Here is a 144179-nt window from a genome sequence, read left to right as displayed (position 1 = left end):
AGTTCCAAAAATACCCAATGAAATGCATGAAAACATGAAATAAAATGCAAAAGGAATGGCAGAATGGACTTACCAGCTTATAGAGAGGAAAACCTTGCAAAAAATCCGAAGGAAAACGACAAAATATTTGTGGGCGAGCCTTGTCCAATTTGGAGAATGAAAAAGGTTTGAAAAAGTTTCTGAAAGTTAAGTTTGAACAAGTCAAACTCTGCTTTTTAAAAAAAGCTGATTCACGATTTTTGATTGATCGAAACAGACAGAGGCTTCTTTAAAAATTTTAAAAACAATTTCGATTGATCGAAAAACAAATTGGATCAATTGAAGCAGACAGAGGCTTCCTTAAAAATTTTAAAACAATTTCGATTGATCGAAAAATAGATTGGATCAATCGAAGTAGACAGAGGCTCACAAAATTTTTGAGAAAAAACACAGTTTTTGAAAATAACAAAGACACATTTTAGAAACACCTCAAAGCATTGAAATTGATGAACAAAATGCATAAGTATGTGACGTAATATTTTTCAAAAACAAAGTTTTAAACCCAGTTTTCCCAAAATTAAGATTTTCAAGCATTTTCCATAAATTCTCAAGCATCAAAATTGTTTCGCATAAAAACTCAAAGTATTTGCAAACTTAGTTGGTCAGACCAAAGACACACACAATAACATATACAATGTTTAGCAAAAAGTAACTTGTGTAGTGTGTGCAACTAGCAAAAGCTTGAGATACAAGTGAGGTGATATGTGTATAGCAATTAAACACAAAGTCTACAAAATTCATCACATAGAATTTGAAAGAGACTATATCCAAAAGAGTTACATCATATAACTCCCACATCTCCTGGATCATAAGTTTGCAATCATGTAAGTTTCTTGATTTTGCCTCATATTGTACACACAAATTTTAATTATTTAGAAACTTATTAAAATAGCCGGGATAATATACACACCAATTTTAGCATTTATTTGATTTAGCTTTAAGTCCAATAATGTACACACCAATTTTAGCATTTAAATCGAGGCTACACCTTATGATTTTTTTGTGCATGTGCTACACTTTTTCGAGCACAAAATCTTACGATATGCACTAAGGTGTTCATGATTGGCTAGTGAACAATGGTGAGATGATTATTTATGCCTTTCTCTAAAGGTTCAAGTCCGACAGTAAAAAACATGTGACTTCAAGATCAAGCCAAAGTGATCAAAACCATAAACATCTTTCCCACACAACATGCACTACAAAGTTTCAACTAGTAAAGTGTAATAAGTAAGCTCATTAAAGCTAAACAAAATACAAAAAACATGTTATGTGAAAATAAATTGGCCAACCTTGTTTTCAAAAACCAAGAAAATAGTGCAAAACACAATTTGCTTCCTTTTTCTTCCTTTTTTATTTTATTAAAAAAAATAAACAAAAACAACCTAGAATGAAATGCATGTATGTTATGCAATGCAAATCCTAGAAATAAAGAAAACAAAAAACCAAAGAACAATGGTCACAAAGAATAGCAACGAAGCACAAGGACCATGTCAGAAAGACTCAATTAGATTGAGCCTTTTGCATCCAAATTCACCAATGAGTATCATAGGATCTTATGCTTGAGGCACAGGTACTTTTGGTTTGTTTGCTCTCTTAGCAGCTTGCAGCTTATAACAGTTTGGACGAATATTTCCAGACTTTCCACAAAAATGACAAACCCATGCAGGTTTATCATGTGACTTGTCCTTAGAAAGGGTAGACTGCTTAGGTTTAAACTCTTTCAGTTCAACCCTAATCTTCCTAGGAGGTGTAACTTCTAAGGGTTTGATAACCTCACTCACAACCTCACTCACAGGGGGTTCAAAAGAAGATAAAGGAACAAAGATAGTGGAATTAGGTGCTGACACATTGATACTTTCTACAAAACCTAGCCCAGTTTTTTCGGAAGAAGACTTTTGAACACTAAGCATATGATCAAGTTTGGTACTAGCAGACCTATTAGATTGTTCTCTAGCAACAGAAAGCTCATGTTCCAAATTCTTAACTTTATCAAGCAAAAGCATGTTCTCAGTCTTCACATTATTCAAAAGTTCAATAGCATCAAGTAATTTAACAAGCAAATTTTTCTTATCAAGCTCAAGAGAAGTAATTTTCTTTAAGCCTAATTCAACATTCATAGCATTCTTGGCAGCAACTTTGCAAAGTTTATTATAGGCTTCTTGAAGATCTACATCCTCAGAGAGTTCCCCATCAGAAGAGTTCTCTTCAGCAGATACGCTTTCATTGACTATAGCAGTAGCAGTGAAAGCAACGAGATTTCCATCCTTGTCATAACCAGACTCATCATCAGAAACTTCACCATCACTAAAGGTTACAGCCATAGCCTTACCCTTAGACTTCAAGTAAGTAGGACATTCAGATTTCATGTGACCATACCCTTGACATCCAAAACACTGAGGACCCATAGAATTATTAGAAGATTGGCCTACTTTTTCTCTAGGTTTATCAATGTTGTTAACCTTAGTGGGATCATTCTTCCTAAAATTTCTAGGTTCAGCAGTGTTCTTATCTCTTGCCCTTCTGTTGTTGTTTCTAAGGAAATTCCTAAAATTCTTAACAAGGTAAGCAATCTTTGTAGCAGAGAGTTTATCATCAAATCCACCAACATCAACATCATCAACTGACTTAAGAGTCATTGATTTGGATTTGCTAGTCTTAGGTAGGTCCAACTCATAGGATTGAAGAGATCCTACAAGTTCATCAACAGTGATGGAGTCCACATCCTTACTCTCAGTGATAGCAGTCACTTTAGGTCTAAAATTTTCAGTCAAAGATCTAAGTATCTTCCTAACAATTTTAGGTTGATCATAGATTTCACCCAAGTTATATGCAGAATTAACAATATCATTAAGTTTAGCATAGAATTCATCAAAAGATTCATCATCAAACATCCTAATGCTTTCAAATTTAGAAGTTAATTGCTGCAATTTATTAATTTTGACAGTCTTTGTGCCTTCATGCACAATCTGGAGGATATTCCAAGCAGTATGAGCAACCTCAACATTAGAGATTCTCTTAAATTCCTCCATAGAAACAGCGTTAAAGATAGCATTCATAACTTTACTATTGAATGCGGCTACTTCTTTTTGAGAAGTTTGCCACTCACTAACAGAAGTAGTGGGCTTCTCCCATCCGTATTCGACGAAGTTCCAGACTCTCTCATTAATTGATTTCAGGAATGCTTTCATCCTTACTTTCCAATAAGCTTATTCCCATCAAAGTGATGAGGAATAACAAGAGAATGTCCGTGTTCCATGACAACAGGGGTCAAGGATCAGCTTAGTGATCAAAAGATCAACAACAAGAGAGCAACCCGCTCTGATACCACTTGTGATTTTTTAGACCCCTTAAAACACAATTGGATTAACCTAGTTAATTAGCCAAGTTATTACTTAGTCTAAATTTCAAATCTAGGTTATCATAATCAAACAATCATATCATGCATAGTAGCGGAAAGATAAATAAAACAATAATATGATCACCCAGGAAACCAAACCGTTAAAAACTTGGGGAAGATTTAACCTAGCTATTCTCAAGGTAAACCTGAATCCACTATGAAAAAATCGAAATTTTACAATAGGACTTAGACCACTAACATCCTATTGCTACACACCAGTAGAAACTTACTGACACGACCATGTACAAACTCCGAGACCACGGACTCCTACTTTCTTGGATTCTTCAACAAGTACAAGCACACCCACTTGTGTTTCTTTAAGTTCTTATGGCAGTAACTGAATAATCATCAAGTTCTTGAACGAATCTCCTTCTTGATAATCCTAAGTTTGTGTAAAGGAAAGCTCCTCACAGATCTTACAAGAGATTTACACAAACAGCAATATGAGCAACACTAAAACGTAGCTAGAGTTTGCCTTATATACCTAGGGAAAAAACACAAAACTCTAAACGTTTTAAATGAATTAGGGCTGAGTTGGAATTCTACAGAAAAACGCATTTTGCCCGAATTTCAATTGATCGAGCCTAAGCTTCGATCGATCGAACTAGGCCGAAATGCACTATTAAATCTACATCAACTTAAATCCAACTTTACATAAATGACACAACTTTGAGCAAGTCTAAACACGACTAAACATTTTGTTTTGATCATGGTTTGTCAACAATACACATTAGAGTTCTAAATACATAAGATCCTAAGTCTTTAGAACCTAACGTTTCTCAAATGGTTTTACACAACTAAATCCAAGAAAAAATTATTTGACTCAGAAGTTATCATATGAGTATTCAACTTGGAAGGTTTTTGACAAGTTCTCAAGTTGGAAGATCAATCAAGTAACTAAAGATTAGAGAAGTGAAAGCTGCAATAGTTATTTTTGTATTTCGAAGGCAATGAAAATAGGCCTATTTATAGGAAATGTTAGATTACATTCCTTTTTGTATATTTTCTTTTGTTATGCCTTCTCATCCTCTAGTAAAAAATTGTATAGTTCAACTTATTATTTATCCAATTGAATATATCTAATAACAATGAAAAGCATTTTCAATTCAAATGCTGATTATAAGCAGTTTTTGTGAACTTGTGGTGTGGACAATTATAATATAACCATTGTAAAACTAAAGACTTGATTTATTGAGAAATATCTTTCAGTACAATGGCTAACAAAAACAAAGAACATTCCTTTAATTCCCACCAAAGGCTCTTCCTTTTCTTGAGAAAATTTTACAACTCACTAGCTACATAGTTACAAGTTTTTTTACACTACATGAAAGGAAATTGATTCAAAGTTTAACATAAGTCACCTAATATCAACCAAAATTAATCCTGCCTCAGCAAAGTAGCTTTTTCCATTTGTCAATGCATTCACTAATTCAGCATCTTGTCAGTTCACACATCTAATACAAACATTTCTACTTCATCACATAGTAAACAGTAGCCCAAAAACATGCAAGCTTGAACCCAAATAACATACTCTCTCAAACAAAGCAGCAAACCAAGACACTCTGCATCTCTACCAACAATAACACGGCAACAAATGTCCCATCTCCAAGATGGTCATGTAGTGTATCCTCATTGGTCCAATTTGTATGCTCCTAAATACAATTTCAAATGTTAGTAATCAAATACAATAAAGCCTCTTTAAGAAACACATTAAAGTTTCAAGCAGAAAACAAAAATGAAACACTAAAGAACAAAATGTAGAAGCACAGTAATACTCCAACACATTCTTCCAATTAGTAATACCTTGATATTTCAATAACAAAACTTTCTAACATATTAGAATTTAGCATTGTGCATATTTTTTTAAGATGAAGGAGCACCTTATTTTTTTGAAGAGTCAATCCATCAAAACAAGACTTAAACTTCAATAAGAAATTGCCCTCTAATAACATTGCCAACAAACTACCCTGTTATTCAACAAGCGTCACTTCTCAAAAACAGTTCATGTACTTAGGAACAACAAGCTGTCCAACATTACTAAACTGTCTACCAAATGAAATTTTATTATCAAAATGATTAAAATTTTACAATGAGATCTAAACACCAACACAACTATCATTCATAAATACAATAACTAACAGCTAACACACTCTCTCAGACAAACAAACTAATGCAAGTACCACAGAGCTACTAAAGCATTTACAACTCCAAATCAAAACAACTATTCCAAAAAACCACACAAGCAAAGTCTCATTTCAAGCAAAGTTTCAATTTATATGCTTCATCCTCACTATGCACCACCATTCCAAACAAAGTTTCAATATCTTCAACACCTTCCTCATTGATTCTAATATCTATGATTAAAAACACCACAACATTCAAATGCATCAGCAATAGCAACAATCAAATGCAAAATAAAATAAAAATAAAATAAAATAAAAAGAGAGAGGAACCTAGCAACGTTATAATACTGAACTTAAGGTCTCAGTTAAAGACTCATTCTAAAATAAAAGACTTGCAATCTAAAGTTAAAAACAAGGGCTCGTAGTCAGGAAAACTAAATAGAAAGAAAATAAAAATAAAAATTTCATTCTTTTAAAACTTTTTTATCTTGGGCTTTTTATCAAACATGTAGAAGGCACTATATTATAAACTACATAGAGATAGAACAGAGCAAGAAAATGATACTTTGAAGAGTGAAATGAGACTTTGTAACATACCTTGATCAACCATGGTTAGTTGTGATGGTACTCATTGGATTCCAACAACTACTTCAATCATAGGGGAAGAGGGGGAAACAAGCTAGAAAAAGTTAGACCCAAGAACAAAGTTAGTTCAAAATCTCATAAAGCTTGTTCATGCAAAGAAAAATTTCTTCAATGATGCAGGGAGGGAGAGAGAAGAGAGCTGGGCTGTTTGGAAACTTTTGGGTTTTAGAATTTTTGGTGAAGCAGCGGAGCATCCACAGTCGGAATTCTCATCTCATCCTATTTTACCATCCCAAAAAGTCACTTTATCAATTATACAATACAATTTTACAATACTCCCAACATCCCAATTTTTATTTTCCTATTCTACTCATTAAAATAATATTTCTACACAATAAAATAATATATACTAAAACCCAAATAAAAACAAAAACCTAAAATCCAAACAACTCTGCAACCACCACCACCGCGAAGAACATACCCAAACGTTTGTTTTCTTGAAACCCCAGAAACCCAAGCCACAAACTCATGGCCATTGAAACCCAGAAACCCATAGAGAAAACAAAATCAAATCAAACTAATAGCAATAACAACCCCTAACTCCGGCAACCACGGCAAACCACAAATTACAATTTCAATTACAATTACAAATACAAAAATAAAGAGATCGAAATCAAGATCAAAATGTACAGAAGGTCAACAATCACCGTCAATCTCCACCATCACAACGTTCCTTCTCAATTTCTTGCCTTTGTTTCTCTGCGAGCTTTTCGAGAGCCGATTCCACAGCATCTTGACCACCAAGAAGCAACCAGGTCACAATTTCTGGGTCGGTCTCGAACCAGGCAGCTTCGAACTCCTTCTGGGCGTTTACTCTTAGTATGTCTCGCCACAGGATGCCCCGCGAATCGGTCCACGTGAAGAACTGGGAAGCCCTGAGGATGTCCCTGTAGAGACTCAGTGCCTCGCGCCGAGTGCTTGTGAGTCAGCGACGATTTAGCAGCTCAGCCTCATCGTCGTCAAGGGTAGGTTTTTGTTCCTTCGCCAAGTGATGGTCCAAGAGCTCTTCATGGGTGTCAGGTCCGCTGTGCAAGAGCCAACGGATACAGATGACGTTGCAGTGAGCTATGAGGTTGTTCAAAGGAATCATCAATATGGTAGGCGAGAGAGAAAGGGGATGAGAAAGAGAGAAGGAAGAGAGAGAAAAGAAAGAGAAAAAATGAGACGGGAGAGAGAAATTGCCGGGTAAAAAGCATTAAAAAATTATTTTTTTTATACCATTTAGCTACAGTACCATCTTACATTTGAGATGGTACTGTAGCTAAATCTCAAAAAAATTTTGGCTTTTACCATATGGCCTTCCGGTTGTGGATCAATTTTTGGGCCTGTATGCCAAATGTTCTTTACATTTGGCATATAACAAGCCCGTTGTTGATGCTCAATAAGTAAGATTAGAAGTGAAAGTGTATTTCAATATTTGTTTTTAAAAGGCTGAAGTATTATAGCAAGTATGGTTGCTGACTCGGCTTTTTTTTTTAATACGAGCTGCTTTTTATTGATACTCCTCACCTTGGGAGGAGCAAATAATTTCTCCTAAAGTTTGAGTGGGGTAGGTGAACGAGGACTGAGATCAGAGCAATATTATCCCTCTCTCACAAATTTTTAACTTCTATATTTATTAATTTTTTATTACCAAACCAATAAGGCAATAATAGTAATTTAGTACGAAGTCAAAAAAAAAAGAAAAGTAATTTAGTAAAAATGTCACCTGTTTGTTGCTTCGCTTCTAGTTCCGAGTTCTGCTTTCTAAAAAAAAAAAGAAGTTCCGAGTTCTGAAAGGACGCTTCCAGGTTGAAGGTAAAGATGCGCAATTGCGGAGAAACAGAAAACCGTATGTAATCTTTTAATTATTTGTGTCTTCTACAGTTTTATTTCCCTTTCATTTGTTTCTTTCCTACGAAAGAAGAAGCCGTTGAGATGTGATCTCTTTTTTCATATTTATAATTGGTACTCGGCCTGTACTGAGCGATCAATTGATATGCCTTCCGCTCCGTTTCCTGAGAACCACTAAGAAATTGAACGAGAGATGTTTATAAATTTTTTGTAGTATATAAAGTGTTGATTTAGCTTTGCAATTTTCAGGTCTCACTGCTAGTTTTACACTGTATTGCATATTTTCAGGTCTCACTGCTAGTTCACCACTGTATTGCAATTTTTATTTATTTAAATAAAAATCACAGTCATCCCAAAAAAAAAAAAAAAATTGCATTTTGCATAGTTGGGTAGAGTGAGTGAAGTCTTAGTTTCTCAATTAGGTTTCCAAATACTATATTGGATATAGAATCTTTGAAGCAAAGCTATGGCAGCAGCATTTGTTGGAGGGGCTGCTCTTGGGGCAGCATTTGGTGAGGGCTTTGCAGTGTTACATGACACGGTTAAGGATGTGGTAAGCAAAGCCCGTATGTTCAAACCCATTCTTAAACGCCTAGAATCCACGTTAAATAATTTGGCACCAATGGTCAACGAAATAACACAATTAAGCGAACAACTTGATCTCCGAAAAGTGGAAACAGAGAACTTGATCAAAAATATGAAAAAGGGAGAGAAGCTGGTTCGCAAGTGCTTGAAAATCCGGTGGTGGAACTATTGTTTCAAAGTCTATTACTCTTACAAACTTGAAGAGTTGGACAAAGAAATTGTCAGGTTCTGTCAGGTTGATTTGCAAGTACATAGCGCAAGGAATGGGTTGAGGACTTTGGTAAATGTGAATCTTATTCTGCAGAAAGTGGATTCGGTTGTGGATAGAAAAGGAGTGCCGTGCACAGTTCGTGATCCCCCGGATTTTACAGTCGGGTTTGATATGCCAATGAAGGAGTTGAAGACGCTGCTGTTGAAGGAGGAGGTCCAGCTGCTTCTACTGACTGCTCCTGGAGGATGTGGGAAGACCACATTGGTCCAAATGCTTTGTCAGGATGATCAAATTAGAGGTAATTCCATCTCTTTTGTGTGTCAGTGTTTAATTTTACTTTCTAATCGGTTAGTGTTTTGGGAAATATAGTTTGCATACTCTTGAAGTTATTTATAGTGCTAGTATGTGGATCCTTCATAGTAACCTAAACCGTTAGGTAGTAGCAAAAACAAAATACATTGTGAACTTCTTTGTTGAATCCTAAAATGAATTAATGTAGTAAAAGAAACGAGATGGTTATTTTTTTTTTTTTTTTTTAAAGGAAATTCTCATATCTTCATAATTGGTGGTGTTTTTCATTAAAAAAAAATTTCTCACATCTCACCGTTTGCTGCGATTGGGATTGGGTATTCTGTTCATATGACTTGGACATTATTTGTGTAATATTATGGGATATGAAATGTGCCTCTGTGGCAGTTTTCTAACTACATTGCATTTGGACAGGAATGTTTGAGGACAATATTCTCTTTGTGAATGTTTCAAAAACTCCCAATGTGAAGGTCATTGTGCAGAAACTATTAAATTATAAGGATGTGCAGCCTAATTTTCAAATTCAAAGTGATGAAGATGCAATCGACCAGCTGTCACAACTGCTGAATCATCTTAGCCCTAATCCTATATTGTTGATCCTAGATGATGTCTGGCCTGGATCAGAATCCCTTCCTGAAATGTTTAAGTTTGATCTTCCCAATTACAAGATCTTGGTTACTTCAAGAACTGCATTTCCAAGATTTAAATTTACATATCACTTAAAACCACTAGATGATGTTGATGCAATGACTCTTTTCCATCGCTCAGCATCCCTACATGATGGGAGCTCTTATCTTCCAGCAGAAGAAGAAGTCAAAAAGGTACCTTGTCAATCTGTGAGAGATATAAAAAGCTTATTAAAAAAAAAAAAAATCTGTGAGATATATATATGTTTCCATACACATACATTTAAGCTTTGCTTGAGCCAAAAATTACCCCTTTAACCTCAAAACAATAATTGAGTTTATCTGGTTCCTTGAATTGCAGATAGTAAGAGGCTGTGGGGGATTCCCACTAGTCATTAAAGTGATTGGTGGCTCACTGTGTGGGCAGCATGCAGTAGTATGGCACAGTAGACTAATGAAATGGTCTGATGGTCAATTTTATTTTAGTTCTGATACGGAGCTGCTTGCTCATCTTCAAAAAAGCCTAGAATTTTCAGATGACAAGGTCATCATTAAAGAATGTTTCATGGACCTAGGTTCATTTCCCGAAGACCAAAGGATCCCTGCTGCTGCACTCATTGATATGTGGGCAGAATTATATGAACTTGATGAGGATGGCATCCAAGCCATTGCCAATTTGCAAGAACTCACCATTCGAAATCTGGCTAGTCTTGTGATGGCAAGGTATGCTGGCTTTTATCTCTATACTACAGTTTTCTTGTTTTGTGATTTCTTCACGTGATTACTGCTAGTTTCTAGTTGTATTGTGTTGTAACTCTATACCTGGCGTTAAGGCCCAAAATATTTTTCTTATGGTTTAATTAACTTCTGATGGCATTTGATAAATGTTATTATAGTTTATTTAGCATGTCGATGGCCAATTTAGGATTTTTCATACCATTGATTTGAAATATGATTACTAACAAGATCTAGAAAAAAGGAAACTTATGCCAATCTAGAAACAATAAGAGATTCCAAGTTTCCAATTACCGTGCCCTAGCAAAGAGGGGTATTTCAAATTTTATAGTTAACACCTTTTTGCATCTTGTCTGGCATACACTTGAATATAATTATTGTAGATGGAAACTGATAGTATCGATTTCCCTTTGTTATGTCATTATATTCTTAATTTTGTTGGGTGATAATGGAACATATATTTTTCCTATGTGAAGCTGAAATTTTTGAATATGTTCTAAGCTTTTAATTTTTCCCACTCACAGGAAAGATGCAAGTGAGGTCAAAAGCTATTACAACGAAGACTTTGTCACACAACATGATATTCTTAGAGAGCTTGCTATGCATCAGAGCAGCCAGGAGTCTGTAGGACAAAGGCCAAGACTGATTATTAACATAAGTGGAAACAATCTACCAAAGTGGTGGACAGAACAAAAACAGCAACTCATTAATGCTCGCCTACTATCTATCTCAACAGGTTGGCACATTTTCTCTCTATCAAAGACACACACAGACATACACAATATGTAATTTACATAATATTGATGGCTTGTCACATTGTATAACATTCTTTTTGCAGATGAATTATTCTCGTCCAGTTGGTGCAACATTCAAGGATCCAAAGTTGAGGTTCTAGTTTTGAATTTTCATTCAAAGAATTACACCTTACCTGATTTTGTGGAGAAAATGGATAAACTCAAGGTTTTGATAATCAATAATTTTGGTTTCTTTCATTCCAAAATAAGCAATTTTCAATTGCTCAGGTCTCTACCCAATTTAAAAAGAATTAGATTAGAGAAGGTTTCAATTTCTTCGCTTTGCAAGACCCTAGTACCATTGAAGAGTTTGAAGAAAATATCCTTGTTTATGTGTAATATTGGTAAGGCTTTTGAGGATTGTACAATTCAAGTTTCTGATGCATTTCCAAATTTGACGGAGATAAGCATTGATTATTGCAATGATCTAGAGGAATTGCCTGTTGGGCTATGTGATATCATCCACCTCAAAAAAATCAGCATCACCAACTGTCATAAGTTGTTTGCACTGCCAGAAAAAATTGGAAAGCTAGTGAATTTAGAAGTGCTAAGGCTTAGGTCATGTACTGATTTGTCAGAGCTACCAGATTCAATCAAAAGCCTCCATAAGTTAAGCATTTTAGACATATCTGACTGCTTAAGCATTATGAAGTTGCCAAAACACATTGGTGAGTTGTGTAATTTAAAAGAGCTCAACATGAAAGGGTGCTTGAGATTGCGTACTCAGTTTCCAGAATCAATAATGGATCTTGAGCAGTTAAAGCTTGTGGTATGTGACGAAGAGAGGGCCAGGTTATGGGAGCCTATCAAGGAATTCCTCACCGAGCTTAAGGTAGAGGTGGCTGAAAAAGATATCAACTTAAATTGGCTTCCCAAATGATTTCTGAGAACTGTCCTTCAAAAATGTTGTTGGCTCTAATTCCTTACCAACAAAGGACAATCTGCTCAAAAGAATCAATATTTATGACCCCTCTTGTCTCCTTTATGGTTTTGAAGTGGAGACTTGTTGCCATCTATTGTTTGGATGCCCAGTTGCGAAAGCAATCTGATGGGGTTTCAGGTCTGATGAGCACCATATTTCTCCCTGCACGGACATCGTCAAGCTAATTTTGGACCCTCCTTAAGCTCTATGCCCTTCTGAAGACCAATGGCTTATTCCCTTAACATGGCTCTCATTCTTGATGAAATCTAGTTTCTTTTCAAGAGGGACAGGTTGACATTCCAAACTCCATAATGCAGATAAACTTCAAGTTCCTTGAATTTTCAACTTGCTGGAATCAAAAAAGCCCTCCTTTGCTGCACCGGCTGTATTTAGATGGGAGCCCCCTCCCCTAGGATGGATAAAACTTAACATTGATGCAGCTGTAGCCGAGTCTTCTTCTGCCCTTGCAGTTGTTGCTAGAGATGACAATGGCATAGTATCCAAAGCCTAGTCCCAAGACTCACCATCCTTGTCCCCCTATTGTAGCTGAAGCCAATGCAATTTTGTGGGCTGCCCAGTTAGCAATCCAAGAAAGATGGTCACATATCGTTATTGAAAGAGGTGCAAAGTGATGTTTTGACCCCCTGTCCGTTGAAGATGTTATTCCAAACTGGTCTATTGGTAAATTTAGTCTGTAGTATTTTAAATCTTAAAGTAGGTTTTGTTCAGTGTTGTTTTCGTTGGGTTAAAAGGGAGAGTAATTATGCAACTCATGTCATTGCAAAATTCTCTCTTGCTACTAGTGAGTCCTTTTGTTTTAATAAGGATAATCTCCCTAGTTGTCCACTCTGCCTGTTTGGGAGATTGTCTCTTTGCACTTTCCATATGAATAAAAGTTGAAGTTTATCAAAAATAATAATAATGGAAATATGCTAAATCAACAGCAGCTGCTAAGAAAATAAAAGAGGGGAGCTTACAAAATAAAGGATTATTTGTTTCCAATAGTCATTTAATTAGTTGGTGGATAGCAATATAATCTAATAATGTATTGATAATTATGTATAAATTTATAAAAACATGGAAGTTTAGTTACAAAATTAGTTGTACTCTTAAGCTACAAACTTAATATCTTTTCATTGGACGTGAATTTTGACAAAATCCATCATTAGATTACATCTTCTTCTTATATTCTTCATGTTTGTAAAATTTCTAAAAGATTAAAGGTTAATAGCTATGTCATTAATAAATTATTTAAATTACAAGTTTTTGTAGTTTAAAATTATGCATAAAATATAAACTTTTAGATCATATAGTAAATAATATCTGATTGACATAATTTTACGTGTGTACTAAGAGCGTAAATAACATACAATTTAATTGTTAGATTTTTAAAATATGTAGTAATATTTATTTTATTGAGTAAGATTATAGTTTTAAGTTAAAATCAATTTTGTTGTTAAACTTTATTCTTTAGAAAAATTCTTTTTGGATGCAAACCAGACAGTACACAACTTGGTTTTGGAAGATATGGTTCTAAAAGCAGTGTGTAATGTGCGTACTATAACTTGGTTTAAATTTTGCGACCTTTGCCTCGGAGCTTTGGACACTACATGAGCCAGGGATTTTAAGCCTCAAACCATTTGGTCTATTCTTTGCTCTTTTCCATCTGAATATTCTGGTTCATTATGAGATTCAGGGTCTTTGCTCATGCACTCTCCTAGAAAGTTCTGTAGTTACAGGCCATAAATTTATGGGAATACCACTATTAAAGAAAATGCTTTTATTAACTATTTATTTAGTTATTTTAAATTCCATATAAGAATTTTAAGAAGAGAAGTGTTATGTCTACAATATTTTTACAATATTTTTATAATTAATTATAGGTAGCAAATTGTGGTTTTTGAATGAAGTTGTGATTTGTCTTTTTGTTAGAATCCTTTTTTCTCTCTCTTATATGTGTGTTTGTTTTTAAAAAAAAAAGTTATAATTTAAACTCACAATTAAAATTACTTTTTTGCTTATAGTAACAGTCAATATTAACTTATCAATTAAAATTTGTTGTAAAAATGTTATAGACATAACATTTCCCTTTTAGAGATGAACTTTTTTACTTTTTAGATAATCAATGATTCCTTGGTTGATTAAGTAGTTAAAAGAAAATGATTCATCGGTTCATTAACTGGTTAAAAAAGTGTCAAACCGTACAATTCCTAATTCCACGATTCACTGAAAAGATAGGCAAAAATATATTTTAAGAAAAGATAGGCATGGTCTATATTATGACTTCATTTTTAATTTGGTCCTTGAGTTTTTACAATTTTCATTTTGATGCTATATTTTTAAATTTGTATATTTGTTGTCATCTTAGTGTTTTGCTGTATCCAAAACAAACCCTGAATATTGACAGAAAGTTTAAAAATATATTAACCAAAATGAAAGTTTTGAAAAGTTGAAAGGACCAAATTGAAAACAAGTCCAAATTATAGAGACAAAAAATGTATTTTTAATTTCAATTTATTACCTAACAATATAGAGACAAAAAAAAAATGTTAAAAACTTCAATTTATTAACTAACTTCTAGATACGGATTATGTTATCCTCGAGTTTCATTTTTCTACATTGCGTGGGCGAGCCAAAGCCTCATGGTGAACCTTCTTCATTCACAAAAATTATACAAGAATTGAAATAACTGCACTGCCAAATATGAGTGGAAATTGTAAGACAAGTGTTATAGAGTTTTTCGGTGTATTTAAGCCAAAAACGCAACGAATAACAAAGGCAAATAAAGAAGTGTTGAACAGGGACGTGGTTTACAACTTCTGTAGAATTTTAATCCAATACCACCAACCCCCTTATAAAGCTCGAAAGATTAAATTCCCCCACACAGAAATGTGAAAAACTGCATCTATGAACATGACTCGAAGGAGCACAACTAAGACTAACATGATGCACTTACCTAAGGTCTGATCTATTCTAATCTACCCAACACCACACTCTCTTAGTCAGATCTTCCCCAGCCGTGGCCCCAAAGAACTACACTATATTGCAGGAGCAGTCTTTCAAATTCCAGATAAATTGATATCACAGTGCATAGACTATCTCCCCACTGCTGTCGATGTCAAGCTCAGAGTCAGAATCCAAGTCATCCATATCATCATCCATATCCAGGTTGTCTATTGAGAACTGGTGAAGGCTATGAGCCCCAACTGCTGGTATGGTGGCCTCAGCAATTATCTGCATGATCACATCAACGCTCTGCATTGGTTGGTCTGGCTCTTCAAACTGATTGCCTATCGTTCTTTCATCCATTAGGTCTGCTGGGAGATTCTTTAAAAACCACTCATGGTTCTTGATGTCAGGAATGGTGATCCTCTGTTAAATGAAAGTTTCCATAAGCATCAGCCTTGAAGAACAATCAATCCAACAAAAGTGCAAGTTAAATCCTTTATTTGTACTGAAAATATCACTCAAACCAGCAAAATAAATTTACAAAGTAACCAAATTCAGAATATCTAAACTCCATTAGCATTCAACTTTATAATCTATGGTCCATAAATGGTGATATTTTTCAATATCACCAAGTAGAATTTTTTTTCTGTCGATACTAATAATGTACCACTTCCAAAACTTCAGCTGATGGGATAGGAAGTAGGAAATTTAACCATTAAATCATCACTCAACAATTACCCTCACAAGCAGACCCAAACTCTCCTCAATCAGTGAGGTTCAACATGAGGAATTTAACATAAATGGGATAAATAGAATTGAGACAAGATTCAAATACCAGACCACTGCTTTGATTTTATCGTAAATCACTTGAGATAAAAGTTAAATGTAATAACAAGTAATAAACTTAACCAGCTAATCATTATTTTAATAAAACCCAACCTGTCCCAAAAGCCTAAACAGATGAATAGTGGGAAATTAAGGCCCGTTTGGTAGGGCATTTCAAACACACTTGAACATTTTAAACACACACACATTTCCACACACTTTTTCACCCATATGTATATCAAAAACACCCAAACAACATTACTCAAACTCCTCTACCAAACACCCCCAACTCATTCATATCTATGTTCTAAAAGGTACCACCTGCTTAAAAAACATAGACAAGCAATTAGTAAACCTAAAAGATGACTGGACTCGGTTTCTGACTTTATAAAGTTCAAGTTTCAGTAGAATGGGTTCTAATTGCTGCCTCCTTTGAAACACCAAAAGTTCAATCGCATGAAAGAAAATAAACATTGAAATGTCAAGCAAGATTTGGGGTAAAAAAAAGAAAGGAAATTCCTCCTTTCAAAAAGCAAATCATCCATAGATGTCATCAAGACAAACTGACAGATGACAGTTATCTCAACACAATTTGAAGAATGTATACAATCAAAGCATGGTGTGGCGAAAGAAAGGAAACCAAATGAAAAGATCAACAAGTGATCATAACCCCAGCTTATAAAAAAAAAAAAAAAGCTTCCAGATCAAACAAGGCACATCAATTGTGAAAATTCTGCAAGCTACAGGCACCCAAGTCACAGTGTATGGAAAACTGTATAACCACATTTCTCAAGCTATTGTATAGAACAAGAATGATCTATATATTTGCAGAAAAAGAAAATTCAATTTTGATAAACAAGAAACCACTAACCGATGCAGGATCAGCAACAAAAATTCTTGAGATCAGGTGGCGACACTCAGGAGATATTTGAACACCGTCTGGAATGGAGTACTGGACACTGAGGATTCTCTGTGTGGAACCAATAAAAATATGTTATGCATGACGAAATTTACATCAATTCATATGTACATGAAGTGATTAAAAGGCCTAGCAATATACTTGTATAGTCTTCCGAAAATCCTTAGGCTCATCAGGATCCTCAAAAGGGTATGCTCCCACCAGCATCACATATAAGGTCACACCACATGACCACACATCTGCAATCTGATATTTTATGCAACACAGTATCAAAACAGCAACTAATTAATTTAAATGTCTGATGGTAATGTCATTATAGATGAGATGAAAGTGACTATATGATTTGCAATTTAAGTAGAATCCAAAGAATATACACTTAAAGAAAGGACCACAACAAAAATGGTTATTGAAGGAGGGTTAAATACACTATAGCCCCAATCCAGACTTTGTATAAGATTGGCTTTGCATTCAAGGAAGACAACTATTAATCAAAGTAGAAACGGTTTTACCTTGCCATCATACTCTTGCCTAAGCAGTACTTCTGGAGCAATGTAAGCAGGAGTTCCCACAGTTGACTTTGGTTGGGAATGAAGCACTGAAGACTGTTAATAGCATCCATAGTCAGACTTATCAAAAAAAAGAAAAAGAATCCATAATCAGATAAATAGAGCACATGATTAGAGCATAAAGGCACAGGTCCTTAACAGGTTCAAAGGTCGCAAAATTATAGAGAAGCATCAACATATTTTACATTAGAATCCATATTTGCATGCTTTAGAAGAAAGTGGATTCGGAATCAGAATTAAGCGTGTCTCTGTGTGTGCACACTAATTCATGTCTCAGTTTTGCTTTTTAAGTGTAATGAAAGTCTGAGACACATTTTGAAGTCAAAATCATCTGAATCTGCAAAAAATGTTTTGTCATGAGAATCGCAACTCTCCCAAGATCGCTAGTCAATAATTCACCTTAACTAAGTGATCCCCCCACCCCCTTTCTCTCTCCCCTAAACTGACAGCAGAGAGAATAAGAAAGAGAAACATAATTAGTACCTTTGAATATCCAAAGTCACATATCTTCAATCGAGGAGCCGGGCTTCCATCCAACAAAGTATTTTCTAGCTTCAAGTCACGATGGCATATTTGCTTCACCAAGAAACAAAATAACAAAGAACTGAATATATGAAATTTCCATAGCAGGGGTAGGAAAGAACAAATTTTCATTATTATAAAATAATAAAAAAGGAAGAACGCTTCGATACCATAGCATGGCAGTAGCTGACTCCAGATATAAGTTGTTGAAAGAAGAAGCGAGCCTATAACAACAACAGAGTAAAATGATAAAAATAGTGCATTCCCACCTACTCTCAAAAAAAGTACAAGAAATCAAAAGTGGAACACAATAATCTTGCATTAAGCACCTCATCTTCACTAAAGCGCCCGGCATTGCATATTCGCTCAAAAAGCTCTCCTCCAGATGCATATTCCATCACAATCGCCAAATGGGTAGGTGTTAAAATTACCTATATATTCAAATGCACAGAACCAATTAATCCATCTTGCTTTGGGATAACAATCAAGCTCAAAAGTTTTCTTTTTTGCCAAAATAAAATAAAATAACTAACCTCTTTAAATCTAACGATGTTGGGGTGTCTCAGAGACCTATGATTTATAATTTCTCTTTGAACATTCTCATCTATCTGCAACAAAAAATACCACAATAAGAAGAAAAAAAGCAGCAATCCCTAAAATCTTATCACCTCTCTGTAAAACTCTAATCTCATAAATATTGTGCTGAACATACTTAAAAAAAAGCAGTCAAACCTTTCCTCTCTCTCTAAATTTCAACTGCTATCCTTAAACTTGTTAAGTATCGCAAAAATTTTATCCGATTTTTTCGAATAAAATTATAGCAAGCAGAGCTAGACCCTTCTTAACAAAAGGCTTAAACAAATTTCAATTACACTAAAATCTATTTGGTACCCGGGAAACTGAAGAATCAAATTTTTTTTTTTTTAATTAACTTGAAGAAATATAAATATATCACTTTCCAAAAATAACACACTAATTAAAAACGACTATAAGAAAAAAAAAAAAAAAAAAAAAAAAAAAAAAAAAAAAAAAGGAAATCCAGAACAACCATTAATTTAATACGAAGATATAAAATTAAATCCACCATTAAATACGCGAAATAAATTTCTAAAAAAAAAAAAAACACTGAGACAATAATTGAAGAAAAAAAAAATAGTACCAATTATGTCAATCATAGAACGGCCTGAACCTGATTTCCATAAATAGAATTTAGAGAAACTGCAATAAGAGCAAACACAAATTTTTTTTACTATCAAATTTCCGAAACTAACCTTATCGCCCCGCTCTATGTATTTGACGGCAACGAGCTCCTTCGTGTGCTTGTCTCTCATCAACCGGGCCACCCCGAAATTACCCGACCCGATATCCCTGACGAAATCGTACCGATCGCTATCGTGCATAATCGGCATGTCCACGCCCGGCCCGACTGTTATCGGGGTCCGATCCATTTTCACTCTCCGACTTTGACCTAACCCAAAAAAAAAAAAAAACGACGACGCTTTGGTAGTAATCGTTAATCGGTAAAGTGAAGTCCAAGGAGCAACTACCACTTTTGAGAAAGTCGGTGATTCGAACTCGGGTGAGTCAGTGGGTTGTTAAAAAGGTCTCGTCAAGTTCGGTTCGAGAAAAGAGAGAAGAAAAAGGTGGACATAGAATTTTTGTGATCGGCGAACGAAAAGAGAGAGATTTGGGAGACTTTTTTTTTTTTTTTTTTTTTTTGGTTTTGTTTTTTATTGAGGATTGAGAAAATAGAAATGATGTTGATAAGCTGGGTCTGAAGATATTACTAGTACAGAGCTACACAAGTGGGTCATTAAAGACAAGAAAGCGGCGTCGTTTTATGTCGGGGGAGATTGGGCTTTCGCGACGGCGCCGTTTGAGGTGTTTGTATTGTCTCGTAAGCAGCGCTGTTCCCTGACTTCATTACTTGTCTGATTGTTATGTCTAGCTAGAGTCTCTAGCTCTATCTCTCTCTCTCTCTCCGCTTTATTTAATTGGTCCTGCACGTTTCCTGAATGACTATGCTATCCTCAGTTTTGGATAAATTATGTTTGTGGTCACGTGGTTTAAGGAGGGTCCAGCTGCTTCTGCTTGGACCATCAAATTCACTATAATTAAACTAAGCTACCTAATGTTATTAAGTTATTTAGGCAAAGTTTTGATACTATTTTTTGGAAAAATATAAAAAAATTATTAAAATAACTAATTTTTTTCATTTACTTTTAACTGAGAATCGAACTTCATGTCTGAATTTTTTTTTTTTTTTTTTGTTTATTGTAATGATCAGCTTTTTTTATTATAGGAAATCTCATAATATTTTGTCAAATAGATTTTTTAAATATTTTAATAATTATTAAGAAGATGAGGAATTTAAACCCTAAACATCTATTGAAAACAATTTGAACGGTCAAATGTCAATCGAGCTATAAAACATTTGACCAATTAAAAATATATTTTTAGAAAAATTTTATATAAAAAAAAATTTAACATTTTATTATAGTTTTTTATATTTCTCATAAAAGTTATATTAAAAAGTTTTTAAAATGGCCTACTAACAAATTCTCTAAAATACTTGTTAATATAATATGTGGGCGCATATTTTTTGCATTTTTGCTGTCCCACATCAAAGAAATCTCCCTCCCCCTTAGGCCTTATAAGCATAAGCCGAAGAAGTAAGGGTACCACTAGTTCTTGTAGGCGCAATTTTTTGCTTCAGGAAAACTCATGTACTCCCTGACATTTTTGCTGTCCCACATCGAAGAAATCTCCCTCCCTCTTAGAGTGGTACCCTTACTTCTTCGGCTCATGCTTATAAGGCCTAGGGGGGAGATTTCTTCGATGTGGGACAGCAAAAATGTCAAGGAGTACATGAGTTTCCCTTAAATGCGCCCACATAATCTTATAACATATATATGTCTATTAAAAACAAGATGAAGTGGACCAATTAAAAAGATATTTGTTTACCATTTTTTGTTACACATAATGTATGGAATCCATTAGGGCAGCTTTAACATATTTCATAAGTCATGATTGCGTACGAGTAAGTTGAACTGATCGATATGAGCTGTTGTTTAATCATCAGATTTTGTCCAGACAGTGACTTCCTTCCTATGGGCGGTCCATCAAACAATGGAAAGTGGCTAATGTAAACTGTATAGGGAAAGACAAAAAAAAAAGCTGTATGAAGGGGATAAGAATGTTTCACGGGGACGTTTTGGTCAATTCGGATAAGTAGATTGTCCATTCATTACAAAGCCTTGGGAATAAAGGAAAGTTTCTGACTTTCAAGCAATATTTTACCCAAAAAAGAAATAAGCACATGGTGGAAGTTTTGATTAGTTTAATCTCACGAGTACGTACTCCAAAAAATCTCAGCCGTTCAAACATTCTACCTTGAACAAAGTCTTTCATCTTGTCGATTAGACCTTTAGATTTGCTATCAAACAAATACTAGTGCATATCTCTATTTCAGTATCGTGTGTAACATGATAACATTCCTAAAATGTTAGAGAACTTTAAAATGGAATATTCTCAAATGGACCAGCCTAGCAATGCCACTCTTTTTTTTTTGTTTTTTATTTGTGGATAAAAGCAAGACCGCTTGCTTGTTGATACGACACCCTTGGACTTAAGTGAGTTAATGGATCGTGTTGATTGTATTTGCACTATGCTCGCCATTGCTAATCCATGTAAATGCAAAGCTTTGTTTTGGTGAGACATTGATGTTACTATGTGCAAAATTTTCAAAGTAATATATCCGCTATCTACAGTAATTGGCTGCAAAGTAACTTTCTTTCTGCAGATTTTAGTTCAGGTGCATTAGTGCCTATCTTTCCGTTTCAATAGCTAGCCGTTTGCTTTAATGGGACCTTTTTTTTCTTTAATCTTTTTATAAACCAAACATGCAGCATAAAGTTAAAGTTGAATCAATGCATAATTGATAGGACATTGGATGTATGTCTTTTCCTAGTGTAAGTAATATCAGATGTAATTGAAATTTGCACTTGAGAAATGCACACCAGTCGGTTACTTAAACTCAAGTTAAGGTTCCATCCATCATTCAATTCTACCAACTCATGTGGGGGAAGCATACAAACCTGTCGTCAAATGACACAAAAATGGCCACCCAATTGTTCGTAACCCCACATCTCATTCAATTCAATTAAAGCCAACTAATTAAAGCAAATCTTGTCAGAACAAGCGACAAAGGGTTAAAGCAAGCGGTGAAGGTAGCAACATTTGCAGATTTGACAAGCAACAAAAGTCGAACAACAATTACATATTATTGAGGATTCTTATGGTCTGTTTCGATGGAGGGAGTGGAGGAGAGTAGAGTAAAGTTGGCTAAAAATAAGTTAATTTTGTTTTAAATCTACTCTACTTTACTCTACTCTCTCTCTTTCTCTCTTCCTCAATCCAAACAAACCATTAGTTCATGTCCAAACAAGCAAGAAAAAATGGGCTTAGGGTTATATCTCTTCAAATCCCAAAAATGCCCAAACTCTATACAACTACATGGATTGGATTTTTTTCCTATGAATCCATATATTCGCAGATTGGGTTCATGGCCCATAACCTCTCTACTCACATGAAGGGCTCATGACCCCACATCTTCTCTGCACCATGAAATGGGTTCACAGCCCATGCTTCTCTTATATTGTAGATTAGCTCAAGCCCATGAAAATAATTATTTTATGATAGATAAAAATCTTATTCGAATTTTTTGATATATTAATAATTAGGAGTAAGATATTTGAACCTTAGATCTATTAGTTAAAAAATATCAAGAGGTGCCAATAGAGTTACAAGACTCTTTCAAAGAAATAACTTACCTTTCCTCTATAAATAAATAAATAAATAAAAATAAAAATAAAAACCTTACCTTTGAATTATTTTGTACGAACACAAACACAACCTAAGTATTGTTGAAGTAGGGCCCGTGTGTGGCTTGAATTGCCACAAGCCCACCTTCTTTGACCAAATCCTATTTGGAATAGTAACCCACCTTTTAGCCGACTTTGACATATATATATATATATATATATATATATATATTAGGTTTTGTGAAGCCATGTGCAGCCGTGAGAACACATATAGAAAAATTCCAATTAACCTAGTGAGCAAGCCGTATGAGAGAAAATAGAGAAAAGAGAGGCAGCCAGTTTCTATTCTTATTTTTTCTGTGAGAGAGTGCTAGGGTGTAATTGGGATTTGGGTTTCTTGAGAGTGTTCTTGTGCACTATTGTATTTTCCCTGATAATAGTGAAATCCCTGCAACTCCGTGGACGTAGGCAAATTGCCGAACCACGTAAATATTGTCTTGTGCGTGTGATTATTTTTTTTGACGTGTGTTTTCTCTATTTGTTTTGTTTCTCACAGGTTAGGAATTTTTGGTTAAATTCCCTACAACTGGTATCAGAGCCAGGTTAGGTTTGAGTGAGAGCAATGGCAGAGGAAGCAGGAAAGGCGTCTGGAATAGAAAAGTTCGATGGCACAGACTTTGGATTTTAGAGGATGCAAATTGAGGATTACCTTTATGGGAGGAAGTTGCATCTACCGCTTCTAGGGGAAAAACCTGAGGCTATGAAGGCTGAGGAATGGGCTCTTCTTGACAGACAGGTATTGGGAGTTATCAGGTTAACTCTATCTAGGTCTGTTGTACACAATGTTGTAAAGGAGAAGACCACAGCAGATCTAATGAAGGCTTTGTCTGGTATGTATGAAAAGCCGTCAGCAAACAATAAAGTGCACTTGATGAAGAAACTGTTCAATCTGAAGATGGCAGAGAATGCATCAGTAGCACAACATCTGAATGAATTTAACACTATCACAAATCAATTGTCATCTGTAGAAATTGATTTTGATGATGAGATTCGTGCTCTGATCGTCTTGGCTTCTTTGCCAAACAGTTGGGAGGCAATGAGGATGGCAGTAAGCAATTCTACAGGAAAAGAAAAGCTCAAGTACAATGATATACGAGATTTAATTCTGGCTGAGGAGATTCGCCGAAGAGATGCAGGCGAAACCTTTGGATCTGGTTCTGCCCTAAACCTTGAGACAAGAGGCAGAGGTAATAACAGAAATTCAAATCGGGGCAGATCAAAATCCAGAAATTCTAATCGAAATAGAAGTAAATCTAGATCAGGCCAACAAGTACAATGCTGGAATTGTGGGAAAACAGGTCACTTTAGGAATCAATGCAAAAGTCCTAAGAAGAAGAATGAAGATGATTCTACTAATGCTGTAACAGAAGAGGTACAGGATGCATTACTTCTTGCAGTAGACAGTCCACTTGATGATTGGGTTTTGGATTCAGGAGTTTCGTTTCATACCACTCCACACCAAGAAATCATACAGAATTATGTTGCAGGTGATTTTGGTAAGGTGTATTTGGCTGATGGCTCAGCCTTGGATGTTATGGGCATGGGAGATGTTCGAATATTGTTGCCTAATGGGTCTGTTTGGTTACTGGAGAAGATTCGACATATTCCTGACCTGAGGAGGAATCTGATTTCTGTTGGACAACTTGATGATGAAGGTCATGCAATACTATTTGTTGGTGGTACTTGGAAGGTTACAAAGGGAGCTAGGGTATTGGCTCGTGGAAAGAAAACTGGTACTCTGTACATGACCTCAAGTCCAAGAGACACAATTGCAGTTGCTGATGCAAGTACTGATACAAGCCTATGGCACCGAAGACTTGGTCACATGAGTGAGAAAGGGATGAAGATGCTGCTGTCAAAAGGAAAATTACCAGAATTGAAGTCCATTGATTTTGACATGTGTGAAAGTTGCATCTTAGGAAAGCAGAAAAAGGTGAGCTTCTTGAAAACTGGCAGGACACCGAAGGCTGAAAAATTGGAGTTAGTACACACTGATTTGTGGGGGCCTTCTCCGGTTGCATCCCTTGGAGGTTCAAGGTACTACATCACTTTTATTGATGACTCAAGCAGAAAGGTATGGGTTTATTTTCTGAAAAATAAATCTGATGTATTTGAAACCTTTAAGAAGTGGAAGGCCATGGTTGAGACAGAAACAGGTTTAAAAGTAAAATGTTTGAGGTCAGATAATGGAGGAGAGTACATAGATGGAGGGTTCAGTGAGTATTGTGCTGCACAGGGAATTAGGATGGAGAAGACCATTCCTGGGACACCCCAGCAGAATGGTGTGGCTGAGCGCATGAACAGAACTCTCAATGAGCGTGCTAGGAGTATGAGGTTGCATGCTGGACTACCAAAAACTTTTTGGGCTGATGCTGTTAGCACTGCAGCTTACCTGATAAACCGAGGACCTTCAGTTCCCATGGAGTTCAGACTTCCTGAGGAGGTTTGGAGCGGTAAAGAGGTAAAGTTTTCACACTTAAAGTTTTTGGTTGTGTTTCTTATGTTCATATTGATTCTGATGCTCGTAGTAAACTTGATGCAAAGTCTAAAATATGTTTTTTCATTGGCTATGGTGATGAGAAATTTGGCTATAGGTTTTGGAATGAACAAAACAGGAAAATCATCAAAAGTAGAAATGTGATATTTAATGAACAGGTTATGTACAAGGACAAGTCAACTGTAGTGTCAGATGTTACAGGGATAGATCAAAAGAAATCTGAGTTTGTCAACTTAGATGAATTGACTGAAGGTACTGTCCAGAAAAGGGGTGAAGAAGATAAGGAGAATGTAAATTCACAGGTAGATCTGAGTAAACCTGTAGCTGAAGTCCGCAGATCTTCCAGGAACATTAGACCTCCACAACGTTATTCACCCGCTTTAAATTATCTCCTGTTGACTGATGGTGGTGAGCCAGAGTGTTATAATGAAGCCTTGCAAGATGAGAATTCAAGAAAGTGGGAGTTAGCCATGAAGGATGAGATGGATTCCTTGTTGGGGAATCAGACATGGGAACTGACCGAATTGCCAGTAGGAAAGAAGGCTTTGCACAACAAGTGGGTATACAGAATAAAGAATGAGCATGATGGTAGCAAACGTTACAAGGCCAGATTAGTTGTTAAAGGGTTCCAGCAGAAGGAATGCATTGACTACACAGAGATATTTTCTCCAGTTGTGAAGATGTCAACAATCAGACTAGTACTGGGAATGGTGGCTGCAGAAAACTTACACCTTGAGCAGTTAGATGTGAAGACAGCATTCCTTCATGGTGACTTGGAGGAAGATCTTTACATGATTCAGCCGGAAGGGTTCATTGCTCAAGGACAAGAGAATTTAGTATGCAAACTGAAAAAGAGCTTGTATGGCCTAAAACAAGCTCCAAGACAGTGGTACAAGAAATTTGACAGTTTTATGCATAGAATTGAGTTCAAGAGATGTGAAGCTGATCACTGTTGCTATGTTAAGTCTTTTGACAATTCTTACATCATATTACTGTTGTATGTGGATGATATGCTTATTGCAGGGTCTAGCATCGAGGAGATTAATAATCTGAAGAAGCAATTGTCCAAACAGTTTGCAATGAAGGATTTGGGAGCTGCAAAGCAAATCCTTGGTATGAGAATCATTAGAGACAAGGCTAATGGTACATTGAAGCTTTCACAGTCAGAGTATATGAAGAAAGTTCTCAGCAGGTTCAACATGAATGAAGCAAAACCAGTGAGCACACCCTTGGGTAGTCATTTCAAACTAAGCAAAGAACAATCACCGAAGACAGAAGAAGAAAGGGACCACATGAGCAAGGTGCCCTATGCCTCAGCTATTGGCAGCTTGATGTATGCTATGGTGTGTACAAGGCCAGACATTGCACATGCAGTGGGAGTTGTGAGCAGATTCATGAGTAGGCCTGGAAAGCAGCATTGGGAGGCAGTTAAGTGGATTCTGAGATATTTGAAGGGTTCATCAGATACATGTCTTTGCTTTACAGGTGCAAGTTTGAAACTGCAGGGTTATGTAGATGCTGATTTTGCTGGTGATATTGATAGTAGAAAGAGTACTACTGGGTTTGTTTTTACTCTGGGTGGTACAGCTATATCATGGGCTTCAAATCTACAAAAGATTGTTACTTTGTCTACTACAGAAGCTGAGTATGTTGCAGCAACTGAAGCTGGAAAGGAGATGATTTGGCTACATGGTTTCTTAGATGAATTGGGTAAGAAGCAGGAGATGGGCATTCTACACAGTGACAGTCAGAGTGCAATCTTTCTTGCCAAGAATTCGGCTTTTCATTCAAAGTCGAAGCACATACAGACAAAATACCACTTTATCCGTTACCTTGTTGAAGATAAGCTGGTAATGCTTGAGAAGATTTGTGGATCTAAGAACCCGGCAGACATGTTGACTAAGGGTGTCACTATTGAGAAGTTGAAGCTGTGCGCAGCTTCAATTGGTCTTCTAGCTTGAGGACAGGAGGATGAGTTGCAGGGATGAGGGATTGTGTTATGGAGGATTGTGGCTGATGTTTGCAGCTTGTGAGCCCTTAAGGGCTAAGGTGGAACTGATGGAGGAGTTTGCTAGTGTAGCTTGATCAATTCAAGCCAAGGTGGAGATTTGTTGAAGTAGGGCCCGTGTGTGGCTTGAATTGCCACAAGCCCACCTTCTTTGACCAAATCCTATTTGGAATAGTAACCCACCTTTTAGCCGACTTTGACATATATATATATATATTAGGTTTTGTGAAGCCATGTGCAGCCGTGAGAACACATATAGAAAAATTCCAATTAACCTAGTGATCAAGCCGTATGAGAGAAAATAGAGAAAAGAGAGGCAGCCAGTTTCTATTCTTATTTTTTCTGTGAGAGAGTGCTAGGGTGTAATTGGGATTTGGGTTTCTTGAGAGTGTTCTTGTGCACTATTGTATTTTCCCTGATAATAGTGAAATCCCTGCAACTCCGTGGACGTAGGCAAATTGCCGAACCACGTAAATATTGTCTTATGCGTGTGATTATTTTCTTTGACGTGTGTTTTCTCTATTTGTTTTGTTTCTCACAAGTTAGGAATTTTTGGTTAAATTCCCTACAAGTATAAGTATAGTCTTTATTGAAACAAATTACATTATGTTTTATTGGGCTCAAACCCATGTAAGAAAAAGGGTATGTTAGGGACTAAGTTTATTTATTTATTTATATTTTTTTTTTACAGATTGATAAGTTAAGACTATTCAAAAATCGATCAACATAACAGTTCCAGGTTTTGAAGCATTTAACTAGCTATTGACTACCATAGCGACAGAGAGTAAAGATCTAGAGATCTCCTCCATGTCACTAGAAATGTGGCATCATTGCCCATCATTAGTTTCAAATACATCTGACAACCATATGGACATTTGAATGGTCAAGTGGCCATTTTTTATGAATTTTTTTTTTTTTGGGGAGAGGGGAGTGTTATTTCTAAATTATCATTATATACGTTTTTCTCCTCTAAAAATATATCAGTAATTTTAAACACCTAAAGTATAACTAAGACAACCATAACCTGAAATTGATGCATCTGCATTATTTCTAGAGTAATGTTATCTTGCCCATATATTTGGGTCGCCATTGCCTTGCTGCGAATCAATTATCAATCAACTTGACTTAAATGTTAGGGGAATGGTATCATAGGAACTAATCAGGAAGACTTTAGTAAAGTCTTTTTCGATAGAAAAGATAGATCTCTATTAATTGATATATCATTCTAGAACTATATGCATTGGGCATATACTCAACCACCAGGCCGAATTTGTGTGATGGAATTTCTTCCATCCATACATATTCTGATTACAGGATTGACAAACCTTAGCTAAAGAAAGTGCTAATTATTAATCTACTACATGTCGTTGTTGACCAAAGGGAATCAAAAAGGAGACAATAATTAGCCAAAACCTTCGATTCAACCAGCAGTTGGCCCTCCCTCGTGAAACACGTTAAAGAGGAGTTTAATGCTGAATTGTGACTTTGTGAATTGTGAGTACTGTTCGACGCTTCAAGAGACTTGTTATGAAGCCAATTGGTTTTGTTGGTTGGAATCAAGAACTCCTAACTGATAAATGGACTACTTTGAGAGAGTCCAGACCTCCAAATTGAATACTCACTCAATAATAATACAGCTTGCTTTATTAATCAACATCAAGAAATATAAATAGATGACTTTACAAGATAAATGTAACATTTAGGATCCGTTTGAATATAGCTTATTTTGCTAAAAAATGAAAACTAAAAATACTGTAACAAAATAGTTTTTAAATATATAAATAGTGACGTGTGATTTATTTTTAATATTTTTTTCTGAATAAAATGGTTGTGGGTCTCATGAATAGTACATAAATAGTGCGTGAACAATAATTTTGTGTGTGTGAACAGTAATTTTGTCTCCTACCCAGAAACGTGTGCATAAAAAATAAAAAAATAAAAAAATAATAAATAAAGAAAACGCCAGACGCAGACGCGCTACCTTTTTCATCTGAATCCAAACAATCACTTAAATACAAAAGAAACCTAATCTTTATCTACTACAAGTAGATAAGATTTATTCAAATACTAAACTAACAATCTATCCTATTATTATCTAACTAGATTCATCACATGCGCTTTTGCGCATGCAATAACGTTTTTTTTTTTTGTTATAATGTTTAAAAGTAATATATAAATTTAATGGTTTATATTTTTTTTTAAGAAAGAAGTAAGGTAACGTGAAATAATATTTAAAAATGAAATTAAAATAGTGTCTTAAGTTTTAGGCTGAATGGAGAAGATAAAGGAAAAAGCCTAAAACTTCGAAACAGTAAATTATTCTTTTAACTAGTTTATATTTTTTAATTTAAAATTATTTAACTAAAAGATAGAAATATTTTAAAGAGTTTAAGAATTATGTGAAGGTATTTTAGTGTGTAAAATATTGAAACTCAGATAGAGAATCTTGTTATTTAAAGTATAGAAGATTACCCAACTCCTTATAAAATCTTAAATAATAAAATGAAATAAAAACTAGGCCCATAACAAGACTTTTTGGAGAACCTGCTCAATTGAAAAACGTACAGCATGAAGGATGGCCAAAACCAAAACCCATTGAGCTTTTAGAAATGAGTGCTACTGTGACAGAAAAAAGTGGGTGGTAATTCCTTAAACACAAAAAGCTCCAAACCAATTTAAAATTATCTCTTCCAACTCACTACATGACAATTTATAAGATTTTCATGTGTATTATTTCAACAAGTCACATAACTCATTAAAAAGTCATATGACTAAAAGTACACATAAATGGTCTCTTCAATCACCACATAGTAGGTTTTTTTTTTTTTTTTTTTTTTTTTTTTTTTATAGTTTTTTTAGTTTTCTTATAGGTGGGTGGAAGGGGATTTGTTTTTTTGTTTTTCCAAAGGAGAATTGTACAAGTGTGTTTACAAGAAGACTTTTAGAAGCATGGTAAGTTCATTTTGTGTGTGAAGGTTGTTGACACCAATCCCATACTTTGTATTTCTTTTGTTGAGTTTACTTATTTAAATTTTGAGATTCACCATGGGGAAGGTTCAGGAATCTTAATGAGACAAGGTTAGCTTTGTGCTCTATGTTATTTTTAGGGGGATTAATATTTTGATGGTTATGTATATATATTTTTTGTATGTTATAAACTTATAATGTAGGATACATTGTCCACCAATGGTTAGAAGAAACAAGTACAGCAGGTGTTGGAGATGGAATTGCTGCTACTACAAGTGTTGTTTTTGTAACTGAAACTACTACAAGGGCTGGAGAAGCAAGGGTTGTTGTTACAAGTGCTGGAGATTCAATAGCTGCTGTTGCAAGTGCTAAAGATTCAAATTCAAAGGATGCAGGCCAAGAAGAAGAACAAACCTTGGAGGATTTGAGAACATATAACTAGGCATTAACAATAATCTATTTTATGTAATCCACATACAATTAGTGGTGATGATTTTGGAGCTTTAGGTGATATAGATTATGTACCCACAAATAATTTTGGAATTCTTTTTTGTACTTAATATAATTCTGCAGCTTTAGGTGATAATTCTCATCTATTTATCCTGAATAAAGTTCCATTTTTACAGATTGCATATTTAGGTGATATACATGACTATGTTGTTACATCAATAGCATGGAAACTCTTATGGGAATACCTATTTTGTCAAACTTGAAAATATGTTATTACAAAATGAAATACCTATTCTGTGAGTAAGATTTTTTTTTTCTCTGGACACAATTCTCGAATTTAGATTATATATATTGTGTCGTTGTTGTTTGTCGTAATACCTATAATTTAGATTATATAAAATGCAATAGTGTTGTTTATCTGCCGTAATCAATGGTGTTGTTTGTCTTTGGCACCCAATGATTATCAAAGTCAACATAAAGCTAAATTTCATTGAACTTCATAAACTCAACAAAAGGTAACATTAATCTACAATTGTCTACTAAACCAAAAGCTAATATAAAGATAAATTTTTTGATACATCACTATTATTGGCATCATTATTCAAAAAGTTATATCAAGGTAACAACATATAGGTTGCTTTTGTTTTGCCAACATACAAAAACACATGAAAACAAACTACAAAAAATAGCTATGACCCTATTGGTGCCTACTTTAGCTTCTTCACAACTATTTTGTATTTATCCATCATTGATTGATACTTTAGAGCTTTAATTTATCCCACTGCTTCATATTTGACATCTTCATCTCTTTAATGAAAAATCTTACATAGTTGATGACCCCCTACAATAACCCAACAAGAAACAAAAATTTAATAATTAGTATAGCCAACAACAATACCAGATTTTTTTTTTTTTTTGGTAGGTAAATAAAACTCCATTGCAATTATGATGAAAAAGTACCAAGGAAAAGACAAAGCAGGCAATGTGCTAGGAACCATAAAAATAGCAAACTAATATATAAGAAAGTATAATTATCTAGCAAATCTGGTAAGGAATTAAAAGTAAAAATATTTGAAGTATGGTTAGGTCACTCTTTGTGCTTACTGCCTCAGTTTAGATTGTCATATGCACATCTATGTTAACATGAAGAACAAAATAATAGTTGGGTAAGAAGATTATGCACTTATAGATTTGGAATTTAATTTAGTGAAGTAAATCACGTAGAAAATTTTAATTTGCATTAAAAGGGTAATATCCATTCTTTTCTCAAGTGTTGCTAGTTCTACTTAAGCTTTACATACCTAGTGCATTTTCATATCTCTTTGTGCATGTTCACAAGACAGCACACAAGCTACCATTTTTTTTTGTGAGTTCACAAGCATTACATTAAACAAGCACACACATCCATAGCAAAACCATCACATGAACAAAGATTCACATGCATACACCAACATTAGCACAATACACAACACACAACCATAACAAACCTTAAATCCACATCAAAAAATCCCCACAGAAACAACCAAACACCAAACCCACGGCCAAAATACCAATCCCAAAAATCCCTTATTTTCAAATCTCCACACTTGGACCCAAATATAAAATCCCATTTTTCAATCTCCAAACCCATGGACAAAAAAAAAAGAAAAAAAAGGAGGGACCTTTGAGCAGAAATAAAGAGAGAAGAAAATAAGATAAGAAAAATAAAGAGAGACGGAGAGGTTGGAGCTTGTGTGGCGGCTTATCAGTGAAGACTGAGGGATGTGAAGAGAGAAACTTGAGAAAAAATTTAGGAAGAAAATTACCTGAGAAAACACAAAATCCTTTCTCCACACGATTTGGAATTGAGGGAGAGACCAAATTCAATGTTTTCAATTTGGGGTAATTAGTCTTAGGGTTTTTTGGGACTAGCTCTAGGACTGAGGCTAGAAACTAATATGGGACAGAGTAAGTGAGAGAAGGAGAGGAACAAAATATTATACGTGAGGGGAGCAGGAAAGCTTCCAGCATAAGATGGATTTGCTAGAAAAAGAAGATTTGGAGGTTTTCTGACGAGACAAAGGCTGATCTCGTTGGAACTTGCAATGTTCAGCAGTGTTGTGTCACCGGAGACACTGCAACTGGGAAGTGGCTATTAGGGTTTGGGGTTGAGAGAAAGCAGGGGCTATGGTGGCGTGGGGACTGGGAAGAGAGAGAGAGATTTGATTTTGAAAAGAGGAAAAGTAAGAGAGATGCTATGTCCACAATATTTTTACAAAAAATCACAAGTGGTTAGTTGTTATTAGTTAAAATTTGAACATAACACTAAGATTACTTTTTTGCCCCAACAATAACAACCAATAACAACCTACCACTTAGGATTTGTTGTAAAAATATTGTGAAAATGTTGTTGACATATCATTTCTCGAAAAGTAATTGGTTTTTGGTTTTGCAGAGAGAGTAAATGGTGGGTGTTTGAAATTTTTTTAGGGCCAATTTAGTCATTCTATTTTAAATACCTCAATACACTATGTGTCTTTTTTTAGGCTAGGTGTCGATTTCTTATTGGTCTTAGAAACACCACATGTGTGCTGAGTTGGAGTTTCTAAAACACTATATACTTTCTCATTTAATAGAGATAAAACTTGGGGACAATAGTAAAAATATATTTCTAACTCTACTTAAAATGTTTCTCAAAAAAAAAAAAAAAAAAAAACTCTACTTAAAATGCCTACAAAATAGGACACTCTTCTACTAATCCATGGTTTCAAAACAAACTTATCCAAAATTTAAATTAAAAAAAAAAAAAACCTTCTTAATTCACTTTGTATATTTCCTTCAAAACTACGTTCCAATTTTTTTAAAAAACTTTATCAATACTCATCGATTTCTTTTTGGGTTGTGTTATAATCTGAAAATTGATATGAATGGAAAATTATAACACTAAAAAAACTACTTTAATTATAATATTCAAATTATTTTCTAAAATTTTGTTTGTTCCCTCAAATGTCACAAATACCACGCATGGTAAATTTAGGTAATGGATTCAGTGAATTCGAATACCATGCTATAAATTTGGAGATCTCAAGTCAAATTTTATCTGCAATGCCATTGGCACATGAGACTCTTTGGTGTCTCACGGTTATGGAGTGAAATATTCTGACTCTCGCAGGTAAGAACGAGGGGGCATAGTCGTAATTAAGGTCAATACTAGGACTTGGGCCCACTTTACTTCAACGAGTAACGATTAACGGGTGCACCGTTTCTTTTTTAGAGAGAGCATTTTCGGTTTATTTCCATATTTGTCATCTCCATTCCCATTTCTCTTTCTTATAGGAAAACAAGACTCAGCCCCCAAACAAAACCGAAACACACGGAAAAAAAAAAATGGTATCGGACTCGGATCTTATCGCCCGGCTCCACGAGTTTCTCCGGAACTCGGACCTGACCACGACGAGCACCGCCACCGTGCGCCGGAAGCTGGAGGAGGATTTCGGCGTGGATTTGACGGACAAGAAGGTCTTTATAAGAGAACAGGTCGACTTGTTCCTCCAGAGCGAGCAAGAGAGACTCGCCGAAATTGAACAAGACGGAGAGGAGGATGATCGGACGGCCGAGGTTCAATCTCAACAATCCGACGTCGACGACGACGACGACGACGATGATCAAGAAGAAGTAGTTGAAGAATCCAGTAATGGGAAGCGTAAAAAACGGTCAGTTATTATCTTTTTCTCATTTTCAAGAATTCACATTCTAAAATTGACCATTTTTGCTATTGGATTCGGAGCTTTTAATTTACTATTTTTGCAATTGGATTATGTAATTAGCATTACACATGGAAAATGGAAATACACAAAAGATTCAAATTAGGTTTATCAGTTAACTTTTGTTTTTTAATTTGGGCATTTTGTGGTTGTTACTTTGACAAAGGTTATCTATGTGGCAATTTAATTAGGAAATTATTTAAGAAAATTGGGGTTTGTAATTGGGACTTTGTACATTATGTGTTTTGAAAGCAATTGATAAAGTTACGTGCGTTATGGGTTTTTTGTAGGTGGCAGTGATTAGTTTCACGTGCATGTTCACGTTATTCTTCACCTTTAAGTAATAGGAAAGTCTAATTAGGGCTTTGCTTTTGTTATACGCTGTTGCTTTAATTTTTCATCTATGGCTGAATCTTTATTGTAAAGGCCCAATTATATATATGATGGTAAAATTTTGGAAGGAGCTTGTGATTGACAGAGGCTGAAGGAATTTGTGGCTGTTATTTTGCATATATGACTGATTATCTAATTTGAACAGGCTAAAAAATCAAGTGTCTATCATTGTCATCGAAAGTTTTGAACCAAGAATAACAATAGATGTTTTAGAAAGAAAAAAAAAAATAGTGATTTTCTCTTTTGAATTATCCTTTGGTGGCTTTTTGTTTGATTTACTTAGAAGCTCCATAGTTTTTCGGGTGAAATTTTAAAGGAAGTTGAGAAAAATGGATCTTTTATTTGAGCTTCATGAATGTTATATATTTTTGGAGAAGTTTACCCTGTTGTCTCAGCTAGCTTAAGTTATGTTCTCAAGAACATATTTCTTAGAATCATTTTTTCTCAGAAGAAAGGACATTTTTTCCTCTTTGTAATCTTTTGGGTAATTTGATTTTTGGAGTTGCAAGTCATTTGCAATTCTTCCAAATGTATATGGTAGATGGTAGACAGTAATACTAGTAGTTGTTATGCTGCTTTGTAGTAGAAAATCACTGGAGTTTGGCTGTGTGAGTCCAAAATTATGAATTCACTGATACAAAGTGCAAGCTACTACAGCTCCCTCCCCATCTTTGCATTCTGTACTTTAATAGCAGACTATTAATCACTTCTTATGGCTTCTTATCAGCCTATTGTGCATCTTGTATGAAAATTTAGAAGTAATGGTCAAGAGGCTATTTATTTTGAAAGAATAGCTCTCTTTCAATTTACAAATGTTCCCAATTGACTTCATGGAAAAGCATCCACTTCAATGCAAAATTTTCTTGATGTTATTAAAGATGCGCATTCCAAACACCATCTTAACTATTTGGTTAATTTTGTGGTTGTCCCTGTAATCACACAAATTGTAAATTTAATTGGAAATTAGTTTTATTTATTGTCATTTTAAATAAAATTACCCAAATGCTCTCATGTATTTACCCGGAAAATGTCTCCTTTTATATTGGTGTGTATGCTGGGATTTTTTTTATCATTCAGTTAGTTGCACACGTACCCAATGGATTTTGAACCCACAACCTCATCCACCACCTATTCTTGTGGAAGAACGAAGTGTCATTTGAACTAGAATTCATTGGCAATTTGGCATAAAGTCAAATGGGATTTTTTAACAGAGATTGCACTTTATTTTTAAACTGACTGTTGTTTTTTCTTAAATTTCAGGCCTAACAAGCTTAGTAATGAGGTCAAGAAAAGAGGGGGTGGTTTTACCAAATTATGTGGCCTTTCTCCACAACTTCAGGAATTCCTTGGGGCGTCTGAAATGGCAAGGACTGAGGTATATTAAGAAAGTTATGGAGAAGTTACTTTTTAATTTTATAACTTATTAAAAAAAAAAAAAAAATTTTCAATTGTCATTGGTTAATATGCTGATTCAGAAGTCATAATCATCATAAAATTATCTGTTTTTATCTCGGTTCTAGGTCGTCAAGCAACTCTGGGTCCATATTAGAGAGAAAAATTTGCAAGACCCTAGTAATAGGCGAAATATAAATTGTGATGAACCATTGCGTGGCCTTTTTGGTGTTGATTCCATCAACATGTTCCAAATGAATAAGTCCTTATCAAAGCATATCTGGCCGTTAAATTCAGACGATGGTATGCCATTTCCACTTTATTTTTGTTAGTTATTCATTTTCTTTTCTGTTATTTGAGATGTTGGATCTGTAAATGTTGAAAAGAAAATTTCTTGTTTTAATTCTAACTCTGTTCATTATTTGAGAAGGATTATAAAATTTAACAACTGCATTGATCCAAAAATACTTTTTTGAAATATGCTGCCTCTATTTTATCTATTATGGAATCTAAGTAGCCTGTCTCTTAGTTTCAATTTTATGTGATTTCTTGAAAGAACACGTGTGCTGTCTTTCTTGATATAGTTGTGCCAGTGAAGTCAACACCGAAGGAAAAGCATCAGAAGCAAGAAAAAGAAGAAGGTAGGATCAATAAATTAAGTTTCTTGTTGGTATTATGGTGCTATGTTATGTTCTAAAAGTTGCTCTGCATCAATACTTGGAGTGACAATGATCTTCTCACCAATTGCGTGAAACTAATGGTGATATATGTTTCACAGTTTCAGCTTAGCTGAACTCATACCTTCTACTTGCTTGTCACATCAGAATTCTGCTTTTAAAAAAAAAAAAATCATTTTAATATGTACTAGGCTAGGTCTTTCAGTGCAGTGGGAGTCTATTTAACACAATCTTCTTGTTCACTGAAAATTTATAATAAAGGTGAACTTTAACAGATTTCGTTGCTAAAAAATTGTTTACATTTACTAATTGAATCTATTCATTTCTGAACAGCATATACTAGACAATTACTTGTCACAGGTTTGGGGAAGTCTTTTTATGTACTTCATCTTGATCTCCATTTCAGATCCAGATGAGCCAAAAAAGAAGGAGAAGAGGCAGAAGGGAGGGAAATCGGGTTTTCTTGCTCCTCTTCAACTTTCGGATGCCCTAGTAAAGTTCTTTGGTACTGGGGAAAGTGCATTATCACGGGCAGATGTTGTGAAGAGAATGTGGGAATACATAAAACAAAACAACCTCCAGGTATGTTTTTTCTTGCCTTGTTGAAACTTGAAACCCTATGATTACTTGTATTTGTAGGTTTATATCTCATGTGTGGGACCCAGATATACAGAACTTAAAGTTCTTCCACCATATTGATTTCTTGGTTAGAGTTTGTCGGTGTACCCTTTTTTATTTAATTCTTATTTAAAAATAAAATAGCCTAATGAGAAATGGTAAAATCATGTTCCGCTCTTTAATTAATTTTACTGATATTGAAAAATCGTAGTAGCCTACTGAGTTAAGAAAATGAGTAGTACTCATTAAGAAATGAGGATCACCTAGACCTTGTAAGAAAGTTCTGATGTGTGTTTAGCTCTTGCTTACTGGGCTTATCATTCTTTGTTTGAAAACCTCTTTTTCTGGGTAAGTAAAAAATAACTAGAAAAGGATGCCAAAGGGGGCATCTCTCAGGTACACTGGAGTATACAAGAGGAACACCAAAAGGAAGATGAACCAGTAAGTTACATTTTTCTGACCACTAGTAACGTAGAAGCGGAAATTGTGCTAAATTTTGGGCTGAATGATGATGTGGAATCTAGTGTCTAGTTTTCTAATTTATGTAAGTCTTGAGGTTGACACCTTGTTATTGTTAGGGTTTACTTTGAATCTTTACAAGACAGATGAAACCCTATATACACAGGAATCTGTAGAATTTGTCGTTATTTATGCTTTATTTTGGGGATTTTATCATTTTGATGGAGATGGATAAATTTTTTATTTATTTATAATTTTTACAAGTATTTGGTAGAGCTAGATAACTGCTGTTGATAGAGGAAAATTTATAAGTTGTGTGATGGAAGTGCTTTACTATCAGTGTTGGCTTCCTATGGTGCTTTCTTTGTGAATGTGTAGCCAGAATGTCACTCAAACTTGTGTTATTTGCTTGATCATGAAGGACCCATCTGACAAGAGGAGAATCATATGTGATGGGAAGCTGAAAGAACTCTTTGATGTCGATTCCTTTCATGGTTTCACAGTTTCAAAACTCTTAACTGTTCATTTCATCAAGACAGAACAATGAGTCACTTACGCGGATCAAGCCCAAGGATATGGAAGTTTTGCTACTAAATTTAGTGTAGCTTTTTAGTGTTTCGTTTGTTGGTTCTTTCATGTATCTTTTTGTAAGGCCCACAAAGAGGGCAAATAGAAAAAAATTAAAAAAGAAAAAAAAAATAGTCTCTTTTTTTTCCCAAACATTTCGTATGACATTGTCATGTCTTCTTTAGCCGCTGCTGAAATTTTAGTATTCTTTGTTAAGGCCAAAAACTGGAGATTTTCGGTACAGAGTGCCTCCACTGCAGTCATTCAGTAGACTGAACATGTTGCCTTTCAACTTAATTTGATATTTCTGGATCTTGGTTGTGATTTCCACATGAGAAATTAGGTCCACAAATCCTCTGGAAAAAGGCTCAAGTAACAGCCATTATATTCATAATGAGTTGTTGCTTAATTGATATTTCCTTTTCCATAATAATGGGATGGACGGGGTGATAGTGGACTCATCTCCTACGAGTGCCTGTTTGGAACTTATCAATAAATAAATTAAAAAAAAAAAAAAATTAGAGGTAATTTCAGTCATGACATTTGCACCTAATGATTGATGATTATTATCAGACCAAGATTTCAATTAGATTTTTGGTGTAGGAAGAAAAACAAACTTATTCATATACTAGAGATTTAGTAATTTTTTCTAGTAAATTCAATGATGTTTTAAAATAAAGTAATGTTGTGATGAATAATTTATATGTTTATTTGAAAGCTGGTAGTGATGCATCTGAATTGATACTGATTTCTGAAATTAAAAAATGAAAAAAGAAATAGAATTGATACTAATTCACATCCATCTCATAATGTTTCTACAAATTCCAAAATTCAATATTCTAAAATGATGGTTTTATTGTTGGATTTTGTTAACAAATCCCTGATACATATATCCAAAAAAGCACACACAACCACAATGAATTTGTGTAAAACTGTAAATACATGAATCATGAACATGTGTGTTTTTTATTCTTTGAAAGTGTGTATTACAGGTCATAATTGAGCATTTATTAATCTTTAACATGTGCCCTTAGTCACTCATTAACATAAACCTTTATTATTTTGTATATCTAATCTAAGGCCTTAAAACCAACAATGAGATGATTTGAAATCTTTATTATCTTGTTTATCTAATCTAAGCCTTAAAACCAAGAGTGGGATGCTTTGCGTGGTCTAAGTCAATGACCCGAAAATGTAGAGTTTATCAAATTAAAGAGACCAATTCAAACTCCCAATTTTTTTATTTCAAGGCTTGAAGATACAAAAGAAATTAAATGAAGAGCACGAATGACGATTCAGTGCTTTTCTCCGTTATTGATCTTGTTTAAAATAAGCACAACAACTATTAACTATTGCTGGTTATGTTACATAAAGAATTTTTTATTTTTTTGGGGGATGAACATGGGAATGCATTAGATAAATAAAAGAAAGGGTTTTTTTTTTTTTTTTTTTTTTGGGGGTTTAACTTGTATAAAAAGAAAAGTACATTTGTTAAGGAGGCTCCTAAGGGTCCTAATTACATGAAAATAGTAAAAACTAATATAAAAAAAGAAAAAAAAAAAAAAAGAAGAGTAATTGCACATTTTGGACATTTAATGTCTATAAGTTCAAGTATGATGTCCACATTTAAAATGTGAAATAAGAAATGTGTACTGATGTATTTTAGCACTCATTAACATAATCCAAAAAGAAAGGATAGACAAAATATCACATCTAATTGAAAAAAATAAAAATAAAAATCTCCTTATTCTGTTGGTAGATCTTGTTGTACACAAGCTTTTGATGAGTATTATTTTTTTTTAAAAAAACTTTCAAAAAATGATACACTTAAAAGCTAGTATAGGTTAAATTCTATCATATCCATATTTGGAGATGTGGCCACCCAACCAAGATGGATGGGGTGACCCATTTAAACCAATGGTCTTCACCTTCTCGATTCTTAGCAATTTGTTGTTTTGTGAGCTACCCACCCATGATGGATTTGGGTTATATCCAGACACATATTTTGTGAGACGCTTCATGCATGTTTTGGATTGGCCCATTAACTGCTTGGGCCAACAGCACAACTAGCAGGCCAGGCCACATCCCTGTAATTTTATTTTTGGTAGAAAGGAACTTTCATTGAAACAGAGGAAGATACAAATCGAAGCCCTGCACTATCCAGGCCTAAACAAAAGAGCTACATGGGGAGAAATTAGAAGTTGCTCATGGTCGACAAGTGATATGATCCATCATTTCATTAAAAAATTTTTATTTGTTTAAAATCATTGAGTTATAAATTTTTTTTAAACAAAAACTAATTATTGATTCAGAATTGTAAACAAATGAAAGTCTTTTAACGAAATAGGGGACAAATAAAATGGTCTAATGTATAATTTCTCCTACATCTGCTATATCGCATCTGTTACTCACTATTAGCTAAAAAAAGAAAAAAAGAAAAAAAGGTTTAAATATGTCATTTGCTAACAGTTTGCCAAAAGGGTCATATCGATTAAAAAATCCAAATGGAAGTGCTTAGTGTTGCCAAAAACTTCCAAACCCTTTTCCTTTCTCTCCCTCCCAAACACCGCCTCAACCTGAAGTCTATGCAACGGTTGTAAAGCCCATGCTCTGAGTTTGATTTTTCTGCTCTCTCTCTCTCTCTCTCTCAAAGAACCCTAATTCGTAGGTGAGTACTTCTAGAATCTTCTATTGCTTCAATTGTTATCACTTGTATGTATTTCCTTTCAACTTTTTACTTGTAATTGTTAAATAAGAAGATCATATAAAAAGAAAAAAAGTAACTACTTGTAATGGCAGGGAAGTATGAAGGAAATTGTGACTGTTCAAGTTGGAGGGTTCGCCAACTTCGTTGGCTCTCACTTCTGGAACTTCCAGGTATTTTTTACTCGTTAAACCCTGTCCCTTCTTTAAAAAAAAAAAAATTGTTTTTTTTTTTTTTGTGATTCTCCACATTTTGTATTCAGCAAATATACTGGTTCGTCTATAAAAATTGTTCACATTGGAAAAAAAAAAGTTGGCATTTGCTGAAATTAGTGTTCAAAATATGAACTTGATCAAAGCAAATAGAAAAAAAAAAGGAGTATCACTTTCAAAATATTACACTGTTTCTTTTTGACTTTGAATATGTAACATTTGAAAACCAATTACAGATTTCGCATTTACACGAGTTCTTAATTATGTCAATGAATTATGGGATGACAATTTATTGATTCTCTTATATAACATGGGTTTGCGAGGTTTAATTTTGCTCTGTCTGATCCATTGGAACTGGAGTATGTTATAAAGATTGAATGTTGGTCAGTTTGGGCGTTAAATTGAAAATATTACATCTCGGTTTGCAAGGGGTTAAAGTTACCTTTGCTACTCTTGCTTACGGGGAAGTTGGATTTATTTAAAAATTTTATAGGAAGTTTATAAAAGTATCAGGAAAATCCTAGTTTGCAGATTGAGGGAAATGTTAAAAATGCATTGCTATCCCAGGCTTTTTATTTAGAAGGAATTCTGGTGTATCATTCTGGTAGACAGAATAATTTGGTGACTTCCCCATAGTTCATGTCGTCAAAGAAATCTGAACTTTTCCATTTTATTTTATTTATTAAACATCTTTTCTCATGTGCTACGCTGCTACGATGTACAAATAGCATTGTTGATGAAGGGACGAGCTTTATATTTAAACAGGTGTTTGATTTCAACTTAGATACAGTCCTATGTTCACTTTTCTGTGTTGTCTATTAAAAGTCCTTTTAGCTTGTGATTACTGTAGCTCTCCTAGCTGTTGAGACTCAAGACACAGTCTTAATCTAGGTTCTTTTGCTAACACCAAGGAATAAAATTATCTCTTGATAAGGTTATAGGATATTTTAATTTTTAATTTGTATTTATTTAGGCATTTTTTAAAATGTGATATATTAACCTCATGTGCTTGATGCTGAAGGATGAGTTGCTTGGATTGGCTTCGGACCCTTCTGGTGATCCAGTCTTCAAGAATGATGCTTTAAATATGGATGTGCTCTACCGTACTGGTGAGACACAACAGGTGAAGCGTTAGGACATTGAAGTTCAATTTAAGCAGATATTTTGCAATTGTTTTTACTTACAAGCTTAAATTGGTGGCTGACTTGTTTTAGTACGTTGGTATCAGCAAATGTGGGAAGAAATCTATGCAGTTTTTGTTTCGATATCCATTTAGATATTAGTTGTGTGAGTCCATCATCAACTCATTGTTATTGAAAGTTAGCTTAGAAAAATATAAGGTTCTTTTTATTAATAGTACACACTTTTCATGCACCCTTTTTTTTTATGACGTGGAACCTCACCAATGCAAGGCCCTTTGGACCCATCCTTGGGGAGAAAACCTTGGATACATGGCCCCACCCGCTAGAACCGTGTATTAGATAATCTAGGGGAACTCCTAGTGGGGATTGAATCAAGTTGTCTAGGTCTTCAGCTCATCTCAAGCCTTCAACCACTAGGCTGCACCTTGATTGGTTTTTCCAGCACAATTTTTAAATCCTTGTAATTTGAATGTTGCATTATGCTTGAAAGGTTATATTGTATTTCTTTATTTGACTTCATAGATCATTTAAATCTTCATTGTGTAATTCTTTTGGAAGCTCCACCTTTTGTTTGTTCCTTTCTTTAATAAGATTTTATTACTAAGAAATAATTTTTTTTTTAAAATTCCTTTTCTTTTCAATGAGTGGAAGATTCTTTTTTTTGAGATTAATGGCATTTTCCTGGTGATAATTTTCTTGATAACTGAAATTATTATTGCTAGAGTATTATTATTTGAAATTATAATATTTCAGTTTTAATGCTTTCTCATATTTAATTTCTATGCTTTCTTATGAAGAAATATTTACCCTTGAGGTTGTCTCATCACTAGACCATTGTTAGTTGATTTGCAGCAAATATAAGAACTTGATTTTGTCATTTCTAACTTGCATGGCTTTTGTAAAATACATTGCTAACAGCATTGCTGCCAAAACACATGCAGGGCACCCTTACCTATACTCCTCGCCTGCTTTCAGTTAACTTCCAAGGTAATTGATTTATATTCGATGTTAAAATAATACTCAATCTAGTTTCCTTTTTCCTTAGGCAATGGGATTTATCTGAATGTGATAGTAGAACTTAGGTTGACTAGAGTTTCATTTTCTGAATAAGCTGGTGCCCTCTTGCTTGCTGTCCAACTTTTTACCTCATCTCATCACTAGGCTTTCTAAAAGTGATGCCATTCTTTGCTTGTGAGGTGAAGCTCAGTCTTTATACATTAGTTCAGCACTAAAAGAATTGTAGAACTGGATTGCTCCCAAACCACAGTTGACACTGAAACAATTCAGATATGAATTCTGTGTATTGGATCATTGGTGCTTGGGTAAATGTCTGTAAGCCTTGTGCTGGCCATCTATGTGCAACTCTGAACTTAATTTAGTTCAAGCCGGCACTTTATCACCATCTTCTGCACTCTGGGGCTACTTTTCAACTTAAGGGTGAAATTGGTAGGGCTAAAACATAAACATTATGGTTATAGTGCACCCAGACATGATCTTGAGGATGAGAATGGCATGGTTCCTAGATATCATTTTTCTGAAATTCATTTTCAAATTCTGATTGTGAAACTTTAGACAGGTTTGTTTAGATGTTCATCCCCAAGGTGCTGAGAGGAGAGCTGTTCTATTTTGCTAATGGTGGCCTGTTTTGTGTGGGGGTTAATTATAACTTCCATCAATGTTTTTGCTATTGCCTTATTGTACACTTGTAAAAAACATAATGATAGATTACATTCTTTCTTGGCTTTTATTAAAGGGTAAATTACAATTTACTCTCTTGTGGTTTGGCCTTATCATCATTTAGTCCACAAAATTTCAGTGGCACATTTGACCCCATAAAGTTTGGATTAAAATGAAACTGTTAAGGTTTTGTGCAAATTAACAGATTCTGCATTTTTTGGACAAACAATTTATCCTCTTATGCTTTGACACAATCACAATTTTCTACCACGAGAATTTTCATTGTTACATTTTGACTCCCTAAGGTTTGGATTAAAATGAGTTAGGGTACTTTGGAGAGAACCCTAATGGTTTTATTTTTGTCTAAAGCTTATGGGGTCAGATGTAGCAATTGAAAGTTTGTTGGCTAAACTGTGATAATATCAAAACATAGAGAGGCTAGTAATGCATGCTTGTCACCAAGTGGGGCATTAAAGTGGTTAAATTTGTGTGGAATTGCTAAGGGTTAGATGCAGAATCGCTGTTATGGTTTGTCCAAGTCTCGTGTGCAAGCCCCTCACCCTTGGGGTTGAAGGGTGATGGCCATCCACCATGGGTGGGTAGCTATGCTATGCATCTGGCTCACATTTGTTTTGTTCCCTTGGTATTCTATGAGATTTTTTTTTTTTTAGTGTTTCTCTTGAATAATGTGTTAAGTTTTGATATCACAGGATCCCTTGGATCAATGAGTTCGTTTGGTACATTGTATAATGAGGTTGCATCTACACCACCAGATGTTCTCACATGGTAAGATTACACGCACACACATGAATGTTTGAAATGATGACTTCATTACTGATCTAGGTTTTTTTAGTAATTAACTTTTAAGGTGGCATTTTAAAATAGTTAAGCTCTTTGCAAATGACATGCTTTTCAATTTTCTAATATTTAGAATTAAAACAATCTCAAGTTAGAAAAGCGAATGCCTAAAAAGGATGTTCCCCTTGATAATATCTTTTAATGGTGACTTTTCTTTTAATAGTGTGTTCTTTTAGTCTGATTCGACTGTAACATGATTTGGCTTCATTTATGATGATATAAAACATAGCTGATAGAATGTCATTTACTCTATGCATGACCAAAAAAGCCTCATTATGATGATACAAAATAAATCATAGCTGATATAAAGTTATGTCAGCTATGATTGCCACCTTAGATGCTCATATGATCTATTTTGTGCATAACCATCATTTCCAATGCAAGCAAACCCTGGAGGCTTTTTTGTGTGCGTGTGTTTGGATGTTGTTTTCTACCAGAAATTACGTGCTTTTGGCCCTACTGGTATTAGATGTTTTATTAGATCACTTTATCGGGAATACTGATGATAATGCACATCTTAGATATGTGTACATCGGTGGCATATATGCATATACTGCAATTTGGGATCAACTGTAATTCTAGTATGCTTTCTCCTACTTACATTTTTTCATTGTGGTAGCTTGTACCCACTGTATTAATTTCATTTCTCTCCCCCCCACCCCCTCCTCTTCCTCCCTCTCTCCCTCCTTTCCTCTTTCGGTTTTCTTTACTTCGATAATGTTGCTGTGGAATATAAGTTTGATATTGGATCTTACCTCATTGTCTGATTATAATATGTCCATCCTTTTTAGTAGTTTGTCAGCCTATGTACAATTATGGACTTTATGTGATTTCTTAAAGGTAGAGGAAGATCAAAAATTACATTAGTAGAAGCAATAAAAAATTACATCAATTAAGGGAGTAACAGAGAATATGACTTTAGATAGAGTAGAATGGAGGCAAAGAATAAATTTGGCCAATTCAACTAATATGTTGAGGATCCATAGCCCCAAAATTTTGGGACTAAGGCTTTGTTGCTGTTGTGCTGAATTTAAGTCAATGTGTAAGTTTTAATGAGTCAACAAGTCTTATCTGACCTTTGACTGCATGATGTTGGAACTAGGGGGTGTTTATTATGCAAGTTGTCTCTAGCGAATCATTTTAGGCTAATGTGAAGCTTCTTTTACTGATTAATGTTATCTATTCTAGAGAACTGTTCTCTACAAACCTATCTTGGGTTTGTGTCTCTTCAACTATTTTTCTATTCTCCTGTTTCTTTGCTCTAGATCAGCTCTGGCAGTTCTTTGAGTACTGTGTACTGCATCAAAACCTAAGGTTGGGGTTGCAGGACTGGTAATGTTTTATTGTGCTTTTTAAATGAATTGAATATCTGTAAATCAATGCGCAGGACTGGTAATGTTTCCACTCATGCATCTGAACCTCGAAAGAGGAATCTGTTCTTGCAAAGATTGTATGAAGAAGAACGGGATAGTTTGACTCAGGAGAATGCCACCAATGGTGGGAAGAATAAACCCCAGAGAGAAATTGAGGATGAGGATATAGTTGAATTCTTAGAAAATGGAGTCCAATATTGGACAGACTTCTCAAAAGTTCACTACCATTCTCAAAGTTTATATGAAATGAGTGGATTATGGATGGGTGTTCAGGAATTTGACAGTTATGGAATTGGAAGGGATACCTCTTGGGCTTTACGAGAAGAAATTAGTGAGAGGCTTCGCTTTTTTGTAGAAGAGTGTGACCATATACAGGTATATATTAAAAGCTCCTCGCCCTTTAGAACGATTATGTCTTTGATTTTTTACATTTTACCCCAATATTGAAGAAAGATATGGTAATCAGGAATATTCACTCTATAAAGCTCAAGATTGATAATATCTTGCCGCATGTTCCTTGAAGTTATGAGTGGGTGAAGGTTTCCAATGTCCCATCTATATATGATGATTATATTCTTATAATTACGACCGAATTACCCGATATTTTATGAGACCAAGTTATCTTTTGATTTTCTTATTAAAATAAATAAATAAGATTTAAAAAAAAAATCTTACTGTCAAGGGCCTTATAGCTCAATTGGTATCTCATGGTGTTTCCAACGGATACGTCTAGATTCAAATCCCTCCCTCCCCTGTTATAACTATCAAAATCTCTTAATTTTCTTATTGAGAAACTTCTTTATCTTTTTTCTTATAAAGTTTGTATAAGTACAAAAATCAATGAAGAAAGTTATAGTAGTGTTCAGGTGCTAATTACTTTTGTTATATTTCAATTATTATGGGTTTAAGAAAATGGGACCTTTTTCTTGGAGTGATTAATGATTTCCCACGCTTGAGTTTTGTAAAACTTGCAGTGCTAAGGTTATTGTTGCCTATAATTTAAAATTGCACCCAATAACTCATTCCAGGATGTGTTTTCTCAAATGGGGGCATTGTTATTGCCACTTGTCAAGAAGTTGTAGTCTTTACAAGCAAGGTTGAATTTGTAGTGTTTGTAAGTTTTGCATTACATGTCAAGGTATCTGAAATAATCAGATAGAGCCTAAAGCTGATATTGCTGCTCTTCATCTGTGCTACTTATTCATGTTTTTTTTAACCATGTTTCCTTCTTGTCATTAATACTCTATCCATATTTGGTGCAAAGATGTCATTTTGGAGTCCATTTGTTTTTAGACATTTATTTTTTTGGAGTTTTGTAGACCATACAGTATTGTCTGTGATCAGTATCTTTATGGCTATAGACAATGTTTAAGTTTTGACTTGCCAAGTCTTTAGAAGGTTTGTGATCTTCACATGTGACAGTACTACTCAAAACATCCTTAGCTGTCAAGAAAATGATTCGGTATTTACCATATGAACCAAGTTTATTTAAATGGTTAGAATCTAGCTTCATGAACTTTCCCTGGCCTTTTGTATGAGGAATCCTAGACCAAGTGCTTGTTTCGTTTAGCCTTAAAAAAAAAAAAAAAAAAAAAAAAAATTGTTGATGTACAACTTTATAAAGCTTCATTTTTTTTCTAGGTACAACTGTACTTTTACCCAGCTTAATTTTTAAACAAAATAAGTCAATGAAAATAAGCTATAAAACAAACCAAGCTCTAAGATATAAGTTTGGGTGTAGGCACCTTGTTGTATGCCTGTGGATGCAGGGATTCTCAATATGAATTGTGATTTGATATTTATCCTTCTTTTTCTTTGTTGCTGAACCTTTGGTGATTTTGACAGGGTTTTCAGTTCATTGTCAACGATTCAGTAGGCTTCTCATCTGTAGGTGCCGATTTTCTAGAGAATATTGCTGATGAATACACAAACACACCTGTGCTGCTCTATGCTGTTAAGGATCCTGGTTCTCACATGATCCCCAAAAGCCAAAAGCAAGTGGTCTCTAAGAATCTTCATGATGCAGTTTCATTTTCAAGACTATCATCCTTTTGTAAACTGATTGTGCCAGTTGGTCTACCCTCCTTGGGAAGAAGTAAGTTATACGATATATGTGGAATGTATCGTTTCAGTTTCAGATGTCTCTCTACCCTTCCTCAGTATTTCGTTGTTGCTTTTCATGTGCCATTTCTTTACCCTTTTTTACTTGCAATTTTTGATAATAATAACAAGTCTTTTCCTGGCATCCAAACAACACCCCCTCCACCCAGCAGGCACCCACAGACCCAACCTTTTCTTTCCCCTATATTACAAACTAATCTTTTGTTCTTATTTTTATGAAGGTAAAGCTTCCACATTCCTCTGCGTTGAAGATGAGAAGCCTTACCACTGCAGTGCAGTTTATGCCTCTGCTCTGCACGCTATTAGTCTCCCTTTTCGAATGGAACCACTTGGTCCCAGTGCAGATTCATGTTATGTTTCTGGTGCTGTTGATATCCATGGTGTTGTAGAAATTTTAGCAGGGCAAGCTAGACAGAATAGGGTGACCATTCTCGATGTTGCAATGCCTGCACCTTCTTTGACTGGTAATATCTGAATGTCTGTCACATTTAAGCCGTGATTTTAAGTGATGGGTTTGGGTAATTGACTAATTGTTCAAAATTTTTAAATCCAGGTAAACAGGTTGAGCAATCTTTCTTAGGGAACTTGCAGACATTGACACCTGAGATATCAGAGGATGTGGAGGACTTGCAGGCGGTGGAATCCATGACCATCCATGGAGCTCTTGGATCAGGTGCTTTGAAGAATCTGTTCACATATCGCCATCTTTATTTTTCTCATTTCACTACCTTCAGTCCATTGTTAGTTCTGGAGATCAAGTTGAATTTACTGGCTCGAAGAGATTTGAAAGTGTTAATTGAAGGGTTGAATTTGTGGAGTTGGGGGGTGTCCTCCTATGGGATTTTCAGGATCATATTTATCTTAATTTAAGATCACAAAATTATAAAATGCAAACTCGATGGACCTTTAAAGCCTGTTTTGTAAAGGCTGAGGAGTGATGAGTTGGCTGAAGACAAACTTGTTTCTTTCCCCCTTTTTTTTGCCATTTTTAGTAAACTCAAAATTTACTGATAAATTTAAGACAGAGAAGTCATCCTGACTTTGCTTGCAGGACACACTTTAAGTATGCCAGGCCACATTACCTTGTTATAAAAGACTCAGCTGCTTTTTCTTAAAATATTTTGTTGGGTATGTGCTTTTTTTGGGTTGGGGGGTAAGAGGGGAGACAATATAAACACTAATTTTTGTCTTATATTTTATTTTGGTGCTTATGAAGTGTCCATGCATCTAATGCTTTGACTTATTGTTTTGTTCTACAGGAGGACATCGGGCTCTAGTTTCTGAAGTGAAGGATATGGTTCGTGCTGCTTATGAAAATGCAACGACAAGACCAAGGTTCTGCAATCTGTCAGTGGCTCTTTGTCCTCTTCCAATACCTTTACCTTTTCCAAAAATATTTGGAAACCTTGTTGGCCAACACGGTGAGCTACTGGGTAGTCCAGTCGATTCTCCATTGAGGGGGTCACTTGACGTCCATTCCATCCCTTTGGCGGCTAGACTACGTTCTAGCAGTGCTGTCTTGCCATTTCTGGAGAATAGATTGGGGAATATTCGGAGACTTGGAATTCAGCAAGGGGCAGCTGGGGCTGAGATAGTTAGAAATTTGGGCTATGGAAAGGATGAATTAGAAGACATGGGGGAGACGCTATCTAAAATGGTTCTGGAATTGGATCCTTATTCTCAGATGTCTTCTGATTCAGATTAAGTTTCTAGTTTGTGTAATATTTGGTTTCTTTTTCGTTTGTTTTCTCCACCAATGTACATTTCTTGAAGAAAATGGTTCAATTTTGCCTTAATATCACTCTGCCACATTTAGATATTGGGATGCCTTTACAGTTTACACAACAGAAGACGAAAAAAAAAAAGGGGGGGGGGGGGTGTGTTGTGAGATGGAGACAATTAAGCCTCCTGGTGAAGCAGTATTACGTAAACATATTATCATGACGAATTATATGGTTCAACTAGTTGGATTTATTTGTTTTTCAATAACTCCAGATAGTTGACAGGTTTCACAACCATTTAGTGTTAGGTGTGATTGGTGTATAATAAATTAATAATAGTAATATCAGTCGTTGTCTTATGTGAACATAATGTTGTACTCATCACAATCTCACATCAAATGTGAAATTTGTCAATGCTATACTCATCACATCAGACGTGAAAATTGTCATGTGCAAACCTACAAGTGTTCTTGCCTTTCCCCTATAGCAATGTTATTTTTTGTAGGAAAATTTCAACCATGTTGCTGTGGGCAGGTGGAGATAATAATTAAAGTGGGGGAAATAGTTTTACATTTGCATGGATGAGAGTTTAAAGCACAAGTTGTGGAGATTTGGGAGTAAAGTCAAACCTTATAGTGTGCTTGGATGAAAAAAAAAAAAAAAAAAAAAAAAAAAACACTAAGGGTGTATTTGAATACTGCTTATTTTGTTGAAAATTGAAAACTTATTGCTGAAGATGATAAAAAAAATAATTTTTGGATTACTATTCATTCTCTCAAATACTGTTGATTTGCCTTAATGCACTGTTCATGGGACATGAACAGTGCAAGAGGCGGCACTGGTTCAAAAAAAAAAAAAAAAAAAAAGGCAAAACGCTAAATGGGGACGCTGGATGTAGGATCCAAACGGATACTAAATGCTCCAATGCTGAATAGATCAAAGTGAAAATAAAATAAAACCCTAAAATTTTGCAAAAAATAGTTAAATTTCGCAGCATCCTTCTAAAGTTTACCTACAATAATTTTCGCATCTGTGACAAGAAGATTACAAGTGTGTTTTGAGGCTCCTTTGAGGATGGAACATCAACAATTTAAGCACGAATTTCTTTTTCATCAAAGTCTCACATGCTTGTTACAATAGAATTAAAATCTGAAAATTATGACATTCATACGATCGAAACCCTCCTCTATTAAGCCAGTTTTTACTTGAGACAATATTTCAGTGAGGTCCAACCTTATCAAAATCATAATTTTATTTCATCTTCTACTAAACAATGAAATACAACCCGTCCCATAGCCACAAACAGAACCTAAAAATCTAACCTTTAAAACATTTTTGGAAGAAAAAAAACCTTTTAAATATAAAATAAAGCAAACATAAAAAAATGGAGTACATTGAGACAAATTTTTATTTATTTATTTGAGAACAAAAATTCTTAATCCCACTAAAAGTGTTCCACCTTATAGATTATCAAGTTATGATAAAGACTTTAATTGAACTAGTTGGATAGAATATAGCACATATAATAAGACGAAAATTTTATTCATTTAAAAACTAAAATTCTCTATGAGTTGTCCACTTTAAATTTCATCAATTAAATTATGTCATATACCTTATGTTCTTTCCATCTAAACTTTAATTATTTTGCATTGAAAAAAAAAAAAAAAACTAGTGGAGTGTACAGAATGGAACACACACATTCAAAGAATATATTTTTATTCATGATTTCCATCTAGCAGACCTAATGAAAGAATGCATCCCTCAAATGGAAGGACAAAAAAGCTAGGAAGGTCAAATAGCAACAAAAACATCAATCAACATGACTAACCTAACTCCTACCCTCCTTGCTTTCCAACTTAGGCTGCTGAGGCTGACTTTGTTGGCCTTGTTGTGGTTGAAGATGGTGTTGAGGTTCAGCGACCCGTGTTTGAATTGAGTAAGGGTTTTCAAATGTGCCCAAAGCCAAAGGAGACATGGCAGCAGCAGCGGCATCATTCCTTTGATTATACCCATTGGGATTGATCGAACCCAGGTTGGCCGCTGGGTCAAATCCAGTGTTGAGCCTCACAAACTCCCGTTCCTGTTGCTCTCTGGCAGCCACAGCCGCAACCATTTTTTGTTCCTCAAAAATATGTTGCTGCATTTGCAACATATGTTGTTGTTGCTGCTGATGATGTAGTTGCCGCTGCGTTTCGCGAATCGCCAATTGGCTACCATGCGTATCAGCTCCAGTGGGAATGTAAGGCAAGACTGAAGAAGAAGAGGAAGGGTTGTCCAGGTGCTGTAGTTTTGGGATAAACCCTGGTGGATAGAGAGTAGGGTGGAAGGCCTGACCGCTCGACAATCGTGCAAGCTCCTGCTTGGCATTGTAGAGACTGATCTGGATCTGTTTCAGCTTGTACTGGAGAATGGAAATGATACCCACGCAGCCATAGACTGGATCGCTCAGACGAGCCTCTGCCTCGTACGCCAAGGAGTTTACTGCGTCCTCACGCTGGAGAGGGTTGAGTTCATTCAGAATCTTGGCAACATTGCTAGCTCCAAACACATTGTGAACATTAGCAAACTTCTGGGGCTGGTCCGCTGGAAAATAAGGTGCAAACACGCAGTCTTGCGTGCACTTTCGCCTTTGGAGCTTGCATGCTGCGCATGGCGAATTTGAAGATGACATTTTCTCCCTCAATTTTTAGAAATTGAGAGGATCCTGTTAAAATTTAAAAACCAAAATTTGGTTCAGAAAAAAAGTTGACAAATGAATAAATCGACTTCTTCTTTGAAAATACTAACCTTGTAACTTTGTTGACGTAGTCAAGTAAAAAAAAAAAACTTCATTCACTAAAATAAAAATAAAAAAGTAAAAAAGATTCTTAACATGGTATATTATTGCAATATCCCCTAATTAATGTGCTGGATTTTATTAATTATTTTCATTTATTAATTTACTTGTTTGAAAGATATATTTAAAGTTAGCTTAAATAGTTAATTTATAAAGTAGTTTATATATATATTATTGGACAAAATTTGGCCACAAATTTGTTTTTACTCCAGCTAAAAAAGAAAAAATTTACATGGCTGAAAATTTTGAAAATTTTTTGAAATTCTAATCATATTCTTTACTATTCAAGCATAAACTTATTTTTAATGCATAATTTTAGATGATAAAAATTTGAAATTTTAAACATTTAATTATGATATAACTATTAATTTTTGATATTCTTGAAATTTTGCAAGTATGAAAGATATAAAAAGAATTAATATATCCTCCATGCTTGCAAAATTTTAAGAATATCAAAAGTTAATAGCTGTGTTATCAATTAAATGTTTAAATTTCAAGTTTTTTTTTTTAATTTAAAACTATACATAAAAAATTTATTTTATAGATCGAATAATAAATAATATCCGATTAACATGAAATTAATATATATATATTTATATATATATATAAGAGTAGAGATCTCATATTGGAGAGTATGAAGTTGTGTCAAGTGGCGCATTCCTTGAAATACTTTTTATTTAGGTTTCTACTTCAAAGAGTTTGTATTTATATCAAATTATTAGTTCATTGAATCAACTAATAGAGTAAATGTATATGCTAATTATCTATAGTTGTGCATTAATTATTTATATTAAATGAATTTATAAGATTATTTTTATAAACTTTATTTAAGAAATAACTTTTAGTTGGAATAATAATATTAGATTTACAATATGACATTATTCCTCATGTTTAGTTGCTTTGACAAAAATTGACACAAAAACTATTAAAAAAAAAATTAAACATTTGTGAATTCACTAAAAATTAATCTTAACCCTTTAAATTTCCTGATTCCTTTCAGTGACATGTGATATATCTATGTGTGTGTGTATGTGGAACTAACATTGTGTTATTTATTTTATGTAATTAGAAAGATAACTAATAGAGTGAATATGTTTATTTTGTTATATTAATTATTTTAAGCATAATGAAATTTTAATATCATTTTTCTAATATTTATATGAGAAACAATTGATTTTTTTTTTTTTTTTAATGTGAGGAACAATTGATTTGAAATATGGTATTCTTACTAAAATTTTAGTTGTCTTTGCAACTATTGAAACAATGTCCAACCAAAAGGGAAAAAAATAAATAACTTTACTAACACAAAATCTAGAATGTAAAAAAAAATAATTGATGGATATTTGCATTTTTTGTAGGCATGAAACTTGCCTATTTATATGACCCAATATATCATGCAATTTTCAATTTAAAAACACATATATATACTATGATCAAATCACTACATTATTTTTAGTGTCTTTCTATTTTGTCTATAAAATAACTAAAGATTACCCTTTTTTACAAGGAAAGCTATTGAAATTTTTTTTTATATACATTGGTGAGAGATTTAAATTTGAATGTCTCTATTAGAAATTGAGATGCCAAATCTTGTTGAAATATTGGAGAAAACTAAAATGAGTGCAATTTAGTTGTTAGATTTTCAAAAAATGTAACTATGTTAATTTTTTCAGTGAAAGTTGTAACCTTAGGTTACAATTAAGTTTATAGCCAAATTTTGTGTGATATTTTCAAAATTTTCATCCAATAAAAAAATATTGATTGAAGATTAGCTACAAACTTGCCAAATATGGGAGAAGTTAATCACTATGGGAATAATTAAAAAAAAATACAAATATCATAAGAGTACGAGTATCTATTAACAAGGTATTTGTTAACAAGGGTATCCATTAATCTAGTGTATCTATTATCAAGGGTACTCATTAATCCATTAACAAATATCATAAAGATATCTTGTTAATATGATAGATCATGTATTTTTTTAAATAATAATAGTAACAAATGCTTAAAGAAACATAGAATCTTATATCGGATTACCTTTTTTTTTTCTTTCTTTCAAATGTCAGATCACAATCTTGGCACTTTTTTCTTTTCCCCCTCTCGGTGCTAGTAATGCACTGACACCCCTCTCACCCCTGCGATTTCGTCTGCCCTCTCACGGTGCTAGTAATGCTTTATCACCCGTTTGATAAAACATAGACTCCAAGAACAGAAAGTTTTCCAAGAACAGAAAGTTTTTAGTAGAATGAAAAAAAACTGTTATAAGAAATGAAAGATGAGAGTAGTGTTCAAGTGAGAGAGAGCATTTGATCCGATTTTTGAGTTTCACGATCCCAACAGAAGAAGACTGGGAAAAATAACATGTGTAAATTTTAGAATAAATAGAGAGAGATACGTATCATAACAGAACCGGTAAGGACTGTTTCAGGAGAAACATACAATGCACTTCGAGATCCTCTTTATTTTTAAGTCCGCTCTATTTCTTTCATTTCTTCGTAAAAATCTTTTTCCTCTTGGATTTAACAAGCCTAAAAACTGCCATGTTATTTAAAATTTTAAATGATGCGTAGCGTTTGAGAAATGCTACGTCCACAATATTTTTATAACATTTTTCACAATAAATCATAGGTGGTTAGTTGTTATTGGTTCAAATTTGAACTTAACACTAAGATTACTTTTTTTCCTCAACAATAATAACCAGTAACAACTTATCACTTATGATTTGTTATAAAAAAGTTATGAAAATATTGTGGATATATCATTTTTCGGTAAGTATGCCTATAGAAGAATGAGAAAAAGATAAAGATAATTCTCATAGGATCTCTCCGTTTAAAATTGATATGGAGAGGATCCTACCGTTTTGGTTTCAATCTCAGCTAAGCCCCATATGCTTTTAAACATACCCATGCAGTGTACACAAATAAAACTCTTTCTTCCCTTATCTCTAAGGCTTCGTAGGCTTCCCAAAAAAAATCTCTTAGGCCTCGTAGCCTAATATTCATTATAAAAAATATAAAAAAAAAAGTCGTAGCTTAATCTTGACAAGTGACAACTCACCTAGCCTAAAAGAATAAAAGGGTTTATGTTATATTCAAGTTAACCTTCCTTTTTTTGGTTTTTTGGTATAACGCTTATCATATTTTATTATAAAAAAAATAAAAAATAAAAACTCGTAACAATGATAACCCAGATAACAATACGTACTATTTAGTTATTTGCATTTACCCAAGATCTATTTATTTACTTCTTTAGTAGTTGATAGTATTTGTTTAAGAAAAGCGTATATTTCATCCATATTTGTTTAAGAAAAGAGTATATTTACTTCTTTAGTAGCTTTTAACCATGCGAATTTTATTAATGTCAGTTTATTTGTTAATTTTTTTTGGATATTTGTTATGTGTTTAGTTTAAGTTATTTAAACTAATGTTTCTAAAAAAAAAAAAAGGTTATTTAAACTAATAAAGTAAATAAATAATAATAAAAAAAAGTAATGTCATACATTATATAAGTCAACAAAAAACATATTTTTATATATAATGTTGCATTATTTTATGCTTTTATTTTAATCTCAATTATAAATAATTTAACAATGAAAATTGTGCACTTCATACAAAGCAATTCATGGGTACTACTATGCATTGACAATATCTAATTATTTATCTATATATTTTATATCATATCATATCATATACTATATAATAAAAGTTAGGTTTAGAAATCGTGGTTGCACCAAGTAACTTCATCAAATTGTAAAAAATTGTAGAAAATTCTTTTTAAAAATAGATATAATTTTTCTTCTCCTATAATATGTAAGTTAATAAAAATCATAATTTGATTACAATCCAAATTATATTTTAATTTGATTACAATCCAAATTCTTCATCTAATCTTTTATTAAAAAAAAAAAAAAAAAACTGATACACGTTTATATGATTTTAACTTCTCCTATAATTTCTAAATTGATAAAAATCATAATTTGATTACAATCCAAATTCTTCATCTAATATTTTATAATAAAAATCTTAATTAAAAAAAAAAAAAAACCAGCAACATAGTACACGTTTAAGTTGAAAAAAAAACTCTTAATTTTAAAAAAAGGTTGGCTGCCCTAAATTGCAAGAAATTTATAGATAAAAACAAAAACAAAAAAAAATAAATATTAAGCCCTATGTATATCACTATATCCTACTTGAATTTGATCACTAATCCTTATCAAATACCACTTCCAAAACTAATTAGATAAAGCATGAATACAAAAACTTCTAATTAAAATGAATTACAAGGATCAACAAAACTAATTTGATAAAGCCTAAGACACCTAAACAAAAAGGAGAATATGCATAAATATAAAAATATATATATAAAAAAAAAAAACAAAACAAATGACAAAAAAGGAGAAGATAATTTGATTATAGTTGAAACACTATCCACATCAAATACCTTTTTTTTTTTTAATACAATATAGAAATTTTACTTTAACATAATCTAAGTGTATATTTATATGAAACTCCCTCCTGAATACTTGAACCTCAGTTCTTGCCCTTACACCCTTATACTTGTGGAATAACCATTGCACCAAGGGTGTACAGTGATTAAATACCACTTTTAAATATTAAAGTTTTAGCTATTATATATTGATTTCTTTTTCAAACTAAATCTCTCTCTGTTTGAAAAAAAAAAAAAAAAAAAAAAAAAAAAACTTTCTCACTCCCTCTCCAAGAAGCGGTTTGACATGGAAGACATCACCACCCCTACCATAGGCAAGTATTTTTTTACACTATACATGCACTTGATTTGTCTTTCAAACATGCATACTATTAATTTGGTTGTGTATTTTATAATCATTTGCAAGATTTAAACAAAAATCCATTATGAATTTACGACTATTAAGATCTGTAGATTCAGCCAATAAAAGAGAAAGAGTAACAGATCATATAAGTAATGAACAATTGATGGCAACCAATATAGTCATACATTTATTGTACATAATAAATTTGTATCAATCTACTTCAATTGTGTACATTTATTTTATAATAAATTTGTTGAATACTTCAATAAACTAGGATGCTAATGCTGTTGCAAATTTGCAAAGACGTGAAATACCTAGCAAAAACTCTAAAGACATACCTAATATCAATTGGATCAATTGATAAAAGACATTGTACAAGGTTAGTAGTTTGGGAGAATTATTGCAGCCTTAAGGTATGATGAAAAACTAAATATTATCAAATAAAAAGCCTACAAATTTCAAAATGACAAATTTTGCATGATTACATGTTAATTATAGTAATTATATAAAAAAATTATTACAATTAATATTGTTATTTACAAATAATTAAAAATACATTGTTTGTTCTATATAGTTTTCTTCACTATTGAATTCCTAAAAAGAGGATTGCCCCATGCACATGTTTTGATTTGGCTTCACCATTAGCAGAAATTACAAACAAAGATACAAACTCTGATACATATGAAGCAGTAGCTCAACAATAGCTCAATTTTTGATGCATTCATGGACCATGTGGCGTAGCAATTAAAAACTCATTATTCATTTCTTTATAATAATTATTTATTTTGTTATTGTTTTTCAAATAAAATATATATTTTATAAGATTACGATAAAAACATGCAACGCACAGGTTTTTAACTAATATATTATAAAAGTTGGATCATGGTGATGTACAAAATCATGTAACATATCCCTTTATTAAAGCATATAACATTTACATATAGTAAAATTCTCAATAAATTTAGGGTGATATCGACTAATAATGATATGTGACAAGTTCCAATTTGATTAAGAATGGAAAAATGAAAAACCAAAACCAACAATTTTTGGAAAATTAAAAGATCCTTATTACTTCAATCAAGAATGAGTTATTGACTAATCAGGATCTTTAAATATTCCAAAAATGGTTGGATTTGGTTTTTCATATATATATATATATATATATATATAATTGTAGTGGCCCAAAAGGCCAAGATGTGTAGTTCACGTGCATGCAATGAGGTGAAGTGCAATTTATGAAATCATACATTGTCTGGAGAAGCACATAAAGGAGATCTCATTTCAATATTTAGAAGTCTTTTCTTCTACTGTTGTGTGCTTTGGAGGAAAACAAAACTGTGAGGTTCTAGTACTCAAAGCAAACAATATTCTGCATTACCCAAAGCAAATGTAATTTATTAAAGAAAATTGTTGAACGTGTATATATATAATATATGGTATAGTAGTAAAGGGTTCCATTTGAGTAAAAGAGATAACTCTTAAATGAAGAGTTCAAGAGGAGAAACTTCTTGCAAAAAGTAGGGCTAGTTTTAAAGTGAAGCATTTTATGAAGAGATATTAGTTTCTTCCAATATCCCAAGTACTCATTGAACACTTCTTTGCAAAATTATTAATTTGATATTTGTATTTTTTAACAACTAGCCTTGATTGAATTGCTCTCTTTGTATTAACAACATTATGATCATGCCAAAATCATGAAATATTAACTATGATATCGACATGTTAAAATTTCATGCAAAATATGGTTATATTGTTATGAAGATTTTTCATAAGCACAGAGAATTTTAAATATAAAATAAAAAGTTTTGAAAATTTGTAAATTATAAATGATGTTATTTCTATTATATACCTAAATTTAGTTTCAAACAAGTCTTTTCAATTCTCGCACAAATTCATAGTCCGCAAAAATAGGACCTAGTCTAAGGCCCACTCAACACATTTTGGAGCCTAATGCAAATGTAAAATATATAATTATTTAATATGATACATAAATTAGGAAAAAAGAATCCAAACTTTATATAATTTAATATATTAATACTATTTTAATATATTTATTGTAGGGTCACGATTCGTGGCGGACCGTAACAGTGTCGGGTTCGCACGTAAAACGGCCCTAACAATATCATTTGTAGAGCGTGGGTTTGAAAGGCTAGGCCTTAATCGATAGGCGATGGGTTTTTCATGGCGTTCATACAAGGTTAAACGATCGTCACCCCTAGAGTACTTCTCCTGGAGGTGGGCTGGGAGGCTCTCGTTTTTTACCATTTTTTCCCAGCCCCTTCCCAAAGTTACTTAATTTTCCTTTTATACTCGCCTATGTTCATTATCCTTCATCCACGTGTAGGGTCAATCTTTACATGGCTGATACTTATCCCATCAGTCCATCCCCCAAAGTCGTTGGGGGTGGTTGTAAGAGCCAAAGAATGCGGCCCTGTCGGGTTCAAAACATTAAATGACAATAACAGCAGCTTTCCCTGGATATTTTAGATCTTTCTTCCATGTTCCAGTCCTATACCGTTTTTACCCTTCCCTTTGGGGGTACTGTGGGTCTGCCGAGGACTGAACTACCCTCGGCGGTACCCAAAGGCTATTTCGTTGAACTTGAGCCATAATCCTCCTCGGCTTGGGCCTTTGGACTCTCCCTGGGTAGATGGGCCTGGCCCATAAATCATTTGCGCCCCACATTTATAAAATGTATTTTAAAACTTTTAATTATAAAAATATTGAAACAATCATTATCAAAATAAATATCATATTTTAGATTATTATTATTATTTCTCTTGGCAATGTTAGACTTTAGTTATTGAATAATGGATTTCAATAATGAATTTGTCTTAAAAATTATTAATTCTAATTTTAATTTTGATAGAGAGAGAGAAAGGAAGATTAACATTTTTGGGAGATTGAAAATTTTTACACTTTTAAACTTCTGCAAACATAGTAAAACTTATTAATAAAATATTCAATATTAGAAAAAATTATAATTTTTTTTTAATTTTTTGGGCTTTAATTAAAATTTATTAATTTTTTTTAAAATTCTAAATGAGAGGCTTACTTTTTTATTACAATATATTTTTTTTTTGCAACAATTTAAGACAAATAGATATAATATATTATATTTTGGGGATCTTCTTCTATTTTAGGTTGTTTATAAATTAAAAAAAAAAATTAATTTAGGTTGAAGGGGGGCAATAGGCGTATGAAAGATTGTGATTTGTGTAATATAAAATGAAGTATAAATATTATTAGGATAGATGATTTTTATTTGTTAAATGATAGAATACCTCTGTTTGTTTCGATGTTAAAATCTAGAAAATGAATCATTTTGCAAAAAATATTTTCTATAAAACCATCTCATTTTCCTATATTTAATAGCAACTTTAAATATGTTGGAAAATGATATCCTAATTTCCAATATTATTTAATTTGCAATGAGATAGTATTTGTAGGGGTATTGGGCCCAGAAGCTCTTTATCTTTGTATATATTGGGCCTAGGGCACAATTCGAGGACGAAAGGTCGTCCGAGGAGAAATAAATATTGTCAAGGGAGTCTATGTTAGTGAAAGAGAAAGTTGATTTTGGTCATAAGGGCCCAGGAGGATGGGCTGAGGATGAATGCCTCCTCGACTGACCAAAGCCGAGGTCCGAAGAAATGGTCTGCTGTAAAGAGGAAAGTTCTAGGAAATTCTATTGGTACGGATAAAAATTACAGAAACATAGGACAGGGGGAGTCCTAAAATATCTAAGGAGAAAACTGCTACTACCGCATTAAATGCTCTGTAGCTAATTTTCTGGCTGCATTAATGTGAAAGTGATACATGAACAGTGGTTTTCAACCTTACAACTACTACATAAAGACTTTAGGAATGTGCTGATGGGACAAGTATCAATACCAACCATTTGGCCCGCACGTGGAGGGTGTAGACGAAAGGTGGAGAGAGTATAAAAGAAGGAGGCAATGAGAGAAAGAGATCGAGAAATCAAGAGAGAAATACTGTAGCAATCAGGAAACAAATTTGTAATCAAACTTAAGAGAAATATATAAGAACTAATCTCCTCGCACTGTGTCGAGGACGATTTTCTTTAGTTTAAATCAATCTATTTTTCCGTTCTTGTCATTTGAATCCACTTTATTTGTCATCCAACTCATTTAAGTCCAGTTTTCCAACTCACTTTTTACAAATTCATTATTTTAGGCTTTTTGGACCTAAATCCATCCATCATTTGGGCTAGGAACCAAATCCAGTCCTTACAGTATTGTTTCCCAATAAAATTTAGTGAAAAACAATTTCTAAAAAATAAGTCATAGTTTATTGTTACAAAATATAATTTTTCTTTGACTCAATTTTTCTGATGCTAAAAAATACTAAAAAATGCAAAAATTATCTTCCCACAAGAATTTCCAACTAAACAAACATAGCCTAAGAAAGCAAAATGTGAACAAACCATTTCACGCAATCAATTAGCTGGAACACGAAATCCCAATATTTAAATACTATAGGAAAGAATTTATATCAGCCAAATGATCGATCAGTTAACATGGCTCTCATATGAGTTTTATAATCTTGTTCAACAGTCAGAAAATAAATCTAATTGGAAAACCCGTATGGATTGTCACCCTGCTAGTACAAATATGACAATTATTTTATGGTGCGATTGTCCTTATCTTCATTTCTTTAAATTCTTTTGGGCAGGTGTAGATCCTCAACAATCATTATAATAATAAAGTTCCAAGTAAACAAAAAATTAAGGGTGCACATGCTGGTACAGTAAACTAGCTTAAATAAACAAAAATTATAGGTTGAACATGTTGACCTTAGATTGTATTTCTTTTTTCTTTATTAATTAAAGTCTTCTTAACAACCAACAAAGAATAGAGAAAGAGTGAAAGAAGGTTTGGCAAGCTAGGCAATGAAATAGAAATAAGAAAGAGCTTAGGTTTTCCCACTTTTGAAATATAATCCATGTGATGACAACCAATGGTTATCTGGCCTCAGCTCTCTCCTCTGACCCCCTGACATTACTACAGTTGTTTCTTCCAGATGGGACTGCAATGCAACATTGTATTCTTTTTTGTTCATGTTTGCATTTCATTCAAATCGAGAACTTCCTAAACGACAAAATATGCTTATTCCTTTAGTCTGGCTCGTTTAAACCGAATCCTAAAAGGCAGAGTACCTGAGGATTGGAGCAGTTGGGCTTTTGTAACTTGTAATAGTAATATTGACATTATGTCATTATCTTTGCTTTAAATCTCATTGAAATTGTTATGCATATACATAAGAATTAAATTTAGAGCTGCTGTATGGCGACCAAATCTGATAGTTTAGCATGTCAACAATAGAGACATTGAATATGATAAATTCAATTATAAACACAATAATTGACCCGCATGCCTTGGTCAGAATACTGCCAAAATCTTTTTGAAGTAGGACCATGCATTCTTTATAGAGATATCACTATCCATACAACACGAAAGTCTTGTGCACCAAAATGTATTATCATTCTGCATCAACATAATACGAATTACGAAAGACACAAATCTACAACTACTACTACTACTACTACAGCTATGAAAAAATTGTTTTTTGTAATTGTAGTAACAATGTAAGTTGGAAAATGCAAAAAAACTGAAGAGTAGCAAAGGGTTTTAAAATGCTTTCCAGATTCTGATTTACATGTTTATAAGGATGAACCATCGCTAACCCGATCAAAATAAAAAAGACTGCACTCAATGATTAATGCAGGATATACATTTTTAAATGTATCCCCAAGAAAGTCTTCTTCGAACCCAAAAAAAATTGCAGCCTTAGGATCCCCAGATGTTAACCTCTTTTTTCTTGTATGCGGCAGATACGAGCTGCACAGAAAGGGAGAAAAATAGAAGTGAAAAAAGTATTAGAAAATGTTTATACAAGCATCAAATTTTCAATATATCTAAAAATCAAAAAAATTAAAAGTTCAAACAAAACTAAATTCATGTAGTAAAATGGTTTTTAGAAAAACATACGGTAGGGCAATAAACTAGTGTAAAAAACATAAGTAAAGTCATCCAATATACTTTACTATCAGGTCACAAAATTTCTTAGTTTCTATATATCATCTCACAAGAAATAGGGCTAGTCGTACGCCAAAATGTCCTTAAATCAATGACCAGATCCCAAAATGTTGCAGGTGGAAAAGCCTAAGGTGTATTGATTTCTACAATTCACAATAGAGTGAACTACTGGCACAAATAAAATTTATAAAATAACAAACCGTGCACATTTCTCTGAGCAACTAAAAAATTATATGATTTAATTGACCAAAAGGCAACCCATATAAACGAGACTAGAGTTTGTATCTAACCATCCACATTGAAATATCATTTTCCATTAAAGATGATATGAAGTTATCTTTTCTGAATTAAAAAAAAAAAAAAAAAAATCTATTTATTAAGGAATCAATGTCTTATAAAGTCTAAACGGAATTGAGTCATAGATGCAATAAATAGTAGGAGATAATAAATAGTCTTTAAAGTCAATTATTGTGATGCTATCACCCCAAAAATTCAAACTCGGAACCTAGCTCGTACTAATGAGAAATGATATGGTAAATATAATTGTCTTCTTACATAGAGACAGATTTATAAGCATGACACCAATCTTTATGTGAGAGGGTAATTACATATATCTGTTGTACCATACATCATCTTAATGTTAAATATGCTCAACCACTAATAATAGTATATAAAGTTTTTTTTTTTTTTTTTTTTTTTTTGAGAAACAAATACATATAAAGAAGAAGGAAAGAAGTTTTAACACAAAAGTACACTACTGACTCTACTTAAAAGACGTGATAACTTCTAGAAGAGTGTGAGGTAAGTTAAATGATATATGAAACTTAATTGGGCATTATTAGGTGGGTGCAGAATAATACAATAAGGGTACTTTTTTTTCATACGACACGTGGGTGCACAAAACTTATCATATATATTAGTCAATATCATGAATTGTATTTGTAGCTACCTTATTCTTTGTCCCATGGTTGATACAAAAGATAGGAAAAATCAATTTAAGACACGCCACTAATGTACCTATGTTAACACAAAGAAAAACATCACATCACACGGCACCTCATTTCTTTTGTTAGCAACAGATGAGGGCAACAAGATTATCAGTAAAACTGAAATAAAGATGCTCAAACACTCCCAACAAAAAAAACAAAAATCGGGGGAAAAAAGAGTGAGGAAACAAAATTTGAGGCTGATAGGATAGCCAGTAACTTTAGATGGGAGCTACTGATCATTGATGAGGGGACATCCCTGGTAGCGAAACGACAATAATTCCTTTAACCAACCCTTCTGCTCTATGCAATAAAGAGTATTTTGGGCTTTTCACTGCCACCAAACAAGCTTTGCCCCATTTATGAAAAAACCAAGCTATATTACACATAAAGGATCAAATCTATTCATAAATGCACAGCATATGCTACTCAGAAAACCTCATTTACTCAGGCATAAGAATATTCAATTAAAAGGAGAGAGAAAAATCAAAAAGAAAAGAAAGAAAGAAAATACATACCTTAGAATGAAAATTGGTTGGATGAAAAAGCGGGAAGGTTAGGGTGCTACAAAAAAGAAGCATCAACAAGACGGACCAACACTCCTACCCTCCTCGCTTTCTGACTTAGGTTGCTGCGGCTGGGTTTGCTGCCCTTGTTGCTGTGCTTGTGTCTGTTGTGGTTGAAGCAAGAGCTGTGCCTGAAGCTGATGGTGAGGGTGGTGATGTTCCGCTCCTTGCTGTGTTTGAATCTGATAAGGGGTTTCATAGGTTCCCAGAGCCAAAGAAGGTGACATGGCCGCAGCGTTCATCTGATTGTACCCACTCGCAGTGACCGAACCTGCACCGGCCGGGTCGAACCCGCTATTGAACCTCACAAGCTCTGGTTGTTGCTGCTGCTCGTAATTCCGGTAAATCTCATGTTGCTCTCTGGCAGCTACCGCCGCGGCCAATTGTTGCGCCTCGAAAATCTGATGCTGGTGGTGCTGTTGCTGTTGCTGTTGGGTCTCGCGAATCATCATTTGGCCGCTATGTGTAGCACCACCGGTGGGAATCCCCATCATCGCCGGCGACATGTTGTAAGGTAAGGCCATGCCGGAAGAGGAAGGATTGCCCGGGTGATGTTGCTGTGGGATAAAGCCGGGAGGTTGGAGAATAGGTAGCATGGCCTGAGGTCCAATGTATGTGGCAAGTTCTTTCTTGGCATTGTAGAGATCAGTCTGGACTTGCTTCAGCCTGTGTTGAAGAATGGAAATTAGACCCACACAGCCATACACCGGGTCTCGCAAGCGAGCCTCTGCCTCGTAGGCCAACGAGTTCACCGCGTCTTCTCGCTGGGCAGCATTGAGTTCGTTGAGAAGCTTGGCCACGTTGCTCGCTCCGAAGACCTTGTGGACATTGGCAAACTTTTGAGGCTGGTCCGGTGGGAAATACGGTGCGAACACGCATTCTTGCGTGCACTTTCGTCTCAAGAATTTGCATGCTGCGCACGGAGAGTTCGATGATGACATTTCTCTGAAAGCAAAAAAAAAAAAAAAAAAATCAACAAAATAGAAAATTATTAGTATTCATATTTGTTAGAGGAAAGGACAAATTGACTTCTTCAGAATAATATTAGTAACCTAGAGAGAGAAAGCGATGGTTAGAGAGAGAAAGCCTGGGTCTGTGTGTTTTTGTTTAAATTTAATAATAAAGAGGAAGCCATTGAAATGAGGGATCACGGAGATAAATGGAAAAAACAAAAGAGAAGAGAGGGGGTTCAGGGAAGCTTCATGTACGGATTAAAAATGGTCATTAAAAGCATCTCATAATCAAAGCCTAAATATAAATAAAAAAACAAATCCAACCCGACATGGTGAGTCAAAGACGATACAGATATTTCGAACAGTGTCTTGCAGTAAAAGCAAAAAGGGAGAAGAAGAAGAAAGAATAACAAATCTCCTCATAGTCATGGTGTAAGAACAACCAAAAAAAACAAAGAAGATACGAAACGAATCGTTTAAATCCTGACCCGGCAAAAAGGTTGCCGATACTTGTCAACTTCCAAACTACACCACTAAAAAGAGAAGAGAGAGCGACAGTGGAACAGAAAACAATGAAACGAGAACTAATCTGTGTAAATTACCAGAAATGTATTCGTAAATCCCTATAGAAATCGCGTTATGAACAAGCTCTCATCGCTTTCTCTCTCTCTCCGCTAAAAAAAAAAAAAAAAACTACACCGTCTCAAAATGTAAGGAAATTTGTGGGGTATTAAGATATTTCTAGATCCGTTTTGAAAAAAAAAAATCAAATTTCAAAAACCAAATCACAAAAAATCTTTAAACTCTTAAGCAAAGAGTCCTTGTTATCCCCATATCCAAACAGTAATAGTATATTTTTTGATTTGGTTTAGCATATCTTATCTCGGATTCCTTAAAAAACCAAAGCGTGTAAAAACAAACATAGAAAATACCAGAATCTCACCTCGGATTGTATTTACCTTATATTGATTTTTCCTTAAACTCTGTCCGATCAAAGTGATGGACCTTTCGTTCTTTCCCCCTCTCTCTCGGTTCCTAGCAAGTCCATGCCACAGCTGTGATAAAACATAAGACTCCACGAACCGAAACGTCGACGTTTGTGGGAAGGAAGAGATGGAAAGGAACTATTTTGGAAATGGAGACCGGAGAGAGAGAGAGAAGACTCTACAGTCTAGGGTTCAAGTGCGAGAGAGCTCTTGATCCGATCTTCAAGTTTCACGATCCCAATAGAAGAAGACTCGGAAAAATAAAATGTGTAAATTTTCGAAAAGGAGAGAGAGAGAGAGAGAGTAAAAAAAGAAAAGAAATTACAGAAGTGATGATAGGGAAAAAGGATGAGAAATGATAAAAATGGCTTCAACCCTCAATTTTATATCACTTCTTTTACGTATCGTTGGATTATGTGAAGGTCGTGCTGGCCGTCCGATCAAAAACTATGATTTTTAAAATAAATTTTTTTTATAAAATGTTAGAAACTTTGGTATGTGTTGTGCACACACACAAACTTAACCTTATAAAGGACCTCTTATTCTGAGCAAGAATTGAATGCGGCTCTGAGTTACCTATTTGTCCCTGTACTGTCTGCACATAATGCCAAACTTACCCTCCTTTTTGACCGTCACTTCACCAGAGGTCCAAATTACCCAACTACCCTCGATTCTCTAAATTTCTTTTCTTGTCATTTAAGTAATATTTTGAAGCACATTAAAATCAAGCATGAGATTGTTCTGGTAATGGACCACAAGCAATGCAAATGAGATTAAAGTGCTTGTTTGTTCCAGCCAAGTGGGCCAGTTTTTGGTATAGCTTTTAAGCCGCAATCATTAGGATTTTCCTAATTCTTCCTTTATGAAAAGAAGAAATTGAAGTTATTTTCCTTTATGCAGGGCCAGAAGATTGGATCTAGCTCTAAGAAGAATGCATGGTTAATAATTAACTCACATAAAGTTCTTGTTTCAGCAATTCAAAAGTAGGGGAGGGTTTTTTCTACGGAGACCAGACGATTGGATCTAGCCATAAGAAGAATACTTGGCTAATAATTAACTCACATAAAGTTCTTATTTTGGCAATTCAAAAGTGGGGAAGGGTTTTTTTACTAATGAACCGATATTCAAAATCATGCTATTCTGGATACCTTTTTCTATCAAAGTATCGTATTTTCAATATCTTTTATATATAACTTATTTAATTGTACTTATTAAATCGGATCTAAATTTAAAGTGAGTTGTCAAAAATTAATGGTCTAGCAATCATAACTAACAAATATAATTGTTGCAATCATTTCATTGTGTGATTGAATTAACGTCATATGGATAACGATAAATGCTTTAATTGAAATCAGTCAAAAGTTACATTTGTCATTATAAATCATGTAAGATTCATTGTCATGATGAGAGAACTAGATAAAGTTATTGTAATTATTGTTTAATAACAATAATATGCATCTTAATAAAAACAATAATTTGTGAAATTTTTCATTATTTTACTTAAAAACAAATTTAATAGTTGTTCATTGAATTAATTTTAAAATGTGAATCTTTTTTTTTTTTTTATGCCATGTTATATATCATTTCAATTTCAACGGATGTCCTAGAAAGCACATGCTTTGCAGAAATACACATTCAAAGTAATTTAATATTGACTTTGGAATTCAAAGTTTCCCTTTCAAATAGGGTGAGGTCTATTTAGTAAGGGCGCCCCTTAGGCGATGGGCCATGGCTTAAGCTCTTTTATGTAAAAACCATCAACACGTTTTTTTTGCACTTCTATTTTTATGTCTTTGGTATTTAAAATTTTATTTTACAAATCTGGTAATGTTAAAGGGTGATTAGGTACTTGTGCAGCAAACCTACGGCTACAATGGTTAATGGCATTCATCCCCTATGACTATGTACACACACTTCACACATCGTTCCATGCACAATCCGCGCTAATCAAGTGTTACGATCCTGGCATTCTCACTGTACCCACTTGAAATTGACAAAATTGTATTTGACGCATCTTTTTCTCTCTCTTATCAATCAAGTTGCTGGATAAGGGTATTTTCGTAAACTCACACACGCTCAGCACATCGTTTCTCGATTCGGTCATTTAATGCTTCTTCTTTAACCTCCCTTTGCATCATCAGCAACGAGCACGAGTTACGAGATTTTAAACAAGTATGTGAGTTGTGTGACCTGCTATCTCCGGTCAGCCTCCGTACGAAAACCCACAAATTATCACCGTCCTCTTTGAAGCAACACCTGCGAGACCAGTCACTTCTGATTGACCGATTTGTTTATATAATTATTCATTTCGAAGTGACAAAACCTTAAGCGTAAAATTGCCTGAAAGGACTGGTGGGTGCTCACGCTTTCAGCCGTCAGCTCTGTGACCCGCTACCGGCTAATCACTGCGCTCTAAAACTGTCCAATGGTTCAACTTTCATGCTCCCAGGCCTTTTTCCATGTTATTCATTGCTTTCACAATATTTAATTGTATTTTTTTTTTGGTCCGGTTAATGTGTGTCTTTAGAACATACATTAGTAACTTTTTTTTTTTATTACTAGTCAAATATTTATTTGCATTTACTAAATATATTTTATTTATTTATTTTAACTTACTAGTTACTAGGTATTCGTTTAAGATATGTTTATATTTCCGAGACTTTTTAGTTTTACACCTAATAATAATACTTTTTACAAACTTTACATGTCAATAGTCAAGGAATTTTCCAGAGTTTTTAGAGAGACATTTGACCGTAGAATTCTCAAATCTTAAACATTTGTTCCTTTCGTTGTGAGAGGATGCAAATGAGTGATTACATTTTGTGTTAAGTTATTGACATTTCAACACATATTGGTCATCATTATTTTTTTAATACTATCTTTATTATAAGTTAGTATTTTATATATTTTAATTCCACCGACTCAAAAAGTTGACATGGCATGAGTATTGCACTTTCTCAAGGAAGAGCACCACGTGTTGGTTTTTGAGTGGTGTTAAGGTTTGTCATTACTTGCAGCTATGTATATAATCCATCTTGTCCCACATACAAAAAGGTTTTACTATTCTACCAAAAAAAAAAAATAATGTTCTTACTAGAAAGGTCTTTGTCCCATTCTCCCAAATGTAAAAAGGTTTTGTTAATAAGGTTTTAAAGCTAGTTAAGTAAAGAACTTTTTAACTTTTATAAAAGTTAATAAGGTTTAACTGAAACGGAACCATATTACATTATATTGATAATCAATTCATGTTTGTGGTTACAGTAATAGAGGACGATAAAAGAGTTTGTTCGGATAATATCTTGTGTACGTGCCTAGTGGGCTTCACCACGTATCAAAGAAACAACACGTGTATGGCGAGGGAGTACATAGTACACTACACTACATACCAGTGGGAGTGTGGGATGGGAGATTCCTTTCCTGCCTTTAACGGGACTCGAGAGTAAGGAGGTGGAAAGGGAGGAGAGGAAGCGAATAAGAAAGAAAGTAATGGGAGAAAAATATGGGTAAGTGGGACCCAGAAAGGAGGGAGAGTGGTGGTGGTATTGGTGGTGGTGGTGGTGCCACTGAGTCCGAGTCTGAGTCTGAGTGAGTGAGTAGTACTGACTGAGCCCAGACAGAGAGAGATGGGCCAGTGTGTTGGTGGGCAATTGCGTGCAATGCGTTTCATTCCATTTAATGTATACCCTGCATGCTGAACCTCAGAGGACATTTTTTTTTTTTTTGCAGCCAAAAAGTGGGGTTTGTGACTAATCTTTTCTCCTTTTTTGTTTTTTTTGTCTTCATTTGCTGCTGTTTGTACTCATTATTTTTGCTTTTGTTTTCTTTGCTTTTTAACAGTTAGTTTCGTTCGGATACAACTTATTTTTGTTGAAAACTGAAAATACTATAACAAAATAATTTGTAAATATGTGAACCCATTTTAATGAAAAAATGACTGAAAAGTGAAGTTTGTGGAACTCGTAAATAATGCACGGGAGAATAGTCAAAAGTTGCGACTTAAAAAAATAAAAATTAGAGAAGACGCACGGAAGCAAAACGCAAACGTGAATCCAGACGTTAATCCAAACAGATACTTAGTTGTTGACCAACCTATTTTACACACATTTATGGAGTAATTTATCATGGCTATGAAGGAAGAAAAAATATACTTTATTACGGGTGTATGCTTCTTTTCTCTCACAAGTTGACGAGATTCATAGCTAGTGAATCCCACTCATTGTTTTGGCTTTTGTTTTCTTTGCTTTTTAACACTTAGTTGTTGACCAACCTGTTCACACACATTTATGAAGTAATTTATCATGGCTCTAAAGGAAGAGGAAGTAAAATTTATTACGGGTGTATGCTTCTTTTCCCTTACAAGCTAATGAGATTCATAGCTGGTGAATCCCACCCATTGTTTTTGCTTTTGTTTTCTTTGCTTTTTAACACTTTGTTGTTGACCAACATGTTTCACACACATTTATGGAGTAATTTATAGCGGCTCTAAAGAAAGAGGAAGTATACTCTATTATGGGTGTATGCTTCGTTTCTCTCACAAGCTAATGAGATTCATAGTTGGTGAATCCCACCAATTGTGAAAGATGAGAAACATGCACACGTAACATGGTGTATTTTCTCTTAAAGGAATTATTAGAGCATTTTTTGTCCCTCTCTCTCTTTCATGTAAAGATGGGGGAAATTCGCCTGAAGATTAATGCTAGTACCCTTTTCCGATTTTTAGTTTTACTCCCCTGCTGTTTAGGACACACTATAGCTTTACTAATAGAACAATTGGTTTTGTATAATATGATTTTGTTTTTTATTTATTTTAATAGAGTATGATCTTGGTTTTATAATTTGTTGTTTGTCTTGCGAAAATAGTGCACGCATCTGTCAATGAAAAATTGAACACTCTAGAAGGGAGCTAATTATAATAAATTAGTATTATACATGCTATATATGAAGTCTTTGAATTTATCAACTTGGTAATCGATAAAATTGGATATTTTCAGAATTTGCATGGATTTAAAATAATATATATCAGGAAGGTGCGAATCTGTTTCTATCTTCTAATACGTAAGCATTCGCATTTACAACAGAAAATTTGTACGAAAATTATATATGTACTTTTCTATTTGTAATTTTTAATTCAAACTTTCATTTTCAAATAATCACCATGATCTTGATGACAAAAGATCCATTTAAGTTACGTGAAATCAATGATCAAATCTCACCCCAAGTTGTCCATGCTTTCACGCTAATGCAGACGGAATGTTTGTTATGAATTCATGGTCCACTCTTCTTTTTTTGGGGGGAGGAGGGGGGTCGAGACTTGGGAGAAACAAAAATGATAAGTTGATATAAAATTATTCACAAACGTTTTTTACAGCTCTTGAAAATTTGAAATACTAGTAAGTTGTAATCTAATTATTATTTTCATATAAATTCATTAGAGCATTCACATCAACTTGTATAAAAATATTTGACTATTTGAATATAAGAATCTTTTTATATATATATATATATATATACACTAACTATTTTACACTATATTCCATTAAAATATCAATTTTTATTTTAAATTTTTTGAAATTATTTCTCTTTCTTCACATACAATAACCATCATCTTCTCTCTTTATTCATCATCGAAATATATATATAAAAAAAAAAAGTAAAAAAACTAGATACAAAATTAATAGTATCAATGTAATTTTATATAGTTACGTGTCATAGAGTCGATGAACACATACCAAAAACCACTTTTTCATTCAACCAAAAATAAAAACTTTTAAATTAATACGTACAATTATACACAAACTCATAAAAACCATTCTTAGGTAAAATTATGTAAATTTTACCCATTTTTTATTGTCCTCGGAATACTCTTATGGACACAATTTTTTATTAGTGTGATTTATATAATAGGTCACCTCAATTGATGTAAAAGATTTCGTATTCTTAAAATTTGCGGAATCAAAAAATTAGGTACCCCTATTAATTACAAATACGGCAGGTGATCTAGCCCTTAATTTTTTCAGGTAAGAAGCATATATAGCCCATTAAATTCTACCATTGACTGAGGTTTACAAAAATTGATTTCACCATTCAATAAAGAAAAAAAAAAAAAACTCTTGTCAGGGTCCTCTATAGATCACCTGAATATACTATATTATACAAGGCTGATGACATTGTATAAATGGCCAGGAACCACTGCAAGCTTGTCAACCATTTTGAGTCATCCTTTTTTGTACATATTATTCATATTTTAGGTGACCCTCCTGTTTTTTCCATTCCTCTTTTCGCTGTTGACATTTTCATGGGGGCTGCTGGAAAAATCATCACGTGCATGGATTTGACATTAAGTACCAAACTTTTTATTTTTTATTTTTATTAGATTAATATTCAGATGCCATCTGTTACCAAAATCGAAATTACAAAAGCACTAGTATTGGGTGTAAACGCTCTCTAATTGTTATTTTACCACTAAAGACAGTAAAAATTCACTTTATCTGAGTTTATATAATCTTACTATTATAGGTTGTAAAGAAAAAATAATATTTAATCTTGTGGTTGTGTGTGAAGAGAAAAAGATAGTGAGAGGAAGGAGAGAGAGAAGAATACTTTTGATTATTTAATTAAGTAGTTTATATTATTTTATTGGATTATATGTAAAAGTAAAAATTAAGATGTAAGAGGAATTGTAAAATGAGTTAGTAAAATAGATAAAATAGTGTTTGAGGGTGCAAATTTTTTTTTTTTTTTGGCATCCTTAGATGCTAGTGCTCTAATGCTAAGACCACACGAATCATATAATTTTTATCACAATTTTCCTGTGTAGCAAGTTGTAAGTGGTGATGTTATGGATTCACAATTTTTCTCTACCTCTCACAAGTCACAACTCACTATATAGGCAAGTTGTGTGATTTGTTACGGTCATAGCATTATTCAAATCAAAAATAAAAAATAAAAAAGAAGAATATTTTGATGTCATCACATTCATCGTCAGCAGCAATAACCATGGTTCACGTTTCTCTTTTCTTTTTTTTTCTTTTTTTTGATGAGTTCATGTTTCTCATAAGACATAAGTCACGGCCTTTTTCCATCATCCTCCACTTCTCATTCTGACAGAGTGATTCTGTGGCTGTGGGGGGAACTTTTCTGCGATTTCCCTTTTCTGTGGTTTCTCATATTCACCCAGAAAGAAGAAAAGAAGGAGTTAAAGCTGTCTTGTAGTTGAAACTTGAAACAAATTTGAAATTCGAGACACATGGATCATGTTCCAATCGTTTAATTTGAAGATAAACACAGGAAGTTATGTTGCCATAATTGTTTCTTTTTTTGGATAAAAAAGGGGAGTATTATTTGGCTAATAGAGAGTTTATGCAACAAGGATCTGGATTAGGTCTAGTGTTCAGTGATACTGAACCTGTTAGAATTGTGACACATATCTATTTTTGGACATGTGTCATCATTCGACCAGGTCTAGTACACTAAAAGCAGTGGACCCAAACCTCCCCCATGCAACAAAAGACGTATAGGCCTCCAAGAACACAATTTACTAGTCCCAGCTCCCAAGTTGCTTCATATCCCGAACAAAAGTTGGACAAACAAAATTTGGGCATAAGTCATAAACTTGCAAAAATCCCTGTTGTAGTAGACCCCTTTTCGCTAGTTCATTTGCACATTTGTTAGCTTTACAATATATATAAAATAGATGGATGACTAATAAGAGGTTCTTGCAATCAGAAATTAAGAGAACAACATCCAGTTGGTAAATGGTAAGACATTATCAGTGATTAGCCAATTGATAACAGTAATATAATTAGGTTCTAGTGAGATAAATTTAAACCCCATATCCCATGATAACATATGCCCCTATCTCACTGCCCATATCTCAGCCATATTATTAACTGCTACGCGGCCTATGCCCAAGTTAATTCAAAGAGAAACCATGAATCCATAATTGTTTATTGCTTTCCTAATGTTTTTAGGGAGCATTCAATCAGTGGTACTTATAAAACTTCAGTATGCAGAAGCAGCAACAAATACACAACATTAATAAAAATGCATATCCGCTCTTTGGGTAATATAAACTTGGGTAGGGAGAAACTAGTATAATAATTAAATTAAATTATTTATTGATTTAAATTGGTCAAACAACCATGTATTTTTACTTATATTTTAGATTTACGATAAATAATCTTACATATATGAAAAAAAAAAAAAACAAAAAAAAAAACTTCTAGTAAAAATTATTGTAGAGTTTAAATTTGTTATTCAATTATTCATCATTTTAAGAAATGTTCAATATATTGGATGATCTAATTAAATTACATCAAACAGTTATCATTACACACAAACCAAGGTGAGAACTCGTCCCATCGAGGCAAGACGTACTAATTAGTTTCAATCAGTAAAGTAAAATGATCTATACATTGTATCATGAAAAGTCTTATATATACGACCGAAAAAGAAAAATGTACTTTTGTTTGGGCAGATTTGGCTCCTACGCCATGTCACATAGACGGTCTTTTAGGCTTTATTGATATAGCAGGTTCATGTGAAGGAGAGAAAGGCAGCTCTATTTGTGCTGCCACACACACAAACGCCCCTCTAAATATGTTGTTTTTAATAATAAGTGTGTGAGAAAAATAAATATGATTGGTAGGGTACTAGGGTTAGATTGGTTGTTATTTAATGCTTTGGTTTAATTTGGTCAAAGCATTAGAGAGGTTTTCAATATTGAACATTGTAGCAATCTGGTTTAATGCCAAATCAGGGTAATCTAGATTGCTAAACCAGCTTTGTTATGCTATATTTGAACTTGGAAGAAATGTCCCCATAAAAACCTACTACATTTGAGGGATTTAGTCAATTAACAATTTAAACACTAAATGAGGTCAAATGCTTATTCATGGTTTGAGATAATTAGGCCGAAATTAAAGATCATACAATAGATATTGGGCCATTATTTCTTGGGCTTGCAGCTTGCATGTGGTCCAGCTCATATGCTCATGGATTTTGCAAAAACCGCTCCAAGCCTACTTTGCAAAATCATTCTCTTGGATTCATGAGTACGAACAACTTATTTTGATATTTCTACAAATGGTCTTGGCTTTTCTCCACAAAAAGCAAGCGTTTAAGGCCATTGGTAGAAAACTTGTGAAGCAGACAAATTGGCTTTCCTGATAGCCACAAATCCCAATTATTTACGCTTTTATATATATATATATATATATATATTTATATATTTATATAATTTTGCGGATAGTGATTTTAGTTTTAGGCTTTTAGCTAAGTGGATTTGATAGTGCCGAAAAGTTTGTGTTCGTTTCTTTTTTTCACATGCTTTGATGGTTTAGGGTCCGTTTGGTACGTGTGTTTAAACAACAGATTTTAGTTTTTTAAGAAATACGTGTAGGTAAAAAAGTGTGCGAAAATACGTGTAATATTGTTTAAAAACTAAAAACATATGTTTAAACAAGTCTACCAAACACCCCTTTAACTGTTAAAACTTACTATATTAGTGTATCTATATAAACAAGTTACTTAAAAATACAAATAAATAAGTCAAGGGCCTTGTAACTAAAGTGACATCTCTCAATATACTAAGTGTTTGAGGGTCTAAGAGAGAAAGAGTTCGAATTGTGAGATTAGCAGCATAATGTAATTATTTTTTAAAAGAAAAACACAAATAAACCAAAAGAGAACAAAGGTTAATTTCCTATTATTTTTTCTTCTTTGTCATGATGTTAGGCATGCATTGTAAAAAGTAGGGAAGCCAAACTTTTAAACAGAATTTATGGCCTTTTCAAATGTAACATGCTTTTCTTGGGGTGGCTTCTTAGAATCATGTTGACGGCAGGCGATCATGGGAACACCTTAACCTAGGAAAAAAAATTATGTATAAGTTTTATGATTTGTCTACTTTTAAAAAAAATTGCGACCGCCCTAAATTTTTCTAGGTCCAATAAAATTTAACTTTGGTCTATTTAATAATACATTAGATCTTTTCAAATGAAAAGAAAAAAAAATCCAAGAAAATTTTTATTGAACTAAATTTGAAAAAGATGCGGCTTACATTATTGATAATGACACTATATATCATGCAACGATTTCAAATATAAAAACTCGTAAAAGGAAATTGTAAAACTTTATGTATTTGTGTGTGTGTGTGTTTGTCAATATATAAAGTTATTTTTTTTTAATTAAATCTTGTATAAATTAAGTTTCTTAATAACTACCATAGAAAAAATTTCTAGAGACACTATTGGCTTTTCTTATTACAAATGAATATTATTAAACTTTTACATAAATGTCAAAATGACATGTCTCATAAACAGTCCAGCTGTCCCATTTTGCATTCATTAGATGTGTCATGTAAATTTAAGAACTATTTGTAAAATTTATTTGCATGTATAATTATATAGGTGCTCTTAGAGTATTTGTTAATAAATCATTTTAAGAAAGTTTTGATTCCATTTTTTTTTTTTTTAAACTATTAAAAAAATTAGTTGCATTTTTTCTTTCCAATTTTTTTTTTAAAGTATTTCTTAAACGAATGTCCTTATGGCATCCGTTAACAAAATTCATAATTATGTGGTGCTATTGTCATTGAATTTGTCAACCAATCTTTATGCCTTTTAAGCGGCGTAAATTAAAACAATTTTCAGTTTTTAATCTTTAGTAGGATAAACTCACTCTTCTTTTATCGAAAAAGTGTAATTGAAAGTAATCAAATCATCTTTATAATCAACTTTCAGATATGTAAGAGGTTTCAATGATAACCTAGTGAGAATGGTTTTTTTTTTTTTTTTGGTAGCATCTTATGTCTATAGTTCAAATCGCACTCCCCCCTCTCAAGGGTGGCTCCCAAACTTACCAAAAAAAATATTTATACACATAATTATTTTTATACGAACTTGTTTTGTCCACCCAAAATTTTTTTTTTTTTGAACACCCTAACTTGAGAATTATATGGTCTTGGCTAAATAAAATAAAAGAAATTAAATAACAGGTTCAAAATAATTGTGCTTGCTTTGTCTTGGGAGCATTAAAAATTTCTAATAAAAACAACAACCAAATATTAGTTACAAAATTTTGAAGTTGGTTATAAATCCTAAATTATATTAGTCAAGGTTAACTACATGTCACAACTCCCAAAGTCATACTCCATTATAAAACTACTATTGAGGTTAAATTTTTTTTATTCTATAATTATCATATAAAAGATGTTTAACATGTTTAGCAAAAAATATATATATATATATATATATATATGTTTAAGATGTTTCACATACAGAGTATTTTTTTTTTTTTTTTAAGAAACATATAGAGTAATCTAATTAATTTTTTTATCCCATCAAGGAAGAAGTGGCACTATCATGCATGTCTCCCATTAACTATAGCATAGCATCTCCAGCAAACTCTTCAAAATTTTGTACTGTTTGGAGAGTGAACGGTTCATTTTACTTTTTAACTATCTAATTTTTCAAATACATTTTCTAACAGACTCTCTATCTTTTATATATCACATTTAAATATTATTTCTTCATTCTTTTTTTAATCTTTCTTTTTTTTTTTTTTTCAATCTTCCTTCATTTATTTCTAATGACTATATTTTTTCGAATACTCAACAATCATATTTTTAAAATCTCCCAATGGTAATATTTTTAAATTTTTCCTAATGATATTTTTTTAACAAATCTTGTGAAACACTTGTGGTAATGATATAGTGAGTTATAGGTCATCTAATTTTAACTAGAAATTATTCTGAAAAAAAAAAATTAACTAAAAATGCTACCTTCACAATATTTTGCACAATACTTTCACAATAAATCATATGTGATAAGTTGTTGCTGTTTCTAATTTGAACTCAATAGTCACCATTGAAATTATTTTTTTGCTCACCAATAATAGCCAATAACAATTTACCTTTAAAATTTATTGTCAAAATATTGTGGTAGCGTTTCTTAATTTTAATTTCTTATTCTTTATTTTATTTTTCCCTCATGCTCTCTGTAAGGACACGATTCGTATCGAACCAAAACAGTGTTGGGTTCGTACGTAAAAAGTCTCAAACAATATCATTTGTAGAGCGTGGGTTTGAAAGGTTAGGCCTTAGTCACCAGGCGGTGAGTCTTTTGTGGTGTTCATATATGGTTCAGTCATTTTCGCCCTAAGAGTCTTTCTCCTGGAGGCGGGCTGGGAGGTTCTAGTTTTTAGCCATTTTTCCCACCCTCCCCCATGAATTACTTTTTCTTTTCTTTTATACTAACCTGTGTTTTTTTATCCTTCGTCCACGTATAGAATTGACATTCCAAGACTGATACTTGTCCCATCAGTCCATACCCGGAGTGGTTGGGGGTGGTTGAAAAAGCTGGAGAGTATGGCTCTGTCAGGTGCAGAGTATTGAATGGCAGTAAGGGCAGCTTTCCCCGGTCATTACACTTTCCAGCATACCCTTTTCTATTGGCATAGATATTTTAGATTTTTTCCCAAGTCGTTTCTATACCATTTTTGCCCTTTCTTCCGAGGAGACTTTGGACTGGCCGAGGACTAAATTATCATCGGCTGTACCCCAACGCTATTTTGTATTTGCATTACTGTGCCTGGGCCATAACCTTCCTCGGCTTGGGCCTTTGGGCCCCAACGAATAAATGGAGCTGGCCAAAAATTGTTGGGCCCCACACTCTCCACCACCACTCGTCCTCCTCCCCATAGTGGCTCAAATGGGTTAAATTTGCTTTGTTTTTTGTTTTTGTTTTTGTTTTTTGTTTTTTTTTTTTCATTTTTTTTTCTGATTTGATTAGTTTTAAGATTGTGATTTGAGTTTGTATTTTAATTGTGATTGAGTTTAGAGATGTTTGAAAGAGAAAAGATTTGGAATGGTTGAGTTGTAACTGTTGCGATTGTTGAGTAAAAATTGAATATTTTAATGGGTGTGTTGAATTTTTTATCTCCATTAATTCTTTTGCTAATGAACAGTAGGTCATCAAACCAAGAGAGCTACTGTTCATTAGCAACGAAATTTTTGCTAATGAACAGTGAATTAGAGAGACTGCTAGAGCATGTTTTTGTGAGTTTACTCTCCAAATTTTGGATTTAGAGAGCTTCTTGGAGATGCTCGACTTTTTGTTTTTTTAGTGGAACTATAACATAAGATAAATCTATAAGCCCCAAGTCCGTTATAGTTACTGAGATTTGCATAGGTTACAATTTGCCACAGTTTTTTTATTATTATAACATTTGTCACAATCATGAACGATACTGTTTTTATGTTTTACTAAGGACAAAAAATTAAAGTGAGTTTTAGTTAGTTCAACTAATAAAGTTTTTATGGTTGAATAAAATATCCAAGGTTCAATTCTTTGCCTACACCAAAAAATCAATTGATGTCTTAATTTGATGTTAAATAAGGCAATTATCAAAAGCGGTTTATTTTAAAAGCACAAGATTTATAAACCAAAATGCATACGGAATCTAAAATAAACTGTTTGTCATTTTTATCTTTTTGTGCCGGCATGCACCTAAGAGTACGAACAACTTATTTTGATATTCCTAGAAATGGTCTTGGCTTTTCTCCACAAAAAGCAAGCGTGCAAGGCCGTTGGTAGAAAGCTTGTGAAGCAGACAAATCCCAATTATTTATGCATTTTTGTTTGATTTGCGGATGGTGATTTTAGTTTTAGGCTATTAGCTAAGTGGGTTCGACGGGAACGAAAAGACTATGTTCTTTTCTTTCTTCCACGTGCTTCCATGATTTAACTGTTAAAAGTTAAAACTAATCATATTAGTGCATCTACATAAGCAAGTTACTTAAAAACACAAATAAACTAAGGCCTTGTATTTGAATTAGTATCTATATATATATATATATATATATATATTAAGTGCTTGAAAATTTAGAAGGAAAATAATTTGAACTATAAAATTAGCAATATATTGTAATTATCTTCTTCTTTTTTGAGAAGGGACTATTTTTTCTTCTTGGTCATGATGTTAGGCATGCATTGTAAATAGTAGGGAAGCCAAACTTTTAAATGGAATATATGGCCTTTTGAAATGTAACATGCTTTTCTCAGGGCGGCTTCACTGAATCACGTTGAAGGCAGGTGGTGACAAGAACACCTTAATCTGGAAAAAAGTTATGTATAGTTTTTATGATTTGTCTTCTCTTAAAAAAAATTGCGACCACCCTAAATTTTTCTAGGTCCAATAAAATTTAACTTTGGGGTCTTTAACAATACATTAGATCTTTTCAAACAAAAAGAAAACAAAAATCCAAGAAAATTTTTATTGAACTAAATTTTGAAAAAGATGTAGCTTACATCATTGATAATGAGATTATATATCATGCAACGATTTCAAAATATAAAAATTCATAGAAGAAAATCATAAAACTTTATTTATTTGTGTGTGTGTGTGTATGTTTTTTTTTTTTTTTTGGTCAATATATAAAGTTATCTTTTTATTAAAATTTTTATAATTTAAGTTTCTTAATAACTACCATAGAAAAAATTTCTAGATACTAGCTTTTCTTATTACAAATGAATATTATTAAACTTTTACACAAATGACATGTCTCATAAACGGTCTAGCTGTCCTATTTTGCATTCATTGGATGTGTCGTGTAAATTTAAGAACTGTTTGTAAAATTTATTTGTATGTACAATTATATGGGTGCTCTTAGGATATTTGTTAATGAACTATTTTAGCAAATTTTTTATTTCATTTTTATTGAAATATATATATATATATATATATATATATATAACTATTAAAAAATTAGTTGCTTTTTTTCTTCCACAATTTTTTTTTTAAAAATGTATTTCCTAAACGAATGTCTTTATGGCATTTGTTAACAAAATCCATAATTATATAGCACCATTGTCATTGAATTTGTCAACCAATCTTTATGCCTTTTAAGTGGTGTAAATTAAAACAATTTTCAGTTTTTAATCTTTAGTAGGATAAACTCACTCTTCTTTTATCGAAAAAGTGTAATTGAAAGTAATCAAATCATCTTTCAGATATGTAAGAGGTTTCAATGATAACCTAGTGAGAATGGTTTTTTTTTTTTTTTTTTTGGTAGCATCTTATGTCTATAGTTCAAATCGCACTCCCCCCTCTCAAGGGCAGATCCCAGACTTACCAAAAAAAATATTTATACACATAATTATTTTTATACTAACTTGTTTTGTCCACCCAATTTTTTTTTTTTTTTTTGAACACCTTGACTTGAGAATTTCAAGAATTTGGATTCAACAAAAGTAATTTTTGTTTCCAAATGCAAATTTTTGTTCTACCAATCACAACTTATCATGTATTTATTTAACTTTCCTTATTAAATAACCAAAGTTTAAAATGAAAAAAAAAAAATACAAATGTAACATGTGTACCATAATAAAGTGAAATGCAAAAAATGAGAGAGAAGATTTTTTTTTTTTGAGAGATAATTACAACATGCTGCTAACCCCACAGTTCGAACCCTTTCCCCCCTAGACCCCCAAGCATTTTGGTGCCAATTCAGCTACAAGGCCTTTAGTGAGAGAGAAGATTTCAATTGAAGTTTGTCACATTCCGGACACTTTCATATGTGCTCTTATTCTGTTACCGAAACTCCAATGTTCTAACACCCTTTTGGGGTGAAAGCTGCTCTCACCCTTCACCTTGAGTTTGATGGTTAACACCAAATATTTGTATTCGATTTAAATTATTATTTGTTCTTGATCGAAGTCCTCTTGGTTGAGATACAAACGAACACACTCAAAAGACATACAACTTCTTATGGAAAAATGGATAAACACTCTGGTTGGAGATTGTTTATTACTTTATTTGAGCTAATGCCAACAGGCAACCAACGTTTAATGACAGACTCAAGCAATCAAACTGGGCTTATAATTTTTATTATTAGGCCTGTTGAGCTGCATTGAACACACTGTTCAAATTTGGTTCATTGATAATTTGGGCCCTTAGGCTTCGCTAGAGTTATAAATCTCTATCCTTTTTACGAAAGCCTTTTTCATCGTTCATTTTGTCTATATCCTTTCTTCTTCTTCTTCTTCTTCTTCTTCTTCTTCTTCTTCTTCTTCTTCTTTTTTTTTTTGACCTTGGACTATATAAACCATTACTTATCTCATACATAATTTTTTTTATTATACATCATTTACAAAATCCATTCAAGTAACTAGTAAAGTCTTATAATGTACTCCTATTTGTCCCCTTTTTTTTTGTCTTTTTTTTTTTTTAATAAAAAATCCAAATTTTCTTTTTTAAGAAAATATAATCAAATGTGTTTCGTTTGAGATAAAAGTTATCGGTTTTAAAATTACTTTCCTTCATCTAAAAGACAAGAGACCAAAAATATATTTGTACGGGGGTTGGTCGCGAGGTCACTGGGCCTTGGGCCCTTAACTAGAGATACAAAACCTGACCCCATCCCCATTGGACTCAAGACCTTGATCCAGACACCCCCTTAAGACTCACCGTGGGCCCAATAAATATAACAGGACCATTGAACCTTGAACGTCAAAGGCAAACCACTCCCGGTCAAGCTTAGCTTGACTGGATGCATGGTTACCCAGCAGAATGATAACCTAGCTTCCCAATATTGCCTTAGGAAGTATCACTGCCGAGAAGGCTTTTTGGAGGTGGGAATCTGTTCCAATGCCACTACCACCTTACCCACCTAAACACCCACTTACAAATGATGGAATTGGACCTTCATTTGCACTAATAGAGGGAAGTAATCATAACACCTCCACTTATCTAGAGTTATAAATAGGGGGATTAAGGGAGAAGGAGGGGGTTGGCTATTTTGGGGAAGAATACTAAGAAAAAGAGTAGAACACTCAAAGAGAGCAAATGAGCGACTCTGTGAGGAAGAGAGAAAGACTTAGGGAGATAGGAGTATATTTGGGTATGCCAAGCATGGAACCACCCACAGTAGGAAACCCAAAAGCCCACAAAACAAATAGATTGTGAGCCTAAGTAGAAGTTAAACCCAATAGCCATATATTTTGGGTACGCACAATTGGCGCCGTCTATAGGAATCTCCTATGTAGCTATGGTTCCGTCAAAACGTGTATGGGAGAATGTCTGATGGTTAACCAAGGAGTTATGCTGAAAGTGGCTTTGGGAGATCTTCACGAGGATCCACGTGGCAGGAAAGAATGCAGAAAAGGCGTGAAGATAGGGAGCATAAGGAGGAAGGCAGTTTGGCCTCGGAGAAGGGTCATTTCAAATGTACCAGACAATGTCCGATGCTTCGAGGCATAACCGTTTTGACAGAAGGGATGAGGAGCTTGAGTGAAGGAACGAGGAACTAGAGCACCTACGAAGGTTGGTCAAGGATTTGGAGTTGCAAGTGAGAGGTAGGCGTTAGAGAAGGGACCACGGGGAGTGGAGGGAAAGGTCGGATAGTGTTGGGAATCACCACGAAATAGGGTCCCATCAATCCAGGCCTCATCAGCATCGAGACCGCTCACGAGAATATGTAGACCGAGACTCGATTTCCCCAGAAGAGAGGTGACCTCGAAATGCGGCCATGGACGCTATGAGCCACGCATTATGCCGAGTTGCCCGATCACCATTCTCGAGGGACATTGAGAGGGCACCTATGCCAAGTAGATTTACACAGCCGTTGTTTAATTCTTATGATGGGAAGATGGATTCGGTAAAACATGTAAGCCATTACATTCAAATGATGTCTTTGCACACTCATAATGATGCACTGATGTGTAAAGTGTTCCCCTCTAGCCTCGGCCCCACTGCTGTGAGATGGTTTAATGGGCTAAGGAAAGGCTCGATTCATAGTTTTTCCGAATTGATTCAAGAGTTTGGTGTACGATTCATGACCTGCAGCTAAGTTCCACAGCCTGTGGATGCATTGCTTTCAATGAAAATGGGGGCTGAGGAAACCCTCCGCAGCTACGCTAGTCGATACTAGAAACTGTACAACGAGATTGGCGGAGATAATGAGAAGATTGCGGCTAGTACTTTTCGGATAGGGTTGCCTGAGGATTCCAGACTGCGAGAAACATTAACAAGGAGGTCCCCCAAGGATATGAGGCAGTTAATGAGGCGTATCGAAGGGTATAAGCGGTTGGAAGATGATCGGTTACAGAATAAGGGTAAGGCCCCAGTCACAAATCATCCTCAGCATATCGGCTTCCAACCTAGACCCCAGAAGGATTTGAGGATTCAAGAGTCGGGCCATAGATGGGAGAGGTGAATGTGGCCTTCAAGGAACCGGTGCATAGGATTGTGGATCGAATCAAGAATGAACTATATTTTTGGTGGCCAAACAAGATGGGAGGAGACCCGTCCGGGAGAAACCAAAACTTGTATTGTGCTTACCATTGAGATAGGGGGCATACTACTGAGCAATGTAGGGTGTTAAAGGATCATCTAGAGCAGTTGGTGAAGGCGGGGTACTTGAAGGAATTTGTGACCAATCCAAGGAATCAAGAATCCAGGCAGGGTGCACAGCCACGAGGGAATCCTCTCCCACCCCCCTTGGGAGTGATAGAAGTCATCCATGCAGCTTTAAGAGGCACCCAGGGGTCTAAAAGAAGGGGGGGTGCTAGCCGTAGCACCTGGGGGGAGTTGCACAGGCGAGCAACCCTCTGGGAAGTAGTTGAAGTATACTCAAGAACTCATTGCTTTTAACGACGAAGATCTAGAAGGCACGATTCAACCGCACGACGATGCTTTGGTAGTTACAGCCCGGATAAATGGTTTCATAGTAAAAAGGGTACTGATAGATCAAGGGAGTGGTGCCAAGGTGATGTATCCCGACCTGTACAGGGGGCTTGGTTTGAAAAAGGAAGACCTATCCAAGTATGATACGTCTTTGATGGGGTTTGATGGCTGAATGGTGATCCCAAAAGGGCAGATTTCGCTTCCTGTGAACATAGAGGGCAAGGAGACGATGGTAACATTCATAGTGATCACCTCGTTTTCTCCGTACACAGTGATTCTTGGAAGGCCATGGATTCACGCAATGGGGGCGGTACCATCCACCTTGCATGTGAAGGTCAAGTTCCTCACCGAGCAAGGCATTGCCATGGTAAGAGGTAATCAGCAAGTGGCCAGGCAGTGCTTGGTAGCCGCGGTTGACCAGGGAGCTAAACCAAAGGAGTCGACTGGGGAGACCCTCTTGTAGCAATTACAGGAGCCCTAAGTCGAGGTAGGGGCTAGCAGTGCCGAAGATTTAGTGAAAGTAAGGATATTATCGGGCGAGGATAGGAATTATCTGATAGGATCAAGTGTAATCGAGGAAGAGAGGGTAGAGATGCTATTGTTTCTTGTACTAAATATAGATGTGTTTGCTTGGAACCTGTATAAGGTTCCCGGGGTGGACCCTGAGTTTATAGTTCACAAGCTTAAATTGGATCCGTTGTACCCTCCCAAAAAAGCAGAAGCCAAGGAGATTAGCTAAGGAGCATGTTGAAGCCGTCAGGCAAGAGATTAAGAAACTGAAGGAAGCCGGAGCTATAAAAGAAGAATGGAAAATGGAGGGTCTATGTTGACTTTACCAACCTTAACCGAGCATGTCCGAAGGACCCGTTTCCTATGCCAAAAATTGATCAGCTGGTAGATGCCATATATGGGCACCCGAGAATGGGCTTTCTTGATGCTTTTCAGGGTTATCATCAAATCACCTTGGTTGCCGAGGACTAGGAGAAGACGGCGTTTATCTCGCTCGACGCTAACTACCATTATACCATAATGCCATTTGGGTTGAAGAATGTTGGTGCCATATATCAATGGATGATGACCAAAATGTTCAGAGATAAAATTGGGTGCACCGTCGAGGTCTACATCGATGATATGGTGGTAAAAAGCAAGCAGAAAATGCAGCATGTTGGTGACCTCAAAGAAGTGTTCGAAGTACTTTGACGGCATAGACTACGACTCAATGCCAAGAAGTGTGCTTTCAGAGTGGAGGCTGGCAAGTTCCTAGGGTATTTGATCACTAACCGAGGAATAGAAGTCAACCCCGACCAGATTCAAGCGATGGAACGCATAAAACCACTGGGCAATCCAAAGGAAGTTCAAGTACTGACCAGCATGTTGGTTGCCCTTAATCGGTTCATTTCCAAGTTCGCCAACCGCTGCCGACCAATTTACCAGCTTTTAAAGAAGTGGAAGGGATTCTAGTGGAATGAAGAGTGTGAGAGAGCCTTTCAGGAGCTGAAAGAATATCTTGTGCGAGTACCGATGTAGACAACCCCAGAGCTTAGGGAGGATTTATTCATATATCTCTCAGTATTCGAGCACGCCGTAAGCGCTGTGCTTCTGAGAGACCAAGGAGTACAACAACCAATTTACTACATCAGTAAAACCCTAGTTAATGCCTAGACAAGATATTTACCATTGGAGAAGTTGGTGCTAGCGCTAGTGCATGCTACACGAAAGTTACCCCATCACTTTCAAGCTCACACTGTTTACGTGTTGACCGAATACCCCCTGCAGTCATTGTTGAAAAGATCTGATTTCACGAGAAGAATAGCAAAGTGGGGGACTCGGCTGGGTTCTTTTGATATTAGGTATAGGCCAAGGAGCTCAGTGAAAGGCTAGGTCCTAGCTGATTTTGTTGCTGAGTTTTCCCTGAGAGAGGAGAATGAGATGATCTACCCTGTAGAGGTGATCCCGTGGACGGTGCATCCAACGCATTAGGAGTTGGGGCTTGGATCATAGTCATCACCCTGGAAGGAATAAAGTTGGAACATTCCTTTAGGTTGGGCTTTAAGGCCTCCAACAATGAGGTCGAGTATGAGGCCTTGCTAGCTTGGTTAAGAGTTTTATCAGACCTATGTGCTAAGAAGGTAGAGATCTATTCAGATTCTCAATTGGTAGTCAATCAGGTACAAGGGAGATTTGAGGCCAAGGATCCCTGGATGGTGGAATACTTACGGCTGGTGAAGCAAACTATGGACTGCTTTTTGAGCGTCAAAGTGGTTCAGGTGGCAAGGGGGCAGAACCGGCATGCCGACTCTTTGGCCACATTGGTGGCATCATCAACCGAGGGAATACCTCGATTAATAAAAGTGGAGCTGGTAGCAGAACCAAGTATCAGTACAGGAGTAGATGTCTCACTGGTGGCAACGGTTGAGTCGTGTTGGATGGATTCGATTATCAACTTCTTAAGCGAGGACCATTTGCTGGATGACGAGAAGAAAGCAGAAAAAGTACGTCGAACAGTTGCTCGGTATTGGTTGTCTACCGATTGTAAACTATATTAAAGATCTTTTGGCGGGCCTTACCTACAATGCTTGCACCTCAACAAGGTTGAGGAACTACTGGCTGAGGTATATGATAGGTGTGCAGCAGCCACGTAGGGGGGGCGTTCGTTGGCTCACCGGGCAATGACCCAAGGATTTTGGTGGCTGCAAATGCAGAAGGATGCTAACGAATATGCGTGGAAATGTGAGCAACGTCAGAGGCACGCCTTTATGATCCACCAAGCGGCAGGGAACTTGAATCCCATTAGTAGCTCCTACCCCTTTGCACAATGGGGGCTAGATATTGTTGGTCCATTCTCTCGAGCGATAGGAAATCGGAGGTTTGTCCTAGTTGTCGTGGACTACTTCACCAAATGGGCAGAAGCAGAGGCGTTGGCGAACATTCAGGACGTAGATGTGAAGAAGTTTGTATGAAGGAATATAGTGACAAGAGTTGGGGTACCGGAGTCCCTAGTGTCAGATAACGGGTTGCAATTTGATAGCAAAACTTTTCACGAGTTTTGTGACAGCCTCGGTATCACAAATCAGTATTCCACCCCATTATACCCACTGAGCAACAGCCAAGCTGAGACCACTGACAAGGCCATTATGAACGGGTTGAAAAGGAGGTTAGAAGGGACCAAAGGCAGGTGGGCAGACGAGTTACCTAGTGTTCTATGGGCGTACCGAACTACCTCAAGAAGGTCTACAGGAGAAACCCCGTTCTTCCTAACATATGGAGCAGAAGTAGTTATACCGACAGAAGTGAACTTGTGCAATGCTCGAGTTTCGAGATTCAGTTTGGTCGAGAATTCAAAGTTAATGATGAAACAGTTGAACATGTTGGAAGAACACCGGGAATCAGCGACTATATGGTTGGCAGAATATCAACAAAAACTTGCTCGGAGATACAACAAGGACGTGAGGAAAAGGGAGTTTGGAGCGGGAGATCTAGTACTTCAGAAGGTAGTGGGGAATACACGGGACGTCAATGCAGGGAAGTTAACACCAACTTGGGAGGGACCATATAGAGTCGCTGCCATTGCAGGCACTGGGGCATATTACTTGGAGGATTTGGATGAAAGACTACTTCCTCGGCCTTGGAATGCCCACAATCTAAAGAAATTCTACCATTAAGTATCAGAACACGGGGGTACATGTTAAATGTAATATTATATGTGCATATTGTTAATTAATACAAAAGCGATGTTTATCAAGTGTATCTGCACTTATGATTTTATCGTTGTTAACTCATTAAGCTTCGGTCGACACACAAGGGGAAATTTCGTATCAAATTCTTCTAAGGACAGAAACCTGTTCCCAGCTCGATTTTCATCGCCGAGTAGGTGGAAACCTTGCGCTAAATTCTACTAAGGACAGAAACCTGTTCCTGACTTGAATGTCATCGCTGAGCAGGTGGAAGCCTTACGCTAAATTTTTCTAAGGACAGAAACCTGTTCCCGGTCCGATTTTCATCACCGAGTAGGTGGAAACCTTATACTAAATTTTTCATCACCGAGTAGGTGGAAACCTTGTGGACATTGGCAAACTTTTGAGGCTGGTCCGGTGGGAAATACGGTGCGAACACGCATTCTTGCGTGCACTTTCGCCTAAAGAATTTGCATGCTGCGCACGGAGAGTTCGATGATGACATTTCTCTGAAAGCAAAAAAAAAAAAAAAAAATCAACAAGATAGAAAATTATTAGTATTCATAATTGTTAGAGAAAAGGACAAATTGACTTCTTCAGAATAATATTAGTAACCTAGAGAGAGAAAGCGACGGTTAGAGAGAGAGCCTGGGCTTGTGTGTTTTTGTTTAAATGGAAAAAACAAAAGAGAAGAGAGGGGTTGAGGGAAGCTTCATTTACGGATTAAAAATGGACATTAAAAGCGTCTCATAATCAAAGTCTAAATAATAATAAAAACAAACCCAACCCGACATGATGAGTCAAAGACGATAGAAGAAGAAAGAATAACAAAGTTCCTCACAGTCATGGTGTAACAAACGACAACAACAACAAAACCGAAACGAATCGTTTAAATCCTGCCCCGGCAAAAAGGTTGCCGACCTTTTTTTTTTTTTTTTTTTTTTTTTTTTTTTTTTTGCAGCCAAAAATTGGGGTTTGTGACTAATCTTTTCTCTCTTATTTATTTATTTTATTTTTTTGTCTTCATTTGCTGCTGTTTGTACTCATTGTTTTTGCTTTTGTTTTTTTTGCTTTTTAACACTTAGTTGTTGACCAACATATTTCACACACATTTATGGAGTAATTTATAGTGGCTCTAAAGGAAGATGAAATATACTTTATTACGGGGATACACTTCTTTTCTCTCACAAGTTGATGAGATTCATAGTTGGTGAATCTCACTAACTGTGTAAAAAGAGAAATATGTTCACGTAACAGAGTGTATTTTCTCCTACATGAATTGTTAGAGCCTTTTTTGTCCCTCTCTCTCTCTTTTTCATGTAAAGACTCCCTCTCTCATGTCAAGATGGGGGAAATTCGCCCAAAGATTGATGCTAGTACCCTTTTTTGATTTTTACTTTTACTCGCCTGCTGTTTTGGACACACTATAGCTTTACTAATAGAACAATTGGTTTTGTATAATATGATTTTGTTTTCTATTTATTTTAATTGCGAAAATAGTGCACGCATCTGTCAATGAAAAATTGAACACTTTAGAAGGGAGCTAATTATAATAAATTGGTATTATACATGCTATATATGAAGTCTTTGAATTTATCCACTTGGTAATCGATAAAATTGGATATTTTCAGAATTTGCATGGATTTAAAATAATATATATCAGGAAGGTGCGAGTCTGTTTCTATCTTCTAATACGTAAGCATTCGCGCATTTAAAACAGAAAATTTGTACGAAAATTATATATGTACTTTTCTATTTGCAATTTTCAATTCAAACTTTCATTTTCAAATAATCACCATGATCTTGATGACAAAAGATCCATTTAAGTTACGTGAAATCAATGATCAAATCTCACCCCAAGTTGTCCATGCTTTCACACTAATCCAAACGGAATGTTTGTTATGAACTCATGATCCACTCTTCTTTTTTTTTGGGGGGGGGGGGGGGGGGGGGGGGGAGGAGTTGAGACTTGAGACTTGAGAGAAAAACAATGCTAAGGGTTTTTTTTTTTTTTTTTTTTTGGAGAATAAAAAATGCTAAGTTGATATACAATTATTCACAATCTTTTTTTACAGCTCTTGAAAATTTGAAATACTAGTAAGTTGTAATCTAATTATCATTTTCATATAAATTCATTATAGCATTCACATCAACTTGTACAAAAACATTTGTCTATTTGAGTATAACAACCCACTTTTTCTATTTTTATACTCACTTTTCGAAACATTCTACATTAGATTATTTATTTTATATTACATTTCATTAAAATATCAAAATTTCTTAATTTTTTAAAATTATTTCTCTTTTTTCATACACAATAACTTCCATCTATTCTCTTTATTATCATTGAAATATGCAAAAAAAAAAAAAAAAAGGAATAAAAAAACTAGATACAAAATTAATAGTGTTAGTGTAATTTTATATGTTTATTGTAACAAATTTTTAAATTCACGTGTATACACAGACTTATAAGAACCATTTTTAGGTAAAATTATTTAAATTTTACACATTTTTTTATTATACTTAAAATACTCTTATTGACATAATTTTTTATTAGTATGATTTATATAAGGAAAATGCTAACGAGTGCCCTTAGTGCATTGGTTAAGAATCTAGTTAAAGAAAGTTTTTATGAGAAAAAAAAAAACAATTAATATTTTGACAGCTTTTTTCATTTCCCATAAAAGTGATATCAAAACTTTCTTAAAATTGATTGTTAATTAGTGCCTTAAGGATATTCATTAGCATAACCCTATTGATGTCACCTCAATTGATGTTAAAGATTTCGTATTCTTAAAATTTGCCGAATCAAAAAATTAGGTACCCCTATTGATTACAAATACGGCAGGTGATCTGGCCCGTAATTTTTTCAGGTAAGCATCATATATAGCCCATTAAAGTCTACCATTGACTGAGGTTTACAAAAATTAATTTCACCATTCATTAAAGAAAAAAAAAAAAACTTTTGTCAGGGTCCTCTATAGATCACCTGAATAAATGGCCAGGAACCACTGCAAGCTTGTCAACCATTTTGAGTCATCCTTGTTTGTACCTATTTATATTCATATTTTAGGTGACCCTCCTGTTTTTTCCATTCCTCTTTTCGCTGTTGTCATTTTCTTGGGCTGCTGGAAAAACCATCACGTGCATGGATTTGACATTGAGCACCAAAACGTTTTATTTTTTATTTTTATGAGATTAATATTCAGATCTAAAATCAAAATTATAATGCTAAGAGCATGAGAAATCATACAATTTTTACAACAATTTGCTCATATAACGAGTTGCGAGTGGTGATATTGCGGATCTACAATTTTTCTTTACCTCTCACAACTTGTCACGTAAACAAGTTAAGGTAAAAATTATATGATTTGCTACGGTCTTAGTATTATTCAAAAAAAAAAAAAAACTCTGAAGTCATCATATTCTTCATCCGCAGCAATAACCATGTTTCATATTTCTCATAAGTCATAAGTCACGGCCTTTTTCCCATCCTCCACTGCACATTCTGTGGCTGTGGGGGGAACTTTTCCGCGGTTTTCCTTTTCTGTGGTTTCTCATATTCACCAAGTAGAAGGAAAAAAAATAGAAGTTAAAGCTGCCTTGTAGTTGAAACTTGAAACAAATTTGAAATTTGAGACATGGATCGTGTTCCAATCGTTTAATTTGAAGATAAACACAGCTAGTTGTGTTGTCATAATTGTCTTTTCCTTTCTTTTTTTGATATAAATGGGGAATATTATTTGACTAATAAAAAGTTTATACAACAAAAGGCGTATAGGCCTCTAAGGACACATTTACTTGTCCCAGCTCCCAAGTTACTTCATATTCCAGATAAAAGCTGGACAAAAAAAATTTGGGCATAAGTCATAAACTCCTAAAAAGCCGTCATTGTCGACCCCTTTTTGCTAGCTCATTTGCACATCTGTTAACTTCACAATATATATATAAAAGGTTCCTGTAATTAAAAATTAAGAAAATAACGTCCGGTGGTAAATAGTAATTCATTATCAGTGATTATCCAATTGATAACAGTAATATTAATAGTAGAGTTTAAATTTGTTATTCAATTATTCATCCTTTTAAGAAATGTCTAATATATTGGATGATCTATTTAAATTACACTAAACAGTTATCATTACACAAACCAAGGTGAGAACTCGTCCCATCGAGGCAAGACGTCTCTCTCATTAACTAGTTTCAATCAGTAAAGTAAAATGGTCTATACATTGTATCATGAAAAGTCTTACACATATGACCGGAAAAAAAAATTTACTTTTGTTTGGGCAGATTTGGCTCCTACGCCACGTGACATTAACGGTCTTTTAGGCTTTATTGATCTAGGTTCATGGAGGGGCGCCGCCAATTCATTACTCGCAAGTCTATGAAGATTTGTGTCTTTTGCGCTTGGGTAGGAATTCTAAAACTCCGTTTAGATAGAACTTATTTTGTTGAAACTAAAAATTGAAAACTGAAAATACTGTAATAAAATAATTTTTAAATGTGTGAATAGTACTATGAAACCTATTTTTAATGAAAAAGTTGCTGAAAAGTGAGATTTATGTGTCCATGAACAGTGTACGGGTGCACTGTTCATGGGAGAATAGTCAAAAGTTGCGGCTACTATTCATGAACAATAGCCGTAACAGTGCATGAAGCTCCTGAAATGCGTGCCAAAAAAAAAAAAAAGACAAACGCAAACATGGACGCAAAAGTGTGTGAGAAAAATAAATATGATCGGTAGGGTTAGATTGGTTGTTATTTAATGCTTTGGTTGGTCAAAGCATTAGAGTGGATCAAAGCTTTAAGTGTATCCAAACCCACACTAATTGCTCCAAGATGCTAACCTTTGATGCCATATTTTATAGCGGGAGCCCCTCAGTCATCACAGAGGCAAATTTGAGAAAACTTTTTTAGATTTTTGCTATAAAACGCACAGTTCCATAACTATTTCATTAATTTGGCAAAATCGGTTCAACCATTCTTGTTCTTGTTCTCGATTCTCTCGGTTGAACTAAGGATTATTGGTTTTATCTGCACTTTTTTCTTAATTTTTGGTTCTATTCAATAACATAATCTAATTGGATCCTAGTTGAATTGTCTGGGTCCGGTTTTTAAAACCGTGCACTTTAGTGCCCATAGCCATAGGCAGAGCTGGCCAGCTTTAGAGTGGATCAAAGCATTAGAGTGGATCAAAGCTTTAAGCAGTGAACAAGGCTTTTGGTTACTAGATTTTCGAAAGAAATGGCAAGTTTGAGTAGTGGTTTTCATTGAACATTGTAGCAATCTGGTTTAATGCTAAATCAGGGTAATCTAGATTGCTAAACCAGCTTTGTTATGCTATATTGGAACTTGGAAGAAATGTCCCCATAAAAACCCACTAAATTTGAGGGATTTAGAGCATTCTTATTATCAAAGGTGCTAAAAATACTAAATGCTATTTTTTAGCATTTTTAGCACCTCAAATGATAAAAACATACTAACATCAAACATGCTAAATCTTAAATAATTCAGCACCAAACTACAGTGAGCTGTTATTGATTCAGCACCAAGCTACAGTGAGCTATTATCAATAACAGCTCACTGTAGCTGGATTGTAAAAAAAAAAAATACTTTTATATTCTCACCAACATTCCTCTCTCACTTCTCTCTTCTCTGGTATTTCTTCTCTCTCTTGATGGTTGTGGTCCAGCGATGGTTGTTGTTTAGCGATGGTTGTGGGTCATGGTCTGATGGTCCGATGGTTATGGTCTGGCAAGGTGATTTGATTTTGCTGTGGGTCTGAGTTCATGGGTTTGGGTTCATGGGTCTGGGTTCGTGGATCATCAACTTGACCGGCATGGATCGTCGAGTTGACTGGCGTGGATTGTCAACTTGATTGGCGTGGATCATCGACTTGATCAGTGTGGGTCTTTGATTGTTGTGGTGGTCGTTGGAATTGTGGTGGCTGGTGGCCAGTAGGATTGTTGGGTTGAGACTGTAAGACCAAGAGGGAGAGAGAGACAGTGAGATCGAAAGGAAGAGAGGATCAAAAAAAAAATAAAAACAAAAAAGGAATAAAAAATAATATTTAAATGAAGTTGTCAAAAAAATAGAAGTTTTGATGTTGAATGTATTATAAAGTGGGATGTTAAATGTATTATAAAGTGGGATGCTAAAATTTTTAGAATCCTTGATGTGAATGCTCTTGGTCAATTAACACTAAATGAGGTCAAATGCTTATTCATGGTTTGAGGTAATTAGGCCGAAAATAAAGATCATACAATAGATATTGGGCCATTATTTCTTGGGTTTGTAGCTTGCATGTGGTCCTGCCCATATGCTCATGGATTTTGCAAAAAGCGCTCCAAGCCTACTTTGCAAAGTCTTTCTCTCGGATTCATGAGTAAACTTAAATACAATGTACCCATGGCTTTTAATGGAGTTTGTAGTATGTCTTTATATTAAAATTTTATTCCCTATTTGTGTGTGTGTTTGTTTCTTAAAAAAAAAAAAAAAAAAATTCTTAAATAAAACATCATTTTATCCTCCAAATCACACTTCTTCAAAGTTCCCTCTTAAAATTATATGGTCTTGGCTAAATAAAATAAATTAAATTAAATAACAGGTCCAAAATAATTGTTCTTGCTTTGTCTTGGGCTTTCGGAGAAAATGAGCATTAAAAATTTCTAATAAAAACAACAACCAAATATTAGTCATAAAATTTTGAAGTTAGTTATAAATCCTAAATATATTAGTGAAGGTTAACTACACGTCACAACTCCCAAAATCATACTCCATTAAAAAACTACTATTGAAGTTAAAATTTTGTATTCTATAATTTAAAATATAAAAGATGTTTAACATGTTTAGCAAAAAAGAAAAAGATGTTTAAGATGTTTAACATATAGAGGAATCTTCTTTCCTTTTTCTTTAAGAAACATATAGAGTAATTTAATTAATTCTTTATCCCATCAAGGAAATAGCTTCAGTTAGTTCAACTGGTAAAGTTTTTTATAATTGAATAAAATATCTGAAGTTTAATCATTTGTCTATACCAAAAACCGATTAATGTTTTGATTTGATGATAAATAAGGTTGTAGGGGTAAGGGCCCAAGATCATATATTGGGCTTTGGGCTTTATCCGAGACATTGACAAGTCCGAGGAAGAGCAAATAGTTGTTAAGGGATTCCCAGTTAAAGTCTCATAAACAGGGAATGAATGGAAGATGATCCGAGGAGAAATCCCTCCTCGGATACGATGAATGTAGCCCAAGTGTGTACTCTAGCAATTAGAGTGACACTCTAGCAATTAGAGTGACCCTCCAAAAGGCTCTAGCGATAGGAATGTGCCCTATGAACATACGAGAAAGAAGGAAACTCAAAATATCTAAGGAAAAGTTGTTACCACCGCATTAAATGCATTGCAGCTACTTTTCTGGCCACATTTATGTGGAGAATACCTCTGAACAGTGCTGCCTTGGCTACTACAACTCATAGAAGGCTGAATGGGGTGTCGGATGGAACAGACACTCAAGTAGGGACTCAGATGATCAACAAGTGTAGGATTAAGATAACCCAATAGGAGCTATATAATGTAAGAAACCCTCCATGAGAAGGGGATCGGAAAAGAGAGAGAAAAAATATTATAGCAATTTAAATCATTTTGGTATCCAAGAGTGATCATTATATACAGGCTTAACCTCCTCGGACTAAAAGTCTACTGATATCAGCATCCTTTATTTGTGTTTGATCGTCATGCAATTCAATACTAGTCGTTGTCCAACTCATTAGGACCTAGTTCTTTGACCCATTCTCTACAAATTTATTGTATTAGGCTCATTGGGCCAAGACTCTATACATTTTGGGCTTGGGTTCCAAATTGTGACCCTATAAAGGCAATTACCAAAAGCGATTTATTTTAAAAGCACAAGATTTATAAACCAAAATGCACACGGAATCTAAAATGAACTATTTGTCATTTTTATTTTTTTGTGCCACCATGCACCTACGAGCATGAACAACTTATTTTCATATTCCTAGTGATGGGAGTGACGAGAATGCATATCCTTGACGAAGCCAACACAAGTGACGAGGCAACCCCCAGTGACGAGAAAATCATCATCACTGACGAAGGCAGAAAAATCATTCAATGAAGCCAGCCAATAACTCGAGCAGTTACGAAACTAGCAAAACAGACCATTGGGAACCTATTAAAAGCCCCATTCTTGGGGAGGAGGTGTTACTAAGAAAGACATTAAATATTCCAACGGCTAGCAACCAAAATCACATATATAAAGCTCTCACCTTGTCTGCAGAAGGTACACAGAGACTAACACTCTGAGAAAATACCCATTACTATTCTTGTTCATTCATTTCCATTTTACAAATTATTTCTTTGTTCTAACTTTGGCATTGGAGGCGTTGTGGCAGGCATCACACCGGTGACCTTCTTAAAGGACACATTCGAGCGGACAGGAGGAGTTCCATCTGCCCATTTCGACTGACGAAGTCACGCTTTATCAGTTTGGAGCCGTTTGTGGGAATAACATTTTCAGATTCGTATTTGTCAAATTCGAATTTGAAAACACAGTTTCCATCAACCTTCTACATTCAGATGGAACCCAATCCAAATTCAGCAGCCTTGACCCAACAAGTTCAAGCCCTTGCAACCACTATTAAAGAACTCACCAAGCAAAACCAGGAAATGAAGCTACGACTCCAACAGGTCCAACAGGCTCAACAGGAAGAAAACAGGTCCAAGGGTAACCCGGAGGGAGAAGGGGACAGCCACAGGAGGAGTACCTGGACAAGTCCTTCGTCTTTACACTCAACAAGTGGAAAGCGGCCATGTCTACCTACTGTTTTAAGGTAAAATTCCCAACAGATAATGACGTCGGTGAAGTAAAAGGAGATCAAGTCCTGGCAAGAGAATGCTACCAAGCCGTCCTGGCTGCGAAGGAGAACCACAAGTGGATGATTGAAGAAAAGGAAGAAGACAAGATAGAGGCCCTGGAAACAGTGGAATTGGTTGAAGGGGAAGCGCACAAAACGGCAAAGATAGGAACGACGTTAAGCCCTGAGATGAGAACAAGACTCATTCAATTCCTCAAAGAAAATCTAGATGTCTTCGCCTGGAGTCACGAGGACATGCCGGGCATAGCTCCAGAAGTCATCCAACATAAGTTGAATGTGAACCCGGAAAGGAAACCAGTCCAGCAAAGACGAAGAACCTTTGCCCAGAACGAGATCAAGCAGTGGCAGAGGAAGTTATTAAACTCTTGACGGCAGGGTTCATCCGGGAAGTGTACTATCCTAAATGGTTCGCGAACGTCGTCCTAGTGAAGAAAGCAAATGGAAAATGGAGGATGTGCGTGGACTTCACCGACCTGAACAAAGCATGCCCAAAGGACAGCTTCCCTCTACCAAGAATAGACCAACTCGTGGACTCTACAGCCGGACACAAGTTACTAACGTTTATGGACGCCATCTCGGGATATAAGCAGATAAGGATGGCTGAGGAAGACCAGGAGAAGATCGCGTTCATCATGAGTCAAGGACTCTACTGTTACAAGGTAATGCCTTTTGGATTGAAGAATGCTGGGCTACGTATCAAAGGTTGGTGAACAAAATGTTCAGCCAACAGATTGGCAGGAACATGGAAGTATACGTGGACGATATGCTCGTCAAGAGTAAGGAAGAGCTCGCACATCTGGACGACCTAAAGGAAACGTTCGCAACCCTCAAAAAATATCAGATGAGGTTAAATCCAAGTAAGTGTGTTTTTGGGGTAGCTTCGGGGAAGTTCCTGGGATTCATAGTGTCGCAAAGAGGAATAGAAGCGAACCCAGAGAAAGTACGACCCATCATCAACATGGCGTCACCCAAGAACGTCAAGGAAGTCCAAAAACTCATGGGAAGGATAGCAGCCTTGAACAGGTTCGTCTCCAGAGCTACAGACAAATGCCTGCCCTTTTTTAAAACCTTGAAGTAAGCTTTCACCTGGACCGACGAATGTGAAGCAGCGTTTTAGGATCTAAAGAGTTACCTGAGCAGTCCACCCCTCTTAAGCCCGTCCAAAGAAGGGGAAAACCTGTATTTATACTTGGCAGTGTCAGCCTCGGTAGTAAGTGCAGCCTTGATTAGGGAAGAGGATGCGAAGCAGCTACCAGTTTACTATGTCAACCAAGCCTTCCAAGGAGCTAAGTCCAGGTATCCAAGGATTGAAAAGATCACGTTTGCATTAATAGTAGCTTCGCGCAAGCTAAGGCAATACTTCCAGGCAAACCCCATTCTCGTAATAACGGACCAACCAATCAAGAAATCAATGAACAAGCCCAAGGCAGCAAGAAGAATGGTCCAGTGGGCAATTGAACTTAGTCAATTTGACATCGAGTACCATCCTAGAACGACAATCAAGGCGCAAGCTCTGGCGGACTTCATCGCAAAGTTTACCCTTCCGGATGAAGACAGTCCTCCAAATGGAGTTAATAGATGGACGCTGCAAACTGATGGTTCGTCAGCCCAGAGGAAGGGGGGAGTAGGGGTTGTCATAACCACCCCCGACGGAGAGGTGTTGAAATATGGGGTCCAACTAAAATTCCCAGCTACCAACAACGAAGCTGAATACGAGGGGATACTGACGGGGTTGAGGCTTGGAAAGGTACTTGGAGTCAAAAACCTGTTAATCCAAAATTATTCGAAGCTAGTGATCGAGCAGATTAGAGGGGAACACGAAGCAAAGGAAGAAAGGATGCAAAAGTACCTCAGGCTGATGAAACATCTAACTCAGGAGTTCGATACGATGGAGTTCGTGCAGATCCCAAGAAGTCAGAATATGGGGGCAGACGAAATCTCGAAGATAGCATCATCAGAAAAATGAGAGATTAGCATGGATTTGATGATGGAGGTCCAAAAACACCCTAGTATTGAAGAGGTCTCGACGTTCACCATCCAGAGCGGAAATGGCTGGATGACTCCCATCATATCCTTCCTCCAGGACGGGCACCTCCCTCAGAACATAGAAGAAGCTAAAAAGGTCAAGAAGAGGGTGGTCAGGTTCACGATCCTTAATGACACCTTATACAAGAGAGGCTTCTCTATGCCTTACTTGAAGTGTGTTGATGAGGAAGAAGCTAGATACATATTGGAAGAAATCCATGGAGGAGTTTGCGGTGATCACGCCGGCCCCAAATCCCTGGTGAACAAGGTAGTACGGACAGGGTATTTCTAGCCAACTATGCAGATAGACGTTGTTGACATCGTCAAGAGATGCGACAAGTGCCAGCAATATGGGAATGTGCAACGGCTTCCAGTAGAGAGACTGACGACTATAGCCTCCCCGTAGCCATTTGCACAATGGGAGATCGACATCGTCGGCCCACTACCCCAAGGTAAAGGTCAGGTAAAATTCCTACTTATTGCTATTGATTACTTCACAAAATGGGTTGAAGAAGAGGCTCTAGCAACGATCACAGAGGCAAGAATACAGAACTTTGTGTGGAAGAATATAATTTGCAGGTTTGGAATTCCCCTGACGATCATATCAGATAATGGGAGGCAGTTCGACAGCCAAGGCTTTAAAGACTTCTGTTCAAACCTTGGGATCAAGAATCAGTTCTCATCCCCGGGGCATCCCCAAGCAAACGGACAGACGGAAGTGACAAATCGAACGCTGCTCAAAATTATCAAAACCAAGCTGGACGACGCAAAGGGTGCCTGGCCAGAAGAATTATCTAATGTCCTGTGGGCCTACAGGACCACATTGAGAACCCCAACAGGAGAAACCCCCTTCAGGCTTACCTATGGCACGGAAGCGGTAATCCCAGTCGAAGTGGGAGTAACAAGCATCAGACGAGGGGCGTTCAACTTAGGGTGCAATGACGATGAACTGCAACTCAACTTGGACTGTCTGGACGAAATAAGAGACAACGCATCCAGCAAGATGACGAAGTACCAGCTGAAGATGGCCGAATACTACAACAAGAGGGTTAAACTCAGATGACTAGACATAGGAGACCTCGTCCTACGCAAGATCACCGCAGCAACCAAAGATCCTACCCAAGGAAAGCTGGGTCCCACATGGGAAGGGCCTTACCGAGTTACTCATTACTCAAGGCAAGGCAGTTATCACTTGGAGACCATGGACGGATAAAGGCTCCCCCGACCATGGAACATCGAGCATTTAAAAAAGTACCACAAGTAGATGTAACAAACGGACATGTTCATTCTTGAAGTCAATAAAAGAATCATTCCTCTAATGAATTATTCCTCTGATGTCTTTGTGTAGGCAGGTCTAGCCAATCTTAAGGCATAAAAAAGCTAAGTAACAAGATTCCGCCTTGACGGATGTAAGTTACTGACGATACCCCCAACGGGTTTAAGGCATAAAAAAAGCTAAGTAACAAGATTCCGCCTTGACAGATGTAAGTTACTGACGATACTTTCAACGGGTATAAGACATATAAAAGCTAAGTGATAAAATTCCGCCAAGACGGATGTAAATCACTGACGAAGCCTAAAGTGACAAGATTCCTTAAATGGATGTAAGTCACCAAAAAAAAGGCTAAATGATAAGATTCTTCTTTGACGGATGTAAGTCACTAACGAAGCCATAAAAGTAGCAAATATCCCTAGAATAAGTGCAAATCAAGTAGGAAGCCCCCCCCCCCCCCCCCCCCCAACAGGAACAAGCTGTTGACGAAGACACAATCCTTTAGCCAGTACAAATGGCAAAATCCCGCTTGACAAATTCAGGCTACTGACGAATCCACAAGAAAAAGGATAAAGAGAAAAAGAAGAGGGACAAGAACCTTGCAACAAATCAAAACAAAACTCAGGTTGTATTCAAGCCCTCCTGAAGGATTGAGAGTGATAAACAAATCATTGACACAGTTAAGAAATTTATACTAAGTACAAGGTATGGACGAACTTAAAACATCACAAGCACGAGCATAGTCATAAAAACAGGTAAGTACAAAATCATAAAACCAATTAAAGCCCAAAAACAACAGGCAATTATCCTTGTTCTTCTTAAAGACCCATAAAACACAGGGCCAAGAAACATTGTTCTCAAAATAGAGTAAAAAAAAATAAAAATAAAAACCATCAAAAAGCCAAAAACATAAAGGGCATACATAACAAATAAATTTTCACAAGTATCAGGTCCAGGTGTCGGTAGGAGCGTCAGTAAGGAGATCGTCAGCATCAAGAGAGTCACCAACAACAGGAGCGTCACCAGCAAGAGCGTCACCTTCAGGGGCCGATGACTGAGCAGCCTCGTCAGCCGCCATCTCTTGATCTACCACCTTTACATCCAGGCTCGACAGATCAACCCCGGTAGGATGCTTGACGAGGTACCTACGTAGGAGCTCGAAGCCCTTGAAGTACCAGCTAAAGAGCACTGTGGAGTACTTCTCGGTTTGCTGGAAGGCTTCGACGGACCTAGCAGCGATCGTTTTTAGCTTTTCTTTTGCCGCCTGAAGCTGGTTGTCCTTCTCCAGGTTCAGCTGACACTCAACCCTAAGATCGGCATTCAAGGCCTTGACCTTCTCCTTCAAAGCAGCAGCCTCGTCCATCGACTCTATAAGATCCTTTTTCAGCGTGGAGTTCTCCTTCTCCAAGGCCTCCATCCTGGATGCCAAAGAAGCCACCTTAGCCTTTTGAGTGAGACACTCAGAAGCAAGGTGAAGGCTCTCCCCCAACACCTGACAAAGTAAATTAAGTTCGTCAGTAAAAAAAAAGTGGGGAAATTTATGTGAAAGGAGACCAAGGAAAATACAGAAGTGGTTTTACCTATACAATCTTATGTACATGCTGGCTCGCAACCACGTTGAGAGGCACTCCAGAAAATACCTTAAGGTCCTCAGCCTTTACAACGTCATGTGCCCGCTCCACGGCCACACCCTCATCATCCCAAACGGACGAACCCACTTTCTCCTTAGCCGACAATCGCTGCCTTTTGGAAGAAGGGGTGGGGATCTCCTCAACTGAAGTAGCCGGTGAAGCCACCCGTAGGCTCTCAACTCCCGAGACAATGGGAGTGGCGTCTGCAGATGGGAGGACGGACGGACCCTTCCCCGTGATGTGGACCCCCTTTTTGCCAATATTCGCCAAAGGTTCGTCCTTCTTGGACCTCATCTTAGCGTACATATCTTTGTTGAACCTGGTCGTCATCTCTATAAAAAAGAAAAAAAAAAAAAAAACTAAGAAATCCAAAGTACACACGTGAAGATCAATACTGATGAGGTAAACACTTACTCTTCTTCTCCTCAATGTTAATGCTACGCAAGACATAAGGAGATGGGTCCGAGCCTAAGCAGTAGAAAGCAAGCGTCCGTGGGTCAACGAGGTCGTCCTAACTCTCAATCGACTTGGCATATTCTATCGCCTTCTCAATACGACCTTGGTACTTGCTCTTTAGTTTGGGGCGTCTTTTAACTGCAAAGAAAAGTGAACAAGGGGTTAGGGACGACCAAATATGCAAGACGAAGATTAACAAACGAGGAGAAACATGGACGCACCTAAGTTTGGGGGTTCCCCACCGACGAAGTAACCTTGAGATATCACCCCAAGCCTCGCTAGAAGGGGTCTCAAAATCGTCCCCGGACACGAAAAAGAAACGCGACTTCCAGTACCTGAATGACGAGGCTAAACCTTTAATGATTCTAGTCCTCCTCGTCCAAGGGACTAGCTCGTAATACCTATACTCTTTTGACTCCTTTAAGCGGTAAAGGTGGACGAGCTCACTCACTTTGATCATATCCTCGTTGGCGGCCAACCATATCTCCATACAGTTGATCACTATCCTCCAAGAATTAGGCATGAGTTGTCCGGGGGCAATACCAAAATAACCCAAAAGCTCCATCACCAACGGATGGACGGGTAGCCTAAGCCCACAAGTGAAAGCAGCCTCGTAGAAGCATACTTCACTAGGGAAGAAGTGGCAGGCCCGATCCTCAGGACCAGGCCGACGAACGCGGACTCGCGCAGGAAATTGAAACCTATCCTTAAACCTAGCCACGGTGTCAGCGTCCAGCCCACACTCTTCCCCAAGGGCGTAAAAAGCCCTAACCTGACGAGGGACGGAGACAGCCATATCACCCTCAATCGGGCCTTCGCTGGATGACAAACTAGTGTCTAGTTCGCTAGATCTCACCTCCGACATCCTCTTCATTTCTCCCTCAAACCAAGCTAATAACTGGCCTAATATTGGAGATAGTTCCCCTAAAACTACACTTAACCCACAACCTTGAAAAATATAGTCCCCAACCAAAGGGAAAAAGTCACCAGAAACACCCAAAGCCGCCCCTAAGTGAGCAAAAAAGAAAGAGACTGAGGGGCAAGCTACCCTAACCTCAGAAGAACTGACCATGAAAAGGGTACACAATCCTAAAAACCCAAAAATCAAACACAAAAGCAAAGGACAAAGGAAAAATTAGGAACACATAAGAAGATCATTAAGAAAAGGGAACAGTAGGGGGATAAAAGAATAACGTACCTTGAAAAGCAAAACGTTCGAAGCCAGAAAAATTCTGAAAGAAGCGTCGCCGGAGCAAGGTCAGAGTCGTCGGAGCAGAATCGGAGTAATTGCGGAAATAAGAGAAAAAGATAACACTCAGAGCAAAAGAATTAAAGTAAAGGAAAAGAAAAGTTTTGAAACCAAAAATCCAAGGAAACTGGAAAATAGCGAGAAACCCAAGGGTTATGCCATCAACGCCCTCAATCAGCACACGCCACGTGGCCAATTGCGCCGCCATTATGCATTTAATTCGGAGCAGAACCCCAAGTGTCACAGACAACCCAGGAAAAACTTTTCACCTTCTATGGTCCTCATGACACGTCACTGATGACCACAGAACTTGGGGGGCAACTAATGGGAGTGACGAGAATGCATATCCTTGACGAAGCCAACACTAGTGACGAGGCAACCCCCAGTGACGAGAAAATCATCATCACTGACGAAGGCAGGAAAATCATTCAATGAAGCCAGCCAATAACTAGAGCAGTTACGAAACCAGCAAAACAGACCGTTAGGAACCTATTAAAAGCCCCATTATTGGGGAGGAGGCGTTACTAAGAGAGGCATTAAACATTCCAATGGCTAGCAACCAAAACTACATATATAAAGCCCTCACCTTGTCTGCAGAAGGTACACAGAGACTAACACTCTGAGAAAATACCCATTACTATTCTTGTTCATTCATTTCCATTTTACAAATTGTTTCTTTGTTCTAACTTTGGCATCGGAGGCGTTGTGGCAGGCACCACACCGGTGACCTTCTTAAAGGACACATTCGAGCGGACAGGAGGAGTTCCATCTACCCATTTCGACTGACGAAGTCACGCTTCATCACCTAGAAATGGTCTTGGCTTGATATATTAGTCAAGGTTAACTACATGTCACAATTCCCAAAATCATACTCCATTATAAAACTACTATTGAAGTTAAATTTCTTTTATTCTATAATTTATCATATAAAAGATGTTTAACATGTTTAGCCAAAAAAGATTTTTTTTTTTTTTTTTTTTTTGATACCATTCAAAGGGAGATAAAAAACAAAAGTTATACAAATGCTGGGTTGTACCAGCAATAGTTCAAAGGCACCTGTATTGCTCTTTTTGCCACAGACCAGGCATGTTTAACTATAATGTTGGGCACAAAAAGCATGTTGCAGAAAAATATGTTTAAGGTGTTTAACATACAGAGTAATTTTTTTTTTTTTTAAGAAACATATAGAGTAATCTAATTAATTTTTTATCCCTTCAAGGAAAGAAGTGGCACTACCATGCATGTCTCCAATTAACTATAACATAAGACTTTTTGTTTTTTAGAGGAACTGTAACATAAGATAAGTCTATAAGCCTCAAGTCCGTTTGATAGTTACTGAGATTTGCATAGGTTACAATTTGCCACAATTTTTTTTTATTATTATAACATTTGTCACAATTATGAACGATACTGTTTTTATGTTTAACTATGGACAAAAAAAAAAAAAAAATTAAAATGAGTTTCAATTAGTTCAACTAATAAAATTTTTTATGGTTGAATAAAATATTTGAATTTTAATCCTTTGTCTACACTAAAAACCGATCAATGTATTGATTTGAAGTTTATGCATTTTTGTTTGATTTGCGGATAGTGATTTTAGTTTTAGGCTTTTAGCTAAGTGGATTTGACGGTGCCGAAAAGACTATGTTCATTTCTTTCTTCCACGTGCTGCGATGATTTAACTGTTAAAACTTACCATATTAGTGCATCTATATAAACAAGTTACTTAAAAACACAAATAAACCAAGGCCTTCTAGCGAAAATGTCATCTTTATATACACTAAGTACTTGAGGGTTTAGGAAGAAAAGATTCGAACTATAAGATTAGCAGTATCTTGTAATTATCTTTTCTTTTCTTTTCTTTTTTTGAGAAGGGACTATTTTTTCTTCTTGGTTATGATGTTAGGCATGCATTGTAAAAAGTAGGGAGGCCAAACTTTTAAACGGAATATATGGCCTTTTGAAATGTAACATGCTTTTCTCGGGGTGGCTTCACTGAATCACATGGAAGACAGGTGGTGACAAGAACACCTTAATTTGAAAAAGAAGAAGAAGAAGATTATGTATAATTTTTATGATTTGTCTTCTCTTAAAAAGAAATTGTGACCACCCTAAATTTTTCTAGGTCTAATAAAATTTAACTTTGGGCTCTTTAACAATACATTAGGTCTTTTCAAACAAAAAGAAAACAAAAATCCAAGAAAATTTTTATTGAACTAAATTTTGAAAAAGAAGTAGCTTACATCATTGATAATGAGACTATATATATATATATATATATATATAGTCTCATTATCAATGATTTCATGCAACGATTTCAAAATATAAAAATTTGTAGAAGGAAATCGTAAAACTTTATTTCTTTGTGTGTGTGTGTGTTTTGTCAATATATAAAGTTATTGTAAGGACCCGATTTGGGTTCCTAGCCCAACACGTGGATGGACTTAGGCCCAAGAAACCCAAAACAATGAATTTGTAGAAGAATGGGTTGGAAAACTGGGCTTTAGTTGGTCAAACAACGAGCTAGATAGGCTTGAAGACAAAAAGATAAAAATAGACAACTGTAAAATGAAGAAAGAACATCCTCGGCAAAATCCGAGGACAGAGGTTCTTATATATTTCTCTTAGATAACGTTACAAGTTTGATTGTGGATTGTTACAATATTTCCTTTCTCAATTTTTCGATCCCTCATCTTGTTTCCTTCTTCTTCTTTTATACTCTCACTCCTTTTAATTTTCATCTTCCACCTATATACTAGATGGTTAGGGCTGATACTTGTCCTATCAGCACTTTTCATAAGTCCTCAGGTAGTAGCTATAAGGCTGAAATACACTGTTCAGGTATCACTTCTACATTAATGCGGCTAGAGGATTAGCTGCAGTGCATTTAATGCGGAGGTAGCAACTTTCTCCCCAGATATTTTGGGGCTTATCCTTATCTTATATCTCTACAATGCTTGTCCACCCCAACTGAATTTCAGGGGTTGTCATCCTTGCTGTTAAACCATCTTCCAGGACCTCGGCCAAGTCTGACCGAGGTAGTTTTCATCCTCTGCACACTCTCCGGAGCCATTTTGACCAAACCCCACCTTTTATTTATCAGCGCAATCTTCTCTAACGAATCCTCGGGCAAATCCTCATTCTCGGCTTAGGCCATAGGCCCAATAGATGGATAAATAATGAACTTTTGGGCCCAAGGGCCCTACAATAGCCCCTCGAGATTCCCTTTTCTGGCTCCTTGGGAAGAAAGGAGGATCTCAATGTCTCTAAATTAGCTTCGTGCCTATTTCACTCTTCCTCTGCTTATAAAGACGCCCTTTTGTCTACCCAAGACGCGTTCCTAACACTGTAGCATTCGAGGCACATCCTTATTAAATTCTGGCAGCTTTTTGTCTCCCACGTTCTACGACATGATGTGAATCGTAAGGTTGAGGGGCTTCGTTGGGAATTGAGCGGGAACTTTACCGCTCTCTGCTCTCTCCTTGGTATAAATATCTATTAAATCGACTTTTTTCCTCACTTTAATATTCATTTCATTCTAGCGCTCATACCTTGAACTTGCACACTTTTTCAACTTTCTTGAGCCCTTACAAATACTAAAAACCCGTCCGAGGACACCTTTACTCTTTCCGTAAGTCTTCTTGAACTTTTACTCTTTAATTTTCTACACCTTCCTCTTTTCTTCACGTTCTTTCTTTTTCTCCTCGGTTCTAATTTCCTTTCTCAATCTCTTTAGTTTTCCTAGCCTTTTCTAGAAATGGGTAGATTTAAGAGTTTAGTAGATTCCGAGGAGGGGATAGAAAGCGTTAGGGCTCGTTATAGCATCCCTCCAGGAGTAGGAATTAGGTACTGTGATGAGAGTCAATGGCACGAGGATAGGCAAGTCGGGGAGGTAGTAATCCTGATGATTGCCTTTATAGAAGGAGGGATGAAAATCCCCATGGGTGGAGTCACTAGAGACTACGTTAGAGCTCATAGGTTGGCTCCCACTCAGTGTGCCCCTAATATGTTTAGGATATTAGGCTCCGTGGATGTCCTTAACGAAAAAATGGATTTAGGTCTAAGCCACCACAATGTCAATTGGGTCTATAACTTTCACCGTCTAAAGGGGCAGGGATACTACTTGAAATCAAGGTATCCCGAGGTTAAGCTCATTCAATGCCTCCCTGAATCCAACAAGGGGCTGAACAAAGATTTTCTGATCTTGTCAGGGGAGTGGAGTGATGGTCTCCCTTACTCGATGAGAGAGGGAGAACCAGGTGGGGTACTAGGCCTAGGGTACTTATTTATAAGTCCTTTCTTTGATTTGCTGTATTTTTATATCTGATAAAATTTTATTTCACTGATGGATTTGCAAACAGACGCACTGCTGAACCAAATTTCAACCTGGTCAACAAGGATAGCCTAGATAAAATCCGTAAGGCCGAGGTGTTTGTGAATTCGGACGGTCAGTTACGAGTGTCTCATTTGATCCTAGGATACATGCCGATCTCATCAAGCTTCCAAGCCCCTAAATGTGTCATAAGGGCCAGAGACCCCCACCTACACCGGATAAGCGTAGCTGTGCTAGGTTTCCTTCTTCTTGGTCCAAAAGTAGAGAGCGTAGAAATCATAACCCCCATTCCTGAAGGTATACCACAAGTAGGGGCCTCATCGCTACAACAGACAACCAGTGCGGCCACTTCATCTCACCCTTGCAACATACAAGAAGAAGAAGTGGTAGAAGTAGCTAATTCTGAGGACAAGTTTGAAGTTTTCAACCTAGCCTTGTCCCTGAAAATTTCAAATCCTAATCTTGGCCCTCCATTCTCACCAATAATTGACGAGATGGGGATACAGTGCAAACCAAAGTCCAGTTTGCTTGATTTAATGGAGTCTCAACTTGGGAGGGATGCACCTGGGAAGGCCGCCCAGACTAAGCTTCCCACTCAACCCCAGACTAAGCTTCCTACTCCTCCACCTGCCTTGCCCTCTCAAGCGGCAGAACTGAAGAGGAAGAGAGAGTCAAAAGGGAGGGAGGTGATGGGAGTTGGACAAATCCTTCCCTTCCACGAGGACGAGGTTCAAAGGGCATCCAAACAAGCTAAAATGGGGCAGAGGGGCACCAAGAGGGGTGCCGAGAAGAGGAGTGATCCTCAGGTTAGGCCTCTAGCCTGGCTTCCTACCCCAATGTTGAATAGGGAACCTCTCCTTGCTAACGCTTCAATTCACGACTTTCAAGGAGGAGTAGCCGGTTATGTGGCCGACACAGTGAAGCAAGCCTTGCTGCTCCCTGAGGACATGGCCGAGCTACGTGATATGAGGAGAAATGGGGTTTTCCTTAGTCTCAAAAGATATCTGGCTATGGTACGTCCCCGTTCTTTCTTTCTAACTTATTCTCTTCACTTTCCTCTTCTAATTTTTTTTTTTCCTTTCCTTGGCAAACTGTTCAAGCATCTTTTCGGGCCGAGGAGATAGCCAACTCCTGCCATCGACAGATGAAGGAGGAGGAAGGGAGGCACAACGCTGTTGTGGATGCCTTTCACGTGGCCGAGAAGAGCATCCAAGAGCTTAAGAAGAAGCTGCAGGAGGAGGAGAAAGAAAGGAAGTATGCGGCAGCAGCCCTGGAGAATGTTGAAAAGCAAGTTGGAAGCCAAAGGTTGCTATTGCATACTGCTGAGGACAACCTGGCCTCCTCCAGAACGCAGATTGCTGCACTAAAAAAGAAACTGGAAGAGATAGAGAAGGCTAGAGCTCTCGCCGAGAAGGCCCAAGAGGAGGCATAGAAAGCCAAAGATGAAACAGAGAAGCATGGCTATGACGTAGGCGTGGCCGAGACTGAGGACGCCCTTAGGGCCGAGGTCCCTGTTGTTTGCAGAACTTACTGCGCCCTGACATGGGACGAAGCCCTTAACCAGGCTGGGGTTGAGGCCTTTTCCATGCTCAAGAGGGCAGAAAGTGTCTACTACCTGCCAGCCATAAGCTTTGCGAGCTCTTCGGATTCTAAGGCTGACCCAGCACCCTCGGAAGCAGCTGAAACCCAAGGAAGTCCACCTAGAACCCCTCCTATAGCTAATACTTCTTCTGAGGGTGGGGAGCAGCCGAGGACACTACAAGAGTTGGGGATGCCAACAAAAGCATAGTCCAAGGCGCTACTTAGCTCCAACTGTTCCAGGGGATCTCCTGAAAGAAAAAGAAACTTCCTAGAGCATGGAGCTGGTGTTGGCAACTCTTGCCATACCCCCAAAGGTGGACCTAAAGGATAAGGCCCAAGTACCCCCCCACAGCAACGGATACTCAGCCCCCCAAAGATGTAAAGGAAAAACTTGTAATAAAGATGAAAAAATAGTTGTATCTTTTTCTTGTTATCTAGCTACCTTTGTTAGAAGCCTAAACTTAATGGAAGTTGCAAATTTTCTTCCTATGATTTTGGTTTTCATGTTGCCCCTGTTTTAAACTTTGCTTGTTGTGATGGGATATATCTTGAGTGACCAATCCATCTAAGTAACAACACGTACCTTACGTAAAAATATGATCAGTATTAAAACAAATTGAATCTGCTAAGTTAATCACCTCGGCCATGCCTAATTCTTTTTTGAAAAACTTACACAACATTGTGACGTGAGCATAGGTTTTAAAGTTACAATTTTCCTTACTTAAAAACAAATTTATAAGACCTAAGTGGCAGACCATTTTCTTACAGACATGGGCATGCCTGCAAATGCTTTAAGTGATGCTCATGAACATCTAATTGAGACCATTGTTGCAATGACACTTATTGCCGCCCATTGTAACTGTACCCAGAGTATGTCATGCTTAGACACTTAGGTAATGGTCAAGACGTGTTAACTTTCCTAAGGCAGATGGTCCGAGTAACCAGGCTTAGCTAAGGTTCTGTTCGATGCTCAGGAAAATATTTCTAAGTATTAATTTATCCAAAACAGATGGTCCGAGGAACCAGACTTAGCTAAGGTTCTGTTTAATACTTAGAATAATGAATAAAGTTATCAATTTTTCCAAGGCATGTGGTCCGAGGGTCCAGGCATGGCCAAGGTTCAGTTTGATACTTAGATAGATGTCAAGGAGTATTAATTTTCCCAAAGCAGATGGTCTGAGGAATCAGGCATAGCTAAGGTTCTGTTTAATACTTAGAATAACGAATAAAGTTATCAATTTTCCCAAGGCATGTGGTCCGAGGATGCAGGCATGGCCAAGGTTCAGTTTGATACTTAGATAGATGTCAAGGAGTATTAATTTTCCCAAAGCAGATGGTCCGAGAAACCATGCATAGCTAAGGTTCTGTTTAATACTTAGAATAATGAATAAAGTTATCAATTTTCCCAAGGCATGTGGTCCGAAGAGTCAGGCATGACCAAAGTTTAGTTTGATACTTAGATGTCAAAGAGTATTAATTTTCCCAAAGCAGATGGTCCAAGGAACTAGGCATAGCTAGGGTTCTGTTTAATACTTAGAATAATGAATAAAGTTATCAATTTTTCCAAGGCATGTGGTTCGAGGATCCAAGCATGGCCAAGGTTTAGTTTGATACTTAGATAGATGTCAAGGAGTATTAATTTTCCCAAAGCAAATGGTCCGAGGAACCAGGCATAGCTAAGGTTCTGTTTAATACTTAGAATAATGAATAAAGTTATCAATTTTCCCAAGGCATGTGGTCCGAGGATCCAAGCATGGCCAAGGTTCAGTTTGATACTTAGATAGATGTCCAGAACACATGACAAGCAATATAACAAACCCAAAATAAGGTGAAGAGAATCTCCATTAATAATAATATCTCCTTAGGTTATATACATTCCAGGGGCGTGCTACGACCCTTTCCTCTAGATCTTCTAGATAATATGCACCAATCCCGACCACTAATGTAATACGATAGGGCCCCTCCTAGTTAGGTCTCAACTTCCCCCATGTTGGGGGTTCTTGGTAGTCCTCATAACTTTTCTTAGAACCAAATCTCTAGGTGCTAGTGGCCTTAGCTTCACATTAGCATCGTATTTTTGTTTGAGTTTATGTTGATAATAAGCTAATTGGACCCTGGCATTTTCTCTCCGTTCCTCAATTAAATCTAGGCTCTTTTCCAACAGCCCATCGTTGCCGCTTGGAGCAAAAGAACTTGTTCTAAGTGTGGGGAACCCAATTTCCAAAGGGATGACAGTTTCGGCACCATAGGTCATTGAGAAAGGTATCTCTCCAGTAGATCTATGAGGTGTAGTCCGGTAGGTCCAAAAGACATGTGGCGATTCTTCTACCCATTTCCCTTTTGCGTCATCTAGTCTTCTTTTGAGTCCACTCACTATAACCTTGTTGACAGCCTCAGCTTGCCCATTTCCTTGTGGATAGGCCGGGGTGGAATACCTATTCTTTATTCCCAAATCGCACTAGTACCTCCTAAAGGTTTTACTATCAAATTGAAGCCTATCGTCCGAAATAAGGGTATGAGGAATCCCAAACCGAGTGACAATATTCTTCCAAACAAATTTTTTGGTGTCCACGTCCCTGATGTTTAATAGGGGTTCAGTTTCGACCCATTTAGTGAAGTAATCTATGCCGACTAACAAATACCTCTTATTCACTGCTGCCTTAGGGAAAGGCCCTACAATATCTAAGCCCCACTAAGGGAAAGGCCAAGGACTGGTCAAAGGATTAAGGACTCCTCCAAGTTGGTGGATGTTTGGTGCAAATCTTTGGCATTGGTCACACTTCTTTACATAGTCTTAAGCTTCCCTTTGCATGTTTGGCCACTAATAGCCTTGTGTAAGGGCCCTGTGAGACAGAGATCTGCCTCCCGTGTGGCTTCCACAAATTCCTTTATGCAATTCTACTAGGAGCAGCTCCACTGCTTCAAGGAGCACGCACAACAAATATGGGCCAGAAAAAGATCTCTTATACAGTTTTTGGTCCTCAGACAGCCAAAACCAAGGTGCTTTTCTTCGCACCATGTCAGTCTCGGATTTATCCTTAGGCAAAACATCTTCTTTAAGGAATAACGCAATAGGGTCCATCCAGCTAGGCCCCACTCTTACTTGGTAAACATGAACCACATTCCTTGCCACCTCAGAAAGTTTGTATAAGTCTTCCACAAAGATTACCCGGGGTAAGCCCTGTGCCGAGGAGGTTGCCAGTTTGGCGAGAGAGTCTGCATGTGCATTCCTACTTCTAGGAACTTGTGATAAAACAAAAGACTCAAATCCAGATTGCAAGTGTCTAACCTGGCTCAAATACTCCTGCATTCTGGGATCTCTTACCTCCAACTCCCCTTGGACTTGGCCTACCACCAGCCTTGAATCAGAGAACATCTCCACTGCTTTTCCACCCATTTTCTGAACCATGGTCATCCCTACCAAGAAAGCTTCATATTCGGCCTCATTGTTTGTAGCCAAGAATCCTAATCTCAAGGATTTCTCGATTGTGATCCTTTTTGGGGATACTAGGACTAGCCTCACTCCAGATCCTCTGTAATTAGCTACACCATCAACGTAAACCTTCCAGGACAAAGGTTCTTGCAAGGAGATTATGCCAACCGATTTTTCATCCATGTTTTGCTCTCTAATTTATCTTCTGATGGAGTCTCGGCAAACTCAGCTACCAAATTGGTGAGGACCTGACCTTTGACTGAGGTGCGAGGCATATATTTGATATCAAAAGCCCCTAGGATCGTGCCCCACTTGGTAATTCTCCCTGTGTAATCGGCACTCTGAAGTAGGGATCTGAGCGGAAGTTGAGTCAAGACAATAACCGTGTGTGATTGGAAATAATGGAGGAGCTTACGTGTGCCATGCACCATCGCCAAAATGGCCTTTTCAAGTGGTAAGTACCGGACCTCAGCTTCATGTAACGACTTGCTTATGTAATAGACTGGTCTCTACATGGCACAGTCGACATGAATCAAAACTAGACTTACTGCGTGGGGGGCCACGGCAAGGTAGGCGAATAGAACCTCATCCACCTCAGGCATTGACATAATTGGTGGCCAAGAAAGGTATTCTTTCAGCTGCTAGAAAGCTCGGGCACATTCATCGGTCCATTCAAATCCCTTCCACTTGTTTAACATTCTAAAGAAAGGTCTATACCTGTCAACTGATCGAGAGATGAACCGGTTCAGGGCGGCGGTCATTCCCGTAAGCTTCTGGACCTCTTTTAGATTCTGAGGTGGTTGCAGGTTGTTGATCGTCTTAATCTGGTCGGGATTGACTTCAATTTCGCGATGTGTGACCATGTAGCCTAAAAACTTGCCTGACCTGACACCAAAAGAACACTTGGAAGCGTTAAGTCGTAGTTTGTGCTTCCTCAAGATATCAAAAATATTCCCGAGATCATTAACATGCTCGGACTCTGCCTTACTTTTTACTATCATATCATCGATATAAATCTCAATGCCTTAACTGTGGTTCAAACATCCTGGTCATCATCCTTTGGTAGGTAGCCCCTGCATTCTTCAAACCAAAGGACATCACTTTGTAATGATAGTTTCCTATAGTTTCCCACAGACGGTGCCAATTGTAAGGAACCGATTTGGGTTCCTAGCCCAACACGTGGATGGACTTAGGCCCAAGAAACCCAAAACAATGAATTTGTAGAGGAATGGGTTGGAAAACTGGGCTTTAGTTGGTCAAACAACGAGCTAGATAGACTTGAAGACAAAAAGATAAAAATGGACAACCGTAAAATGAAGAAAGAACGTCCTCGGCGAAATCCGAGGATAGTGGTTCTTATATATTGCTCTTAGATAATGTTACAAGTTTGATTGTGGATTGCTATAGTATTTCCTTTCTCAATTTTTCGATCCCCTCATCCTGTTTCCTTCTTCTTCTTTATACTCTCACTCCTTTTCATCTCCACCTTCCACTTGTATGCTAAATGGTTATGGCTGATACTTGTCCCATCAGCACTTCTCATAAGTCCTCAGGTAGTAGCTGTAAGGCTGAAATACACTGTTCAGGTATCACTTCTACATTAATGTGGCCAGAGGATTAGCTACAGTGCATTTAATGCGGAGGTAGCAGCTTTCTCCCCAGATATTTTGGGGCTCATCCTTATCTTATATCTCTGTAATGCTTGTCCGCCTCAACTGAATTTCAGGGGTTATCATCCTTGCTGTCAAACCATCTTCCAGGACCTCGGCCAAGTCCGGCTGAGGAAGTTTTCATTCTCGGTACACTCTCCAGAGCCAGTTTGACTAAACCCCACCTTTTATTTATCAGCGCAATCTCTTCTGACGAAGACATCTCTTCCTCGGGCAGATCCTTGTTCTCGGCTTGGGCCACAGGCCCAATATATGGATAAATAATGAACTTCTGGGCCTAAGAGCCCTATAGTTATCTTTTTATTAAAATTTTTATAATTTAAGTTTCTTAATAATTACCGCACACAAAATTTCTTGAGACAACATTGCCTTTTCTTATTACAAATGAATATTATTAAACTTTTACACAAATGACAAAATGACATGTCTCATAAACGATCCAGCTGTCCCATTTTGCATTTATTGGATTTGTCATGTAAATTTAAGAACTGATTGTAAAATTTATTTGTATGTACAATTATATGGGTGCTCTTAGGGTATTTGTTAATAAACCATTTTAGAAAAGTTTTGATTTCACTCTTACTGAAAATATATATATATATATATATATATAAACTATTAAAAATTAGTTGCTTTTTTTCTTTCCCTTTTTTTTAAAAAATATATTTCCTAAATAAATGTCCTTGTGGCATCTGTTAACAAAATCCATAATTATACAACACTATTGTCATTGAATTTGTCAACCAATCTTTATGCCTTTTAAGTGGTGTAAATTAAAACAATTTTCAAATTTTAATCTTTAATAGGATAAACTCACTCTTCTTTTATCGAAAAAGTGTAATTGAAATTAATTAAATCATCTTTCAGATATGTAAGAGGGTTCAATGATAACCTAGTGAGAATGGTTTTTTTTTTTTTTTTTTTTTTTCTCATGTCTATAGTTCAAATCGCACTTCCCCTCCCAAGGGTGGCTCCCAGACTCACCAAAAAAAATATTTATACACATAATTATTTTTATACTAACCTGTTTTGTCCACCAAAAAATTGAACACCTTGACTTGAGTATTCCAAGAATTTGGGTTTAACAAAAGTCATTTTCATTTCTAAATGCAAACTTTTGTTCTACTAATCACAACTTATCATATATTTATTTAACTTTCTAACACCCTCTTGGGGGTGAAAGCTACTCTCACCCTTCACCTTGAGTTTGATGGGGTTGTTAACACCAAATATTTGTATTCAATTTAAATTATTATTTGTTCTTAATCGAAGTCCTCTAGGTTGAGATGCAAACGAACACAATCAAAAGACATACAACTTCTTATGTAAAAATGGATTAACACTCTGGTTGGGTTGGAGATTGTTTATTACTTTATTTGAGCTAATGCCAACCACCAACGTTTAATGACAGACTCAAGCAATCAAACTGGGCTTATAATGTTTTTTATTAACTAGGCCTGCTGAAGCTGCATTGAACTTATGTTCAAATTTGGTTCATTGATATTTTGGGCCCTTAGGCTTTGCTAGAGTTATAAATCTCTATCCTTTTTACGAAAGCCTTTTTCATCGTCCATTTTGTCTATATCCTTTCTTTCTTTTTTTTCTTTTTTTTTTTTCTGGCCTTGGACTATAAAAACCATTACTTATCTCATACATAATTTTTCATTATACATCATTTAGAAAATCCATTCAAGTAATTAGTAAAGTCTTATAATGTACTCCTATTTGTCCCCATTTTTTTTTTTTTTGGTCTTTTTTATTATAAAAAATCCAAATTTTCTTTTTAAAGAAAATATAATCAAATGTGTTTCGTTTGAGATAAAAGTTATCGGTTTTAAAATTACTTTCCTTCATTTAAAAGACAAAAGACCAAAAATATATATATTAAACATATCTATTTATTAACCGTCAAAATTAGAAAGTATTTTGTAACATCCTAAAATGAAACAGTCACGCAAACAACAATAGGAAGAGATAATTCTTCATTATTCTAATTCTATTCATCATTTCTACCACAAAATTCTCCAACAACAAAACTGATTCTTCTTGGGCTTTATCAAAAGGCCCCATAAACCCTATAACCGGACCCGATGTGGGAGCTCTCCAAGTCCCATCACTCTCTCCAAGGCCCAACAACTTAAACCCCTAAAAAAAATTAAATCACAAAAAAAAAAAAAAAAGTAAAAACCCTCACACTACACAACACAACACCCTATGCTATCTCTTTTCAATTGTCGTCCCCACGGTGGGAACTATGGAGGGGATTCTCCTCCTTGTCTCTCTGTTGCTAAGAAAAGGGAGATTTTTCTCCTTGTCTTCAACAGTAGAAGTTGTTTGTCCCTTCTATACGAAGGAGTGTTTTGTTTTGGGATTGTCCTTTTGTCTCTCTAGAGATATCAAGAGTATCTATGGAGCTAGTGGGGTGTTTTTGTTGTGGGGTTGGGGAAACGCTTTTCTTTTTGCGAGGAGCCTACTACTCATTCGACGTCGACTAATATGGACGAAATCACTGATACCTGGGTATTATGAGCGAAATCAATATTGCCCAACAAGGAGGAAGACGGCGGAGACTGAGAACGTAGGGAGGAGCACAGTAAGAGCGATGGAGGAAGGTCGTGCTGATGTGGTGCACATGAACGTTACTTCAGTTACAACTCCTGAAGTAACGCCCTCATTAATGCTGCCCTTAGCCACGCAGCTGGATTGGGCTTCAATGCCTGCAATTATTGAGGATTTAGTGCTGCCAAAGTCTACGCCAATTAGCAATAAGTCCAACTCAATTAATACACCTTCTATTTCGGTGGAGGTATTATTGGCAAGGATTGTTACACCCAATTTGGAGTCTACCAGCCAGCTAGCACGTACAATTGGAGTTAATCCAATTAATGCCTTGAAAAAATATTACAAGGGAAATCAATTTCAAGTGGCGGAATTAGTGGCAATTCGGGATAATAATGGAGCTGTGCTGGCTTCTTGTTCAGAAAAAATTCATCAAGCTTACAAGCCTGACAAGGTTGAGGTGCTGGTTGCTTTGAAGGCAGTTACATTTGTGCGTGAATTGGGTTTTCGAAGAGCTACTCTTGAAGGAGATTCTCTCGATCAGATTAAAGCTTTGAAGTCAACTGAGTGTAGCCTATCTCCAACAGGTCTGCTGGTCGACGATGTGAAAAGGGTTGCTAATAGTTTTGAACAATTGTTGTATTCTCATGTTAAGAGAAACGGCAATAGGGTTGCTCATAGTCTGGCGAAAAATGCATTTCGTATACCAGATTTTCAAATATGGATGGAAAATATCCCATCACATATTGTTTCGATTTTAGATTTGGATGTAATTGTTTCAAGTTAATAAAATAAGTCAGCTTCTTTCTCAAAAAAAAAAAAAAAAACACAACACAACACAGTCCAACTCCAAACTCCAAACCCCTCATTGCATTTGCAGAAGTAGAAGAAGAAATGGCGAGGTGGTGGCGCTCCGCTACCAATAACCTGAGAACCGCCGTGTCAAGCCACAGTTCATCGCAGCCATCATCGGCCGGGTACCACACGATCCAGGCAATCCCTAGGGAGTGCGTAGGGAACAGAGTGTCGTCGAGGGACAGAGCTCAGGGTCGAATCCCAGCCGTCGTTATTTCCCAGCACCTCCTCCAGAAAGACTCCACAGCCCCACGATCCATGTCCAGGAAGCACCTGGTCACCACTGAGTGGAAGCAGATTCAAGCCATTCTCAAGTCCGTTGAGCTCCCATTTTTCTGCTCCACCACTTTCCCGCTCCAGATCCGAGCCGGTTCCGGATCCTCTCACCTAATTGAATCCGGCACCGTCCTCCCCATCAAGGCAACCCCCCCCTCTTTTTTTTTTCTTTTCTTTTCAAATTGTTATTAACCGTTTTTATAATTTGTTGCTTATTTTCTCTGTTTTTGATGGGTTAATAGATTCATAGGGACGAAGCTACTGGGAAGGTATTGAATTTGGTGTTTGTTTGGGCCGACGACGGGTCGGAGTTGAAGGTTGATGTGCCCGTTGTTTTCAAAGGAGAAGATGTTTGTCCAGGTCCTCAGAAAGGTATTTTTTGCTTTGTTTGTTTCAGATAATGTTTTGGTGTTTCTGGATTTCACGTCACAATATGATTCAATACATTAGGAATAGCTTAGAGCTGTATGCATTACATTAGGAAGTGGACCAACCAAAACATGTGCCTCAATCTCCTATTAAAATGCAAATTTTCATTTTTTTAAAGGACAGAGGCACATATAGCAAATGGCAATATTGTTGCAGCATATTTATCTATCCAAATTGAGGGGAGTTAAGTTACATATATTTTCACCTAAACCAAGCAGCCTATTGAGAGTCGGTTGCTTTTGACTGGTTAAAGACTGGAATTTTCTTCTGGATTTTTAAACCAGTTCTTTCCACCAAGAGGTTATTAAATCCATGATTCTGTTGTTCTATCAATCCTATCAACTAAGCTTTGCGTTCTGCTTTGCAAACTTTTGCATGGGTTATTATAACTTTGGACAAGCCGCTATGGTGAAATCGGTAGACACGCTGCTCTATTCTCTTTTCTAGGTTCGTCGATATTGAATCAAGCGAATGGACTTCTAACACTTGTACCGTTGAAAAGATTTTTTCTTTTGTGCATTTTGGATATTCTACATGTTGCAAGCTGCTAGTAGTTTCCAACTGCTCAACCAGTGAAGTTTAGCTAATAGTGTCAGGAGGTGTTAACAACAAACACTGTGATTGTGGGGAAGGGGAATTGAGAGGAGACTTGTCCTTGTATAGTATTCAGGAGACCAGATTCAATCATCCGTAAAATGAAAGATGTGCTACAATTGTACCAAGATTTTCCCTAATCTTTGATGTTAAAGTATGTGTGTTCTATATGATAGGTCTTTAGATCAAAGATTTTTTTTTTTTTCCCTTAATACTGTGTCACGTTCTTTGTTTTTTGTTGTTTGGAGATGGGTTTTTTATGTTATTTTGTAGTTTGAAGTCTGCTGCGAAATGTCACTTGTTTCTTGACATTATTTCACATTGATGGTGAGTGATAATTATAGACCTACAAACATCCTTCTAAAACAAGGTACAATCACTTGGCAATGGAGGAATTGGCTGGTTTGCGTTCTATAATCCTATTGTGTACAAAATTTTGCTATAATAAGTCTATAGAAAAAATGCAATTTATGTGGCAGCTTTTAGATGCTATATAGAGATGATCTCTTTTTGTTTCCTCGAGAGCAAATAAAGTATATCTACTTTTGTGATGCAACAAAAAATATAATTTTTGTATCTTGAACGTGTTTTGCCTCTTTTATTTTTGAAACCAATTAATTTCCTCCTCTATATTTGAAAAATAAGCAAATATCTCAAATCCATTACTTTTTCAGTTAAATCCAATGAAGTCACAATGATTACAAATGTTATCAAAGAAAACAACAATACAATTCTCAACTTTTTCTCTTCCTTGTGGTGTACAATTAATAATTTCTTTAAAAAACACATTGGATTTAACTGAGAAAGTAAATTGGGATTATTTGCTTATTTCTCAAATATAAATGGAAAATTAGTTAGTTTTAAAAATAACAAGTAAACTGTGAACTATCCCGTACGTAAAAAGGAAAAAGTGTTTTTTTCTTCCTCCCAATTCTCTATTTGCTATGTAAAAGATACAACTTATATACTTGTCATGTCTTAATTTTGACACTTTTTTTATGAACTGAAAATTTTAATTAGTAAACTTATTCTAATTTGGGATTAATCTCTTGTGCATTATTGAGACTCAACAGTAGTTTAGTAGACCACTTCTATGGCAAATGTCACTTGTCTTGTAGAAAGGCATCGTATTAAAGCCCATGTGGCTTTCCTTAATTCCTTTATAGTTGACTTCTGACCTTGCCTTGGAGCAAGTTCTTGTGGACCGAGTCTTGAGGCAAAACGAGACTCAGCGGGTTGTTGGGTACTTGAGCAACATATTTATAAATTTTTAAAAAAAAAATTGTTTTCAGCTATTAAAAACATAATAATGAATTATGCAGCTTTAAAAGATGTTATATTATTCATTATTATTATTTTATTAGGTGAATTTTGATAAATTTATTGTTAGATTATATTTTTATTAAATACTTTTTATGTTTATAAATTTTCAAATTAAAAATGAATAGTTTTGTCATCAAGTTGAATTTCAAGTTTTTATAGTTAAAAATTATGCATAAAAAAATGAGTTTACGATCAAATTGTAATTAATACAAAATTTGACATGTATATTAAAAATCATATCATATACTATATAATAAAAATTAGGCTTAAAAGTCGTGATTACGCCAAGTGTCTTTACCAAATTGTAGAAAAATTTTTAGATTTTTAAATTTTAATATTTTTCTTCTCCTATAATTTCTACGTTGATAAAAATCTTAATTTGATTACTGTGGGGCCAGAGAACTTACGACCCGGCCCACGCTCTACTAAGGCCCAGGGCCCGTGTCGGAGAGGGAAGTTGCCAAGGACGAATAGAGAAAGGCCGAATAGCCTAGGGGCACAGCCGAGGATGACCCTGTCCTCGGCATCCCAAGTCTTCAAAGGGAAGAACGACATCACGTCGAAGGCTGCCCCCAAAACACACCCAGAAGAAGAGGCGAGCAGAATGAGACCCTCATGGGGGTACAGAGTGGTGGTGGTTCAAGGCAAATATGTCACCTCTACATTAAATGCGCCCACAAACGTCCTAGCCATATTAATGAGAGAAGACGCCTGAACAGGGTGGCTTCGGTTAGAGCAACTAATAAAAAGTAGGGGAGGCGGCTGATGGGACAGGCACACGAATAGGAGCCTGCCTGATAAACAGGTGGAGGGTCAAGATCAACCGAAAAGGGATATATAATGTAAAAACTTGTGTGCCAAAAAAAGGGGGGGGGGGGGGGACAACCAGTCTCCCAAACCATGGTGTCCTAGAAAAAAAAGGAGGAGAACAAGAGCACTAAGCTCCTAAGACTCCTCAGACGAGATGTACTGACCGGAGCCATCCCAAACCACCGTCCGGTGACCATAGCCTAACCTTTCAAACCCATGCTCTATAAACGATATTGTTTGGGCCCTCTTTACGTACGAGCCCAATATCATCTTGGGGTCATCACGAATTGAGTCCCTACAATTACAATTTAAACTCTTCATCTAATCCATTTAATTATTATATTTTACATGTAGTGTATTATAATCCAAATTCTTTATCTAATCCATCTAATCATTATTTTTTAAGTGTTGTTTAATTACTACACTACATGTATTTATTTGGTTTTTTTTTTCTTTGAGCCATACAACTATTGAAATTCAAATCTAGCCACATGTCAACACATTAGGGGATAAAGCAGGTTTGGCATGCAAAGTCTCAAAGAATTTCACTATGTAACGTAATAGAAGTGTATGCCTTGGCATACGGTTTTGATATGAATAAACATAAAACGAATCATAGTAAATATATGCGTACCATCCCCCTAGAATTTTGAGATGAATAAAAAAGCTACTGATTTCGTTAAACCTCCCTTAAAATTCGACTTTAGTTGGTTAAGGAAAAAAACAAAACCATTGTAAATCAAGACTCTTCCTAATCTATATATATACAGAATCTGACTAAAAAAAAAAAAAAAACAACAACCTAAGGCCTTAACTCCACAAATTTGCAAAGTCATGAGCGACGAGTACTCTACAGTTTGCTTCAAAACTCTACTGGCGCCATTCCCTACAGATTTGCAGTGGTATCTCTCTTTAAAAGTTGGGCCTAAAAGTCGTAATTGCTTCACGTGATTTCATCAAATTACAAAAATTTTACTAAATTTTTAGATTTTAAAAAAACTAAAAAGGAATAGTATACTACCAGGATTCTAATTCATTTTTATCATCAAATAAAATTATATTAACATTATTTTTTATTTATTTGTTAGGATATATTTATTAAATTAAGGGATACTATTTAACATACAAAAATTTAATTTAGATAATATATATCATCTAATTAACATTAATTTTTTTATTTGTTAGGATATATTTCTTAAATTAAGGGATAATATTTAACATTCAAAAATTTAATTTTTTTTTAGAGATAATACAAAATTTTAATTTAGATAATATTTATCATCTAAATTTTCAAAAATTTAATTCTACTATAATTAAAAGTCTATTTTAAAAATTTTCTAAATTTGAATCTCATTCCACGTTTTTGTTGTTTCTATTTTCCTCAAGTTGCAACTTAAATTTTAGCTGATGCTACACTTTGCATCCTCATTCCTCAATACTAACATAGCACGTGAGAGAGGTCTACAATGGTGGAAGACTAATGCCACTGAAAGTTTATATAGTCTTTGTTTTTCTCTGAGTTGTATAAAAAATGAGTCACGAGGTCAAAATTGCAACTTCAAATTTTCTAGAATAAAGAAAGAAAGAAAGTTTGAGACAAAGGATATTGTCACTGACAAACAATTAAAAATTTTCTAAATTTAAATCTCATCCCACTGTTCATTGTTCACGTTTTTGACTATTAAGGGATAAGCAAAATTCAGTGATTAATATATATCTATTCAAGGAAATAGTACATATCTCAATTAATTTGATAATCTTTATCTATGCTAAAAAACAGTATATATCTCCATTAATTTGATAATTTATATGTAGATAACATTTTAAACAAAAAAAAAAAAAATCTATTAGAATAAAAAGTCTGAGAAATAGCCTCCAAAGGAACACAAGAAATTCAACTTGAAGAAGCTTTCATACAAGGAAAGGAAGGCCAAATTGATTGAGAGATTGAATGCTTTTAACTCCATAGCCGATGATGATGAGTGAAAATAGTGTTGGATTCAGTGCTTAATATTTGTTAATTATCTGTTATACATTTTGTTTTTTTGTCAGCCCAACTAAGAACCTAGCCGTGTTTTTCTTTTTGTTAAATTTGTCATTTTTGCAGGTTGTCTTTCATCATCTAGATGTTTAACTAGATATGAATTTTTGCATCATTTATATATAAAAAAAAAATATCAACCACATTCTCTTTATCTCTTTTTATTTATTTTTATTTTTATTAGCATTATATTGATTCTTCATCTCAAAAATGATGCTTCCATTGCTACTATAGACAGGTACGTATCTCATGCAAGCATATATAAACTTAAATTGCCTTTATTTTGAATCCTTTATTATTTTGCTAGATGTGATTAGGCTCAAAAGTATATGCTTCATTATTTTTCTAGATCATTTAAATACACTACAACTAAGTTAATAGGATTTATTTTATATAATTTATCAAACAAAATGAAATAAATTTTGTCAAGTATGATTTATTCATGTTGTTCCCTTTTTACTTTTTATTTTTATTTTGAATATCAGTATTTATTTATGTAAAGTGTGCATAGAATTATGTATCCATTTGCAACATTAATTAATATTTTTTTGCTAATTATTAGTATAATTTTCTATTCCCAAAAAATTCTTCATTATTCTTTTTATATTTTTGGTTTTAAATTGCAAAATTTTGGACCATCATTATTGTGGGTCCGAGAGGTCTGCAATTCGGCCCAAACTCTATCTGGGCCCAGGGCCCGTGCCGAGGAGGTATCTTGCCGAAAACGAATGATCAGTGGCCGAGGTAGCAAGGGGAACGGCTGAGAACTTACCCTGTCCTCGACATTCCAGAGCTTCAATGGGAAGACCAACACCATGGTGTAGGCAATCCCCAAACAGCCCCCTTAAGGGGATGTGAACGAAATGGGGCCCATAGGGAAGCAGGGTGTGAAATTGGACCAAGGAAAATGCGTCCCCTCTTCAGTAAATGCACCTGCCAATACCCAGAGCTGATTAAATGAGAAAAGACGTTTGGACGGTGTAAGCTTCGATCTATGCAACTAATAGAAAGTGAGAAGGGACGGTTGATGGGATGGATACAGAAATAAGCTCCTGCCTGACCTACAAGTGGAGGGTCAGGATCAACCAAGACGGACTATATAATAAAAAGGAAGGTGCACCAACAGGGGGGTTGGGAAAAATGGCCAAAAACCAGAGCCTCCCAGCCCACCTCCAGGAGAAAGACTCCAGGGGTGAAGGAAAACTTAAACTTGTACGAACACCGCGAAAAACCCACCGCCTGTCAACCTGGGCCTAGCCTTCCAAACCCACGCTCTACAAATGATATTGTTAGGGGCCTTTTTACGTGCGAACCCGACACTGTTACAGTCCGCCACGAATCGCGTCCTTACAATTATAACATAGGTTTTTTTTTTCCCTTGTGATTATGGAACTTATTTGACTAAAGTAGAAAAATCAAAGTGGAAATGATAGCTCTTTATAGAAAAAAATTTATTTTAAAGCATGGTATTAAATGGTCATAAACTCATATGCAATTTTACAATCTATATGGTTCAATTTTTTTTTTTTTTAACTCAGTTTAATTTTTTTTTGATTTTGTTTTCCAAGTTTGTCATAAAAGATTCCAAGCATCTTAAGAAAGGTCTGTAATCTATATGTAGAGCTCTGCAATTTTTTTCTTTTTCATTTACACGTAGTGTCTCTCTTACAATTCAAACTATTCATTTTCTTTTTGTTTCTCAAATAAATTTTGTATTATATGAATTTATGTATAAAATCATGCAACGTACAAGAAGCAAAAATTATGATAGGTTCTATAATTAGAACAAATTAAAGGTTATTATTCTTCGAATAGTTCTATCTTTTAAAAGTAGCTAATTTTTATAATATTATGTCTAAAGATTTTAATAAAGAACAATGACGAAGAAGAACAAGGATACTCTAAAAACATAGCGTAAAAATAAGTATTCAAAGGAAAAAAATTACTTTTGACATTTTTTAATCATTGATATTATTTTTAACAATACATCAAGTCACTAACAAATTAACACTTATTTTGTTATAATAATTATTAAGATATATAATTATTTATACATATATTTTATAAGTTTTTTCATAAAACCGTTCAATGCACGAGTAATAACTAGTATACAGAACATTTAGATCCTCAATGCGCCTCAAAAATCTGATGCTGGTGGTGCTGCTGCTGTTGGGTCTCGCGAATCATCATTTGGCCGTTGTGTGTAGCACCACCAGTGGGAATCCCCATCATCGTCAGCGACATGTTGTAAGGTAAGGCCACGCCGGAAGAGGAAGGATTGCCCGGGTGATGTTGCTGTGGGATAAAGCCGGGAGGTTGGAGAATAGGTAGCATGGCCTGAGGTCCAATGTATGTGGCAAGTTCTTTCTTGGCATTGTAGAGATCAGTCTGGACTTGCTTCAGTCTGTGTTGAAGAATGGAAATTAGACCCACACAGCCATACACCGAGTCTCGCAAGCGAGCCTCTGCCTCGTAGGCCAAGGAGTTCACCGCGTCTTCACGCTGGGCAGCATTGAGTTCGTTTAGAAGCTTGGCGACGTTGCTCGCTCCGAAGTGATAGTTCTTCATACTTCTAATCCTATTCAACATTTCTACCACAAAATTCTCCAACAACAAAACTGATTCTTCTTGGGCTTCAGTCCAACTCCAAACTCCAAACTCCAAACCCCTCATTGCATTTGCAGAAGTAGAAGGGCGAGGTGGTGGCGCTCCACTACCAACAACCTGAGGACCGCCGTGTCAAGCCACAGTTCATCGCAGCCATCATGGGCTGGGTACCACACGAATACACGATCCAGGCAATCCCTAGGTAGTGCGTAGGGAACAGAGTGTCGTCGAGGGACAGAGCTCACAGCCGTGGTTATTTCCCAGCACCTCCTCCAGAAAGACTCCACAGCCCCACGATCCATGTCCAGGAAGCACCTGGTTACCACTGAGTGGAAGCAGATTCAAGCCATTCTCAAGTCCGTTGAGCTCCCATTTTTTTGCTCCACCACTTTCCCGCTCCAGATCCGAGCAGGCTCCGGATCCTCTCACCTAATTGAATCCGGCACCGTCCTCCCCATCAAGGCAACCCCCCCTTTTGCATGGGTTATTATGATTTCGAACAAGCCGCTATAGTGAAATCGGTAGACACGCTGCTCTATTCTCTTTTCTAGGTTCGTCGATATTGAATCAAGCGAACGGACTTCTAACACTTGTTCCGTTGAAAAGATTTTTTCTTTTGTGCATTTTGGATATTCTACATGCTGCAAGCTGCAAGTAGTTTCCAACAGCTGAACCAGTGAAGTTTAGCTAATAGTGTCAGGAGGTGTTAACAACAAACACTGTGATTGTGGGGAAGGGGAAGTGAGAGGAGACTTGTCCTTGTATGGTATTCAGGAGACCATATTCAATCATCCGTAAAGTATGTGTGTTCTATATGATAGGTCTTTAGATCAAAGATTTTTTTTCCCTTAATACTGTGTCACGTTCTTTGTTTTTTGTTGTTTGGAGATGGATTTTTTATGTTATTTTGTAGTTTGAAGTCTGCTGCGAAATGTCACTTGTTTCTTGACATTATTTCACATTGATGGTGAGTGATAATTATATAGACCTACAAACATCCTTCTAAAAAAATGTACAATCACTTGGCAATGGAGGAATTGGCTAGTTTGCGTTCTGTAATCCTATAGTGTACAAAATTTTGCTATAATAAGTCTTTAGAAAAAATGCAATTTATGTGGCAGCTTTTAGATGCTATATAGAGATGATCTCTTTTTGTTTCCTCGAGAGCAAATAAAGTAAATCTACTTTTGTGATGCAACAAAAGATATAATTTTTGTATCTTGAACGTGTTTTGCCATGATTTAAATTTTTTTTGCTAGATAAATATATGTATTGTTTCCAGACCAGATACTTCCTGTAATTGAGCCAGAAAGGAGAATTCCAAATTATTCTTATTCCATCTCAGCTTGTTTGGAAATTTTAGCAAACTTCAGATTTCTTAAGTGTAACCGGCGAACTCTATTTACTCGATTAGATGTTGATTTAGATCTTAATCACTCTAATATGTGTCAGTAATTGTTGAACTGGAATCACTTTTGTTGCTATTATTTTTGTGAACTAGCCATGGGGATATCCGGATATGTATCTTATTCAGGTCGGTTTTGAATTTGATTAGGGTATTGGTGTTCCTTTTTACTTGTAAGCACTTGACAAGCTCAGTGAATTATCTCTGGTCAAATATTGTTCTAATGCTACTTTTACACTGATTATAAATCTTTAATGCCAAAACAGGTGGCCATTTGAATAGGGTAAGAACTAGTCTAAAATATCTTTGTCCGGCTGAACTCATTCCTCCCAAAATTTTGAGGTGGACGTGAGCAATCTAGATATCGGAAATAGAATTTTCATGCATGGTGTTGAGGTTCATCCATCCTTGAAGCTTCTGAGTAAGAATGAAAACAAGCCAATAGGTAAGATAGTAGCCACGAAGTGGGAAAATCCAGAACCTGCCAGTTTATAGGCAATGAAGCACAACTTGAATGGCCATTTCTGATTTGCTTGTCATGACTTACAGCGAGAAGCGCTTTAAGAATAAGTCTGCTGCTTTGGCTAGGTTAGTACTTGAGAGGTGCTTTGGGAATCTCAGGCGGACAAGAAACTTGACATTGTTGTTTAGAAATAGAGTTTAATCAGACAAGAAGATCTTACACAATATTTCTTTGTCGAATCACTTGTTTAATTGTATGGGCAGTAATGGTCAAGGCTGTTAGTGGATGTCAAATTATTCATAAAAGACAGTTCCTTTTATTTTTGGCCTGTGACTTCAATTCTAGTTCCAGAGCATGGTCAATTGAGATGTTTTTCTTTTCAAGCATAACCAGAGAGTGACATGAACAGCTGTATTCCGGTCCCATGACATATTGTTTAGCTTTGTGAACACTTTACAATTTATCCAAGATTTTTTGTTTCCATATTGTAAGGCAAGAATGAATCTTCCTTATCTTTTTTTTGTGCACATGTTAAAGTAATTATTTCTGTGAAAATGTAATGACCTCTATAAATCTAATTGAATGTGGAAATAACCATTTAATCCCATGATCTAGCAAATCAAACTTCTAGGTAAACAAATAAAAGAAAGTCTTGAATCAGGAGTTTGGACTTGGGCCAAATAAACTTCTCATGAAAACCCCCACCTGGTATGGCTGTTGGCATAAGGTGCACTTCTGTTTGATAATTGGGATTCCTCATTTCTGTAGCTGTAAGCTACTTGCACAGGTTTTTATACTGGTGAGACAACTCTTTCCCATGTATATTGTCATAGAGCAATGTTAATTACACGCACCATTTTGCACACACATCCATAAATGAAATTTTGAAATAAAATAGTGAATTGAAGACATGATTTCAAGTGTGTAACTAGTTTCATTGTAATAAATCGCGTAAAATTTTCTTAGAGAAACAGTACTTTTTCCCTCTATGTTTAGGGTAGTTCAAAATTCCCTCTTTTATCTTTGAAGCCAATCAATTTCCCCCTCTATATTTGGAAAATAAGCAAATATCTCAAATCCGTTACTTTTTTAATTAAATCCAATGAAGTCACAATGATTTCAAATGTAATCAAAGAAAACAATAATACAATTCTCAGCTTTTTCTCTTCCTTGTGGTGTACAAATACAATTAGTAATTTCTTCAAAAGACACATTGGATTTAACTGAGAAAGTAAATTGGGGTTATCTACTTATTTCTCAAATATAAAAGGGAAATTAATTAGTTTCAAAGTTAACGAGTAAATTGTTAACTACCCCATACGTAAAAATGAGAAAGTGTTTTTTCCTTCTAATATATAAAAGACACAACTTATATACTTGCCATGTCTTAATTTGGACACTCATTTTTTATGTACTGAAAATTTTAATTAGTAAACTTATTCTAATTTGGGATTAATCTCTTGTGCATTAATTATTGAGACTCAACAGTAGTTTAGTAGACCACTTCTTTGGCAATGGCAAACGTCACTTGTCTTGGGGAAGGGTAATGTATTAAAGCCCATGTGGCCTTCCTTAATTCCTTTATGGTTGACTTCTGACCTTGCTTTGGAGCAAGTTCTTGTGGACTTGCCCATGTGGAGTCTTGAAGCAATACGAGACTCGGCGGGTTGTTGGGTACTTGAGTAACATATTTATAAATTAAATTAAAAAAAAAAAATTGTTTACAGCTATTAAAAACATAATAATGAATGATGAAACTATAAATGATCTTACATCATCCATTATTTTTTATTTTTTTAATGTAAATTTTGATAAATTTATCATTAGATTATATTTTTATTTAATATTTTTTATGTTTGTAAATTTTTAAAATAATTAAAAATTAATAGATTTGTTATCAATGTTAAATTTCTAGTTTTTATAATTAAAAATTATGCATAAAAATGAGTTTGCGATCAAATTGTAAATTACATTAAATTGACAAAAAATTTGACATAAATATTAAAAATATTTTAAACATTTAGACGCCTCGCTGGTGGTGCTGTTGCTGCTGCTGCTGTTGGGTCTTGTGAATCGTCATTTGGCCGTTATGCGTAGCACCACCTGTGGGAATCCCCATCATCGCCGGCGACATGTTGTAAGGTAAGGCCACGCCGGAAGAGGAAGGATTGCCCGGGTGATGTTGCTGTGGGATAAAGCCGGGAGGTTGGAGAATAGGTAGCATGGCCTGAGGTCCAATGTATGTGGCAAGTTCTTTCTTGGCATTGTAGAGATCAGTCTGGACTTGCTTCAGCCTGTGTTGAAGAATGGAAATTAGACCCACACAGCCATACACCGGGTCTCGCAAGCGAGCCTCTGCCTCGTAGGCCAACGAGTTCACCGCGTCTTCACGCTGGGCAGCATTGAGTTCGTTGAGAAGCTTGGCCACGTTGCTCGCTCCGAAGACCTTGTGGACATTGGCAAACTTTTGAGGCTGGTCCGGTGGGAAATACGGTGCGAACACGCATTCTTGCGTGCACTTTCGCCTCAAGAATTTGCATGCTGCGCACGGAGAGTTCGATGATGACATTTCTCTGAAAGCAAAGCAAAGCAAAAAAAAAAAATCAACAAGATAGAAAATTATTAGTATTCATAATTGTAAGAGAAAAGGACAAATTGACTTCTTCAGAATAATATTAGTAACCTAGAGAGAGAAAGCGATGGTTAGAGAGAGAGACTGGGTTTGTGCAGGGGCGGAGCCAAGAATTATGTTTAGGATCAAGTTGCAATACTAATATATTTATCAAGATAACTTCTACACACATATATATACCCCACACACACATATATATACACACACGTATACATTGTTATTATATATACACACATATTTATGCACACTTTTTTCTTTGATAAGTTATATATATTCACACACCCAACAACAACAACAAAAAAGCTTAGTATTTTCAATTAAAACTATTTTTGATGACGATCTTTCATAAAATAAAATTCATTTTTTTTCCATTTTCATAGTCAAATTTTTAAAAAGTTTCATTTTAAATACAAATTATCAAATTTTATGCTAAAATAAGTAAAAAATCTTTCAATTGAACTAATGAAATTTTCCAAAACATGAATATCCAAAACTTGAAGAAATAAGTTAGGCTCCAAACATATTTAAAACTACCTTATTTTAACCCATTATATGGCAACTAAAGACACATTTCATGTGTAGTTTTAGTGACAAAATTTTTTTAATGAGTTAATGACTTGTTAATCATCACATAACAGATTAAAAAAGATAAATTCAAACATGTTTGATATCAAACTTTATCAAATATTTAACAAATATAAGAGCACATTTTACAATAAAAAATAGAATTACAAAAAATAAAGTTATATCTCTATAACTATTAGACCAATTATTTTTTTTAAAAGCATTATTGGACTAATCCAAATATTTGAGAGGGCAAACTCTTATTTTTGTAGACTAAATTTTGAAAATATTAAAATAATTGTATATATATTTTTAAAAATTTCAAAATGCCCCCCACCCTTGTACGTTCCTCCGCCCATGGGTTTGTGTGTTTTTGTTTAAAGGGTCATGCTAACGATAGAAGAAGAAGAAGAAGAAAGAATAACAAAGCTCCTCACAGTCATGGTGTAACAAACAACAACAACAAAACAGAAACGAATCGTTTAAATCCTGACCCGGCAAAAAGGTTGCCGATATTTGTCATCTTCCAAACTACACCACTAGAGAGAGAAGAGCGAGCGACAGTGGAACAGAAAACAATGAAACGAGAACTAATCTGTGTAAATTACCAGAAATGTATTCGTAAATCCCTATAGAAATCGCGTTATGACCAAGCTCTTATCGCTTTCTCTCTCTCTCCGCTAAAAAAAACTACACCGTCTCAAAATGTAAGGGAATTTGTGGAGTATTAAGATATTTCTAGATCCGTTTTGAAAAAAATGGGTAAGTGGGACCCAGAAAGGAGGGAGAGTGGTGGTGGTGGTGCCACTGAGTCTGAGTCTGAGTGAGTGAGTAGTACTGACTGAGCCCAGACAGAGAGAGATGGGCCAGTGTGTTGGTGAGCAATTGCGTGCAATGCGTTTCCTTCCATTTAATATATACCCTGCATGGTGAACCTCAGAGGTACTTTTTTTTTCTTTTTTTGGCAGCCAAAAAGTGGGGTTTGTGACTAATCTTTTCTCCCTTTTTGTTTTTATTGTATTTTATTTTTTTGTCCTCATTTGCTGCTGTTTGTACTCATTCTATATAGTACAAGTAATAATTATTAGTAGGATTTTACTAATGTGTGTATTTAGACATACATTAATTTCCATTTTTGAAAAAAAAATTTTGAGAATTGAAAAAATAATGGTAATTTTTTCAATTTCTGAAAAAATGTCTTCAAAAATAGAAAGTTTAAGGGTACATATTAACCGAACCCTTATTAGTATACACAAGGATAATCAACTTTTTTACATAAATATAATACTGTGTATTAGTTCATCACAGGAAAACTCCATTTCACATTCCCACGGCCCACTGCAATTATTTTAGTAGAATAATGGGTCCCACCTTAATTAATATTATAATAAAATAAAACCCTTTGTCCAGCCTACTTCTCCACCACTATTTTCCTGAATAGAATTATGAGGAAAAAAAATAATTACCTTCACTCACCAGTCGTTAAAGCATCTCGAAAAAGTCGAGGAACATAAATTTTTTTCCAACTTCTTATCATAATTGTTATATGGCAAAGTGTGATTGTTGAAAAAAAAATGGTGGGTTTATGTGTTAATATTGGTTAACCACTCATAATCTCTTATGCCAGGGTTTTGATAAAAAAATTATAAAATAATTTGTGATCTAGAACTACTCATAACACCTTTGTTTAATATAACAATTTTTTCTTTCTTTACCAACATTTTTTAGTCTCAAGCCCAAGTTTTTTTACAAACCCAAATTTTAATTGTGGACGACAATTACATTTACATATAATTGTTTATTTATTTGTTATTAATATCAATTAATACATTTTCAATTTAATTTTACTCCAATCTTGACTTTTGAACTTGCCCCTAACCTAAAATCTTAGCTCCGCTTCCAACTGCAAGCTTGTCAACCATTTTGAGTCATCCTTGTTTGTACCTATCATTCATATTTTAGGTGACCCTCCTGCTTTTTCCATTCCTCTTTTCGCTTTTGTCATTTTCTTGGGCTGCAGGAAAAATCATCACGTGCATGGATTTGACATTGAGTACCAAAACGTTTTATTTTTTATTTTTATGAGATTAATATTCAGATCTAAAATCAAAATTATAATGCTAAGAGCATACAATTTTTACCATAATTTGCTTATATAATGAGTTGCAAGTAGTTATATTGTGGAACTACAACTTTTTTTTTACCTCTCAGAACTTACCACATAAAAAAATTGAGTAAAAAATTATGTGATTTGTTATGGTTTTAGCATCATTCAAAAAAAAAAAAAAAAAAAGGATACTCTAATGTCATCATATTGGACATCCGCAGCAATAACCATGTTTCATATTTCTCATATGTCATAAGTCACGGCCGTTTTCCCATCCTCCACTTCAAATTCTGTGGCTGTGGGGGGAACTTTCGGCGGTTTCACTTTTCTGTGGTTTCTCATATTCACCAAGAAGGAAAAAAAATAGAAGAAGTTAAAGCTATCTTGTAGTTGAAAAACAAATTTGAAATTTGAGACATGGATCGTGTTCCAATCGTTTAATTTGCAGATAAACACAACTAGTTGTGTTGTCATAAACTCATAATTGCCTTTTCTTTTCTTTTTTGATATAAAAGGGGAATATTATTTGACTAATAAAGAGTTTATAAAACAAAAGGCACATAGGCCTCTAAGAGCATTAGCATTCTTCAGGCCTTTTTGGCATTTCATAGCTCAAAAATATCTGCATCAAAAAATGATATACCTTACTATTGCAAAATTTTTTGCAATAGTGCTACAGTACAATTCTAAACTTAAAATTATACTGTAGCACTGTTCTAAAATATATATTGTAAGGCCACAATTTGTAACGACCCATAATAATGTTGGGTTCGCACGTAAAAAGGCCCAAACAATATCATTTATAGAGCGTGGGTTTGAAAGGCTAGGCCTTGATCACAAGATAGTAGTTCTCCGTGGTGTTCATACATAATTAAATCGTGTTCGCCTCAGGAGTCTTTCTCCTAGAGGCGGGCTGGGAGGCTCTGGTTTTTGACCATTTTTCCTAGCCCCCTTCCCCGGATTGGTTGTCCCTCTTTTTATATTAGCCTGTGTTCCTTATCCTTTGTTCACGTGTAGGATCGACTTTTCCAAGACTGATACTTGTCCCATCAGCTCATACCCTGAGTGGTAGGGGGTGGTTGTGAAAGTTTAAGGGCATGGCTCTGTCATGCGCAGAATGTTTTATTGCAGTTTTGGCAGCCTTTTATTCGTGCTGTTCCGCACTGTGATCACTCTTCCTTTTAGGGGCAGTTATGGCATGCCGAGCAGGAGCTCGTCCTCGACCATTTCCTTAGACCGTCCTCGACTCTCATGATGCGTCCCTTGCCCTATATCTCCTCGGTGCAGGCCTTGGGCCTTAACATGAAATGGGTTGGGGTTACAAACTCTCTGGGCCCACAATAGCCCCTCAAAATCCTGCTGTCTGACCTCTTGGTCAGAGAGGAGGGTTTTGGGTGATGTCATGCCTTTATTGCAGTCTGCTTAGATTTGCCCTTCATCAATGGGGGTGTCACTTCATTTATCCAGGAAACACACCGGACTACGAGACATTCCTCTGAATTCATTCACGCTGCGTTCCTGTCGTTTCATTATCCAAAACGCGCCTTTAATGATTTCCCTTTACGAGACCATTTAAATTCAACAGTTACCGACGGTGTGGGAAAGCGGAGTGGGTATATTCTCGTCTACAGATTTCCTTGAAAATTTGTATAGATTAAATGCCTTCCGTTTCGTCCTTCATATAAGAAGAAAGGCAAGAGGTTACTTCTTTCACACAGAGACCTTTTAATCCTTTTAAGGTCTGAAACCCTTAGCCTCTCCCAGAGTTTCCTTTATCCGCTAGTTTATACCTTAAATTGTGATACGTTCGAGATAGGAGCGGGAATGAAGGGACCATACCCTTCCCAGAAATGTCATGTTCTTCTGAAACTTAAAATGACTCAGTCAGGGCAGGGATGACAGAGACTCAAGATACTTCTCATCCTCCCTTCAGCCAAAATCCGAAGCAAGGGCTCATCGTGCCAAACTCTTGGCGCGACTGAGTTGGGGTCACCCATTATCAGTACCAGCCACTCTCTTATGAGTATAGTTAACATGGCACCAGCGTGTTAGGAGTCAGGACTGACGCAGGGACAATGTATCCCTGCTTCTTCCTCTCTTCCTTCACCGGTGTCTTCTTTTACCTCCCCTTCTTCTTCTTTCCCATCACCAGATCCATCCTGGTGCTTTTCCTTCTTCCTCTTCTTCTCCTCTTCCACCAAGGGAGGTCCTCCTCTCAATATGGGTGCTATTGGGGCAGAATTTGGAAAGACTTCGAAGCAGAGTTTAAAAATCTTTCTGACTGTTTGTTTGTTTCTTGTTTTTTTATTTATTGTTTTTGTAATTCGTTTTCTACAGAGGCTTGTTTAAGCCCTTCATTGTACGCTGTAATGCCTCTTTATATTAATAAAAGTCATCATTACTTTATTTCGTATATTCTACCTCTTCTTTTTGAAATGGTTATGCTGTGAATAGACGTACTACCACATGACTTTTTTCTTTTATTTTTACTTTCCGAACGATGTTTAGGGTCGAAATCCCAGTTAATAAAAAGACCTTGCTCTGTGCTTATTGAAACTACTTGGCATAATAATACTGATTTAAACAAATGATACTTAGGGCAGAAACCCTTACTAAGAAAAAAGAAAAAGATATTATGATGAGCTTATTAGAGCTGTATGGCATAATAACGCCGACCTAAGAAAACAATACTTAGGGTCGAAATCCCTTATCAAGAAAAAAGATGTTATTATGAACTTACTGGAGCTATCGTGTACAATAAGACCAACCTGAAAATGGGCTGTATACCCAAACTTTGGACGAGATGATGGCTGAATGCTCAGTGCTGCGTAGGAAGTAATCATCCGAGAATATATAACCCAAAATGAACAGCCCCTGTAGATCGCTGAATAGTAAGGCATTTCGCCATCCCCCTAATGACCTTCGTAGCCTTAACCCTTTCTAGTATTCAGTTCGAGGACTGAGCAACTTAGAATTCTTTTTAAGTAGTTGAATTTTCATAGGTTTGAGTCTGAGGACCATGCAATACCTTGGTTCTATCCAAAACTAAATATTTAAGTAGTTGGTTTCCCCATAGGTTTGAGTCCGAGGACCATGCAATACCTTGGTTCTGTCCAAAACTTGATATTTAAGTAGTTGGTTTCCCCATAGGTTTGAGTCCGAGGACCATGCAATACCTTGGTTCTGTCCAAAACTTGAGTATTTAAGATATTTAAGTAGTTAGTTTCCCCATAGGTTTGAGTCCAAGGACCATGCAATACCTTGGTTCTGTCCAAAACTTGATATTTAAGTAGTTGGTTTCCCCATAGGTTTAAGTCCGAGGACCATGCAGTACCTTGGTTCTGTCCAAAACTTGATATTTAAGTAGTTGGTTTCCCCATAGGTTTGAGTCCGAGGACCATGCAATACCTTGGTTCTGTCCAAAACTTGATTTTTAAGTAGTTGGGGGAATTAACCCCTCAGTTATGGCGTAGGACCTTAGTTTAAGGGGATTAGCTCCTCGGCCAAGCCCCTAGAACCATCAGTGCTGCTGACGCTACGAAGCGCAGCCCCTAGTGAAGAAACGTAGCCCCTAGTGGAACTTTACGCTAGAACACTACAACCGGCTGTTAGAAATGACAAGGGGACTGTCTCGACCTACCGCCTATACCAACACACAAGCCTTCCCCACAAACGGCGCCAATTGTAAGGCCACAATTTGTAACGACCCATAATAATGTTGGGTTCGCACGTAAAAAGGCCCAAACAATATCATTTATAGAGCGTGGGTTTGAAAGGCTAAGCCTTGATCACAAGACAGTAGTTCTCCGTGGTGTTCATACATAATTAAATCGTGTTCGCCCTAGGAATCTTTCTCTTGGAGGCGGGCTGGGAAGCTCTGGTTTTTGGCCATTTTTCCCAGCCCCCTTCCCCGGATTGGTTGTCCCTCTTTTTATATTAGCCTGCGTTCCTTATCCTTTGTCCACGTGTAGGATCAACTTTTCCAAGACTGATACTTGTCCCATCAACCCATACCCAGAGTGGTTGGGGGTGGTTGTGAAAGTTTAAGGGCATGGCTCTATCATGCGCAGAATGCTTTATTACAGTTTTGGCAGCCTTTTATTCGTGCTGTTCCGCACTGTGATCACTCTTCCTTTTAGGGGCATTTATGGCATGCCGAGCAGGAGCTCGTCCTCGGCCATTTCCTTAGACCGTCCTCGACTCTCATGATGCGTCCCCTGCCCTATATCTCCTCGACGCAGGCCTTGGGCCTTAACATGAAATGGGCTGGGGTTACAAACTCTCTGGCCCCACATATATAAATATATATATATATATATATTTTTTTTTTATTCCACCCCTTTTCCCTCTGAAATTTCTCCCTCCACTATCACGGTACTTTAGTTCTCTTCTCTCTCTTCCTTCTTTTTGTTTTTCCATCTGCTCTCTCCTCTCTTCAGACCCAAACAGCATACTCCTCCCAACATCAATATCACACACCATGCTCCATCGCTAAAGCTCAACCGATTCACCCTCACCCATCTCCATTGCCGACACTTCACTCGGCGTCTCATCTTAGACCTATCTCCATTGCCGACGCTTCACACGATGTCTCATATCGGACCCATCTCCATTGCCGAAGCTTCACACGGTGTCTCACACGGCGTCTCATCTCAGACCCGTCTCCAAATCCCTTTACCGATTCACCCTCAACTGATTTAATCAGACCAATCTCACCCAGGACCAATCGCATCCCCAACTCTGTCAATACCATACGAGCCCTCTGATCCTTTCCTAAAGAAGAAGACCATCATCCTTATCATATGTTTAGGGCTTGTCTTCTTTGCTTTGCTCTGCGTTTTCTGCTATTGGGTGACACAGAAGATGAAGAGCAGTAGGGCTAGGCGAGTTGTCCTCCCATTCCCTCCACCAGAGGGTGCCATAGCTTGCTAGCTTGCTATTGTGGTATTTTCAGCATTCCTAGCTTGCTATTTTGGTATTTTCTCTTTTAGTTATGGTTTAATATGTTAATTGAAGTGTTTGTGGATGATGGATTAGTATTTAGAATTTGGAAGTGACCTGGGTGTATATTTTAATTTTATGCTTACATTGTTAAATAATTGTGTGGATCTTGCTAGTTCTTGGTATAGAACAGAAGAAATTGGTTTAAGCATTTCACCTGCTAGGTGAAAGCTCATGGAATGCTTTTTTTTTTAATCACTGCTGTAGATTAGAACTTACACGGTCAGATAGACTTTAATTCAATAGAAACTTTTTCGGTAACCTTTTGTCATGTATGAGAGAGTTGGAAGGAAAAAAAGTTTCCCTTGTGTATGAATGCTAGGGTGCCTTTTTGTGTATTGTTGATTTGGGCTAGTTTATACTAGTGAGATTTAATGAGATGTGATTGACGATGATTTTGGTTGGTTGCTTGTGGATGAAAATATAGAGTTTACCGAACCACATTAAATTTTGGGTGTTGTGGTGCTTGTTCTTTCAATTTTTTTGGCGTTTCTCACAGTATTCAAGACTGTTTCTATATTTCCATTCTGCAATGAGAGTTTTTCAAGATGCTTTTAACCGTGGAGGTCCGTGGCGGTATACAATGAACACTGAATCAGACTCTCTGGCTTGCCAAAATTTGAGTTTCTCAAGTGCTGACTCAATTTGTTTGTTCCACCCTTAGTAAAAAAAAAACTTCATAAATATTAACCTCCAAGCCCTTTACTACTTTTGTTTGGTGATACTGCTATGTAACATCTAAAAACAAAAAATTCACATACAAACATTTGTCAAAATTACAAACTTAGTTTGACCAGGTGATTACAGTACTATGTACCTATATATAGTTCTCCTTTGATTTGAAAGCCACTTTTACCCCGTAACTCTCTCCTCCCAACCTTCTTCTTTTGTTTAAGCCTCTCTTCCTGCTTTAGCAGCAATGAGACTTATCTCCTTTAATTAGAAGTTTGCCAAGTTTTTGGTGTGACATCTATTAGTACCAATCCAACTCCTCTCCTTTAATTAGAAGTTTGCCAAGTTTTTGGTGTGACATCTGTTAGTACCAATCCAACTCCTCAGGTCCTGGCAGGCTCTAATGTTTTTAGACTATTTGTGTGTGTGTGTGTGTGGATCATTAAAATTGACAAGTTGAATACATTGATATTTGGCAGGATGCATCTATAAATATGTATATGGATTTTACATTAATATTTGATAGGTTTGATGGAATATATATGTATGTGGATTTTTAAAGTTTACAAGTTTGAGTACATTGATATTTGGCATGTTCTTTCTAAAAAAAAAAAAAAAATTGGCAGGTTCTTTGGAATAGTTGTTGAATTTGAAAAAACAAAAAATTGTTGGAAAGAAATGATAAAGGCCAAGGAAAGGCCACTGGAATCAACATCACTGTTGGGAAAAAAAATAGTGTTGCATAGCCTAGGAAAATGTGAGACCGTTGGAGAATGCTAAGTCTGGAAAAAAAATTATAATTGGAAAGCCCAGGAAAATGTTATTGTTGGAATCAGATCCTTAGCTGAAAAAAAGTGATGATGTGAAAAAAATAATAAAGAAAGATTAAAAAAAAATATTTTAATGAAAAAGTAAAATAATAGAGTTTTTGGATGTATGGTGTATTGTAAAATAGTATAGTATAATTGATAAAGTAGCTTTTTGGGATGGTAAAATAGGATAGAGTAACATTCTTCAATGCGGATGCTCTTAGGACACCTTTACTGGTCCCAGCTCCCAAATTACTTCATATTCCAGATAAAAGTTGGACAAAGAAAATTTGGGCATAAGTCATAAACTCCTTAAAAACCCTGTCATTGTCAACCCCTTTTTGCTAGCTCATTTGCACATCGATTAACTTCACAATGACAAAATATATAAATATAAATATATATATATATATATATATATATATATATAATAGATGGACAGCTCATAAAAGGTTCCTGCAATCAAGGTTTTGAAATTCGGATTGGACCGTACGGTCAGATCTCACGATTCTGAAAACCGTGATCAGATCGCTTTTCACGGTTCCATACTTCCCATTAAATCTAAACCAAAAAAAAAACACACACACACAGAGAAAAGGAGAAAAGGAAGAAGACGACGACGACAAAGGGGTGGCGCCATGAAGCAACCCACTGAATCTGAACCTAAAATAAAAATAAAAACACAGAAAAGGAGAAAAGGAAGAAGACGACGACGACGAAGCAAGGGTGGCGCCATGAGGCAACTACTTCTTCTTATTCTTCTTCCACTTCTTACTTTTTTTTTCTTCTTCTTCTCTGTCCGTCTCCCTCTCTCTTTTTTTTGTTGAACTTTGTTATGTATGTGGTCTAGGCCTGTTCAAGAATTCACTGGCGCCGACAAAACCACCTGAAACCGCGCCGATCCGACCGCTGAAAGCTCCATCGAAGGTTCTCAGTGCGATGATCGGTAGGCTTTTTCCGTTACCGAAGTCAGCCGGTGCGGTGGCCGGCAGCAAGATCTGCAAACCAAAGAGAAACTGAACCGAACCGATATATGTATTTAACTTATACATATATAATATATAATCATTCATCAGTTTTAAAATAAAAGAAATTGAGAGTGAGAGAGAGAGAGAGAGAGAGTACCAGTTTGGCGTGAAACTGAGAGAGGCGTGAAACTGAAAGAAGCAAAGGAAGAAGAAGGAAAAATATGGTTTAGGTTAATTTAGTTAGAAACGACGCTGTTTCATTTAATTTTTTTTTTTTAAATTTGATTCAAAACGACGCCGTTTTGGAACCATTTTAAAATTTTACTATCAGGTTCAAAACGACGTCGTTTTAGTGTTAGAATTAAAAAAAGAAAAAAAGGAATGCCAGGAACGACGTCATTTTATTTAGAGGTTAGGTTAAATTTGAAAAATCTTTAGTTAGACGCAGACCTCTCCTCACTCTCTCTCATCCGTCTCTTCTCTCTCTCTATCAGTCTCTCTCTCTACATCTCCGCCTCTCTCCCACCTACCTCCGCTGCTCGTCACCACTCACCACCACTCACCAACAGCGTCTTCTACAGCTTGATGACAATGTTCTCCAAGCTTTCCTCTCTCTTCTCTCCTCTGTCATGGCTGTTATATAGAAATTTCTAGAGTATGTTTTGATGCTCAATAACAGGTATGTGAATTTGTATAATGCTCAATACCTAAGCTACCTGTCCTTGGCTCCTTGCTATGCTTCTATAAATATTGGGAATTTGTTTGAAAATTTTGTGTGGAAATTAGATATATATATATATATATATATATAGAACATGTATGTTTTTTGTTTTTTGTTTTTTTTTTTTTGAATATTTGGGTTGTTTGATAATTCCGTGTGGCTTGTTTGAGGATTGATTTGTTTTATTTTTTATTTTTAATTTATATGTTTGTTTTAACTTTGCACCGAACTAACCGCACCGCATTGTTAGGGTGAACCGAAACTGGAGTAGACCGGTTCCTACCCCTTTACATGCGAGGTGCAGTTAGGCATGAGGGAAACCACAACCTATAGGTGCAGTGCGAAAATTCCCCCCATAACCGGCTGCACCACACCGTGTACAGCCCTAATGTGGTCTGGCTTCTCACCCTCCCTTTCTTTGTATTTGTTATGACTTGGCTACACTGACACGAACACTTGAAAGCTGCCTAGCATGGGAAATATTGAAAGCTTCCTAAGCTCTTCACGTGTCTATAGTACACGGGCACTTGTTGCCAAGCATTGGAAATAACGCTTGTTTGTGTGTGTATGTGAGAGAAGGGCGGTTTCGTAACAGAGGCTAGATAATGAAAGCTTTTAAATTTTGAATAAAGGATGAGCTCTCCACGTGAAAGCTCTCCATTACTTTCTTTTAGCTTTGGCTTTTGAGCCCAACGTGATGAGACATAATGTACGTGTATTACCAAATTACAACAGTATTGCAATAAATTTATATTTTAAATAATGCTAATATTACAATATTTTAAACCATTTTTGTTTTGAG

General features: G+C 35.9%; 8 protein-coding genes and 2 pseudogenes across 13 annotated transcripts in view; 5 read left to right on the top strand and 5 right to left on the bottom strand.

Annotated features, from left to right (window-relative positions):
• Positions 1-13120, top strand: part of LOC115994397 (probable disease resistance protein At5g66900) — a 33546-nt gene extending 20426 nt beyond the window's left edge. The window contains exons 1-6 of one of the 2 annotated variants that reach the window (XM_031118537.1): positions 7901-8035; positions 8460-9131; positions 9557-9963; positions 10130-10491; positions 11028-11239; positions 11342-13120. In XM_031118537.1, the coding sequence (XP_030974397.1) occupies positions 8504-9131; positions 9557-9963; positions 10130-10491; positions 11028-11239; positions 11342-12177 (2445 nt within the window). In that variant the 5' untranslated portion in view covers positions 7901-8035; positions 8460-8503 and the 3' untranslated portion in view covers positions 12178-13120. Of the gene's footprint in view, positions 1-7900; positions 8036-8121; positions 9132-9556; positions 9964-10129; positions 10492-11027; positions 11240-11341 lie in introns of those variants that run through there. The other variant, XM_031118536.1, reaches the window with a different exon arrangement.
• On the bottom strand, positions 6751-7294 carry LOC115950319 (annotated as a pseudogene).
• A 1779-nt stretch (positions 13121-14899) lies between the features above and the next one.
• Positions 14900-19971, bottom strand: LOC115994936 (serine/threonine-protein kinase SRK2I). The gene is made up of 9 exons (XM_031119280.1): positions 19272-19971; positions 18534-18608; positions 18330-18431; positions 18171-18224; positions 17962-18054; positions 17422-17514; positions 17054-17158; positions 16865-16963; positions 14900-15591 (listed from the first exon to the last, which is right to left on the bottom strand). The coding sequence occupies exons 1-9, from the start codon at positions 19446-19448 to the stop codon at positions 15301-15303; spliced, it is 1089 nt and encodes a 362-aa protein (XP_030975140.1). The 5' UTR covers positions 19449-19971; the 3' UTR covers positions 14900-15300.
• A 14048-nt stretch (positions 19972-34019) lies between these two features.
• Positions 34020-38978, top strand: LOC115950918 (protein TRI1-like). The gene is made up of 6 exons (XM_031068194.1): positions 34020-34497; positions 36202-36316; positions 36462-36636; positions 36918-36974; positions 37417-37592; positions 38509-38978. The coding sequence occupies exons 1-6, from the start codon at positions 34172-34174 to the stop codon at positions 38632-38634; spliced, it is 975 nt and encodes a 324-aa protein (XP_030924054.1). The 5' UTR covers positions 34020-34171; the 3' UTR covers positions 38635-38978.
• Positions 38979-41093: 2115 nt separating this feature from the next.
• On the top strand, positions 41094-50560 carry LOC115994158 (protein misato homolog 1). Of its 2 annotated transcripts, none has more exons than XM_031118221.1 (10): positions 41094-41322; positions 41459-41531; positions 42592-42693; positions 43654-43699; positions 45100-45175; positions 46635-46995; positions 48466-48715; positions 48963-49205; positions 49295-49414; positions 50001-50560. In XM_031118221.1, exons 2-10 carry the CDS (start codon positions 41460-41462, stop codon positions 50444-50446), a joined length of 1716 nt encoding a protein of 571 aa, XP_030974081.1. In that variant the 5' UTR covers positions 41094-41322; position 41459; the 3' UTR covers positions 50447-50560. The 2 variants fall into 2 exon arrangements, with proteins under 2 accessions (XP_030974081.1, XP_030974080.1); XM_031118220.1 differs by having other exon boundaries at positions 41454-41531.
• A 1581-nt stretch (positions 50561-52141) lies between these two features.
• Positions 52142-55802, bottom strand: LOC115994157 (protein LATERAL ORGAN BOUNDARIES-like). The gene is made up of 2 exons (XM_031118219.1): positions 55336-55802; positions 52142-53166 (listed from the first exon to the last, which is right to left on the bottom strand). Exon 2 carries the CDS (start codon positions 53131-53133, stop codon positions 52291-52293), a length of 843 nt encoding a protein of 280 aa, XP_030974079.1. The 5' UTR covers positions 53134-53166; positions 55336-55802; the 3' UTR covers positions 52142-52290.
• Positions 55803-63504: 7702 nt separating this feature from the next.
• Positions 63505-90500, bottom strand: LOC115994156 (LOB domain-containing protein 36-like). Of its 3 annotated transcripts, none has more exons than XM_031118218.1 (3): positions 90378-90500; positions 65651-66516; positions 63505-63948 (listed from the first exon to the last, which is right to left on the bottom strand). In XM_031118218.1, the coding sequence occupies exons 1-2, from the start codon at positions 90498-90500 to the stop codon at positions 65713-65715; spliced, it is 927 nt and encodes a 308-aa protein (XP_030974078.1). In that variant the 3' UTR covers positions 63505-63948; positions 65651-65712. The 3 variants fall into 3 exon arrangements, with proteins under 3 accessions (XP_030974078.1, XP_030974075.1, XP_030974076.1); XM_031118215.1 differs by lacking the exon at positions 90378-90500 and adding an exon at positions 67595-67979 and having other exon boundaries at positions 65651-66643; XM_031118216.1 differs by lacking the exon at positions 90378-90500 and adding an exon at positions 67611-67979 and having other exon boundaries at positions 65651-66643.
• An 8953-nt stretch (positions 90501-99453) lies between these two features.
• On the top strand, positions 99454-100856 carry LOC115950318. Its single transcript, XM_031067534.1, has 3 exons — positions 99454-99592; positions 99769-99913; positions 100031-100856. Exons 1-3 carry the CDS (start codon positions 99454-99456, stop codon positions 100854-100856), a joined length of 1110 nt encoding a protein of 369 aa, XP_030923394.1.
• Positions 100857-119908: 19052 nt separating this feature from the next.
• On the top strand, positions 119909-130366 carry LOC115950845 (annotated as a pseudogene). Its single transcript, XR_004083130.1, has 3 exons — positions 119909-120375; positions 120474-120603; positions 129707-130366. The product of XR_004083130.1 is annotated as a 50S ribosomal protein L25-like (transcript).
• Positions 130367-131923: 1557 nt separating this feature from the next.
• Positions 131924-132472, bottom strand: LOC115950316 (LOB domain-containing protein 36-like). Its single transcript, XM_031067533.1, has one exon. It carries the CDS (start codon positions 132470-132472, stop codon positions 131924-131926), a length of 549 nt encoding a protein of 182 aa, XP_030923393.1.
• Positions 132473-144179: the final 11707 nt, after the last annotated feature.

The sequence above is a fragment of the Quercus lobata genome, chromosome 6, assembly GCF_001633185.2.
Source record: "Quercus lobata isolate SW786 chromosome 6, ValleyOak3.0 Primary Assembly, whole genome shotgun sequence".
Taxonomy (NCBI): Eukaryota; Viridiplantae; Streptophyta; class Magnoliopsida; order Fagales; family Fagaceae; genus Quercus; species Quercus lobata.
The sequence above is the reverse complement of the archived record's forward strand: the minus strand, read 5'-3'. Positions and strand labels throughout refer to the sequence as shown.

What these genes read in the sequence shown, in the direction of transcription:
- LOC115994936 (XM_031119280.1), bottom strand. Translation starts at nt 19,448, where the DNA reads ATGGATCGGACCCCGATAACAGTCGGGCCGGGCGTGGACATGCCGATT. An exon ending in ATTTTCGGAAGACTATACAA is followed by an intron (nt 16,964 to 17,053) that starts GTATATTGCTAG and finishes GGTTCCACACAG; the next exon opens with AGAATCCTCAGTGTCCAGTA. An exon ending in TTGTTGCTGATCCTGCATCG is followed by an intron (nt 15,592 to 16,864) that starts GTTAGTGGTTTC and finishes TTCATTTAACAG; the next exon opens with AGGATCACCATTCCTGACAT.
- LOC115950918 (XM_031068194.1), top strand. Translation starts at nt 34,172, where the DNA reads ATGGTATCGGACTCGGATCTTATCGCCCGGCTCCACGAGTTTCTCCGG. An exon ending in AATGGGAAGCGTAAAAAACG is followed by an intron (nt 34,498 to 36,201) that starts GTCAGTTATTAT and finishes CTTAAATTTCAG; the next exon opens with GCCTAACAAGCTTAGTAATG. An exon ending in GAAGCAAGAAAAAGAAGAAG is followed by an intron (nt 36,975 to 37,416) that starts GTAGGATCAATA and finishes TCTCCATTTCAG; the next exon opens with ATCCAGATGAGCCAAAAAAG.
- LOC115994158 (XM_031118221.1), top strand. Translation starts at nt 41,460, where the DNA reads ATGAAGGAAATTGTGACTGTTCAAGTTGGAGGGTTCGCCAACTTCGTT. An exon ending in GTACTGGTGAGACACAACAG is followed by an intron (nt 42,694 to 43,653) that starts GTGAAGCGTTAG and finishes AAACACATGCAG; the next exon opens with GGCACCCTTACCTATACTCC. An exon ending in TCTACCCTCCTTGGGAAGAA is followed by an intron (nt 48,716 to 48,962) that starts GTAAGTTATACG and finishes ATTTTTATGAAG; the next exon opens with GTAAAGCTTCCACATTCCTC.
- LOC115994157 (XM_031118219.1), bottom strand. Translation starts at nt 53,133, where the DNA reads ATGTCATCTTCAAATTCGCCATGCGCAGCATGCAAGCTCCAAAGGCGA.
- LOC115994156 (XM_031118218.1), bottom strand. Translation starts at nt 90,500, where the DNA reads ATGTCATCATCGAACTCTCCGTGCGCAGCATGCAAATTCTTTAGGCGA. An exon ending in AGTTTGCCAATGTCCACAAG is followed by an intron (nt 66,517 to 90,377) that starts GTTTCCACCTAC and finishes AATGTCCACAAG; the next exon opens with GTCTTCGGAGCGAGCAACGT.
- LOC115950318 (XM_031067534.1), top strand. Translation starts at nt 99,454, where the DNA reads ATGGACGCCATCTCGGGATATAAGCAGATAAGGATGGCTGAGGAAGAC. An exon ending in TGCTGGGCTACGTATCAAAG is followed by an intron (nt 99,593 to 99,768) that starts GTTGGTGAACAA and finishes TTTTTGGGGTAG; the next exon opens with CTTCGGGGAAGTTCCTGGGA. An exon ending in AGGATAGCAGCCTTGAACAG is followed by an intron (nt 99,914 to 100,030) that starts GTTCGTCTCCAG and finishes TTACCTGAGCAG; the next exon opens with TCCACCCCTCTTAAGCCCGT.
- LOC115950316 (XM_031067533.1), bottom strand. Translation starts at nt 132,472, where the DNA reads ATGTCATCATCGAACTCTCCGTGCGCAGCATGCAAATTCTTGAGGCGA.